Genomic DNA, 115,598 nt, shown 5'->3' with positions numbered 1-115,598 from the left:
GAGAGTATCAGTGACTTGCCAGGTCAGGAAGTGGCATGCTGGCTGTGAACCCGAGTGCCTGACACCAACACCCACGCACGCAGAGCGGGCCGGCTCCCGAAATGCCCCCCTTCACACAGGGCACCTGTGGGCAATCTTGCTCCTGACTTCTGAGCCACGTGTCTCCTCTTTCTCTCCGAGTGCCCATCAACTAGGAATTCCCTCCCCAGACCGCCAGGGGGCGCAACACCTGAACTATATTACCTGTTCCCTCAGCACACACTTCTTGCTAATAAACAGCACCAGGCCCTCCGCACTGCAGCACCACCATCGCTCTGCAGAGGAACACATGAAGTCCTTCTTCTGAAAGCAAGTCTCAGGGAAACAGCTGGGAAATTCCCACCAAATTCAAATCACTATCGGGGTGTCAAGTAGCCACGGGCTGCATTTGAGGGAAGGGAAGATGTCAGCCTGATCTAGGGAGGACCTTGCGAAGATTCAGAGCCAAGGCCCTGCAGGGAGCTGTCACGGGTGGCGAGTGTCCTGTCAGTAGCCCTGGGCAAGCCAAGACTGATGTTCCCTGTGGGGAGGCAGGGGGCAGAGCTGCTCCGGGCGTGTGTGGTCCGCACAGTGGGGCATCTGTGAAGCGTTCCCAGGACTCGGGCACACCTTCCATGTAAGTGCAGCATATGAAAGCGTCCAGCTTTCAGAGTTGCTCCTCCACGTATGAAGGTGATTTGACGTGTTGAAGGGAAAAATGGGTGTCACATATAGTGTCCTTTTACATTTTATCTTAGCGATTCTTTTTACTGACCAGGGTTAAAACTGTGGCCGAAAATACAAATAGGTCTTTCCAGGGTGTTTTAGACGCCAGTCCCGTGTAGAAGTCAGACAAGAGGGGTGTGGGATTCCATCCCCTCTGGGTACTTTTCCAGGCTCTCATCACCGAGGACTGAGTTTGGCAGGGGCCCCCAGAGAAGGAAAATGAGAAATGGACAACGTTCTCTGCAATCCATACTCGTAAGGGGAATAGAGGGAGTGTGTCCTCTGTGTGTCCAGTGCCCTATGTCATCTGGCGAGGCTTTCATTTGGAGCTGAGAAACTGAAGCTCAACTTGACCTAAGGGGCTAAGACGCTCCGTGTGCGTGTGTTTTGGGGGGTGGGGGGGTACTCTTTGGTCCAGAGCCGAGGTCTCTGCACGTCCAGTCCAGTTCCCCACGCCAGCCCTGATGGGCACGGCGTCTCTTTGTTCAAGACAGACAAAGGAAGACAGAGCCAGAATAAAGTCAACAACTTTTATTACAACTCACATATATCACAGGAAAAGAAATGTAGCGTCAGGTCCGCTTGTATGAAAAACGGTAAAATGCAGGGTTGTCCTGGTTGCTCTGTTGACACCCGGGGCAGGCTCTCCGCGACATCAGGCACAGCAGCTGCACTTGTCCGAGGCCCCTTTGCAGACGCAGCCCTGGGCACACTTGGCGCAGCCCACGGGGCAGCAGGAGCAGCAGCCTGGGGAGGCAAGGGCAGCGTGCAGTCGGACCACGCGTTGTCCGCAACCACCCTTCCCAACAGCAGGCCTGGCCCCAGCCGCCCTCAGGCCCAGACCCTGAGTTTACGATGGTGTCCTCTGTCCTGAGATAATTGCTCTCAGGCACTAGGTTCAGGTTGCCTGCCCCATCTGTGCCCGGGATAGGGCACAGCGCCTTGGAGAGACACTGAGCAGGGCCTCTGGGGACAAGACAAAGCCAGCCCCCAGCACCACCAGTGATGTGAGCCACGTCCTCAGGATCAAAGTGGAGGCAAACCCCTCACAGAGCAGCTCCCGCTCGGGATAGGGAGGCTCTGGGCTGCTTCGACAGGAAGGGGCTGCACCAGGTCCGAGAAGCCACACAGGGTCACTCGTTCATATCCCTACAGTGCTTCAGTGCCTGGGAGGATTCAGAAGCGTGACTCAGGAGGGAGGAGGACTAGTTCTAGTGACAGGTCTGAGGTTGTTTGTTGGTGACCCGTCTGGGCCTCAGTCTCCCTGTTCTCTAGTGCGCGCCTGGGTCTCGGTCATGTCGAAGGCGATTCCAGCTCTGACTGGGAATCCCTTCCTGGTGAGGGGGGTGCCGGGAAGTTTGGTCACTGTCCTGCTCCTGCCTGCTGAGCTCTGGGCTCCCTCCTCGCACTCAGCTCACACCCCGCATTGCCAGAGAAGGCCCCGCACACTCACTTTTCTTGCAGGAGGTGCATCTGCAGGCCTTGCAGGTGCAGGAGCCAGCGCAGCTGCAGGAGCCGCCTGCCAGGAAGGGAAAGGCCAGCAGTGAGCAGGGAGAGGGATGCAGGAGCTACAGCAGACGGTCAGCAATGCCTCCCTGAGCCCTCCTCCTCCGTCAGGACGCGGCCCTGGGAGCTCGTGTCCACTCAGGCGGATAGAGAAGCCCCAGCTCGTGTCTTCTGGTCCAAGGAGAGTAGGTCCCCTCCTGATGGGACTCCACAGGGAAGGTCCCAGGCTCCAGACCCAGCCCAGGCTGACTGGGGCCGGGGGCCAGGGCCCATGGCGTGAACCCCAAAGAGGCAGTGTCCCCTCCTCCCATCAAGTCCTGGCAGCTCCGAGGCCTCCTCCAAACCCTGGGTCTAGCAATTCCGTGACCTGCTGGGTGACCTCAACAAAGTCAGTCTTGAGCCTCTGTACCCCCCATTCAAAAATAGAGGCTGGAACTCTCTGGCGATCTAGTGGTTAGGGGACAGCGCTCTCACTTCCTAGTGTCTGGGTTCCGTCCCCGGTCAGGGAACTAAGCTCCCACAAGCTGAGTGGTACAGCCAAAAAACAAAAAACAAAAAATAGATTAAAAAAATGCTGTCGCTGCCCTGGCTGGGAAGAAAGCACTGGGTGAACCGTGGCCGTCCACTTGTGCTCAAATTGAAACTTCTTCCTCATCTAACCCCAGGGACACTGTGTCCTGGGCTGAGAAGCGGGCATCCAAGGCCCAGAGCCAGGGGTTCCTTACCAGTGGGGCAGGAGCAGTTGGGGTCCATTTGGAGCCAAGGCGAGGCCGGGGGTAGAAAGCAAGCGGCCAAGAGGCCCGTGAGCTGGTGGGAGGCGTGTCGAGCCTAGGAGCCTGCTTGCAGTGTTTGTACCCAGAGGAGGCGGCCCGGGCGCAGAGGTCCCACCCCCTCCTTGCACCCGCCCCGCGGATCTGCGCCCGCCCCGCCCGCAGCGCCGGGGGCCCGGCCGTGAGCAACCCCTGGGGCCGAGACAGGATTCTCCCAGTGTACGTGGGTCCGCTCTGCGCACGGAGAGCCGTATTTGGTGCCTGCTCGCCGGTAGGGACTGTTTGCCAGGAGGTGCGCGGTGTCCTAGCCTCCCTGTCCGCCCCTCCCGATTTTCCCGAGGGCGGCAGCCACCTTGTTCCGGGATTTTCCAGCAAGCCAGCCTCTGTATCCTCGCTGTCTTCCCCACCACCGGCCCCCGCGCTGTTGTCTTCAGGTTCCCCCTTTCCGGAGCCCGTGTGCAACCCTAGTCTCGCGCTCCCGTCCCAGGCATGGCTGGATCCTGGGAGTTGTGTGCAGAGAGCGGCGGTGGATGTGACCTTCACCACCAATCCTCCGACTCCCTCTTCCCCCACCATTTCCTGTCCTGGTCCCCACGATGGTCCTTAGGCAGCGTTTCTCTAACGTTTCTCCGTAAGAGCACCGCGACCAACTCAGGCCTCTGCCTCCCATCCTTCCTTCTTTTCTGCACTACTGAATGGATGGATGGGCACACTTGTCCCTGTGCTCCTGGCCTAAACTTGGCAGGGGATTTCCTGATCCTAGCCAGTCCACCCTGCACCAGGATGGAGGTTCCCAAAGGATGAGATCCCACCCCGTGGAAGGGATCATTGTAAGTGATGGGCAGACCTGGCATTAAATAGCAAAGCATGACAAGTGGTTATTTCCCTTTCAGTATTCAGCAGTGGGAAGGGCACTGAGCAGGCAGTCACATCCCTCTGCATAGCTCTGTGACCTCTCTGGACTTTAGTCTCCCATCTCTGCAGCCAGAAGCACAACTAGACTGTCTGAAAGGACACTTCCAGCTCTGAGTAATGATAGGCAGGACTCAGCCTTCAGTGACCTCCTAATCAGCGACCTTTGGCAAGGAGGTGAGACAGCCTTGCTATAGCTTCAGACCTCTGAATATGATCTGTGTGCCCTTAGGCAGGTTGCTGAAACTCTGGGTAGCTGGCGCAATCATTCCAGCCCCTGCAGGTTCACTGTGTTACTGGTTCAATATAGATCAAGTGATAGGAAGGGTGGGCATTGATTTTGTGTTTCTCCAAATGGTGTGGCAGCATTTTATCCTGGGGGGGGGGGGGGCTATTGCAGGGCATCCACACTCCCCCTGCCAGTGGATCAGTAAATTTGCAATCAAACCTTAACCTCCAGCCTGGAGTGATGCTTGCAAAACCATGAGCCTTTCCCCAAGAGCTTGTTGGAATTCAGCAAGATTGTGTCCCAGTAAAGTCACTGTGAACAGAAGCATCCTAATAGACAGAGTTTATTAAGCCCTAGTGAGGAGCTAGGCCACTCTCAATACCACACAGGGATATCATCTCCTTTTTATAGGAAATGGAGACTTAGAGAGGTCGAGCGACTCATTTAGGATACGCGGCTGGTAAGGGCCACTGTGGTCTGTGAACCAAGACTGCCTGACACCAGCACCCACGCACCCAGCACAGGCTGGCTCCTGAAATCCCCTCTTCACACAGGACACCTGTGGGTGAGTGTGGTCCTGACACTTGGGCCACGTGACTCGTCTTTCTCTTTGACTTTCCATCAAATAGCAAATCCCTCCAGAAGTTGTCAGGAGGACCAGCTCTCGCCATTATTTACAGGTCACTCAGCGCCTCACTCCTTCCTAGTAAATACCACCACCACGTTGTAAATGCAGAATCTGACACTACCCTGCACAGGCAGACATGAAGTCCTTCATCTGGAACCAATTTCCAGGTACTCTGCCTCTTGTTGGGAAGTGGCTGGGCATTACCTACAAATTCCTAGTCACTTTGTGGTTTCCAGTAGCCAAGGGCTGGATTTTGAAGGCAGCGTTCAGCCTGACCTAAAGGAACTTCCAAAGATTCAGAGCCAACTCACCACAGGGAGCTCTCAGGGGTAGCAGGTGTCCTCTCACTGGCACTGGGCCAGCCGAGACGGATGTTCCCTGTGGGGATGGTGGGAAGAGCTACTTCAGGTGTGGGTGATCCACACAGTGGGGCGTTTGAAAGTGTTTTCCGTGTTCAACATACTCCTTTGATGAACTCATGGTTTTTTTTTTAATAATTGAAGTGTAGCTGATTTACAATATTGTGTTAGTTTCAGGTGAACAAACATGTTTTTACTTTTTAAATTTTTCCTGTACTACTCTGATCCTCATACATTTATTCAAATTTATTGAATCAACAATTGGGTTTTGTATTTTGTGTCCTTTGAAATTTTTCTTAGTAGTTCACTTAATTTTATTTTACCAAAGTTTAGGTTTGTGACGTTAGAAAATAAAAACCACAGCTAGAAAATTCACACATCTTTCAGTGCAGGGAGTTTGAGACTTCCAGGTAGGGCTTCAGGTAACTGGAGGTGTGATTCCAACTTCTTTAGAGTCTATGAAGCCTAAAATCTATGAGGACGTGAAGTTAGCCAGGGAAATCAGAGGATGGGAAATGAGGCATGGAGAAGTCACCAACCCTTGCCATGCCACGAACCCTTGCCATGAGAATGGAGGGGACCTTGTATCTGCTCAACACCCTTAGAGCATCTGGTCTAATGCTCTTCCATTTTACGGAAGATGAACCCAGTGAGGGAGTGTGGCTTGTCTTAGGCACTCAGTTTGTGAGGGACTCACATTTTGTTCCAGTACCCAAGTCTCTGCACTTCTCATCCAGTCTCCTACACCAGCCCTGGTGTAGGGCAGGAGCCCTTATTCCCAATGCACAGAAAAAAGAGCCGAGTCGGAAGAGTGTCAACAGCTTTTATTACAACTCACATATTTCATAGGAAAGGGAATGTAGCAATCAAGTCAGAGTTGTATAAAAACACAGGTCGGCCCGTGGTCCTCCATTGACACCTGGGGCAGGCTCTCCGCGACATCAGGCACAGCAGCTGCACTTGTCCGAGGCCCCTTTGCAGACGCAGCCCTGGGCACACTTGGCGCAGCCCACGGGGCAGCAGGAGCAGCAGCCTGGGGAGGCAAGGGCAGCGTGCAGTCGGACCACGCGTTGTCCACAACCACCCTTCCCAACAGCAGGCCTGGCCCCAGCCGCCCTCAGGCCCAGACCCTGAGTTTACGATGGTGTCCTCTGTCCTGAGATAATTGCTCTCAGGCACTAGGTTCAGGTTGCCTGCCCCATCTGTGCCCAGGACAGGGCACAGCGCCTTGGACAGACAGTGAGCAGGGCCTCTGGGGCAAGAGAAAGCCGGCCCCCAGCACCACCAGTGATGTGAGCCACGTCCTCAGGATCAAAGTGGAGGCAAACCCCTCACAGAGTAGCTCCCGCTCGGGATAGGGAAGCTCTGGGTTGCTTCGACAGGAAGGGGCTGCACCAGGTCCGAGAAGCCACACAGGGTCACTCGCTCATGTCCCTACAGTGCTTCAGTCCCTGGGAGGATTCAGAAGCGGGCCTCAGGAGGCAGGAGGACTAGTTCTAGTGACAGGTCTGAGGTTGTTTGTTGGTGACCCGTCTGGGCCTCAGTCTCTCTGTTCTCTAGTGCGCGCCTGGGTCTCGGTCACGTCGAAGGCGATTCCAGCTCTGATTGGGAATCCCTTTCTGGTGAGGAGGGTGCCGGGAAGTTTGGTCTCTCTCCTGCTCCTGCCTGCTGAGCTCTGGGCTCCCTCCTCGCACTCAGCCCACACCCCGCATTCCCAGAGAAGGCCCCGCACACTCACTCTTCTTGCAGGACGTGCATCTGCAGGCCTTGCAGGTGCAGGAGCCAGCGCAGCTGCAGGAGCCGCCTGCCAGGAAGGGAAAGGCCAGCAGTGAGCAGGGAGAGGGATGCAGGAGCTACAGCAGACGGTCAGCAATGCCTCCCTGAGCCCTCCTCCGTCAGGACCCAGTCCTGGGAGCTCGTGTCCACTCAGGCGGATAGAGAAGCCCCAGCTCGTCTCTTCTGGTCCAAGGAGAGTAGGTCCCCTCCTGATGGGACTCCACAGGGAAGGTCCCAGGCTCCAGACCCAGCCCAGGGTGACTGGGGCCGGGGGCCAGGGCCCATGGCCTGAACCCCAAAGAGGCAGTGTCCCCTCCTCCCATCCAGTCCTGGCAGCTCCGAGGCCTCGTCCAAACACTGGGTCCCGGTCTAGCAATCCCCTGACCAGCTGGGTGACCTCAATCAGGACAGCCTGGAGCCCCCGTGACCTCAGTGTTAACAGAGAGGCAAAGGGAGACTGACCTGCTCCCAGGGGCCTGGCTCCCAAGAAAGCCCCGGACCCGTGACAGGAGTCCTCCTGAGCTCAAACTCAAAACCCTCCCTTGTCGTCCTGTGCCTGGGAAGGGGGCATCCTAAGGCTCAAAGCCAGGGCTCCCTTACCAGTGGGGCAGGAGCACTTGGGGTCCATCTGGAGGAGAAGTGAGGCCCGAGGTCCAAAGCAAGGGGCGAAGCGGCTGCACGGGTCCGGTGGGGGCCGTGTGGGAGCGAGGAGCCCGGGGGCTCAGTTATAGGCCGAGGAGGCGGCCCGGGCGCAGAGGCCCCGCCCCCGCCTTGCACGCGCCCCGCGGGTCCGCGCCCGCGCCCACGCCCGCGCCGTCCGCATCGCCCTCGGCGCCCTGGGCCGGGCTGTGAGCAACAGGCGGGGCCGAGCGCAGGATTCCACTTCGGTGCCGGCTGGAGCGGAGGAACCGGGTGCCGTGCGGTAAGCGGTGTCCCAGCCCCCTGGCCGCCCCTTCCCAATGTGCCCGACGGGAGCAGCCACCCTGTTGGCGGGTTGTGCAGGAATCCAGCTCCCGCGTCCTCCGGTCTTCCCCGCCCCGGGCCCCGCGCCGCCGGCCTGCGGGTCGCCGTTTCCTGTAGCCTGAGAACAGCCCCCGCCTCCCGCTCGTGTCCCTGGCTTGGCTGGAGCCGGGGAGCGGTGTCAGAGACGGCAGGCGTATGTGACCCTCACCACCGTTTCGCCCAGCCCATGTGTCCCCAGGCGTTGCCAGCCCCGGTCCCCACCACGGTCCTTTGGAAGCACGTTTCTGGTACCGTCTCCTGGAACGGCAGCGCGGTGAACATTGCCTTCAGCCGCTAGTCCTCCTCACTTGTGTTTTCCTTTCCTGGAGGGATCATGGCTCATTTCGGCGGGGGCTTCTTTGCCTAAACTTTCCAGGGGGGCTCCTCACTGTAGCCGGTCCACCCCACGCCAGGGTGGAGGTTCCCTAATCATGGGATGCTCCCCAGGGACGGCGTCATTGTAGGTGATAGGCAGCCCTGGCGTTAAATAACAAAGCGAGACAAGTGGATAGTTCCCTTTGAGTAGTCCCGACAGTTACTCACCGTGGAGTCCAGGCCAAGCCTTGTTAATCACTTTTGCTCTTTGAACTGTCACACCAACCGGGAAGGGAGATCCTAGTCAGGAGCCCGTTTCCCAAAGGCCAAAGTACCTACAGTACAAGGAGGCTCCGGAGGCAGGCACACGGTGCTGGGGAGTGGTGCCCTGCTTCTGTGCTTTTGTCGCTTCGCAGCTGAGAGAGGGAGTCAGTGAGAAAGCTCCCCTTTGGCCCAGAGCTGTGTCCTCAGCCCGTCTCTACCATGTCCAGCTCAATCCTGGGGGCGACCAGAGTGACAGAATAGGAATGGATTTATGACTTTGTGGCTACCTTCTGACTCTCTCCTTCAGTAGTGCTCAAGAGGTTTCTTTTGGTATAACGTATTTCGGAAAATCGCTGAAAAGAGAATGGTAAGGAAATCCTGATGCAGGTGACAGCAGAAATGGCAGGATCCTTCTGTATGTGTTAGGAGGACACCGACTGTGTTACTCACGGCTTTCTACCTGTAGTGTCAACGGCTCTTTGCGTGAAGGCAGGATAACCCTCTCAGGGGAACTGGTCCCAGGCTCACAGGGTTGATGAGGACGGCCCAGAGCACAGAGCTAAACACACCATCCTTGCTTGCGTGTCTGGAAGGAGGACAATGTCTCCTAGGCTAATGATAACAAATAAATAAAGAGATAAATAAATGAATCGGTGGTACGATAGATTACTCCCTGAGTGCCCAGTATGTTCTGACCTTCTTTGCATGTATTCAATTCTGTAATCCCGAGAGCCAGACACTGTTATTTTGCCCTTTAGAGCAGAGGAGACTGAGCCAGAGAGAGGTTATGTCACAGGGCTATGTGTGACACAGATGGGACTGGCCCTCCTGCAGGCTGACTGCAGCCCCCCGCCCAACCGGACACCATGTCATCCCATGAAAGGTGAGAACACTGAACACCTGGCACAGAGGCAGCAGTGGGAAAGCCCTGAGCTGGCAGTCAGAGCCCTCTGCACAGCTCTGTGACCTCTGTGGGCTTCAGCCTCCCACCTCTGCAGCCAGGAGCACAGCTGGACTGTCTCCGAAGACCCTTGCAGCCCTGAAAAAGGAGAGGCCGGATTCAGCCTCCAGTGATGTCATAACCGGCCCCATGTGGCCGGGAGGTGAGACAGCTGTGGTGTAGGTGTAGTCCTCTGAGTATAGGCTGTGTGCCCTTGGGTAAGTTGCTTAACCTCTCTGCAATTGGCACCATCACTCCAGACCTTGCAGGTTCACTGAGTCTGTGCAAATGCTGTGGCGGTGACTCGTTCCATGGGGCTTGTTGGAGAACATCCCTACGCCCTCTGGCACTGGATAAGCAAGGTTCCTATCCACCTCTGCCCTCACCATGAGCTTGCTTGCAAACCAGGGAGCCTTTCTCCAGGAGCTTGTTGGGAGCTCAAGGATTCTCTGTGCACAAATGTCCGTGTGGAGAGAGCGATCATAAAGGACACCGTTCGGGAAGCCCGAGCTAGGAGCCAGGCCACTATCTGGCTTATTCCCCCTCATTGAAATTAATCTTTTTTATCGAAAGGAGGAAATGAAATCTCAGAGAGTATCAGTGACTTGCCAGGTCAGGAAGTGGCATGCTGGCTGTGAACCCGAGTGCCTGACACCAACACCCACGCACGCAGAACGGGCCGGCTCCCGAAATGCCCCCTTCACACAGGGCACCTGTGGGCAATCTTGCTCCTGACTTCTGAGCCACGTGTCTCCTCTTTCTCTCCGAGTGCCCATCAACTAGGAATTCCCTCCCCAGACCGCCAGGGGGCGCAACACCTGAACTATATTACCTGTTCCCTCAGCACACACTTCTTGCTAATAAACAGCACCAGGCCCTCCGCACTGCAGCACCACCATCACTCTGCAGAGGAACACATGAAGTCCTTCTTCTGAAAGCAAGTCTCAGGGAAACAGCTGGGAAATTCCCACCAAATTCAAATCACTATCGGGGTGTCAAGTAGCCACGGGCTGCATTTGAGGGAAGGGAAGATGTCAGCCTGATCTAGGGAGGACCTTGCGAAGATTCAGAGCCAAGGCCCTGCAGGGAGCTGTCACGGGTGGCGAGTGTCCTGTCAGTAGCCCTGGGCAAGCCAAGACTGATGTTCCCTGTGGGGAGGCAGGGGGCAGAGCTGCTCCGGGCGTGTGTGGTCCGCACAGTGGGGCATCTGTGAAGCGTTCCCAGGACTCGGGCACACCTTCCATGTAAGTGCAGCATATGAAAGCGTCCAGCTTTCAGAATTGCTCCTCCACGTATGAGGGTGATTTGACGTGTTGAAGGGAAAAATGGGTGTCACATATAGTGTCCTTTTACATTTTATCTTAGCGATTCTTTTTACTGACCAGGGTTAAAACTGTGGCCGAAAATACAAATAGGTCTTTCCAGGGTGTTTTAGACGCCAGTCCCGTGTAGAAGTCAAACAAGAGGGGTGTGGGATTCCATCCCCTCTGGGTACTTTTCCAGGCTCTCATCACCGAGGACTGAGTTTGGCAGGGGCCCCCAGAGAAGGAAAATGAGAAATGGACAACGTTCTCTGCAATCCATACTCGTAAGGGGAATAGAGGGAGTGTGTCCTCTGTGTGTCCAGTGCCCTATGTCATCTGGCGAGGCTTTCATTTGGAGCTGAGAAACTGAAGCTCAACTTAACCTAAGGGGCTAAGACGCTCCGTGTGCGTGTGTTTTGGGGGGTGGGGGGGTACTCTTTGGTCCAGAGCCGAGGTCTCTGCACGTCCAGTCCAGTTCCCCACGCCAGCCCTGATGGGCACGGCGTCTCTTTGTTCAAGACAGACAAAGGAAGACAGAGCCAGAATAAAGTCAACAACTTTTATTACAACTCACATATATCACAGGAAAAGAAATGTAGCGTCAGGTCCGCTTGTATGAAAAACGGTAAAATGCAGGTTTGTCCTGGTTGCTCTGTTGACACCCGGGGCAGGCTCTCCGCGACATCAGGCACAGCAGCTGCACTTGTCCGAGGCCCCTTTGCAGACGCAGCCCTGGGCACACTTGGCGCAGCCCACGGGGCAGCAGGAGCAGCAGCCTGGGGAGGCAAGGGCAGCGTGCAGTCGGACCACGCGTTGTCCGCAACCACCCTTCCCAACAGCAGGCCTGGCCCCAGCCGCCCTCAGGCCCAGACCCTGAGTTTACGATGGTGTCCTCTGTCCTGAGATAATTGCTCTCAGGCACTAGGTTCAGGTTGCCTGCCCCATCTGTGCCCGGGACAGGGCACAGCGCCTTGGAGAGACACTGAGCAGGGCCTCTGGGGACAAGACAAAGCCAGCCCCCAGCACCACCAGTGATGTGAGCCACGTCCTCAGGATCAAAGTGGAGGCAAACCCCTCACAGAGCAGCTCCCGCTCGGGATAGGGAGGCTCTGGGCTGCTTCGACAGGAAGGGGCTGCACCAGGTCCGAGAAGCCACACAGGGTCACTCGTTCATATCCCTACAGTGCTTCAGTGCCTGGGAGGATTCAGAAGCGTGACTCAGGAGGGAGGAGGACTAGTTCTAGTGACAGGTCTGAGGTTGTTTGTTGGTGACCCGTCTGGGCCTCAGTCTCCCTGTTCTCTAGTGCGCGCCTGGGTCTCGGTCATGTCGAAGGCGATTCCAGCTCTGACTGGGAATCCCTTCCTGGTGAGGGGGGTGCCGGGAAGTTTGGTCACTGTCCTGCTCCTGCCTGCTGAGCTCTGGGCTCCCTCCTCGCACTCAGCCCACACCCCGCATTGCCAGAGAAGGCCCCGCACACTCACTCTTCTTGCAGGAGGTGCATCTGCAGGCCTTGCAGGTGCAGGAGCCAGCGCAGCTGCAGGAGCCGCCTGCCAGGAAGGGAAAGGCCAGCAGTGAGCAGGGAGAGGGATGCAGGAGCTACAGCAGACGGTCAGCAATGCCTCCCTGAGCCCTCCTCCTCCGTCAGGACGCGGCCCTGGGAGCTCGTGTCCACTCAGGCGGATAGAGAAGCCCCAGCTCGTGTCTTCTGGTCCGAGGAGAGTAGGTCCCCTCCTGATGGGACTCCACAGGGAAGGTCCCAGGCTCCAGACCCAGCCCAGGCTGACTGGGGCCGGGGGCCAGGGCCCATGGCGTGAACCCCAAAGAGGCAGTGTCCCCTCCTCCCATCAAGTCCTGGCAGCTCCGAGGCCTCCTCCAAACCCTGGGTCTAGCAATTCCGTGACCTGCTGGGTGACCTCAACAAAGTCAGTCTTGAGCCTCTGTACCCCCCATTCAAAAATAGAGGCTGGAACTCTCTGGCGATCTAGTGGTTAGGGGACAGCGCTCTCACTTCCTAGTGTCTGGGTTCCGTCCCCGGTCAGGGAACTAAGCTCCCACAAGCTGAGTGGTACAGCCAAAAAACAAAAAACAAAAAATAGATTAAAAAAATGCTGTCGCTGCCCTGGCTGGGAAGAAAGCACTGGGTGAACCGTGGCCGTCCACTTGTGCTCAAATTGAAACTTCTTCCTCATCTAACCCCAGGGACACTGTGTCCTGGGCTGAGAAGCGGGCATCCAAGGCCCAGAGCCAGGGGTTCCTTACCAGTGGGGCAGGAGCAGTTGGGGTCCATTTGGAGCCAAGGCGAGGCCGGGGGTAGAAAGCAAGCGGCCAAGAGGCCCGTGAGCTGGTGGGAGGCGTGTCGAGCCTAGGAGCCTGCTTGCAGTGTTTGTACCCAGAGGAGGCGGCCCGGGCGCAGAGGTCCCACCCCCTCCTTGCACCCGCCCCGCGGATCTGCGCCCGCCCCGCCCGCAGCGCCGGGGGCCCGGCCGTGAGCAACCCCTGGGGCCGAGACAGGATTCTCCCAGTGTACGTGGGTCCGCTCTGCGCACGGAGAGCCGTATTTGGTGCCTGCTCGCCGGTAGGGACTGTTTGCCAGGAGGTGCGCGGTGTCCTAGCCTCCCTGTCCGCCCCTCCCGATTTTCCCGAGGGCGGCAGCCACCTTGTTCCGGGATTTTCCAGCAAGCCAGCCTCTGTATCCTCGCTGTCTTCCCCACCACCGGCCCCCGCGCTGTTGTCTTCAGGTTCCCCCTTTCCGGAGCCCGTGTGCAACCCTAGTCTCGCGCTCCCGTCCCAGGCATGGCTGGATCCTGGGAGTTGTGTGCAGAGAGCGGCGGTGGATGTGACCTTCACCACCAATCCTCCGACTCCCTCTTCCCCCACCATTTCCTGTCCTGGTCCCCACGATGGTCCTTAGGCAGCGTTTCTCTAACGTTTCTCCGTAAGAGCACCGCGACCAACTCAGGCCTCTGCCTCCCATCCTTCCTTCTTTTCTGCACTACTGAATGGATGGATGGGCACACTTGTCCCTGTGCTCCTGGCCTAAACTTGGCAGGGGATTTCCTGATCCTAGCCAGTCCACCCTGCACCAGGATGGAGGTTCCCAAAGGATGAGATCCCACCCCGTGGAAGGGATCATTGTAAGTGATGGGCAGACCTGGCATTAAATAGCAAAGCATGACAAGTGGTTATTTCCCTTTCAGTATTCAGCAGTGGGAAGGGCACTGAGCAGGCAGTCACATCCCTCTGCATAGCTCTGTGACCTCTCTGGACTTTAGTCTCCCATCTCTGCAGCCAGAAGCACAACTAGACTGTCTGAAAGGACACTTCCAGCTCTGAGTAATGATAGGCAGGACTCAGCCTTCAGTGACCTCCTAATCAGCGACCTTTGGCAAGGAGGTGAGACAGCCTTGCTATAGCTTCAGACCTCTGAATATGATCTGTGTGCCCTTAGGCAGGTTGCTGAAACTCTGGGTAGCTGGCGCAATCATTCCAGCCCCTGCAGGTTCACTGTGTTACTGGTTCAATATAGATCAAGTGATAGGAAGGGTGGGCATTGATTTTGTGTTTCTCCAAATGGTGTGGCAGCATTTTATCCTGGGGGGGGGGGCTATTGCAGGGCATCCACACTCCCCCTGCCAGTGGATCAGTAAATTTGCAATCAAACCTTAACCTCCAGCCTGGAGTGATGCTTGCAAAACCATGAGCCTTTCCCCAAGAGCTTGTTGGAATTCAGCAAGATTGTGTCCCAGTAAAGTCACTGTGAACAGAAGCATCCTAATAGACAGAGTTTATTAAGCCCTAGTGAGGAGCTAGGCCACTCTCAATACCACACAGGGATATCATCTCCTTTTTATAGGAAATGGAGACTTAGAGAGGTCGAGCGACTCATTTAGGATACGCGGCTGGTAAGGGCCACTGTGGTCTGTGAACCAAGACTGCCTGACACCAGCACCCACGCACCCAGCACAGGCTGGCTCCTGAAATCCCCTCTTCACACAGGACACCTGTGGGTGAGTGTGGTCCTGACACTTGGGCCACGTGACTCGTCTTTCTCTTTGACTTTCCATCAAATAGCAAATCCCTCCAGAAGTTGTCAGGAGGACCAGCTCTCGCCATTATTTACAGGTCACTCAGCGCCTCACTCCTTCCTAGTAAATACCACCACCACGTTGTAAATGCAGAATCTGACACTACCCTGCACAGGCAGACATGAAGTCCTTCATCTGGAACCAATTTCCAGGTACTCTGCCTCTTGTTGGGAAGTGGCTGGGCATTACCTACAAATTCCTAGTCACTTTGTGGTTTCCAGTAGCCAAGGGCTGGATTTTGAAGGCAGCGTTCAGCCTGACCTAAAGGAACTTCCAAAGATTCAGAGCCAACTCACCACAGGGAGCTCTCAGGGGTAGCAGGTGTCCTCTCACTGGCACTGGGCCAGCCGAGACGGATGTTCCCTGTGGGGATGGTGGGAAGAGCTACTTCAGGTGTGGGTGATCCACACAGTGGGGCGTTTGAAAGTGTTTTCCGTGTTCAACATACTCCTTTGATGAACTCATGGTTTTTTTTTAATAATTGAAGTGTAGCTGATTTACAATATTGTGTTAGTTTCAGGTGAACAAACATGTTTTTACTTTTTAAATTTTTCCTGTACTACTCTGATCCTCATACATTTATTCAAATTTATTGAATCAACAATTGGGTTTTGTATTTTGTGTCCTTTGAAATTTTTCTTAGTAGTTCACTTAATTTTATTTTACCAAAGTTTAGGTTTGTGACGTTAGAAAATAAAAACCACAGCTAGAAAATTCACACATCTTTCAGTGCAGGGAGTTTGAGACTTCCAGGTAGGGCTTCAGGTAACTGGAGGTGTGATTCCAACTTCTTTAGAGTCTATGAAGCCTAAAATCTATGAGGACGTGAAGTTAGCCAGGGAAATCAGAGGATGGGAAATGAGGCATGGAGAAGTCACCAACCCTTGCCATGCCACGAACCCTTGCCATGAGAATGGAGGGGACCTTGTATCTGCTCAACACCCTTAGAGCATCTGGTCTAATGCTCTTCCATTTTACGGAAGATGAACCCAGTGAGGGAGTGTGGCTTGTCTTAGGCACTCAGTTTGTGAGGGACTCACATTTTGTTCCAGTACCCAAGTCTCTGCACTTCTCATCCAGTCTCCTACACCAGCCCTGGTGTAGGGCAGGAGCCCTTATTCCCAATGCACAGAAAAAAGAGCCGAGTCGGAAGAGTGTCAACAGCTTTTATTACAACTCACATATTTCATAGGAAAGGGAATGTAGCAATCAAGTCAGAGTTGTATAAAAACACAGGTCGGCCCGTGGTCCTCCATTGACACCTGGGGCAGGCTCTCCGCGACATCAGGCACAGCAGCTGCACTTGTCCGAGGCCCCTTTGCAGACGCAGCCCTGGGCACACTTGGCGCAGCCCACGGGGCAGCAGGAGCAGCAGCCTGGGGAGGCAAGGGCAGCGTGCAGTCGGACCACGCGTTGTCCACAACCACCCTTCCCAACAGCAGGCCTGGCCCCAGCCGCCCTCAGGCCCAGACCCTGAGTTTACGATGGTGTCCTCTGTCCTGAGATAATTGCTCTCAGGCACTAGGTTCAGGTTGCCTGCCCCATCTGTGCCCAGGACAGGGCACAGCGCCTTGGACAGACAGTGAGCAGGGCCTCTGGGGCAAGAGAAAGCCGGCCCCCAGCACCACCAGTGATGTGAGCCACGTCCTCAGGATCAAAGTGGAGGCAAACCCCTCACAGAGTAGCTCCCGCTCGGGATAGGGAAGCTCTGGGTTGCTTCGACAGGAAGGGGCTGCACCAGGTCCGAGAAGCCACACAGGGTCACTCGCTCATGTCCCTACAGTGCTTCAGTCCCTGGGAGGATTCAGAAGCGGGCCTCAGGAGGCAGGAGGACTAGTTCTAGTGACAGGTCTGAGGTTGTTTGTTGGTGACCCGTCTGGGCCTCAGTCTCCCTGTTCTCTAGTGCGCGCCTGGGTCTCGGTCACGTCGAAGGCGATTCCAGCTCTGATTGGGAATCCCTTTCTGGTGAGGAGGGTGCCGGGAAGTTTGGTCTCTCTCCTGCTCCTGCCTGCTGAGCTCTGGGCTCCCTCCTCGCACTCAGCCCACACCCCGCATTCCCAGAGAAGGCCCCGCACACTCACTCTTCTTGCAGGACGTGCATCTGCAGGCCTTGCAGGTGCAGGAGCCAGCGCAGCTGCAGGAGCCGCCTGCCAGGAAGGGAAAGGCCAGCAGTGAGCAGGGAGAGGGATGCAGGAGCTACAGCAGACGGTCAGCAATGCCTCCCTGAGCCCTCCTCCGTCAGGACCCAGTCCTGGGAGCTCGTGTCCACTCAGGCGGATAGAGAAGCCCCAGCTCGTCTCTTCTGGTCCAAGGAGAGTAGGTCCCCTCCTGATGGGACTCCACAGGGAAGGTCCCAGGCTCCAGACCCAGCCCAGGGTGACTGGGGCCGGGGGCCAGGGCCCATGGCCTGAACCCCAAAGAGGCAGTGTCCCCTCCTCCCATCCAGTCCTGGCAGCTCCGAGGCCTCCTCCAAACACTGGGTCCCGGTCTAGCAATCCCCTGACCAGCTGGGTGACCTCAATCAGGACAGCCTGGAGCCCCCGTGCCCTCAGTGTTAACAGAGAGGCAAAGGGAGACTGACCTGCTCCCAGGGGCCTGGCTCCCAAGAAAGCCCCGGACCCGTGACAGGAGTCCTCCTGAGCTCAAACTCAAAACCCTCCCTTGTCGTCCTGTGCCTGGGAAGGGGGCATCCTAAGGCTCAAAGCCAGGGCTCCCTTACCAGTGGGGCAGGAGCACTTGGGGTCCATCTGGAGGAGAAGTGAGGCCCGAGGTCCAAAGCAAGGGGCGAAGCGGCTGCACGGGTCCGGTGGGGGCCGTGTGGGAGCGAGGAGCCCGGGGGCTCAGTTATAGGCCGAGGAGGCGGCCCGGGCGCAGAGGCCCCGCCCCCGCCTTGCACGCGCCCCGCGGGTCCGCGCCCGCGCCCGCGCCCGCGCCCACGCCCGCGCCGTCCGCAGCGCCCTCAGCGCCCTGGGCCGGGCTGTGAGCAACAGGCGGGGCCGAGCGCACGATTCCACTTCGGTGCCGGCTGGAGCGGAGGAACCGGGTGCCGTGCGGTAAGCGGTGTCCCAGCCCCCTGGCCGCCCCTTCCCAATGTGCCCGACGGGAGCAGCCACCCTGTTGGCGGGTTGTGCAGGAATCCAGCTCCCGCGTCCTCCGGTCTTCCCCGCCCCGGGCCCCGCGCCGCCGGCCTGCGGGTCGCCGTTTCCTGCAGCCTGAGAACAGCCCCCGCCTCCCGCTCGTGTCCCTGGCTTGGCTGGAGCCGGGGAGCGGTGTCAGAGACGGCAGGCGTATGTGACCCTCACCACCGTTTCGCCCAGCCCATGTGTCCCCAGGCGTTGCCAGCCCCGGTCCCCACCACGGTCCTTTGGAAGCACGTTTCCGGTACCGTCTCCTGGAACGGCAGCGCGGTGAACATTGCCTTCAGCCGCTAGTCCTCCTCACTTGTGTTTTCCTTTCCTGGAGGGATCATGGCTCATTTCGGCGGGGGCTTCTTTGCCTAAACTTTCCAGGGGGGCTCCTCACTGTAGCCGGTCCACCCCACGCCAGGGTGGAGGTTCCCTAATCATGGGATGCTCCCCAGGGACGGCGTCATTGTAGGTGATAGGCAGCCCTGGCGTTAAATAACAAAGCGAGACAAGTGGATAGTTCCCTTTGAGTAGTCCCGACAGTTACTCACCGTGGAGTCCAGGCCAAGCCTTGTTAATCACTTTTGCTCTTTGAACTGTCACACCAACCGGGAAGGGAGATCCTAGTCAGGAGCCCGTTTCCCAAAGGCCAAAGTACCTACAGTACAAGGAGGCTCCGGAGGCAGGCACACGGTGCTGGGGAGTGGTGCCCTGCTTCTGTGCTTTTGTCGCTTCGCAGCTGAGAGAGGGAGTCAGTGAGAAAGCTCCCCTTTGGCGCAGAGCTGTGTCCTCAGCCCGTCTCTACCATGTCCAGCTCAATCCTGGGGGCGACCAGAGTGACAGAATAGGAATGGATTTATGACTTTGTGGCTACCTTCTGACTCTCTCCTTCAGTAGTGCTCAAGAGGTTTCTTTTGGTATAACGTATTTCGGAAAATCGCTGAAAAGAGAATGGTAAGGAAATCCTGATGCAGGTGACAGCAGAAATGGCAGGATCCTTCTGTATGTGTTAGGAGGACACCGACTGTGTTACTCACGGCTTTCTACCTGTAGTGTCAACGGCTCTTTGCGTGAAGGCAGGATAACCCTCTCAGGGGAACTGGTCCCAGGCTCACAGGGTTGATGAGGACGGCCCAGAGCACAGAGCTAAACACACCATCCTTGCTTGCGTGTCTGGAAGGAGGACAATGTCTCCTAGGCTAATGATAACAAATAAATAAAGAGATAAATAAATGAATCGGTGGTACGATAGATTACTCCCTGAGTGCCCAGTATGTTCTGACCTTCTTTGCATGTATTCAATTCTGTAATCCCGAGAGCCAGACACTGTTATTTTGCCCTTTAGAGCAGAGGAGACTGAGCCAGAGAGAGGTTATGTCACAGGGCTATGTGTGACACAGATGGGACTGGCCCTCCTGCAGGCTGACTGCAGCCCCCCGCCCAACCGGACACCATGTCATCCCATGAAAGGTGAGAACACTGAACACCTGGCACAGAGGCAGCAGTGGGAAAGCCCTGAGCTGGCAGTCAGAGCCCTCTGCACAGCTCTGTGACCTCTGTGGGCTTCAGCCTCCCACCTCTGCAGCCAGGAGCACAGCTGGACTGTCTCCGAAGACCCTTGCAGCCCTGAAAAAGGAGAGGCCGGATTCAGCCTCCAGTGATGTCATAACCGGCCCCATGTGGCCGGGAGGTGAGACAGCTGTGGTGTAGGTGTAGTCCTCTGAGCATAGGCTGTGTGCCCTTGGGTAAGTTGCTTAACCTCTCTGCAATTGGCACCATCACTCCAGACCTTGCAGGTTCACTGAGTCTGTGCAAATGCTGTGGCGGTGACTCGTTCCATGGGGCTTGTTGGAGAACATCCCTACGCCCTCTGGCACTGGATAAGCAAGGTTCCTATCCACCTCTGCCCTCACCATGAGCTTGCTTGCAAACCAGGGAGCCTTTCTCCAGGAGCTTGTTGGGAGCTCAAGGATTCTCTGTGCACAAATGTCCGTGTGGAGAGAGCGATCATAAAGGACACCGTTCGGGAAGCCCGAGCTAGGAGCCAGGCCACTATCTGGCTTATTCCCCCTCATTGAAATTAATCTTTTTTATCGAAAGGAGGAAATGAAATCTCAGAGAGTATCAGTGACTTGCCAGGTCAGGAAGTGGCATGCTGGCTGTGAACCCGAGTGCCTGACACCAACACCCACGCACGCAGAACGGGCCGGCTCCTGAAATGCCCCCTTCACACAGGGCACCTGTGGGCAATCTTGCTCCTGACTTCTGAGCCACGTGTCTCCTCTTTCTCTCCGAGTGCCCATCAACTAGGAATTCCCTCCCCAGACCGCCAGGGGGCGCAACACCTGAACTATATTACCTGTTCCCTCAGCACACACTTCTTGCTAATAAACAGCACCAGGCCCTCCGCACTGCAGCACCACCATCACTCTGCAGAGGAACACATGAAGTCCTTCTTCTGAAAGCAAGTCTCAGGGAAACAGCTGGGAAATTCCCACCAAATTCAAATCACTATCGGGGTGTCAAGTAGCCACGGGCTGCATTTGAGGGAAGGGAAGATGTCAGCCTGATCTAGGGAGGACCTTGCGAAGATTCAGAGCCAAGGCCCTGCAGGGAGCTGTCACGGGTGGCGAGTGTCCTGTCAGTAGCCCTGGGCAAGCCAAGACTGATGTTCCCTGTGGGGAGGCAGGGGGCAGAGCTGCTCCGGGCGTGTGTGGTCCGCACAGTGGGGCATCTGTGAAGCGTTCCCAGGACTCGGGCACACCTTCCATGTAAGTGCAGCATATGAAAGCGTCCAGCTTTCAGAATTGCTCCTCCACGTATGAAGGTGATTTGACGTGTTGAAGGGAAAAATGGGTGTCACATATAGTGTCCTTTTACATTTTATCTTAGCGATTCTTTTTACTGACCAGGGTTAAAACTGTGGCCGAAAATACAAATAGGTCTTTCCAGGGTGTTTTAGACGCCAGTCCCGTGTAGAAGTCAAACAAGAGGGGTGTGGGATTCCATCCCCTCTGGGTACTTTTCCAGGCTCTCATCACCGAGGACTGAGTTTGGCAGGGGCCCCCAGAGAAGGAAAATGAGAAATGGACAACGTTCTCTGCAATCCATACTCGTAAGGGGAATAGAGGGAGTGTGTCCTCTGTGTGTCCAGTGCCCTATGTCATCTGGCGAGGCTTTCATTTGGAGCTGAGAAACTGAAGCTCAACTTAACCTAAGGGGCTAAGACGCTCCGTGTGCGTGTGTTTTGGGGGGTGGGGGGGTACTCTTTGGTCCAGAGCCGAGGTCTCTGCACGTCCAGTCCAGTTCCCCACGCCAGCCCTGATGGGCACGGCGTCTCTTTGTTCAAGACAGACAAAGGAAGACAGAGCCAGAATAAAGTCAACAACTTTTATTACAACTCACATATTTCACAGAAAAAGGAATGTAGCGTCAGGTCCGCTTGTATGAAAAACGGTAAAATGCAGGTTTGTCCTGGTTGCTCTGTTGACACCCGGGGCAGGCTCTCCGCGACATCAGGCACAGCAGCTGCACTTGTCCGAGGCCCCTTTGCAGACGCAGCCCTGGGCACACTTGGCGCAGCCCACGGGACAGCAGGAGCAGCAGCCTGGGGAGGCAAGGGCAGCGTGCAGTCGGACCACGCGTTGTCCGCAACCACCCTTCCCAACAGCAGGCCTGGCCCCAGCCGCCCTCAGGCCCAGACCCTGAGTTTACGATGGTGTCCTCTGTCCTGAGATAATTGCTCTCAGGCACTAGGTTCAGGTTGCCTGCCCCATCTGTGCCCGGGACAGGGCACAGCGCCTTGGAGAGACACTGAGCAGGGCCTCTGGGGACAAGACAAAGCCAGCCCCCAGCACCACCAGTGATGTGAGCCACGTCCTCAGGATCAAAGTGGAGGCAAACCCCTCACAGAGCAGCTCCCGCTCGGGATAGGGAGGCTCTGGGCTGCTTCGACAGGAAGGGGCTGCACCAGGTCCGAGAAGCCACACAGGGTCACTCGTTCATGTCCCTACAGTGCTTCAGTGCCTGGGAGGATTCAGAAGCGTGACTCAGGAGGGAGGAGGACTAGTTCTAGTGACAGGTCTGAGGTTGTTTGTTGGTGACCCGTCTGGGCCTCAGTCTCCCTGTTCTCTAGTGCGCGCCTGGGTCTCGGTCATGTCGAAGGCGATTCCAGCTCTGACTGGGAATCCCTTCCTGGTGAGGGGGGTGCCGGGAAGTTTGGTCACTGTCCTGCTCCTGCCTGCTGAGCTCTGGGCTCCCTCCTCGCACTCAGCCCACACCCCGCATTGCCAGAGAAGGCCCCGCACACTCACTCTTCTTGCAGGAGGTGCATCTGCAGGCCTTGCAGGTGCAGGAGCCAGCGCAGCTGCAGGAGCCGCCTGCCAGGAAGGGAAAGGCCAGCAGTGAGCAGGGAGAGGGATGCAGGAGCTACAGCAGACGGTCAGCAATGCCTCCCTGAGCCCTCCTCCTCCGTCAGGACGCGGCCCTGGGAGCTCGTGTCCACTCAGGCGGATAGAGAAGCCCCAGCTCGTGTCTTCTGGTCCGAGGAGAGTAGGTCCCCTCCTGATGGGACTCCACAGGGAAGGTCCCAGGCTCCAGACCCAGCCCAGGCTGACTGGGGCCGGGGGCCAGGGCCCATGGCGTGAACCCCAAAGAGGCAGTGTCCCCTCCTCCCATCAAGTCCTGGCAGCTCCGAGGCCTCCTCCAAACCCTGGGTCTAGCAATTCCGTGACCTGCTGGGTGACCTCAACAAAGGCAGTCTTGAGCCTCTGTACCCCCCATTCAAAAATAGAGGCTGGAAATCTCTGGCGATCTAGTGGTTACGGGACAGCGCTCTCACTTCCTAGTGTCTGGGTTCCGTCCCCGGTCAGGGAACTAAGCTCCCACAAGCTGAGTGGTACAGCCAAAAAACAAAAAACAAAAAATAGATTAAAAAAATGCTGTCGCTGCCCTGGCTGGGAAGAAAGCACTGGGTGAACCGTGGCCGTCCACTTGTGCTCAAATTGAAACTTCTTCCTCATCTAACCCCAGGGACACTGTGTCCTGGGCTGAGAAGCGGGCATCCAAGGCCCAGAGCCAGGGGTTCCTTACCAGTGGGGCAGGAGCAGTTGGGGTCCATTTGGAGCCAAGGCGAGGCCGGGGGTAGAAAGCAAGCGGCCAAGAGGCCCGTGAGCTGGTGGGAGGCGTGTCGAGCCTAGGAGCCTGCTTGCAGTGTTTGTACCCAGAGGAGGCGGCCCGGGCGCAGAGGTCCCACCCCCTCCTTGCACCCGCCCCGCGGATCTGCGCCCGCCCCGCCCGCAGCGCCGGGGGCCCGGCCGTGAGCAACCCCTGGGGCCGAGACAGGATTCTCCCAGTGTACGTGGGTCCGCTCTGCGCACGGAGAGCCGTATTTGGTGCCTGCTCGCCGGTAGGGACTGTTTGCCAGGAGGTGCGCGGTGTCCTAGCCTCCCTGTCCGCCCCTCCCGATTTTCCCGAGGGCGGCAGCCACCTTGTTCCGGGATTTTCCAGCAAGCCAGCCTCTGTATCCTCGCTGTCTTCCCCACCACCGGCCCCCGCGCTGTTGTCTTCAGGTTCCCCCTTTCCGGAGCCCGTGTGCAACCCTAGTCTCGCGCTCCCGTCCCAGGCATGGCTGGATCCTGGGAGTTGTGTGCAGAGAGCGGCGGTGGATGTGACCTTCACCACCAATCCTCCGACTCCCTCTTCCCCCACCATTTCCTGTCCTGGTCCCCACGATGGTCCTTAGGCAGCGTTTCTCTAACGTTTCTCCGTAAGAGCACCGCGACCAACTCAGGCCTCTGCCTCCCATCCTTCCTTCTTTTCTGCACTACTGAATGGATGGATGGGCACACTTGTCCCTGTGCTCCTGGCCTAAACTTGGCAGGGGATTTCCTGATCCTAGCCAGTCCACCCTGCACCAGGATGGAGGTTCCCAAAGGATGAGATCCCACCCCGTGGAAGGGATCATTGTAAGTGATGGGCAGACCTGGCATTAAATAGCAAAGCATGACAAGTGGTTATTTCCCTTTCAGTATTCAGCAGTGGGAAGGGCACTGAGCAGGCAGTCACATCCCTCTGCATAGCTCTGTGACCTCTCTGGACTTTAGTCTCCCATCTCTGCAGCCAGAAGCACAACTAGACTGTCTGAAAGGACACTTCCAGCTCTGAGTAATGATAGGCAGGACTCAGCCTTCAGTGACCTCCTAATCAGCGACCTTTGGCAAGGAGGTGAGACAGCCTTGCTATAGCTTCAGACCTCTGAATATGATCTGTGTGCCCTTAGGCAGGTTGCTGAAACTCTGGGTAGCTGGCGCAATCATTCCAGCCCCTGCAGGTTCACTGTGTTACTGGTTCAATATAGATCAAGTGATAGGAAGGGTGGGCATTGATTTTGTGTTTCTCCAAATGGTGTGGCAGCATTTTATCCTGGGGGGGGGGGCGGCTATTGCAGGGCATCCACACTCCCCCTGCCAGTGGATCAGTAAATTTGCAATCAAACCTTAACCTCCAGCCTGGAGTGATGCTTGCAAAACCATGAGCCTTTCCCCAAGAGCTTGTTGGAATTCAGCAAGATTGTGTCCCAGTAAAGTCACTGTGAACAGAAGCATCCTAATAGACAGAGTTTATTAAGCCCTAGTGAGGAGCTAGGCCACTCTCAATACCACACAGGGATATCATCTCCTTTTTATAGGAAATGGAGACTTAGAGAGGTCGAGCGACTCATTTAGGATACGCGGCTGGTAAGGGCCACTGTGGTCTGTGAACCAAGACTGCCTGACACCAGCACCCACGCACCCAGCACAGGCTGGCTCCTGAAATCCCCTCTTCACACAGGACACCTGTGGGTGAGTGTGGTCCTGACACTTGGGCCACGTGACTCGTCTTTCTCTTTGACTTTCCATCAAATAGCAAATCCCTCCAGAAGTTGTCAGGAGGACCAGCTCTCGCCATTATTTACAGGTCACTCAGCGCCTCACTCCTTCCTAGTAAATACCACCACCACGTTGTAAATGCAGAATCTGACACTACCCTGCACAGGCAGACATGAAGTCCTTCATCTGGAACCAATTTCCAGGTACTCTGCCTCTTGTTGGGAAGTGGCTGGGCATTACCTACAAATTCCTAGTCACTTTGTGGTTTCCAGTAGCCAAGGGCTGGATTTTGAAGGCAGCGTTCAGCCTGACCTAAAGGAACTTCCAAAGATTCAGAGCCAACTCACCACAGGGAGCTCTCAGGGGTAGCAGGTGTCCTCTCACTGGCACTGGGCCAGCCGAGACGGATGTTCCCTGTGGGGATGGTGGGAAGAGCTACTTCAGGTGTGGGTGATCCACACAGTGGGGCGTTTGAAAGTGTTTTCCGTGTTCAACATACTCCTTTGATGAACTCATGGTTTTTTTTTAATAATTGAAGTGTAGCTGATTTACAATATTGTGTTAGTTTCAGGTGAACAAACATGTTTTTACTTTTTAAATTTTTCCTGTACTACTCTGATCCTCATACATTTATTCAAATTTATTGAATCAACAATTGGGTTTTGTATTTTGTGTCCTTTGAAATTTTTCTTAGTAGTTCACTTAATTTTATTTTACCAAAGTTTAGGTTTGTGACGTTAGAAAATAAAAACCACAGCTAGAAAATTCACACATCTTTCAGTGCAGGGAGTTTGAGACTTCCAGGTAGGGATTCAGGTAACTGGAGGTGTGATTCCAGCTTCTTTAGAGTCTATGAAGCCTAAAATCTATGAGGACGTGAAGTTAGCCAGGGAAATCAGAGGATGGGAAATGAGGCATGGAGAAGTCACCAACCCTTGCCATGCCACGAACCCTTGCCATGAGAATGGAGGGGACCTTGTATCTGCTCAACACCCTTAGAGCATCTGGTCTAATGCTCTTCCATTTTACGGAAGATGAACCCAGTGAGGGAGTGTGGCTTGTCTTAGGCACTCAGTTTGTGAGGGACTCACATTTTGTTCCAGTACCCAAGTCTCTGCACTTCTCATCCAGTCTCCTACACCAGCCCTGGTGTAGGGCAGGAGCCCTTATTCCCAATGCACAGAAAAAAGAGCCGAGTCGGAAGAGTGTCAACAGCTTTTATTACAACTCACATATTTCATAGGAAAGGGAATGTAGCAATCAAGTCAGAGTTGTATAAAAACACAGGTCGGCCCGTGGTCCTCCATTGACACCTGGGGCAGGCTCTCCGCGACATCAGGCACAGCAGCTGCACTTGTCCGAGGCCCCTTTGCAGACGCAGCCCTGGGCACACTTGGCGCAGCCCACGGGGCAGCAGGAGCAGCAGCCTGGGGAGGCAAGGGCAGCGTGCAGTCGGACCACGCGTTGTCCACAACCACCCTTCCCAACAGCAGGCCTGGCCCCAGCCGCCCTCAGGCCCAGACCCTGAGTTTACGATGGTGTCCTCTGTCCTGAGATAATTGCTCTCAGGCACTAGGTTCAGGTTGCCTGCCCCATCTGTGCCCAGGACAGGGCACAGCGCCTTGGACAGACAGTGAGCAGGGCCTCTGGGGCAAGAGAAAGCCGGCCCCCAGCACCACCAGTGATGTGAGCCACGTCCTCAGGATCAAAGTGGAGGCAAACCCCTCACAGAGTAGCTCCCGCTCGGGATAGGGAAGCTCTGGGTTGCTTCGACAGGAAGGGGCTGCACCAGGTCCGAGAAGCCACACAGGGTCACTCGCTCATGTCCCTACAGTGCTTCAGTCCCTGGGAGGATTCAGAAGCGGGCCTCAGGAGGCAGGAGGACTAGTTCTAGTGACAGGTCTGAGGTTGTTTGTTGGTGACCCGTCTGGGCCTCAGTCTCCCTGTTCTCTAGTGCGCGCCTGGGTCTCGGTCACGTCGAAGGCGATTCCAGCTCTGATTGGGAATCCCTTTCTGGTGAGGAGGGTGCCGGGAAGTTTGGTCTCTCTCCTGCTCCTGCCTGCTGAGCTCTGGGCTCCCTCCTCGCACTCAGCCCACACCCCGCATTCCCAGAGAAGGCCCCGCACACTCACTCTTCTTGCAGGACGTGCATCTGCAGGCCTTGCAGGTGCAGGAGCCAGCGCAGCTGCAGGAGCCGCCTGCCAGGAAGGGAAAGGCCAGCAGTGAGCAGGGAGAGGGATGCAGGAGCTACAGCAGACGGTCAGCAATGCCTCCCTGAGCCCTCCTCCGTCAGGACCCAGTCCTGGGAGCTCGTGTCCACTCAGGCGGATAGAGAAGCCCCAGCTCGTCTCTTCTGGTCCAAGGAGAGTAGGTCCCCTCCTGATGGGACTCCACAGGGAAGGTCCCAGGCTCCAGACCCAGCCCAGGGTGACTGGGGCCGGGGGCCAGGGCCCATGGCCTGAACCCCAAAGAGGCAGTGTCCCCTCCTCCCATCCAGTCCTGGCAGCTCCGAGGCCTCCTCCAAACACTGGGTCCCGGTCTAGCAATCCCCTGACCAGCTGGGTGACCTCAATCAGGACAGCCTGGAGCCCCCGTGACCTCAGTGTTAACAGAGAGGCAAAGGGAGACTGACCTGCTCCCAGGGGCCTGGCTCCCAAGAAAGCCCCGGACCCGTGACAGGAGTCCTCCTGAGCTCAAACTCAAAACCCTCCCTTGTCGTCCTGTGCCTGGGAAGGGGGCATCCTAAGGCTCAAAGCCAGGGCTCCCTTACCAGTGGGGCAGGAGCACTTGGGGTCCATCTGGAGGAGAAGTGAGGCCCGAGGTCCAAAGCAAGGGGCGAAGCGGCTGCACGGGTCCGGTGGGGGCCGTGTGGGAGCGAGGAGCCCGGGGGCTCAGTTATAGGCCGAGGAGGCGGCCCGGGCGCAGAGGCCCCGCCCCCGCCTTGCACGCGCCCCGCGGGTCCGCGCCCGCGCCCACGCCCGCGCCGTCCGCAGCGCCCTCAGCGCCCTGGGCCGGGCTGTGAGCAACAGGCGGGGCCGAGCGCACGATTCCACTTCGGTGCCGGCTGGAGCGGAGGAACCGGGTGCCGTGCGGTAAGCGGTGTCCCAGCCCCCTGGCCGCCCCTTCCCAATGTGCCCGACGGGAGCAGCCACCCTGTTGGCGGGTTGTGCAGGAATCCAGCTCCCGCGTCCTCCGGTCTTCCCCGCCCCGGGCCCCGCGCCGCCGGCCTGCGGGTCGCCGTTTCCTGCAGCCTGAGAACAGCCCCCGCCTCCCGCTCGTGTCCCTGGCTTGGCTGGAGCCGGGGAGCGGTGTCAGAGACGGCAGGCGTATGTGACCCTCACCACCGTTTCGCCCAGCCCATGTGTCCCCAGGCGTTGCCAGCCCCGGTCCCCACCACGGTCCTTTGGAAGCACGTTTCCGGTACCGTCTCCTGGAACGGCAGCGCGGTGAACATTGCCTTCAGCCGCTAGTCCTCCTCACTTGTGTTTTCCTTTCCTGGAGGGATCATGGCTCATTTCGGCGGGGGCTTCTTTGCCTAAACTTTCCAGGGGGGCTCCTCACTGTAGCCGGTCCACCCCACGCCAGGGTGGAGGTTCCCTAATCATGGGATGCTCCCCAGGGACGGCGTCATTGTAGGTGATAGGCAGCCCTGGCGTTAAATAACAAAGCGAGACAAGTGGATAGTTCCCTTTGAGTAGTCCCGACAGTTACTCACCGTGGAGTCCAGGCCAAGCCTTGTTAATCACTTTTGCTCTTTGAACTGTCACACCAACCGGGAAGGGAGATCCTAGTCAGGAGCCCGTTTCCCAAAGGCCAAAGTACCTACAGTACAAGGAGGCTCCGGAGGCAGGCACACGGTGCTGGGGAGTGGTGCCCTGCTTCTGTGCTTTTGTCGCTTCGCAGCTGAGAGAGGGAGTCAGTGAGAAAGCTCCCCTTTGGCCCAGAGCTGTGTCCTCAGCCCGTCTCTACCATGTCCAGCTCAATCCTGGGGGCGACCAGAGTGACAGAATAGGAATGGATTTATGACTTTGTGGCTACCTTCTGACTCTCTCCTTCAGTAGTGCTCAAGAGGTTTCTTTTGGTATAACGTATTTCGGAAAATCGCTGAAAAGAGAATGGTAAGGAAATCCTGATGCAGGTGACAGCAGAAATGGCAGGATCCTTCTGTATGTGTTAGGAGGACACCGACTGTGTTACTCACGGCTTTCTACCTGTAGTGTCAACGGCTCTTTGCGTGAAGGCAGGATAACCCTCTCAGGGGAACTGGTCCCAGGCTCACAGGGTTGATGAGGACGGCCCAGAGCACAGAGCTAAACACACCATCCTTGCTTGCGTGTCTGGAAGGAGGACAATGTCTCCTAGGCTAATGATAACAAATAAATAAAGAGATAAATAAATGAATCGGTGGTACGATAGATTACTCCCTGAGTGCCCAGTATGTTCTGACCTTCTTTGCATGTATTCAATTCTGTAATCCCGAGAGCCAGACACTGTTATTTTGCCCTTTAGAGCAGAGGAGACTGAGCCAGAGAGAGGTTATGTCACAGGGCTATGTGTGACACAGATGGGACTGGCCCTCCTGCAGGCTGACTGCAGCCCCCCGCCCAACCGGACACCATGTCATCCCATGAAAGGTGAGAACACTGAACACCTGGCACAGAGGCAGCAGTGGGAAAGCCCTGAGCTGGCAGTCAGAGCCCTCTGCACAGCTCTGTGACCTCTGTGGGCTTCAGCCTCCCACCTCTGCAGCCAGGAGCACAGCTGGACTGTCTCCGAAGACCCTTGCAGCCCTGAAAAAGGAGAGGCCGGATTCAGCCTCCAGTGATGTCATAACCAGCCCCATGTGGCCGGGAGGTGAGACAGCTGTGGTGTAGGTGTAGTCCTCTGAGTATAGGCTGTGTGCCCTTGGGTAAGTTGCTTAACCTCTCTGCAATTGGCACCATCACTCCAGACCTTGCAGGTTCACTGAGTCTGTGCAAATGCTGTGGCGGTGACTCGTTCCATGGGGCTTGTTGGAGAACATCCCTACGCCCTCTGGCACTGGATAAGCAAGGTTCCTATCCACCTCTGCCCTCACCATGAGCTTGCTTGCAAACCAGGGAGCCTTTCTCCAGGAGCTTGTTGGGAGCTCAAGGATTCTCTGTGCACAAATGTCCGTGTGGAGAGAGCGATCATAAAGGACACCGTTCGGGAAGCCCGAGCTAGGAGCCAGGCCACTATCTGGCTTATTCCCCCTCATTGAAATTAATCTTTTTTATCGAAAGGAGGAAATGAAATCTCAGAGAGTATCAGTGACTTGCCAGGTCAGGAAGTGGCATGCTGGCTGTGAACCCGAGTGCCTGACACCAACACCCACGCACGCAGAACGGGCCGGCTCCTGAAATGCCCCCTTCACACAGGGCACCTGTGGGCAATCTTGCTCCTGACTTCTGAGCCACGTGTCTCCTCTTTCTCTCCGAGTGCCCATCAACTAGGAATTCCCTCCCCAGACCGCCAGGGGGCGCAACACCTGAACTATATTACCTGTTCCCTCAGCACACACTTCTTGCTAATAAACAGCACCAGGCCCTCCGCACTGCAGCACCACCATCACTCTGCAGAGGAACACATGAAGTCCTTCTTCTGAAAGCAAGTCTCAGGGAAACAGCTGGGAAATTCCCACCAAATTCAAATCACTATCGGGGTGTCAAGTAGCCACGGGCTGCATTTGAGGGAAGGGAAGATGTCAGCCTGATCTAGGGAGGACCTTGCGAAGATTCAGAGCCAAGGCCCTGCAGGGAGCTGTCACGGGTGGCGAGTGTCCTGTCAGTAGCCCTGGGCAAGCCAAGACTGATGTTCCCTGTGGGGAGGCAGGGGGCAGAGCTGCTCCGGGCGTGTGTGGTCCGCACAGTGGGGCATCTGTGAAGCGTTCCCAGGACTCGGGCACACCTTCCATGTAAGTGCAGCATATGAAAGCGTCCAGCTTTCAGAATTGCTCCTCCACGTATGAGGGTGATTTGACGTGTTGAAGGGAAAAATGGGTGTCACATATAGTGTCCTTTTACATTTTATCTTAGCGATTCTTTTTACTGACCAGGGTTAAAACTGTGGCCGAAAATACAAATAGGTCTTTCCAGGGTGTTTTAGACGCCAGTCCCGTGTAGAAGTCAAACAAGAGGGGTGTGGGATTCCATCCCCTCTGGGTACTTTTCCAGGCTCTCATCACCGAGGACTGAGTTTGGCAGGGGCCCCCAGAGAAGGAAAATGAGAAATGGACAACGTTCTCTGCAATCCATACTCGTAAGGGGAATAGAGGGAGTGTGTCCTCTGTGTGTCCAGTGCCCTATGTCATCTGGCGAGGCTTTCATTTGGAGCTGAGAAACTGAAGCTCAACTTAACCTAAGGGGCTAAGACGCTCCGTGTGCGTGTGTTTTGGGGGGTGGGGGGGTACTCTTTGGTCCAGAGCCGAGGTCTCTGCACGTCCAGTCCAGTTCCCCACGCCAGCCCTGATGGGCACGGCGTCTCTTTGTTCAAGACAGACAAAGGAAGACAGAGCCAGAATAAAGTCAACAACTTTTATTACAACTCACATATATCACAGGAAAAGAAATGTAGCGTCAGGTCCGCTTGTATGAAAAACGGTAAAATGCAGGTTTGTCCTGGTTGCTCTGTTGACACCCGGGGCAGGCTCTCCGCGACATCAGGCACAGCAGCTGCACTTGTCCGAGGCCCCTTTGCAGACGCAGCCCTGGGCACACTTGGCGCAGCCCACGGGGCAGCAGGAGCAGCAGCCTGGGGAGGCAAGGGCAGCGTGCAGTCGGACCACGCGTTGTCCGCAACCACCCTTCCCAACAGCAGGCCTGGCCCCAGCCGCCCTCAGGCCCAGACCCTGAGTTTACGATGGTGTCCTCTGTCCTGAGATAATTGCTCTCAGGCACTAGGTTCAGGTTGCCTGCCCCATCTGTGCCCGGGACAGGGCACAGCGCCTTGGAGAGACACTGAGCAGGGCCTCTGGGGACAAGACAAAGCCAGCCCCCAGCACCACCAGTGATGTGAGCCACGTCCTCAGGATCAAAGTGGAGGCAAACCCCTCACAGAGCAGCTCCCGCTCGGGATAGGGAGGCTCTGGGCTGCTTCGACAGGAAGGGGCTGCACCAGGTCCGAGAAGCCACACAGGGTCACTCGTTCATGTCCCTACAGTGCTTCAGTGCCTGGGAGGATTCAGAAGCGTGACTCAGGAGGGAGGAGGACTAGTTCTAGTGACAGGTCTGAGGTTGTTTGTTGGTGACCCGTCTGGGCCTCAGTCTCCCTGTTCTCTAGTGCGCGCCTGGGTCTCGGTCATGTCGAAGGCGATTCCAGCTCTGACTGGGAATCCCTTCCTGGTGAGGGGGGTGCCGGGAAGTTTGGTCACTGTCCTGCTCCTGCCTGCTGAGCTCTGGGCTCCCTCCTCGCACTCAGCCCACACCCCGCATTGCCAGAGAAGGCCCCGCACACTCACTCTTCTTGCAGGAGGTGCATCTGCAGGCCTTGCAGGTGCAGGAGCCAGCGCAGCTGCAGGAGCCGCCTGCCAGGAAGGGAAAGGCCAGCAGTGAGCAGGGAGAGGGATGCAGGAGCTACAGCAGACGGTCAGCAATGCCTCCCTGAGCCCTCCTCCTCCGTCAGGACGCGGCCCTGGGAGCTCGTGTCCACTCAGGCGGATAGAGAAGCCCCAGCTCGTGTCTTCTGGTCCAAGGAGAGTAGGTCCCCTCCTGATGGGACTCCACAGGGAAGGTCCCAGGCTCCAGACCCAGCCCAGGCTGACTGGGGCCGGGGGCCAGGGCCCATGGCGTGAACCCCAAAGAGGCAGTGTCCCCTCCTCCCATCAAGTCCTGGCAGCTCCGAGGCCTCCTCCAAACCCTGGGTCTAGCAATTCCGTGACCTGCTGGGTGACCTCAACAAAGGCAGTCTTGAGCCTCTGTACCCCCCATTCAAAAATAGAGGCTGGAAATCTCTGGCGATCTAGTGGTTACGGGACAGCGCTCTCACTTCCTAGTGTCTGGGTTCCGTCCCCGGTCAGGGAACTAAGCTCCCACAAGCTGAGTGGTACAGCCAAAAAACAAAAAACAAAAAATAGATTAAAAAAATGCTGTCGCTGCCCTGGCTGGGAAGAAAGCACTGGGTGAACCGTGGCCGTCCACTTGTGCTCAAATTGAAACTTCTTCCTCATCTAACCCCAGGGACACTGTGTCCTGGGCTGAGAAGCGGGCATCCAAGGCCCAGAGCCAGGGGTTCCTTACCAGTGGGGCAGGAGCAGTTGGGGTCCATTTGGAGCCAAGGCGAGGCCGGGGGTAGAAAGCAAGCGGCCAAGAGGCCCGTGAGCTGGTGGGAGGCGTGTCGAGCCTAGGAGCCTGCTTGCAGTGTTTGTACCCAGAGGAGGCGGCCCGGGCGCAGAGGTCCCACCCCCTCCTTGCACCCGCCCCGCGGATCTGCGCCCGCCCCGCCCGCAGCGCCGGGGGCCCGGCCGTGAGCAACCCCTGGGGCCGAGACAGGATTCTCCCAGTGTACGTGGGTCCGCTCTGCGCACGGAGAGCCGTATTTGGTGCCTGCTCGCCGGTAGGGACTGTTTGCCAGGAGGTGCGCGGTGTCCTAGCCTCCCTGTCCGCCCCTCCCGATTTTCCCGAGGGCGGCAGCCACCTTGTTCCGGGATTTTCCAGCAAGCCAGCCTCTGTATCCTCGCTGTCTTCCCCACCACCGGCCCCCGCGCTGTTGTCTTCAGGTTCCCCCTTTCCGGAGCCCGTGTGCAACCCTAGTCTCGCGCTCCCGTCCCAGGCATGGCTGGATCCTGGGAGTTGTGTGCAGAGAGCGGCGGTGGATGTGACCTTCACCACCAATCCTCCGACTCCCTCTTCCCCCACCATTTCCTGTCCTGGTCCCCACGATGGTCCTTAGGCAGCGTTTCTCTAACGTTTCTCCGTAAGAGCACCGCGACCAACTCAGGCCTCTGCCTCCCATCCTTCCTTCTTTTCTGCACTACTGAATGGATGGATGGGCACACTTGTCCCTGTGCTCCTGGCCTAAACTTGGCAGGGGATTTCCTGATCCTAGCCAGTCCACCCTGCACCAGGATGGAGGTTCCCAAAGGATGAGATCCCACCCCGTGGAAGGGATCATTGTAAGTGATGGGCAGACCTGGCATTAAATAGCAAAGCATGACAAGTGGTTATTTCCCTTTCAGTATTCAGCAGTGGGAAGGGCACTGAGCAGGCAGTCACATCCCTCTGCATAGCTCTGTGACCTCTCTGGACTTTAGTCTCCCATCTCTGCAGCCAGAAGCACAACTAGACTGTCTGAAAGGACACTTCCAGCTCTGAGTAATGATAGGCAGGACTCAGCCTTCAGTGACCTCCTAATCAGCGACCTTTGGCAAGGAGGTGAGACAGCCTTGCTATAGCTTCAGACCTCTGAATATGATCTGTGTGCCCTTAGGCAGGTTGCTGAAACTCTGGGTAGCTGGCGCAATCATTCCAGCCCCTGCAGGTTCACTGTGTTACTGGTTCAATATAGATCAAGTGATAGGAAGGGTGGGCATTGATTTTGTGTTTCTCCAAATGGTGTGGCAGCATTTTATCCGGGGGGGGGCTATTGCAGGGCATCCACACTCCCCCTGCCAGTGGATCAGTAAATTTGCAATCAAACCTTAACCTCCAGCCTGGAGTGATGCTTGCAAAACCATGAGCCTTTCCCCAAGAGCTTGTTGGAATTCAGCAAGATTGTGTCCCAGTAAAGTCACTGTGAACAGAAGCATCCTAATAGACAGAGTTTATTAAGCCCTAGTGAGGAGCTAGGCCACTCTCAATACCACACAGGGATATCATCTCCTTTTTATAGGAAATGGAGACTTAGAGAGGTCGAGCGACTCATTTAGGATACGCGGCTGGTAAGGGCCACTGTGGTCTGTGAACCAAGACTGCCTGACACCAGCACCCACGCACCCAGCACAGGCTGGCTCCTGAAATCCCCTCTTCACACAGGACACCTGTGGGTGAGTGTGGTCCTGACACTTGGGCCACGTGACTCGTCTTTCTCTTTGACTTTCCATCAAATAGCAAATCCCTCCAGAAGTTGTCAGGAGGACCAGCTCTCGCCATTATTTACAGGTCACTCAGCGCCTCACTCCTTCCTAGTAAATACCACCACCACGTTGTAAATGCAGAATCTGACACTACCCTGCACAGGCAGACATGAAGTCCTTCATCTGGAACCAATTTCCAGGTACTCTGCCTCTTGTTGGGAAGTGGCTGGGCATTACCTACAAATTCCTAGTCACTTTGTGGTTTCCAGTAGCCAAGGGCTGGATTTTGAAGGCAGCGTTCAGCCTGACCTAAAGGAACTTCCAAAGATTCAGAGCCAACTCACCACAGGGAGCTCTCAGGGGTAGCAGGTGTCCTCTCACTGGCACTGGGCCAGCCGAGACGGATGTTCCCTGTGGGGATGGTGGGAAGAGCTACTTCAGGTGTGGGTGATCCACACAGTGGGGCGTTTGAAAGTGTTTTCCGTGTTCAACATACTCCTTTGATGAACTCATGGTTTTTTTTTTTAATAATTGAAGTGTAGCTGATTTACAATATTGTGTTAGTTTCAGGCGAACAAACATGTTTTTACTTTTTAAATTTTTCCTGTACTACTCTGATCCTCATACATTTATTCAAATTTATTGAATCAACAATTGGGTTTTGTATTTTGTGTCCTTTGAAATTTTTCTTAGTAGTTCACTTAATTTTATTTTACCAAAGTTTAGGTTTGTGACGTTAGAAAATAAAAACCACAGCTAGAAAATTCACACATCTTTCAGTGCAGGGAGTTTGAGACTTCCAGGTAGGGATTCAGGTAACTGGAGGTGTGATTCCAACTTCTTTAGAGTCTATGAAGCCTAAAATCTATGAGGACGTGAAGTTAGCCAGGGAAATCAGAGGATGGGAAATGAGGCATGGAGAAGTCACCAACCCTTGCCATGCCACGAACCCTTGCCATGAGAATGGAGGGGACCTTGTATCTGCTCAACACCCTTAGAGCATCTGGTCTAATGCTCTTCCATTTTACGGAAGATGAACCCAGTGAGGGAGTGTGGCTTGTCTTAGGCACTCAGTTTGTGAGGGACTCACATTTTGTTCCAGTACCCAAGTCTCTGCACTTCTCATCCAGTCTCCTACACCAGCCCTGGCTGGTGTAGGGCAGGAGCCCTTATTCCCAATGCACAGAAAAAAGAGCCGAGTCGGAAGAGTGTCAACAGCTTTTATTACAACTCACATATTTCATAGGAAAGGGAATGTAGCAATCAAGTCAGAGTTGTATAAAAACACAGGTTGGCCCGTGGTCCTCCATTGACACCTGGGGCAGGCTCTCCGCGACATCAGGCACAGCAGCTGCACTTGTCCGAGGCCCCTTTGCAGACGCAGCCCTGGGCACACTTGGCGCAGCCCACGGGGCAGCAGGAGCAGCAGCCTGGGGAGGCAAGGGCAGCGTGCAGTCGGACCACGCGTTGTCCACAACCACCCTTCCCAACAGCAGGCCTGGCCCCAGCCGCCCTCAGGCCCAGACCCTGAGTTTACGATGGTGTCCTCTGTCCTGAGATAATTGCTCTCAGGCACTAGGTTCAGGTTGCCTGCCCCATCTGTGCCCAGGACAGGGCACAGCGCCTTGGACAGACAGTGAGCAGGGCCTCTGGGGCAAGAGAAAGCCGGCCCCCAGCACCACCAGTGATGTGAGCCACGTCCTCAGGATCAAAGTGGAGGCAAACCCCTCACAGAGTAGCTCCCGCTCGGGATAGGGAAGCTCTGGGTTGCTTCGACAGGAAGGGGCTGCACCAGGTCCGAGAAGCCACACAGGGTCACTCGCTCATGTCCCTACAGTGCTTCAGTCCCTGGGAGGATTCAGAAGCGGGCCTCAGGAGGCAGGAGGACTAGTTCTAGTGACAGGTCTGAGGTTGTTTGTTGGTGACCCGTCTGGGCCTCAGTCTCCCTGTTCTCTAGTGCGCGCCTGGGTCTCGGTCACGTCGAAGGCGATTCCAGCTCTGATTGGGAATCCCTTTCTGGTGAGGAGGGTGCCGGGAAGTTTGGTCTCTCTCCTGCTCCTGCCTGCTGAGCTCTGGGCTCCCTCCTCGCACTCAGCCCACACCCCGCATTCCCAGAGAAGGCCCCGCACACTCACTCTTCTTGCAGGACGTGCATCTGCAGGCCTTGCAGGTGCAGGAGCCAGCGCAGCTGCAGGAGCCGCCTGCCAGGAAGGGAAAGGCCAGCAGTGAGCAGGGAGAGGGATGCAGGAGCTACAGCAGACGGTCAGCAATGCCTCCCTGAGCCCTCCTCCGTCAGGACCCAGTCCTGGGAGCTCGTGTCCACTCAGGCGGATAGAGAAGCCCCAGCTCGTCTCTTCTGGTCCAAGGAGAGTAGGTCCCCTCCTGATGGGACTCCACAGGGAAGGTCCCAGGCTCCAGACCCAGCCCAGGGTGACTGGGGCCGGGGGCCAGGGCCCATGGCCTGAACCCCAAAGAGGCAGTGTCCCCTCCTCCCATCCAGTCCTGGCAGCTCCGAGGCCTCCTCCAAACACTGGGTCCCGGTCTAGCAATCCCCTGACCAGCTGGGTGACCTCAATCAGGACAGCCTGGAGCCCCCGTGCCCTCAGTGTTAACAGAGAGGCAAAGGGAGACTGACCTGCTCCCAGGGGCCTGGCTCCCAAGAAAGCCCCGGACCCGTGACAGGAGTCCTCCTGAGCTCAAACTCAAAACCCTCCCTTGTCGTCCTGTGCCTGGGAAGGGGGCATCCTAAGGCTCAAAGCCAGGGCTCCCTTACCAGTGGGGCAGGAGCACTTGGGGTCCATCTGGAGGAGAAGTGAGGCCCGAGGTCCAAAGCAAGGGGCGAAGCGGCTGCACGGGTCCGGTGGGGGCCGTGTGGGAGCGAGGAGCCCGGGGGCTCAGTTATAGGCCGAGGAGGCGGCCCGGGCGCAGAGGCCCCGCCCCCGCCTTGCACGCGCCCCGCGGGTCCGCGCCCGCGCCCGCGCCCGCGCCCGCGCCCACGCCCGCGCCGTCCGCAGCGCCCTCAGCGCCCTGGGCCGGGCTGTGAGCAACAGGCGGGGCCGAGCGCACGATTCCACTTCGGTGCCGGCTGGAGCGGAGGAACCGGGTGCCGTGCGGTAAGCGGTGTCCCAGCCCCCTGGCCGCCCCTTCCCAATGTGCCCGACGGGAGCAGCCACCCTGTTGGCGGGTTGTGCAGGAATCCAGCTCCCGCGTCCTCCGGTCTTCCCCGCCCCGGGCCCCGCGCCGCCGGCCTGCGGGTCGCCGTTTCCTGCAGCCTGAGAACAGCCCCCGCCTCCCGCTCGTGTCCCTGGCTTGGCTGGAGCCGGGGAGCGGTGTCAGAGACGGCAGGCGTATGTGACCCTCACCACCGTTTCGCCCAGCCCATGTGTCCCCAGGCGTTGCCAGCCCCGGTCCCCACCACGGTCCTTTGGAAGCACGTTTCCGGTACCGTCTCCTGGAACGGCAGCGCGGTGAACATTGCCTTCAGCCGCTAGTCCTCCTCACTTGTGTTTTCCTTTCCTGGAGGGATCATGGCTCATTTCGGCGGGGGCTTCTTTGCCTAAACTTTCCAGGGGGGCTCCTCACTGTAGCCGGTCCACCCCACGCCAGGGTGGAGGTTCCCTAATCATGGGATGCTCCCCAGGGACGGCGTCATTGTAGGTGATAGGCAGCCCTGGCGTTAAATAACAAAGCGAGACAAGTGGATAGTTCCCTTTGAGTAGTCCCGACAGTTACTCACCGTGGAGTCCAGGCCAAGCCTTGTTAATCACTTTTGCTCTTTGAACTGTCACACCAACCGGGAAGGGAGATCCTAGTCAGGAGCCCGTTTCCCAAAGGCCAAAGTACCTACAGTACAAGGAGGCTCCGGAGGCAGGCACACGGTGCTGGGGAGTGGTGCCCTGCTTCTGTGCTTTTGTCGCTTCGCAGCTGAGAGAGGGAGTCAGTGAGAAAGCTCCCCTTTGGCGCAGAGCTGTGTCCTCAGCCCGTCTCTACCATGTCCAGCTCAATCCTGGGGGCGACCAGAGTGACAGAATAGGAATGGATTTATGACTTTGTGGCTACCTTCTGACTCTCTCCTTCAGTAGTGCTCAAGAGGTTTCTTTTGGTATAACGTATTTCGGAAAATCGCTGAAAAGAGAATGGTAAGGAAATCCTGATGCAGGTGACAGCAGAAATGGCAGGATCCTTCTGTATGTGTTAGGAGGACACCGACTGTGTTACTCACGGCTTTCTACCTGTAGTGTCAACGGCTCTTTGCGTGAAGGCAGGATAACCCTCTCAGGGGAACTGGTCCCAGGCTCACAGGGTTGATGAGGACGGCCCAGAGCACAGAGCTAAACACACCATCCTTGCTTGCGTGTCTGGAAGGAGGACAATGTCTCCTAGGCTAATGATAACAAATAAATAAAGAGATAAATAAATGAATCGGTGGTACGATAGATTACTCCCTGAGTGCCCAGTATGTTCTGACCTTCTTTGCATGTATTCAATTCTGTAATCCCGAGAGCCAGACACTGTTATTTTGCCCTTTAGAGCAGAGGAGACTGAGCCAGAGAGAGGTTATGTCACAGGGCTATGTGTGACACAGATGGGACTGGCCCTCCTGCAGGCTGACTGCAGCCCCCCGCCCAACCGGACACCATGTCATCCCATGAAAGGTGAGAACACTGAACACCTGGCACAGAGGCAGCAGTGGGAAAGCCCTGAGCTGGCAGTCAGAGCCCTCTGCACAGCTCTGTGACCTCTGTGGGCTTCAGCCTCCCACCTCTGCAGCCAGGAGCACAGCTGGACTGTCTCCGAAGACCCTTGCAGCCCTGAAAAAGGAGAGGCCGGATTCAGCCTCCAGTGATGTCATAACCGGCCCCATGTGGCCGGGAGGTGAGACAGCTGTGGTGTAGGTGTAGTCCTCTGAGTATAGGCTGTGTGCCCTTGGGTAAGTTGCTTAACCTCTCTGCAATTGGCACCATCACTCCAGACCTTGCAGGTTCACTGAGTCTGTGCAAATGCTGTGGCGGTGACTCGTTCCATGGGGCTTGTTGGAGAACATCCCTACGCCCTCTGGCACTGGATAAGCAAGGTTCCTATCCACCTCTGCCCTCACCATGAGCTTGCTTGCAAACCAGGGAGCCTTTCTCCAGGAGCTTGTTGGGAGCTCAAGGATTCTCTGTGCACAAATGTCAGTGTGGAGAGAGCGATCATAAAGGACACCGTTCGGGAAGCCCGAGCTAGGAGCCAGGCCACTATCTGGCTTATTCCCCCTCATTGAAATTAATCTTTTTTATCGAAAGGAGGAAATGAAATCTCAGAGAGTATCAGTGACTTGCCAGGTCAGGAAGTGGCATGCTGGCTGTGAACCCGAGTGCCTGACACCAACACCCACGCACGCAGAACGGGCCGGCTCCCGAAATGCCCCCTTCACACAGGGCACCTGTGGGCAATCTTGCTCCTGACTTCTGAGCCACGTGTCTCCTCTTTCTCTCCGAGTGCCCATCAACTAGGAATTCCCTCCCCAGACCGCCAGGGGGCGCAACACCTGAACTATATTACCTGTTCCCTCAGCACACACTTCTTGCTAATAAACAGCACCAGGCCCTCCGCACTGCAGCACCACCATCACTCTGCAGAGGAACACATGAAGTCCTTCTTCTGAAAGCAAGTCTCAGGGAAACAGCTGGGAAATTCCCACCAAATTCAAATCACTATCGGGGTGTCAAGTAGCCACGGGCTGCATTTGAGGGAAGGGAAGATGTCAGCCTGATCTAGGGAGGACCTTGCGAAGATTCAGAGCCAAGGCCCTGCAGGGAGCTGTCACGGGTGGCGAGTGTCCTGTCAGTAGCCCTGGGCAAGCCAAGACTGATGTTCCCTGTGGGGAGGCAGGGGGCAGGGCTGCTCCGGGCGTGTGTGGTCCGCACAGTGGGGCATCTGTGAAGCGTTCCCAGGACTCGGGCACACCTTCCATGTAAGTGCAGCATATGAAAGCGTCCAGCTTTCAGAATTGCTCCTCCACGTATGAGGGTGATTTGACGTGTTGAAGGGAAAAATGGGTGTCACATATAGTGTCCTTTTACATTTTATCTTAGCGATTCTTTTTACTGACCAGGGTTAAAACTGTGGCCGAAAATACAAATAGGTCTTTCCAGGGTGTTTTAGACGCCAGTCCCGTGTAGAAGTCAAACAAGAGGGGTGTGGGATTCCATCCCCTCTGGGTACTTTTCCAGGCTCTCATCACCGAGGACTGAGTTTGGCAGGGGCCCCCAGAGAAGGAAAATGAGAAATGGACAACGTTCTCTGCAATCCATACTCGTAAGGGGAATAGAGGGAGTGTGTCCTCTGTGTGTCCAGTGCCCTATGTCATCTGGCGAGGTTTTCATTTGGAGCTGAGAAACTGAAGCTCAACTTAACCTAAGGGGCTAAGACGCTCCGTGTGCGTGTGTTTTGGGGGGTGGGGGGGTACTCTTTGGTCCAGAGCCGAGGTCTCTGCACGTCCAGTCCAGTTCCCCACGCCAGCCCTGATGGGCACGGCATCTCTTTGTTCAAGACAGACAAAGGAAGACAGAGCCAGAATAAAGTCAACAACTTTTATTACAACTCACATATTTCACAGAAAAAGGAATGTAGCGTCAGGTCCGCTTGTATGAAAAACGGTAAAATGCAGGTTTGTCCTGGTTGCTCTGTTGACACCCGGGGCAGGCTCTCCGCGACATCAGGCACAGCAGCTGCACTTGTCCGAGGCCCCTTTGCAGACGCAGCCCTGGGCACACTTGGCGCAGCCCACGGGGCAGCAGGAGCAGCAGCCTGGGGAGGCAAGGGCAGCGTGCAGTCGGACCACGCGTTGTCCGCAACCACCCTTCCCAACAGCAGGCCTGGCCCCAGCCGCCCTCAGGCCCAGACCCTGAGTTTACGATGGTGTCCTCTGTCCTGAGATAATTGCTCTCAGGCACTAGGTTCAGGTTGCCTGCCCCATCTGTGCCCGGGACAGGGCACAGCGCCTTGGAGAGACACTGAGCAGGGCCTCTGGGGACAAGACAAAGCCAGCCCCCAGCACCACCAGTGATGTGAGCCACGTCCTCAGGATCAAAGTGGAGGCAAACCCCTCACAGAGCAGCTCCCGCTCGGGATAGGGAGGCTCTGGGCTGCTTCGACAGGAAGGGGCTGCACCAGGTCCGAGAAGCCACACAGGGTCACTCGTTCATGTCCCTACAGTGCTTCAGTCCCTGGGAGGATTCAGAAGCGTGACTCAGGAGGGAGGAGGACTAGTTCTAGTGACAGGTCTGAGGTTGTTTGTTGGTGACCCGTCTGGGCCTCAGTCTCCCTGTTCTCTAGTGCGCGCCTGGGTCTCGGTCATGTCGAAGGCGATTCCAGCTCTGACTGGGAATCCCTTCCTGGTGAGGGGGGTGCCGGGAAGTTTGGTCACTGTCCTGCTCCTGCCTGCTGAGCTCTGGGCTCCCTCCTCGCACTCAGCCCACACCCCGCATTGCCAGAGAAGGCCCCGCACACTCACTCTTCTTGCAGGACGTGCATCTGCAGGCCTTGCAGGTGCAGGAGCCAGCGCAGCTGCAGGAGCCGCCTGCCAGGAAGGGAAAGGCCAGCAGTGAGCAGGGAGAGGGATGCAGGAGCTACAGCAGACGGTCAGCAATGCCTCCCTGAGCCCTCCTCCGTCAGGACCCAGTCCTGGGAGCTCGTGTCCACTCAGGCGGATAGAGAAGCCCCAGCTCGTCTCTTCTGGTCCAAGGAGAGTAGGTCCCCTCCTGATGGGACTCCACAGGGAAGGTCCCAGGCTCCAGACCCAGCCCAGGCTGACTGGGGCCGGGGGCCAGGGCCCATGGCCTGAACCCCAAAGAGGCAGTGTCCCCTCCTCCCATCCAGTCCTGGCAGCTCCGAGCCCTCCTCCAAACACTGGGTCCCGGTCTAGCAATCCCCTGACCAGCTGGGTGACCTCAATCAGGACAGCCTGGAGCCCCCGTGACCTCAGTGTTAACAGAGAGGCAAAGGGAGACTGACCTGCTCCCAGGGGCCTGGCTCCCAAGAAAGCCCCGGACCCGTGACAGGAGTCCTCCTGAGCTCAAACTCAAAACCCTCCCTTGTCGTCCTGTGCCTGGGAAGGGGGCATCCTAAGGCTCAAAGCCAGGGCTCCCTTACCAGTGGGGCAGGAGCACTTGGGGTCCATCTGGAGGAGAAGTGAGGCCCGAGGTCCAAAGCAAGGGGCGAAGCGGCTGCACGGGTCCGGTGGGGGCCGTGTGGGAGCGAGGAGCCCGGGGGCTCAGTTATAGGCCGAGGAGGCGGCCCGGGCGCAGAGGCCCCGCCCCCGCCTTGCACGCGCCCCGCGGGTCCGCGCCCGCGCCCACGCCCGCGCCGTCCGCATCGCCCTCGGCGCCCTGGGCCGGGCTGTGAGCAACAGGCGGGGCCGAGCGCAGGATTCCACTTCGGTGCCGGCTGGAGCGTAGGAACCGGGTGCCGTGCGGTAAGCGGTGTCCCAGCCCCCTGGCCGCCCCTTCCCAATGTGCCCGACGGGAGCAGCCACCCTGTTGGCGGGTTGTGCAGGAATCCAGCTCCCGCGTCCTCCGGTCTTCCCCGCCCCGGGCCCCGCGCCGCCGGCCTGCGGGTCGCCGTTTCCTGTAGCCTGAGAACAGCCCCCGCCTCCCGCTCGTGTCCCTGGCTTGGCTGGAGCCGGGGAGCGGTGTCAGAGACGGCAGGCGTATGTGACCCTCACCACCGTTTCGCCCAGCCCATGTGTCCCCAGGCGTTGCCAGCCCCGGTCCCCACCACGGTCCTTTGGAAGCACGTTTCCGGTACCGTCTCCTGGAACGGCAGCGCGGTGAACATTGCCTTCAGCCGCTAGTCCTCCTCACTTGTGTTTTCCTTTCCTGGAGGGATCATGGCTCATTTCGGCGGGGGCTTCTTTGCCTAAACTTTCCAGGGGGGCTCCTCACTGTAGCCGGTCCACCCCACGCCAGGGTGGAGGTTCCCTAATCATGGGATGCTCCCCAGGGACGGCGTCATTGTAGGTGATAGGCAGCCCTGGCGTTAAATAACAAAGCGAGACAAGTGGATAGTTCCCTTTGAGTAGTCCCGACAGTTACTCACCGTGGAGTCCAGGCCAAGCCTTGTTAATCACTTTTGCTCTTTGAACTGTCACACCAACCGGGAAGGGAGATCCTAGTCAGGAGCCCGTTTCCCAAAGGCCAAAGTACCTACAGTACAAGGAGGCTCCGGAGGCAGGCACACGGTGCTGGGGAGTGGTGCCCTGCTTCTGTGCTTTTGTCGCTTCGCAGCTGAGAGAGGGAGTCAGTGAGAAAGCTCCCCTTTGGCCCAGAGCTGTGTCCTCAGCCCGTCTCTACCATGTCCAGCTCAATCCTGGGGGCGACCAGAGTGACAGAATAGGAATGGATTTATGACTTTGTGGCTACCTTCTGACTCTCTCCTTCAGTAGTGCTCAAGAGGTTTCTTTTGGTATAACGTATTTCGGAAAATCGCTGAAAAGAGAATGGTAAGGAAATCCTGATGCAGGTGACAGCAGAAATGGCAGGATCCTTCTGTATGTGTTAGGAGGACACCGACTGTGTTACTCACGGCTTTCTACCTGTAGTGTCAACGGCTCTTTGCGTGAAGGCAGGATAACCCTCTCAGGGGAACTGGTCCCAGGCTCACAGGGTTGATGAGGACGGCCCAGAGCACAGAGCTAAACACACCATCCTTGCTTGCGTGTCTGGAAGGAGGACAATGTCTCCTAGGCTAATGATAACAAATAAATAAAGAGATAAATAAATGAATCGGTGGTACGATAGATTACTCCCTGAGTGCCCAGTATGTTCTGACCTTCTTTGCATGTATTCAATTCTGTAATCCCGAGAGCCAGACACTGTTATTTTGCCCTTTAGAGCAGAGGAGACTGAGCCAGAGAGAGGTTATGTCACAGGGCTATGTGTGACACAGATGGGACTGGCCCTCCTGCAGGCTGACTGCAGCCCCCCGCCCAACCGGACACCATGTCATCCCATGAAAGGTGAGAACACTGAACACCTGGCACAGAGGCAGCAGTGGGAAAGCCCTGAGCTGGCAGTCAGAGCCCTCTGCACAGCTCTGTGACCTCTGTGGGCTTCAGCCTCCCACCTCTGCAGCCAGGAGCACAGCTGGACTGTCTCCGAAGACCCTTGCAGCCCTGAAAAAGGAGAGGCCGGATTCAGCCTCCAGTGATGTCATAACCGGCCCCATGTGGCCGGGAGGTGAGACAGCTGTGGTGTAGGTGTAGTCCTCTGAGCATAGGCTGTGTGCCCTTGGGTAAGTTGCTTAACCTCTCTGCAATTGGCACCATCACTCCAGACCTTGCAGGTTCACTGAGTCTGTGCAAATGCTGTGGCAGTGACTCGTTCCATGGGGCTTGTTGGAGAACATCCCTACGCCCTCTGGCACTGGATAAGCAAGGTTCCTATCCACCTCTGCCCTCACCATGAGCTTGCTTGCAAACCAGGGAGCCTTTCTCCAGGAGCTTGTTGGGAGCTCAAGGATTCTCTGTGCACAAATGTCAGTGTGGAGAGAGCGATCATAAAGGACACCGTTCGGGAAGCCCGAGCTAGGAGCCAGGCCACTATCTGGCTTATTCCCCCTCATTGAAATTAATTTTTATCGAAAGGAGGAAATGAAATCTCAGAGAGTATCAGTGACTTGCCAGGTCAGGAAGTGGCATGCTGGCTGTGAACCCGAGTGCCTGACACCAACACCCACGCACGCAGAACGGGCCGGCTCCCGAAATGCCCCCCTTCACACAGGGCACCTGTGGGCAATCTTGCTCCTGACTTCTGAGCCACGTGTCTCCTCTTTCTCTCCGAGTGCCCATCAACTAGGAATTCCCTCCCCAGACCGCCAGGGGGCGCAACACCTGAACTATATTACCTGTTCCCTCAGCACACACTTCTTGCTAATAAACAGCACCAGGCCCTCCGCACTGCAGCACCACCATCACTCTGCAGAGGAACACATGAAGTCCTTCTTCTGAAAGCAAGTCTCAGGGAAACAGCTGGGAAATTCCCACCAAATTCAAATCACTATCGGGGTGTCAAGTAGCCACGGGCTGCATTTGAGGGAAGGGAAGATGTCAGCCTGATCTAGGGAGGACCTTGCGAAGATTCAGAGCCAAGGCCCTGCAGGGAGCTGTCACGGGTGGCGAGTGTCCTGTCAGTAGCCCTGGGCAAGCCAAGACTGATGTTCCCTGTGGGGAGGCAGGGGGCAGGGCTGCTCCGGGCGTGTGTGGTCCGCACAGTGGGGCATCTGTGAAGCGTTCCCAGGACTCGGGCACACCTTCCATGTAAGTGCAGCATATGAAAGCGTCCAGCTTTCAGAATTGCTCCTCCACGTATGAAGGTGATTTGACGTGTTGAAGGGAAAAATGGGTGTCACATATAGTGTCCTTTTACATTTTATCTTAGCGATTCTTTTTACTGACCAGGGTTAAAACTGTGGCCGAAAATACAAATAGGTCTTTCCAGGGTGTTTTAGACGCCAGTCCCGTGTAGAAGTCAAACAAGAGGGGTGTGGGATTCCATCCCCTCTGGGTACTTTTCCAGGCTCTCATCACCGAGGACTGAGTTTGGCAGGGGCCCCCAGAGAAGGAAAATGAGAAATGGACAACGTTCTCTGCAATCCATACTCGTAAGGGGAATAGAGGGAGTGTGTCCTCTGTGTGTCCAGTGCCCTATGTCATCTGGCGAGGCTTTCATTTGGAGCTGAGAAACTGAAGCTCAACTTAACCTAAGGGGCTAAGACGCTCCGTGTGCGTGTGTTTTGGGGGGTGGGGGGGTACTCTTTGGTCCAGAGCCGAGGTCTCTGCACGTCCAGTCCAGTTCCCCACGCCAGCCCTGATGGGCACGGCGTCTCTTTGTTCAAGACAGACAAAGGAAGACAGAGCCAGAATAAAGTCAACAACTTTTATTACAACTCACATATTTCACAGAAAAAGGAATGTAGCGTCAGGTCCGCTTGTATGAAAAACGGTAAAATGCAGGTTTGTCCTGGTTGCTCTGTTGACACCCGGGGCAGGCTCTCCGCGACATCAGGCACAGCAGCTGCACTTGTCCGAGGCCCCTTTGCAGACGCAGCCCTGGGCACACTTGGCGCAGCCCACGGGGCAGCAGGAGCAGCAGCCTGGGGAGGCAAGGGCAGCGTGCAGTCGGACCACGCGTTGTCCGCAACCACCCTTCCCAACAGCAGGCCTGGCCCCAGCCGCCCTCAGGCCCAGACCCTGAGTTTACGATGGTGTCCTCTGTCCTGAGATAATTGCTCTCAGGCACTAGGTTCAGGTTGCCTGCCCCATCTGTGCCCGGGACAGGGCACAGCGCCTTGGAGAGACACTGAGCAGGGCCTCTGGGGACAAGACAAAGCCAGCCCCCAGCACCACCAGTGATGTGAGCCACGTCCTCAGGATCAAAGTGGAGGCAAACCCCTCACAGAGCAGCTCCCGCTCGGGATAGGGAGGCTCTGGGCTGCTTCGACAGGAAGGGGCTGCACCAGGTCCGAGAAGCCACACAGGGTCACTCGTTCATGTCCCTACAGTGCTTCAGTCCCTGGGAGGATTCAGAAGCGTGACTCAGGAGGGAGGAGGACTAGTTCTAGTGACAGGTCTGAGGTTGTTTGTTGGTGACCCGTCTGGGCCTCAGTCTCCCTGTTCTCTAGTGCACGCCTGGGTCTCGGTCATGTCGAAGGCGATTCCAGCTCTGACTGGGAATCCCTTCCTGGTGAGGGGGGTGCCGGGAAGTTTGGTCACTGTCCTGCTCCTGCCTGCTGAGCTCTGGGCTCCCTCCTCGCACTCAGCCCACACCCCGCATTGCCAGAGAAGGCCCCGCACACTCACTCTTCTTGCAGGAGGTGCATCTGCAGGCCTTGCAGGTGCAGGAGCCAGCGCAGCTGCAGGAGCCGCCTGCCAGGAAGGGAAAGGCCAGCAGTGAGCAGGGAGAGGGATGCAGGAGCTACAGCAGACGGTCAGCAATGCCTCCCTGAGCCCTCCTCCTCCGTCAGGACGCGGCCCTGGGAGCTCGTGTCCACTCAGGCGGATAGAGAAGCCCCAGCTCGTGTCTTCTGGTCCAAGGAGAGTAGGTCCCCTCCTGATGGGACTCCACAGGGAAGGTCCCAGGCTCCAGACCCAGCCCAGGCTGACTGGGGCCGGGGGCCAGGGCCCATGGCGTGAACCCCAAAGAGGCAGTGTCCCCTCCTCCCATCAAGTCCTGGCAGCTCCGAGGCCTCCTCCAAACCCTGGTTCTAGCAATTCCGTGACCTGCTGGGTGACCTCAACAAAGGCAGTCTTGAGCCTCTGTACCCCCCATTCAAAAATAGAGGCTGGAAATCTCTGGCGATCTAGTGGTTACGGGACAGCGCTCTCACTTCCTAGTGTCTGGGTTCCGTCCCCGGTCAGGGAACTAAGCTCCCACAAGCTGAGTGGTACAGCCAAAAAACAAAAAACAAAAAATAGATTAAAAAAATGCTGTCGCTGCCCTGGCTGGGAAGAAAGCACTGGGTGAACCGTGGCCGTCCACTTGTGCTCAAATTGAAACTTCTTCCTCATCTAACCCCAGGGACACTGTGTCCTGGGCTGAGAAGCGGGCATCCAAGGCCCAGAGCCAGGGGTTCCTTACCAGTGGGGCAGGAGCAGTTGGGGTCCATTTGGAGCCAAGGCGAGGCCGGGGGTAGAAAGCAAGCGGCCAAGAGGCCCGTGAGCTGGTGGGAGGCGTGTCGAGCCTAGGAGCCTGCTTGCAGTGTTTGTACCCAGAGGAGGCGGCCCGGGCGCAGAGGTCCCACCCCCTCCTTGCACCCGCCCCGCGGATCTGCGCCCGCCCCGCCCGCAGCGCCGGGGGCCCGGCCGTGAGCAACCCCTGGGGCCGAGACAGGATTCTCCCAGTGTACGTGGGTCCGCTCTGCGCACGGAGAGCCGTATTTGGTGCCTGCTCGCCGGTAGGGACTGTTTGCCAGGAGGTGCGCGGTGTCCTAGCCTCCCTGTCCGCCCCTCCCGATTTTCCCGAGGGCGGCAGCCACCTTGTTCCGGGATTTTCCAGCAAGCCAGCCTCTGTATCCTCGCTGTCTTCCCCACCACCGGCCCCCGCGCTGTTGTCTTCAGGTTCCCCCTTTCCGGAGCCCGTGTGCAACCCTAGTCTCGCGCTCCCGTCCCAGGCATGGCTGGATCCTGGGAGTTGTGTGCAGAGAGCGGCGGTGGATGTGACCTTCACCACCAATCCTCCGACTCCCTCTTCCCCCACCATTTCCTGTCCTGGTCCCCACGATGGTCCTTAGGCAGCGTTTCTCTAACGTTTCTCCGTAAGAGCACCGCGACCAACTCAGGCCTCTGCCTCCCATCCTTCCTTCTTTTCTGCACTACTGAATGGATGGATGGGCACACTTGTCCCTGTGCTCCTGGCCTAAACTTGGCAGGGGATTTCCTGATCCTAGCCAGTCCACCCTGCACCAGGATGGAGGTTCCCAAAGGATGAGATCCCACCCCGTGGAAGGGATCATTGTAAGTGATGGGCAGACCTGGCATTAAATAGCAAAGCATGACAAGTGGTTATTTCCCTTTCAGTATTCAGCAGTGGGAAGGGCACTGAGCAGGCAGTCACATCCCTCTGCATAGCTCTGTGACCTCTCTGGACTTTAGTCTCCCATCTCTGCAGCCAGAAGCACAACTAGACTGTCTGAAAGGACACTTCCAGCTCTGAGTAATGATAGGCAGGACTCAGCCTTCAGTGACCTCCTAATCAGCGACCTTTGGCAAGGAGGTGAGACAGCCTTGCTATAGCTTCAGACCTCTGAATATGATCTGTGTGCCCTTAGGCAGGTTGCTGAAACTCTGGGTAGCTGGCGCAATCATTCCAGCCCCTGCAGGTTCACTGTGTTACTGGTTCAATATAGATCAAGTGATAGGAAGGGTGGGCATTGATTTTGTGTTTCTCCAAATGGTGTGGCAGCATTTTATCCTGGGGGGGGGGGCGGCTATTGCAGGGCATCCACACTCCCCCTGCCAGTGGATCAGTAAATTTGCAATCAAACCTTAACCTCCAGCCTGGAGTGATGCTTGCAAAACCATGAGCCTTTCCCCAAGAGCTTGTTGGAATTCAGCAAGATTGTGTCCCAGTAAAGTCACTGTGAACAGAAGCATCCTAATAGACAGAGTTTATTAAGCCCTAGTGAGGAGCTAGGCCACTCTCAATACCACACAGGGATATCATCTCCTTTTTATAGGAAATGGAGACTTAGAGAGGTCGAGCGACTCATTTAGGATACGCGGCTGGTAAGGGCCACTGTGGTCTGTGAACCAAGACTGCCTGACACCAGCACCCACGCACCCAGCACAGGCTGGCTCCTGAAATCCCCTCTTCACACAGGACACCTGTGGGTGAGTGTGGTCCTGACACTTGGGCCACGTGACTCGTCTTTCTCTTTGACTTTCCATCAAATAGCAAATCCCTCCAGAAGTTGTCAGGAGGACCAGCTCTCGCCATTATTTACAGGTCACTCAGCGCCTCACTCCTTCCTAGTAAATACCACCACCACGTTGTAAATGCAGAATCTGACACTACCCTGCACAGGCAGACATGAAGTCCTTCATCTGGAACCAATTTCCAGGTACTCTGCCTCTTGTTGGGAAGTGGCTGGGCATTACCTACAAATTCCTAGTCACTTTGTGGTTTCCAGTAGCCAAGGGCTGGATTTTGAAGGCAGCGTTCAGCCTGACCTAAAGGAACTTCCAAAGATTCAGAGCCAACTCACCACAGGGAGCTCTCAGGGGTAGCAGGTGTCCTCTCACTGGCACTGGGCCAGCCGAGACGGATGTTCCCTGTGGGGATGGTGGGAAGAGCTACTTCAGGTGTGGGTGATCCACACAGTGGGGCGTTTGAAAGTGTTTTCCGTGTTCAACATACTCCTTTGATGAACTCATGGTTTTTTTTTTAATAATTGAAGTGTAGCTGATTTACAATATTGTGTTAGTTTCAGGTGAACAAACATGTTTTTACTTTTTAAATTTTTCCTGTACTACTCTGATCCTCATACATTTATTCAAATTTATTGAATCAACAATTGGGTTTTGTATTTTGTGTCCTTTGAAATTTTTCTTAGTAGTTCACTTAATTTTATTTTACCAAAGTTTAGGTTTGTGACGTTAGAAAATAAAAACCACAGCTAGAAAATTCACACATCTTTCAGTGCGGGGAGTTTGAGACTTCCAGGTAGGGATTCAGGTAACTGGAGGTGTGATTCCAACTTCTTTAGAGTCTATGAAGCCTAAAATCTATGAGGACGTGAAGTTAGCCAGGGAAATCAGAGGATGGGAAATGAGGCATGGAGAAGTCACCAACCCTTGCCATGCCACGAACCCTTGCCATGAGAATGGAGGGGACCTTGTATCTGCTCAACACCCTTAGAGCATCTGGTCTAATGCTCTTCCATTTTACGGAAGATGAACCCAGTGAGGGAGTGTGGCTTGTCTTAGGCACTCAGTTTGTGAGGGACTCACATTTTGTTCCAGTACCCAAGTCTCTGCACTTCTCATCCAGTCTCCTACACCAGCCCTGGTGTAGGGCAGGAGCCCTTATTCCCAATGCACAGAAAAAAGAGCCGAGTCGGAAGAGTGTCAACAGCTTTTATTACAACTCACATATTTCATAGGAAAGGGAATGTAGCAATCAAGTCAGAGTTGTATAAAAACACAGGTCGGCCCGTGGTCCTCCATTGACACCTGGGGCAGGCTCTCCGCGACATCAGGCACAGCAGCTGCACTTGTCCGAGGCCCCTTTGCAGACGCAGCCCTGGGCACACTTGGCGCAGCCCACGGGGCAGCAGGAGCAGCAGCCTGGGGAGGCAAGGGCAGCGTGCAGTCGGACCACGCGTTGTCCACAACCACCCTTCCCAACACCAGGCCTGGCCCCAGCCGCCCTCAGGCCCAGACCCTGAGTTTACGATGGTGTCCTCTGTCCTGAGATAATTGCTCTCAGGCACTAGGTTCAGGTTGCCTGCCCCATCTGTGCCCAGGACAGGGCACAGCGCCTTGGACAGACAGTGAGCAGGGCCTCTGGGGCAAGAGAAAGCCGGCCCCCAGCACCACCAGTGATGTGAGCCACGTCCTCAGGATCAAAGTGGAGGCAAACCCCTCACAGAGTAGCTCCCGCTCGGGATAGGGAAGCTCTGGGTTGCTTCGACAGGAAGGGGCTGCACCAGGTCCGAGAAGCCACACAGGGTCACTCGCTCATGTCCCTACAGTGCTTCAGTCCCTGGGAGGATTCAGAAGCGGGCCTCAGGAGGCAGGAGGACTAGTTCTAGTGACAGGTCTGAGGTTGTTTGTTGGTGACCCGTCTGGGCCTCAGTCTCCCTGTTCTCTAGTGCGCGCCTGGGTCTCGGTCACGTCGAAGGCGATTCCAGCTCTGATTGGGAATCCCTTTCTGGTGAGGAGGGTGCCGGGAAGTTTGGTCTCTCTCCTGCTCCTGCCTGCTGAGCTCTGGGCTCCCTCCTCGCACTCAGCCCACACCCCGCATTCCCAGAGAAGGCCCCGCACACTCACTCTTCTTGCAGGACGTGCATCTGCAGGCCTTGCAGGTGCAGGAGCCAGCGCAGCTGCAGGAGCCGCCTGCCAGGAAGGGAAAGGCCAGCAGTGAGCAGGGAGAGGGATGCAGGAGCTACAGCAGACGGTCAGCAATGCCTCCCTGAGCCCTCCTCCGTCAGGACCCAGTCCTGGGAGCTCGTGTCCACTCAGGCGGATAGAGAAGCCCCAGCTCGTCTCTTCTGGTCCAAGGAGAGTAGGTCCCCTCCTGATGGGACTCCACAGGGAAGGTCCCAGGCTCCAGACCCAGCCCAGGGTGACTGGGGCCGGGGGCCAGGGCCCATGGCCTGAACCCCAAAGAGGCAGTGTCCCCTCCTCCCATCCAGTCCTGGCAGCTCCGAGGCCTCCTCCAAACACTGGGTCCCGGTCTAGCAATCCCCTGACCAGCTGGGTGACCTCAATCAGGACAGCCTGGAGCCCCCGTGACCTCAGTGTTAACAGAGAGGCAAAGGGAGACTGACCTGCTCCCAGGGGCCTGGCTCCCAAGAAAGCCCCGGACCCGTGACAGGAGTCCTCCTGAGCTCAAACTCAAAACCCTCCCTTGTCGTCCTGTGCCTGGGAAGGGGGCATCCTAAGGCTCAAAGCCAGGGCTCCCTTACCAGTGGGGCAGGAGCACTTGGGGTCCATCTGGAGGAGAAGTGAGGCCCGAGGTCCAAAGCAAGGGGCGAAGCGGCTGCACGGGTCCGGTGGGGGCCGTGTGGGAGCGAGGAGCCCGGGGGCTCAGTTATAGGCCGAGGAGGCGGCCCGGGCGCAGAGGCCCCGCCCCCGCCTTGCACGCGCCCCGCGGGTCCGCGCCCGCGCCCGCGCCCGCGCCCGCGCCCACGCCCGCGCCGTCCGCAGCGCCCTCAGCGCCCTGGGCCGGGCTGTGAGCAACAGGCGGGGCCGAGCGCACGATTCCACTTCGGTGCCGGCTGGAGCGGAGGAACCGGGTGCCGTGCGGTAAGCGGTGTCCCAGCCCCCTGGCCGCCCCTTCCCAATGTGCCCGACGGGAGCAGCCACCCTGTTGGCGGGTTGTGCAGGAATCCAGCTCCCGCGTCCTCCGGTCTTCCCCGCCCCGGGCCCCGCGCCGCCGGCCTGCGGGTCGCCGTTTCCTGCAGCCTGAGAACAGCCCCCGCCTCCCGCTCGTGTCCCTGGCTTGGCTGGAGCCGGGGAGCGGTGTCAGAGACGGCAGGCGTATGTGACCCTCACCACCGTTTCGCCCAGCCCATGTGTCCCCAGGCGTTGCCAGCCCCGGTCCCCACCACGGTCCTTTGGAAGCACGTTTCCGGTACCGTCTCCTGGAACGGCAGCGCGGTGAACATTGCCTTCAGCCGCTAGTCCTCCTCACTTGTGTTTTCCTTTCCTGGAGGGATCATGGCTCATTTCGGCGGGGGCTTCTTTGCCTAAACTTTCCAGGGGGGCTCCTCACTGTAGCCGGTCCACCCCACGCCAGGGTGGAGGTTCCCTAATCATGGGATGCTCCCCAGGGACGGCGTCATTGTAGGTGATAGGCAGCCCTGGCGTTAAATAACAAAGCGAGACAAGTGGATAGTTCCCTTTGAGTAGTCCCGACAGTTACTCACCGTGGAGTCCAGGCCAAGCCTTGTTAATCACTTTTGCTCTTTGAACTGTCACACCAACCGGGAAGGGAGATCCTAGTCAGGAGCCCGTTTCCCAAAGGCCAAAGTACCTACAGTACAAGGAGGCTCCGGAGGCAGGCACACGGTGCTGGGGAGTGGTGCCCTGCTTCTGTGCTTTTGTCGCTTCGCAGCTGAGAGAGGGAGTCAGTGAGAAAGCTCCCCTTTGGCGCAGAGCTGTGTCCTCAGCCCGTCTCTACCATGTCCAGCTCAATCCTGGGGGCGACCAGAGTGACAGAATAGGAATGGATTTATGACTTTGTGGCTACCTTCTGACTCTCTCCTTCAGTAGTGCTCAAGAGGTTTCTTTTGGTATAACGTATTTCGGAAAATCGCTGAAAAGAGAATGGTAAGGAAATCCTGATGCAGGTGACAGCAGAAATGGCAGGATCCTTCTGTATGTGTTAGGAGGACACCGACTGTGTTACTCACGGCTTTCTACCTGTAGTGTCAACGGCTCTTTGCGTGAAGGCAGGATAACCCTCTCAGGGGAACTGGTCCCAGGCTCACAGGGTTGATGAGGACGGCCCAGAGCACAGAGCTAAACACACCATCCTTGCTTGCGTGTCTGGAAGGAGGACAATGTCTCCTAGGCTAATGATAACAAATAAATAAAGAGATAAATAAATGAATCGGTGGTACGATAGATTACTCCCTGAGTGCCCAGTATGTTCTGACCTTCTTTGCATGTATTCAATTCTGTAATCCCGAGAGCCAGACACTGTTATTTTGCCCTTTAGAGCAGAGGAGACTGAGCCAGAGAGAGGTTATGTCACAGGGCTATGTGTGACACAGATGGGACTGGCCCTCCTGCAGGCTGACTGCAGCCCCCCGCCCAACCGGACACCATGTCATCCCATGAAAGGTGAGAACACTGAACACCTGGCACAGAGGCAGCAGTGGGAAAGCCCTGAGCTGGCAGTCAGAGCCCTCTGCACAGCTCTGTGACCTCTGTGGGCTTCAGCCTCCCACCTCTGCAGCCAGGAGCACAGCTGGACTGTCTCCGAAGACCCTTGCAGCCCTGAAAAAGGAGAGGCCGGATTCAGCCTCCAGTGATGTCATAACCGGCCCCATGTGGCCGGGAGGTGAGACAGCTGTGGTGTAGGTGTAGTCCTCTGAGTATAGGCTGTGTGCCCTTGGGTAAGTTGCTTAACCTCTCTGCAATTGGCACCATCACTCCAGACCTTGCAGGTTCACTGAGTCTGTGCAAATGCTGTGGCGGTGACTCGTTCCATGGGGCTTGTTGGAGAACATCCCTACGCCCTCTGGCACTGGATAAGCAAGGTTCCTATCCACCTCTGCCCTCACCATGAGCTTGCTTGCAAACCAGGGAGCCTTTCTCCAGGAGCTTGTTGGGAGCTCAAGGATTCTCTGTGCACAAATGTCAGTGTGGAGAGAGCGATCATAAAGGACACCGTTCGGGAAGCCCGAGCTAGGAGCCAGGCCACTATCTGGCTTATTCCCCCTCATTGAAATTAATCTTTTTTATCGAAAGGAGGAAATGAAATCTCAGAGAGTATCAGTGACTTGCCAGGTCAGGAAGTGGCATGCTGGCTGTGAACCCGAGTGCCTGACACCAACACCCACGCACGCAGAACGGGCCGGCTCCCGAAATGCCCCCTTCACACAGGGCACCTGTGGGCAATCTTGCTCCTGACTTCTGAGCCACGTGTCTCCTCTTTCTCTCCGAGTGCCCATCAACTAGGAATTCCCTCCCCAGACCGCCAGGGGGCGCAACACCTGAACTATATTACCTGTTCCCTCAGCACACACTTCTTGCTAATAAACAGCACCAGGCCCTCCGCACTGCAGCACCACCATCACTCTGCAGAGGAACACATGAAGTCCTTCTTCTGAAAGCAAGTCTCAGGGAAACAGCTGGGAAATTCCCACCAAATTCAAATCACTATCGGGGTGTCAAGTAGCCACGGGCTGCATTTGAGGGAAGGGAAGATGTCAGCCTGATCTAGGGAGGACCTTGCGAAGATTCAGAGCCAAGGCCCTGCAGGGAGCTGTCACGGGTGGCGAGTGTCCTGTCAGTAGCCCTGGGCAAGCCAAGACTGATGTTCCCTGTGGGGAGGCAGGGGGCAGGGCTGCTCCGGGCGTGTGTGGTCCGCACAGTGGGGCATCTGTGAAGCGTTCCCAGGACTCGGGCACACCTTCCATGTAAGTGCAGCATATGAAAGCGTCCAGCTTTCAGAATTGCTCCTCCACGTATGAGGGTGATTTGACGTGTTGAAGGGAAAAATGGGTGTCACATATAGTGTCCTTTTACATTTTATCTTAGCGATTCTTTTTACTGACCAGGGTTAAAACTGTGGCCGAAAATACAAATAGGTCTTTCCAGGGTGTTTTAGACGCCAGTCCCGTGTAGAAGTCAAACAAGAGGGGTGTGGGATTCCATCCCCTCTGGGTACTTTTCCAGGCTCTCATCACCGAGGACTGAGTTTGGCAGGGGCCCCCAGAGAAGGAAAATGAGAAATGGACAACGTTCTCTACAATCCATACTCGTAAGGGGAATAGAGGGAGTGTGTCCTCTGTGTGTCCAGTGCCCTATGTCATCTGGCGAGGTTTTCATTTGGAGCTGAGAAACTGAAGCTCAACTTAACCTAAGGGGCTAAGACGCTCCGTGTGCGTGTGTTTTGGGGGGTGGGGGGGTACTCTTTGGTCCAGAGCCGAGGTCTCTGCACGTCCAGTCCAGTTCCCCACGCCAGCCCTGATGGGCACGGCATCTCTTTGTTCAAGACAGACAAAGGAAGACAGAGCCAGAATAAAGTCAACAACTTTTATTACAACTCACATATTTCACAGAAAAAGGAATGTAGCGTCAGGTCCGCTTGTATGAAAAACGGTAAAATGCAGGTTTGTCCTGGTTGCTCTGTTGACACCCGGGGCAGGCTCTCCGCGACATCAGGCACAGCAGCTGCACTTGTCCGAGGCCCCTTTGCAGACGCAGCCCTGGGCACACTTGGCGCAGCCCACGGGGCAGCAGGAGCAGCAGCCTGGGGAGGCAAGGGCAGCGTGCAGTCGGACCACGCGTTGTCCGCAACCACCCTTCCCAACAGCAGGCCTGGCCCCAGCCGCCCTCAGGCCCAGACCCTGAGTTTACGATGGTGTCCTCTGTCCTGAGATAATTGCTCTCAGGCACTAGGTTCAGGTTGCCTGCCCCATCTGTGCCCGGGACAGGGCACAGCGCCTTGGAGAGACACTGAGCAGGGCCTCTGGGGACAAGACAAAGCCAGCCCCCAGCACCACCAGTGATGTGAGCCACGTCCTCAGGATCAAAGTGGAGGCAAACCCCTCACAGAGCAGCTCCCGCTCGGGATAGGGAGGCTCTGGGCTGCTTCGACAGGAAGGGGCTGCACCAGGTCCGAGAAGCCACACAGGGTCACTCGTTCATGTCCCTACAGTGCTTCAGTCCCTGGGAGGATTCAGAAGCGTGACTCAGGAGGGAGGAGGACTAGTTCTAGTGACAGGTCTGAGGTTGTTTGTTGGTGACCCGTCTGGGCCTCAGTCTCCCTGTTCTCTAGTGCGCGCCTGGGTCTCGGTCATGTCGAAGGCGATTCCAGCTCTGACTGGGAATCCCTTCCTGGTGAGGGGGGTGCCGGGAAGTTTGGTCACTGTCCTGCTCCTGCCTGCTGAGCTCTGGGCTCCCTCCTCGCACTCAGCCCACACCCCGCATTGCCAGAGAAGGCCCCGCACACTCACTCTTCTTGCAGGAGGTGCATCTGCAGGCCTTGCAGGTGCAGGAGCCAGCGCAGCTGCAGGAGCCGCCTGCCAGGAAGGGAAAGGCCAGCAGTGAGCAGGGAGAGGGATGCAGGAGCTACAGCAGACGGTCAGCAATGCCTCCCTGAGCCCTCCTCCGTCAGGACCCAGTCCTGGGAGCTCGTGTCCACTCAGGCGGATAGAGAAGCCCCAGCTCGTCTCTTCTGGTCCAAGGAGAGTAGGTCCCCTCCTGATGGGACTCCACAGGGAAGGTCCCAGGCTCCAGACCCAGCCCAGGCTGACTGGGGCCGGGGGCCAGGGCCCATGGCCTGAACCCCAAAGAGGCAGTGTCCCCTCCTCCCATCCAGTCCTGGCAGCTCCGAGGCCTCCTCCAAACACTGGGTCCCGGTCTAGCAATCCCCTGACCAGCTGGGTGACCTCAATCAGGACAGCCTGGAGCCCCCGTGACCTCAGTGTTAACAGAGAGGCAAAGGGAGACTGACCTGCTCCCAGGGGCCTGGCTCCCAAGAAAGCCCCGGACCCGTGACAGGAGTCCTCCTGAGCTCAAACTCAAAACCCTCCCTTGTCGTCCTGTGCCTGGGAAGGGGGCATCCTAAGGCTCAAAGCCAGGGCTCCCTTACCAGTGGGGCAGGAGCACTTGGGGTCCATCTGGAGGAGAAGTGAGGCCCGAGGTCCAAAGCAAGGGGCGAAGCGGCTGCACGGGTCCGGTGGGGGCCGTGTGGGAGCGAGGAGCCCGGGGGCTCAGTTATAGGCCGAGGAGGCGGCCCGGGCGCAGAGGCCCCGCCCCCGCCTTGCACGCGCCCCGCGGGTCCGCGCCCGCGCCCACGCCCGCGCCGTCCGCATCGCCCTCGGCGCCCTGGGCCGGGCTGTGAGCAACAGGCGGGGCCGAGCGCAGGATTCCACTTCGGTGCCGGCTGGAGCGTAGGAACCGGGTGCCGTGCGGTAAGCGGTGTCCCAGCCCCCTGGCCGCCCCTTCCCAATGTGCCCGACGGGAGCAGCCACCCTGTTGGCGGGTTGTGCAGGAATCCAGCTCCCGCGTCCTCCGGTCTTCCCCGCCCCGGGCCCCGCGCCGCCGGCCTGCGGGTCGCCGTTTCCTGCAGCCTGAGAACAGCCCCCGCCTCCCGCTCGTGTCCCTGGCTTGGCTGGAGCCGGGGAGCGGTGTCAGAGACGGCAGGCGTATGTGACCCTCACCACCGTTTCGCCCAGCCCATGTGTCCCCAGGCGTTGCCAGCCCCGGTCCCCACCACGGTCCTTTGGAAGCACGTTTCCGGTGCCGTCTCCTGGAACGGCAGCGCGGTGAACATTGCCTTCAGCCGCTAGTCCTCCTCACTTGTGTTTTCCTTTCCTGGAGGGATCATGGCTCATTTCGGCGGGGGCTTCTTTGCCTAAACTTTCCAGGGGGGCTCCTCACTGTAGCCGGTCCACCCCACGCCAGGGTGGAGGTTCCCTAATCATGGGATGCTCCCCAGGGACGGCGTCATTGTAGGTGATAGGCAGCCCTGGCGTTAAATAACAAAGCGAGACAAGTGGATAGTTCCCTTTGAGTAGTCCCGACAGTTACTCACCGTGGAGTCCAGGCCAAGCCTTGTTAATCACTTTTGCTCTTTGAACTGTCACACCAACCGGGAAGGGAGATCCTAGTCAGGAGCCCGTTTCCCAAAGGCCAAAGTACCTACAGTACAAGGAGGCTCCGGAGGCAGGCACACGGTGCTGGGGAGTGGTGCCCTGCTTCTGTGCTTTTGTCGCTTCGCAGCTGAGAGAGGGAGTCAGTGAGAAAGCTCCCCTTTGGCGCAGAGCTGTGTCCTCAGCCCGTCTCTACCATGTCCAGCTCAATCCTGGGGGCGACCAGAGTGACAGAATAGGAATGGATTTATGACTTTGTGGCTACCTTCTGACTCTCTCCTTCAGTAGTGCTCAAGAGGTTTCTTTTGGTATAACGTATTTCGGAAAATCGCTGAAAAGAGAATGGTAAGGAAATCCTGATGCAGGTGACAGCAGAAATGGCAGGATCCTTCTGTATGTGTTAGGAGGACACCGACTGTGTTACTCACGGCTTTCTACCTGTAGTGTCAACGGCTCTTTGCGTGAAGGCAGGATAACCCTCTCAGGGGAACTGGTCCCAGGCTCACAGGGTTGATGAGGACGGCCCAGAGCACAGAGCTAAACACACCATCCTTGCTTGCGTGTCTGGAAGGAGGACAATGTCTCCTAGGCTAATGATAACAAATAAATAAAGAGATAAATAAATGAATCGGTGGTACGATAGATTACTCCCTGAGTGCCCAGTATGTTCTGACCTTCTTTGCATGTATTCAATTCTGTAATCCCGAGAGCCAGACACTGTTATTTTGCCCTTTAGAGCAGAGGAGACTGAGCCAGAGAGAGGTTATGTCACAGGGCTATGTGTGACACAGATGGGACTGGCCCTCCTGCAGGCTGACTGCAGCCCCCCGCCCAACCGGACACCATGTCATCCCATGAAAGGTGAGAACACTGAACACCTGGCACAGAGGCAGCAGTGGGAAAGCCCTGAGCTGGCAGTCAGAGCCCTCTGCACAGCTCTGTGACCTCTGTGGGCTTCAGCCTCCCACCTCTGCAGCCAGGAGCACAGCTGGACTGTCTCCGAAGACCCTTGCAGCCCTGAAAAAGGAGAGGCCGGATTCAGCCTCCAGTGATGTCATAACCGGCCCCATGTGGCCGGGAGGTGAGACAGCTGTGGTGTAGGTGTAGTCCTCTGAGCATAGGCTGTGTGCCCTTGGGTAAGTTGCTTAACCTCTCTGCAATTGGCACCATCACTCCAGACCTTGCAGGTTCACTGAGTCTGTGCAAATGCTGTGGCGGTGACTCGTTCCATGGGGCTTGTTGGAGAACATCCCTACGCCCTCTGGCACTGGATAAGCAAGGTTCCTATCCACCTCTGCCCTCACCATGAGCTTGCTTGCAAACCAGGGAGCCTTTCTCCAGGAGCTTGTTGGGAGCTCAAGGATTCTCTGTGCACAAATGTCAGTGTGGAGAGAGCGATCATAAAGGACACCGTTCGGGAAGCCCGAGCTAGGAGCCAGGCCACTATCTGGCTTATTCCCCCTCATTGAAATTAATCTTTTTTATCGAAAGGAGGAAATGAAATCTCAGAGAGTATCAGTGACTTGCCAGGTCAGGAAGTGGCATGCTGGCTGTGAACCCGAGTGCCTGACACCAACACCCACGCACGCAGAACGGGCCGGCTCCCGAAATGCCCCCCTTCACACAGGGCACCTGTGGGCAATCTTGCTCCTGACTTCTGAGCCACGTGTCTCCTCTTTCTCTCCGAGTGCCCATCAACTAGGAATTCCCTCCCCAGACCGCCAGGGGGCGCAACACCTGAACTATATTACCTGTTCCCTCAGCACACACTTCTTGCTAATAAACAGCACCAGGCCCTCCGCACTGCAGCACCACCATCACTCTGCAGAGGAACACATGAAGTCCTTCTTCTGAAAGCAAGTCTCAGGGAAACAGCTGGGAAATTCCCACCAAATTCAAATCACTATCGGGGTGTCAAGTAGCCACGGGCTGCATTTGAGGGAAGGGAAGATGTCAGCCTGATCTAGGGAGGACCTTGCGAAGATTCAGAGCCAAGGCCCTGCAGGGAGCTGTCACGGGTGGCGAGTGTCCTGTCAGTAGCCCTGGGCAAGCCAAGACTGATGTTCCCTGTGGGGAGGCAGGGGGCAGGGCTGCTCCGGGCGTGTGTGGTCCGCACAGTGGGGCATCTGTGAAGCGTTCCCAGGACTCGGGCACACCTTCCATGTAAGTGCAGCATATGAAAGCGTCCAGCTTTCAGAATTGCTCCTCCACGTATGAAGGTGATTTGACGTGTTGAAGGGAAAAATGGGTGTCACATATAGTGTCCTTTTACATTTTATCTTAGCGATTCTTTTTACTGACCAGGGTTAAAACTGTGGCCGAAAATACAAATAGGTCTTTCCAGGGTGTTTTAGACGCCAGTCCCGTGTAGAAGTCAAACAAGAGGGGTGTGGGATTCCATCCCCTCTGGGTACTTTTCCAGGCTCTCATCACCGAGGACTGAGTTTGGCAGGGGCCCCCAGAGAAGGAAAATGAGAAATGGACAACGTTCTCTGCAATCCATACTCGTAAGGGGAATAGAGGGAGTGTGTCCTCTGTGTGTCCAGTGCCCTATGTCATCTGGCGAGGCTTTCATTTGGAGCTGAGAAACTGAAGCTCAACTTAACCTAAGGGGCTAAGACGCTCCGTGTGCGTGTGTTTTGGGGGGTGGGGGGGTACTCTTTGGTCCAGAGCCGAGGTCTCTGCACGTCCAGTCCAGTTCCCCACGCCAGCCCTGATGGGCACGGCATCTCTTTGTTCAAGACAGACAAAGGAAGACAGAGCCAGAATAAAGTCAACAACTTTTATTACAACTCACATATTTCACAGAAAAAGGAATGTAGCGTCAGGTCCGCTTGTATGAAAAACGGTAAAATGCAGGTTTGTCCTGGTTGCTCTGTTGACACCCGGGGCAGGCTCTCCGCGACATCAGGCACAGCAGCTGCACTTGTCCGAGGCCCCTTTGCAGACGCAGCCCTGGGCACACTTGGCGCAGCCCACGGGGCAGCAGGAGCAGCAGCCTGGGGAGGCAAGGGCAGCGTGCAGTCGGACCACGCGTTGTCCGCAACCACCCTTCCCAACAGCAGGCCTGGCCCCAGCCGCCCTCAGGCCCAGACCCTGAGTTTACGATGGTGTCCTCTGTCCTGAGATAATTGCTCTCAGGCACTAGGTTCAGGTTGCCTGCCCCATCTGTGCCCGGGACAGGGCACAGCGCCTTGGAGAGACACTGAGCAGGGCCTCTGGGGACAAGACAAAGCCAGCCCCCAGCACCACCAGTGATGTGAGCCACGTCCTCAGGATCAAAGTGGAGGCAAACCCCTCACAGAGCAGCTCCCGCTCGGGATAGGGAGGCTCTGGGCTGCTTCGACAGGAAGGGGCTGCACCAGGTCCGAGAAGCCACACAGGGTCACTCGTTCATGTCCCTACAGTGCTTCAGTGCCTGGGAGGATTCAGAAGCGTGACTCAGGAGGGAGGAGGACTAGTTCTAGTGACAGGTCTGAGGTTGTTTGTTGGTGACCCGTCTGGGCCTCAGTCTCCCTGTTCTCTAGTGCGCGCCTGGGTCTCGGTCATGTCGAAGGCGATTCCAGCTCTGACTGGGAATCCCTTCCTGGTGAGGGGGGTGCCGGGAAGTTTGGTCACTGTCCTGCTCCTGCCTGCTGAGCTCTGGGCTCCCTCCTCGCACTCAGCCCACACCCCGCATTGCCAGAGAAGGCCCCGCACACTCACTCTTCTTGCAGGAGGTGCATCTGCAGGCCTTGCAGGTGCAGGAGCCAGCGCAGCTGCAGGAGCCGCCTGCCAGGAAGGGAAAGGCCAGCAGTGAGCAGGGAGAGGGATGCAGGAGCTACAGCAGACGGTCAGCAATGCCTCCCTGAGCCCTCCTCCTCCGTCAGGACGCGGCCCTGGGAGCTCGTGTCCACTCAGGCGGATAGAGAAGCCCCAGCTCGTGTCTTCTGGTCCAAGGAGAGTAGGTCCCCTCCTGATGGGACTCCACAGGGAAGGTCCCAGGCTCCAGACCCAGCCCAGGCTGACTGGGGCCGGGGGCCAGGGCCCATGGCGTGAACCCCAAAGAGGCAGTGTCCCCTCCTCCCATCAAGTCCTGGCAGCTCCGAGGCCTCCTCCAAACCCTGGGTCTAGCAATTCCGTGACCTGCTGGGTGACCTCAACAAAGGCAGTCTTGAGCCTCTGTACCCCCCATTCAAAAATAGAGGCTGGAAATCTCTGGCGATCTAGTGGTTACGGGACAGCGCTCTCACTTCCTAGTGTCTGGGTTCCGTCCCCGGTCAGGGAACTAAGCTCCCACAAGCTGAGTGGTACAGCCAAAAAACAAAAAACAAAAAATAGATTAAAAAAATGCTGTCGCTGCCCTGGCTGGGAAGAAAGCACTGGGTGAACCGTGGCCGTCCACTTGTGCTCAAATTGAAACTTCTTCCTCATCTAACCCCAGGGACACTGTGTCCTGGGCTGAGAAGCGGGCATCCAAGGCCCAGAGCCAGGGGTTCCTTACCAGTGGGGCAGGAGCAGTTGGGGTCCATTTGGAGCCAAGGCGAGGCCGGGGGTAGAAAGCAAGCGGCCAAGAGGCCCGTGAGCTGGTGGGAGGCGTGTCGAGCCTAGGAGCCTGCTTGCAGTGTTTGTACCCAGAGGAGGCGGCCCGGGCGCAGAGGTCCCACCCCCTCCTTGCACCCGCCCCGCGGATCTGCGCCCGCCCCGCCCGCAGCGCCGGGGGCCCGGCCGTGAGCAACCCCTGGGGCCGAGACAGGATTCTCCCAGTGTACGTGGGTCCGCTCTGCGCACGGAGAGCCGTATTTGGTGCCTGCTCGCCGGTAGGGACTGTTTGCCAGGAGGTGCGCGGTGTCCTAGCCTCCCTGTCCGCCCCTCCCGATTTTCCCGAGGGCGGCAGCCACCTTGTTCCGGGATTTTCCAGCAAGCCAGCCTCTGTATCCTCGCTGTCTTCCCCACCACCGGCCCCCGCGCTGTTGTCTTCAGGTTCCCCCTTTCCGGAGCCCGTGTGCAACCCTAGTCTCGCGCTCCCGTCCCAGGCATGGCTGGATCCTGGGAGTTGTGTGCAGAGAGCGGCGGTGGATGTGACCTTCACCACCAATCCTCCGACTCCCTCTTCCCCCACCATTTCCTGTCCTGGTCCCCACGATGGTCCTTAGGCAGCGTTTCTCTAACGTTTCTCCGTAAGAGCACCGCGACCAACTCAGGCCTCTGCCTCCCATCCTTCCTTCTTTTCTGCACTACTGAATGGATGGATGGGCACACTTGTCCCTGTGCTCCTGGCCTAAACTTGGCAGGGGATTTCCTGATCCTAGCCAGTCCACCCTGCACCAGGATGGAGGTTCCCAAAGGATGAGATCCCACCCCGTGGAAGGGATCATTGTAAGTGATGGGCAGACCTGGCATTAAATAGCAAAGCATGACAAGTGGTTATTTCCCTTTCAGTATTCAGCAGTGGGAAGGGCACTGAGCAGGCAGTCACATCCCTCTGCATAGCTCTGTGACCTCTCTGGACTTTAGTCTCCCATCTCTGCAGCCAGAAGCACAACTAGACTGTCTGAAAGGACACTTCCAGCTCTGAGTAATGATAGGCAGGACTCAGCCTTCAGTGACCTCCTAATCAGCGACCTTTGGCAAGGAGGTGAGACAGCCTTGCTATAGCTTCAGACCTCTGAATATGATCTGTGTGCCCTTAGGCAGGTTGCTGAAACTCTGGGTAGCTGGCGCAATCATTCCAGCCCCTGCAGGTTCACTGTGTTACTGGTTCAATATAGATCAAGTGATAGGAAGGGTGGGCATTGATTTTGTGTTTCTCCAAATGGTGTGGCAGCATTTTATCCTGGGGGGGGGGGGCTATTGCAGGGCATCCACACTCCCCCTGCCAGTGGATCAGTAAATTTGCAATCAAACCTTAACCTCCAGCCTGGAGTGATGCTTGCAAAACCATGAGCCTTTCCCCAAGAGCTTGTTGGAATTCAGCAAGATTGTGTCCCAGTAAAGTCACTGTGAACAGAAGCATCCTAATAGACAGAGTTTATTAAGCCCTAGTGAGGAGCTAGGCCACTCTCAATACCACACAGGGATATCATCTCCTTTTTATAGGAAATGGAGACTTAGAGAGGTCGAGCGACTCATTTAGGATACGCGGCTGGTAAGGGCCACTGTGGTCTGTGAACCAAGACTGCCTGACACCAGCACCCACGCACCCAGCACAGGCTGGCTCCTGAAATCCCCTCTTCACACAGGACACCTGTGGGTGAGTGTGGTCCTGACACTTGGGCCACGTGACTCGTCTTTCTCTTTGACTTTCCATCAAATAGCAAATCCCTCCAGAAGTTGTCAGGAGGACCAGCTCTCGCCATTATTTACAGGTCACTCAGCGCCTCACTCCTTCCTAGTAAATACCACCACCACGTTGTAAATGCAGAATCTGACACTACCCTGCACAGGCAGACATGAAGTCCTTCATCTGGAACCAATTTCCAGGTACTCTGCCTCTTGTTGGGAAGTGGCTGGGCATTACCTACAAATTCCTAGTCACTTTGTGGTTTCCAGTAGCCAAGGGCTGGATTTTGAAGGCAGCGTTCAGCCTGACCTAAAGGAACTTCCAAAGATTCAGAGCCAACTCACCACAGGGAGCTCTCAGGGGTAGCAGGTGTCCTCTCACTGGCACTGGGCCAGCCGAGACGGATGTTCCCTGTGGGGATGGTGGGAAGAGCTACTTCAGGTGTGGGTGATCCACACAGTGGGGCGTTTGAAAGTGTTTTCCGTGTTCAACATACTCCTTTGATGAACTCATGGTTTTTTTTTTAATAATTGAAGTGTAGCTGATTTACAATATTGTGTTAGTTTCAGGTGAACAAACATGTTTTTACTTTTTAAATTTTTCCTGTACTACTCTGATCCTCATACATTTATTCAAATTTATTGAATCAACAATTGGGTTTTGTATTTTGTGTCCTTTGAAATTTTTCTTAGTAGTTCACTTAATTTTATTTTACCAAAGTTTAGGTTTGTGACGTTAGAAAATAAAAACCACAGCTAGAAAATTCACACATCTTTCAGTGCGGGGAGTTTGAGACTTCCAGGTAGGGATTCAGGTAACTGGAGGTGTGATTCCAACTTCTTTAGAGTCTATGAAGCCTAAAATCTATGAGGACGTGAAGTTAGCCAGGGAAATCAGAGGATGGGAAATGAGGCATGGAGAAGTCACCAACCCTTGCCATGCCACGAACCCTTGCCATGAGAATGGAGGGGACCTTGTATCTGCTCAACACCCTTAGAGCATCTGGTCTAATGCTCTTCCATTTTACGGAAGATGAACCCAGTGAGGGAGTGTGGCTTGTCTTAGGCACTCAGTTTGTGAGGGACTCACATTTTGTTCCAGTACCCAAGTCTCTGCACTTCTCATCCAGTCTCCTACACCAGCCCTGGTGTAGGGCAGGAGCCCTTATTCCCAATGCACAGAAAAAAGAGCCGAGTCGGAAGAGTGTCAACAGCTTTTATTACAACTCACATATTTCATAGGAAAGGGAATGTAGCAATCAAGTCAGAGTTGTATAAAAACACAGGTCGGCCCGTGGTCCTCCATTGACACCTGGGGCAGGCTCTCCGCGACATCAGGCACAGCAGCTGCACTTGTCCGAGGCCCCTTTGCAGACGCAGCCCTGGGCACACTTGGCGCAGCCCACGGGGCAGCAGGAGCAGCAGCCTGGGGAGGCAAGGGCAGCGTGCAGTCGGACCACGCGTTGTCCACAACCACCCTTCCCAACACCAGGCCTGGCCCCAGCCGCCCTCAGGCCCAGACCCTGAGTTTACGATGGTGTCCTCTGTCCTGAGATAATTGCTCTCAGGCACTAGGTTCAGGTTGCCTGCCCCATCTGTGCCCAGGACAGGGCACAGCGCCTTGGACAGACAGTGAGCAGGGCCTCTGGGGCAAGAGAAAGCCGGCCCCCAGCACCACCAGTGATGTGAGCCACGTCCTCAGGATCAAAGTGGAGGCAAACCCCTCACAGAGTAGCTCCCGCTCGGGATAGGGAAGCTCTGGGTTGCTTCGACAGGAAGGGGCTGCACCAGGTCCGAGAAGCCACACAGGGTCACTCGCTCATGTCCCTACAGTGCTTCAGTCCCTGGGAGGATTCAGAAGCGGGCCTCAGGAGGCAGGAGGACTAGTTCTAGTGACAGGTCTGAGGTTGTTTGTTGGTGACCCGTCTGGGCCTCAGTCTCCCTGTTCTCTAGTGCGCGCCTGGGTCTCGGTCACGTCGAAGGCGATTCCAGCTCTGATTGGGAATCCCTTTCTGGTGAGGAGGGTGCCGGGAAGTTTGGTCTCTCTCCTGCTCCTGCCTGCTGAGCTCTGGGCTCCCTCCTCGCACTCAGCCCACACCCCGCATTCCCAGAGAAGGCCCCGCACACTCACTCTTCTTGCAGGACGTGCATCTGCAGGCCTTGCAGGTGCAGGAGCCAGCGCAGCTGCAGGAGCCGCCTGCCAGGAAGGGAAAGGCCAGCAGTGAGCAGGGAGAGGGATGCAGGAGCTACAGCAGACGGTCAGCAATGCCTCCCTGAGCCCTCCTCCGTCAGGACCCAGTCCTGGGAGCTCGTGTCCACTCAGGCGGATAGAGAAGCCCCAGCTCGTCTCTTCTGGTCCAAGGAGAGTAGGTCCCCTCCTGATGGGACTCCACAGGGAAGGTCCCAGGCTCCAGACCCAGCCCAGGGTGACTGGGGCCGGGGGCCAGGGCCCATGGCCTGAACCCCAAAGAGGCAGTGTCCCCTCCTCCCATCCAGTCCTGGCAGCTCCGAGGCCTCCTCCAAACACTGGGTCCCGGTCTAGCAATCCCCTGACCAGCTGGGTGACCTCAATCAGGACAGCCTGGAGCCCCCGTGACCTCAGTGTTAACAGAGAGGCAAAGGGAGACTGACCTGCTCCCAGGGGCCTGGCTCCCAAGAAAGCCCCGGACCCGTGACAGGAGTCCTCCTGAGCTCAAACTCAAAACCCTCCCTTGTCGTCCTGTGCCTGGGAAGGGGGCATCCTAAGGCTCAAAGCCAGGGCTCCCTTACCAGTGGGGCAGGAGCACTTGGGGTCCATCTGGAGGAGAAGTGAGGCCCGAGGTCCAAAGCAAGGGGCGAAGCGGCTGCACGGGTCCGGTGGGGGCCGTGTGGGAGCGAGGAGCCCGGGGGCTCAGTTATAGGCCGAGGAGGCGGCCCGGGCGCAGAGGCCCCGCCCCCGCCTTGCACGCGCCCCGCGGGTCCGCGCCCGCGCCCGCGCCCGCGCCCGCGCCCACGCCCGCGCCGTCCGCAGCGCCCTCAGCGCCCTGGGCCGGGCTGTGAGCAACAGGCGGGGCCGAGCGCACGATTCCACTTCGGTGCCGGCTGGAGCGGAGGAACCGGGTGCCGTGCGGTAAGCGGTGTCCCAGCCCCCTGGCCGCCCCTTCCCAATGTGCCCGACGGGAGCAGCCACCCTGTTGGCGGGTTGTGCAGGAATCCAGCTCCCGCGTCCTCCGGTCTTCCCCGCCCCGGGCCCCGCGCCGCCGGCCTGCGGGTCGCCGTTTCCTGCAGCCTGAGAACAGCCCCCGCCTCCCGCTCGTGTCCCTGGCTTGGCTGGAGCCGGGGAGCGGTGTCAGAGACGGCAGGCGTATGTGACCCTCACCACCGTTTCGCCCAGCCCATGTGTCCCCAGGCGTTGCCAGCCCCGGTCCCCACCACGGTCCTTTGGAAGCACGTTTCCGGTACCGTCTCCTGGAACGGCAGCGCGGTGAACATTGCCTTCAGCCGCTAGTCCTCCTCACTTGTGTTTTCCTTTCCTGGAGGGATCATGGCTCATTTCGGCGGGGGCTTCTTTGCCTAAACTTTCCAGGGGGGCTCCTCACTGTAGCCGGTCCACCCCACGCCAGGGTGGAGGTTCCCTAATCATGGGATGCTCCCCAGGGACGGCGTCATTGTAGGTGATAGGCAGCCCTGGCGTTAAATAACAAAGCGAGACAAGTGGATAGTTCCCTTTGAGTAGTCCCGACAGTTACTCACCGTGGAGTCCAGGCCAAGCCTTGTTAATCACTTTTGCTCTTTGAACTGTCACACCAACCGGGAAGGGAGATCCTAGTCAGGAGCCCGTTTCCCAAAGGCCAAAGTACCTACAGTACAAGGAGGCTCCGGAGGCAGGCACACGGTGCTGGGGAGTGGTGCCCTGCTTCTGTGCTTTTGTCGCTTCGCAGCTGAGAGAGGGAGTCAGTGAGAAAGCTCCCCTTTGGCGCAGAGCTGTGTCCTCAGCCCGTCTCTACCATGTCCAGCTCAATCCTGGGGGCGACCAGAGTGACAGAATAGGAATGGATTTATGACTTTGTGGCTACCTTCTGACTCTCTCCTTCAGTAGTGCTCAAGAGGTTTCTTTTGGTATAACGTATTTCGGAAAATCGCTGAAAAGAGAATGGTAAGGAAATCCTGATGCAGGTGACAGCAGAAATGGCAGGATCCTTCTGTATGTGTTAGGAGGACACCGACTGTGTTACTCACGGCTTTCTACCTGTAGTGTCAACGGCTCTTTGCGTGAAGGCAGGATAACCCTCTCAGGGGAACTGGTGCCAGGCTCACAGGGTTGATGAGGACGGCCCAGAGCACAGAGCTAAACACACCATCCTTGCTTGCGTGTCTGGAAGGAGGACAATGTCTCCTAGGCTAATGATAACAAATAAATAAAGAGATAAATAAATGAATCGGTGGTACGATAGATTACTCCCTGAGTGCCCAGTATGTTCTGACCTTCTTTGCATGTATTCAATTCTGTAATCCCGAGAGCCAGACACTGTTATTTTGCCCTTTAGGGCAGAGGAGACTGAGCCAGAGAGAGGTTATGTCACAGGGCTATGTGTGACACAGATGGGACTGGCCCTCCTGCAGGCTGACTGCAGCCCCCCGCCCAACCGGACACCATGTCATCCCATGAAAGGTGAGAACACTGAACACCTGGCACAGAGGCAGCAGTGGGAAAGCCCTGAGCTGGCAGTCAGAGCCCTCTGCACAGCTCTGTGACCTCTGTGGGCTTCAGCCTCCCACCTCTGCAGCCAGGAGCACAGCTGGACTGTCTCCGAAGACCCTTGCAGCCCTGAAAAAGGAGAGGCCGGATTCAGCCTCCAGTGATGTCATAACCGGCCCCATGTGGCCGGGAGGTGAGACAGCTGTGGTGTAGGTGTAGTCCTCTGAGCATAGGCTGTGTGCCCTTGGGTAAGTTGCTTAACCTCTCTGCAATTGGCACCATCACTCCAGACCTTGCAGGTTCACTGAGTCTGTGCAAATGCTGTGGCGGTGACTCGTTCCATGGGGCTTGTTGGAGAACATCCCTACGCCCTCTGGCACTGGATAAGCAAGGTTCCTATCCACCTCTGCCCTCACCATGAGCTTGCTTGCAAACCAGGGAGCCTTTCTCCAGGAGCTTGTTGGGAGCTCAAGGATTCTCTGTGCACAAATGTCAGTGTGGAGAGAGCGATCATAAAGGACACCGTTCGGGAAGCCCGAGCTAGGAGCCAGGCCACTATCTGGCTTATTCCCCCTCATTGAAATTAATCTTTTTTATCGAAAGGAGGAAATGAAATCTCAGAGAGTATCAGTGACTTGCCAGGTCAGGAAGTGGCATGCTGGCTGTGAACCCGAGTGCCTGACACCAACACCCACGCACGCAGAACGGGCCGGCTCCCGAAATGCCCCCCTTCACACAGGGCACCTGTGGGCAATCTTGCTCCTGACTTCTGAGCCACGTGTCTCCTCTTTCTCTCCGAGTGCCCATCAACTAGGAATTCCCTCCCCAGACCGCCAGGGGGCGCAACACCTGAACTATATTACCTGTTCCCTCAGCACACACTTCTTGCTAATAAACAGCACCAGGCCCTCCGCACTGCAGCACCACCATCACTCTGCAGAGGAACACATGAAGTCCTTCTTCTGAAAGCAAGTCTCAGGGAAACAGCTGGGAAATTCCCACCAAATTCAAATCACTATCGGGGTGTCAAGTAGCCACGGGCTGCATTTGAGGGAAGGGAAGATGTCAGCCTGATCTAGGGAGGACCTTGCGAAGATTCAGAGCCAAGGCCCTGCAGGGAGCTGTCACGGGTGGCGAGTGTCCTGTCAGTAGCCCTGGGCAAGCCAAGACTGATGTTCCCTGTGGGGAGGCAGGGGGCAGGGCTGCTCCGGGCGTGTGTGGTCCGCACAGTGGGGCATCTGTGAAGCGTTCCCAGGACTCGGGCACACCTTCCATGTAAGTGCAGCATATGAAAGCGTCCAGCTTTCAGAATTGCTCCTCCACGTATGAAGGTGATTTGACGTGTTGAAGGGAAAAATGGGTGTCACATATAGTGTCCTTTTACATTTTATCTTAGCGATTCTTTTTACTGACCAGGGTTAAAACTGTGGCCGAAAATACAAATAGGTCTTTCCAGGGTGTTTTAGACGCCAGTCCCGTGTAGAAGTCAAACAAGAGGGGTGTGGGATTCCATCCCCTCTGGGTACTTTTCCAGGCTCTCATCACCGAGGACTGAGTTTGGCAGGGGCCCCCAGAGAAGGAAAATGAGAAATGGACAACGTTCTCTGCAATCCATACTCGTAAGGGGAATAGAGGGAGTGTGTCCTCTGTGTGTCCAGTGCCCTATGTCATCTGGCGAGGCTTTCATTTGGAGCTGAGAAACTGAAGCTCAACTTAACCTAAGGGGCTAAGACGCTCCGTGTGCGTGTGTTTTGGGGGGTGGGGGGGTACTCTTTGGTCCAGAGCCGAGGTCTCTGCACGTCCAGTCCAGTTCCCCACGCCAGCCCTGATGGGCACGGCGTCTCTTTGTTCAAGACAGACAAAGGAAGACAGAGCCAGAATAAAGTCAACAACTTTTTTTTTTGTTTGTTTTGTTGTTTTTTTTTTGTTTTTTTTTTTTGCGGTATGCGGGCCTCTCACTGTTGTGGCCTCTCCCGTTGCGGAGCGCAGGCTCCGGACGCGCAGGCTCAGCGGCCATGGCTCACGGGCCCAGCCGCTCCGCGGCATATGGGATCCTCCCGGACCGGGGCACGAGCCCGTATCCCCTGCATCGGCAGGCGGACTCTCAACCACTGCGCCACCAGGGAGGCCCCAACAACTTTTATTACAACTCACATATATCACAGGAAAAGAAATGTAGCGTCAGGTCCGCTTGTATGAAAAACGGTAAAATGCAGGTTTGTCCTGGTTGCTCTGTTGACACCCGGGGCAGGCTCTCCGCGACATCAGGCACAGCAGCTGCACTTGTCCGAGGCCCCTTTGCAGACGCAGCCCTGGGCACACTTGGCGCAGCCCACGGGGCAGCAGGAGCAGCAGCCTGGGGAGGCAAGGGCAGCGTGCAGTCGGACCACGCGTTGTCCGCAACCACCCTTCCCAACAGCAGGCCTGGCCCCAGCCGCCCTCAGGCCCAGACCCTGAGTTTACGATGGTGTCCTCTGTCCTGAGATAATTGCTCTCAGGCACTAGGTTCAGGTTGCCTGCCCCATCTGTGCCCGGGACAGGGCACAGCGCCTTGGAGAGACACTGAGCAGGGCCTCTGGGGACAAGACAAAGCCAGCCCCCAGCACCACCAGTGATGTGAGCCACGTCCTCAGGATCAAAGTGGAGGCAAACCCCTCACAGAGCAGCTCCCGCTCGGGATAGGGAGGCTCTGGGCTGCTTCGACAGGAAGGGGCTGCACCAGGTCCGAGAAGCCACACAGGGTCACTCGTTCATGTCCCTACAGTGCTTCAGTCCCTGGGAGGATTCAGAAGCGTGACTCAGGAGGGAGGAGGACTAGTTCTAGTGACAGGTCTGAGGTTGTTTGTTGGTGACCCGTCTGGGCCTCAGTCTCCCTGTTCTCTAGTGCGCGCCTGGGTCTCGGTCATGTCGAAGGCGATTCCAGCTCTGACTGGGAATCCCTTCCTGGTGAGGGGGGTGCCGGGAAGTTTGGTCACTGTCCTGCTCCTGCCTGCTGAGCTCTGGGCTCCCTCCTCGCACTCAGCCCACACCCCGCATTGCCAGAGAAGGCCCCGCACACTCACTCTTCTTGCAGGAGGTGCATCTGCAGGCCTTGCAGGTGCAGGAGCCAGCGCAGCTGCAGGAGCCGCCTGCCAGGAAGGGAAAGGCCAGCAGTGAGCAGGGAGAGGGATGCAGGAGCTACAGCAGACGGTCAGCAATGCCTCCCTGAGCCCTCCTCCTCCATCAGGACGCGGCCCTGGGAGCTCGTGTCCACTCAGGCGGATAGAGAAGCCCCAGCTCGTGTCTTCTGGTCCAAGGAGAGTAGGTCCCCTCCTGATGGGACTCCACAGGGAAGGTCCCAGGCTCCAGACCCAGCCCAGGCTGACTGGGGCCGGGGGCCAGGGCCCATGGCGTGAACCCCAAAGAGGCAGTGTCCCCTCCTCCCATCAAGTCCTGGCAGCTCCGAGGCCTCCTCCAAACCCTGGGTCTAGCAATTCCGTGACCTGCTGGGTGACCTCAACAAAGGCAGTCTTGAGCCTCTGTACCCCCCATTCAAAAATAGAGGCTGGAACTCTCTGGCGATCTAGTGGTTAGGGGACAGCGCTCTCACTTCCTAGTGTCTGGGTTCCGTCCCCGGTCAGGGAACTAAGCTCCCACAAGCTGAGTGGTACAGCCAAAAAACAAAAAACAAAAAATAGATTAAAAAAATGCTGTCGCTGCCCTGGCTGGGAAGAAAGCACTGGGTGAACCGTGGCCGTCCACTTGTGCTCAAATTGAAACTTCTTCCTCGTCTAACCCCAGGGACACTGTGTCCTGGGCTGAGAAGCGGGCATCCAAGGCCCAGAGCCAGGGGTTCCTTACCAGTGGGGCAGGAGCAGTTGGGGTCCATTTGGAGCCAAGGCGAGGCCGGGGGTAGAAAGCAAGCGGCCAAGAGGCCCGTGAGCTGGTGGGAGGCGTGTCGAGCCTAGGAGCCTGCTTGCAGTGTTTGTACCCAGAGGAGGCGGCCCGGGCGCAGAGGTCCCACCCCCTCCTTGCACCCGCCCCGCGGATCTGCGCCCGCCCCGCCCGCAGCGCCGGGGGCCCGGCCGTGAGCAACCCCTGGGGCCGAGACAGGATTCTCCCAGTGTACGTGGGTCCGCTCTGCGCACGGAGAGCCGTATTTGGTGCCTGCTCGCCGGTAGGGACTGTTTGCCAGGAGGTGCGCGGTGTCCTAGCCTCCCTGTCCGCCCCTCCCGATTTTCCCGAGGGCGGCAGCCACCTTGTTCCGGGATTTTCCAGCAAGCCAGCCTCTGTATCCTCGCTGTCTTCCCCACCACCGGCCCCCGCGCTGTTGTCTTCAGGTTCCCCCTTTCCGGAGCCCGTGTGCAACCCTAGTCTCGCGCTCCCGTCCCAGGCATGGCTGGATCCTGGGAGTTGTGTGCAGAGAGCGGCGGTGGATGTGACCTTCACCACCAATCCTCCGACTCCCTCTTCCCCCACCATTTCCTGTCCTGGTCCCCACGATGGTCCTTAGGCAGCGTTTCTCTAACGTTTCTCCGTAAGAGCACCGCGACCAACTCAGGCCTCTGCCTCCCATCCTTCCTTCTTTTCTGCACTACTGAATGGATGGATGGGCACACTTGTCCCTGTGCTCCTGGCCTAAACTTGGCAGGGGATTTCCTGATCCTAGCCAGTCCACCCTGCACCAGGATGGAGGTTCCCAAAGGATGAGATCCCACCCCGTGGAAGGGATCATTGTAAGTGATGGGCAGACCTGGCATTAAATAGCAAAGCATGACAAGTGGTTATTTCCCTTTCAGTATTCAGCAGTGGGAAGGGCACTGAGCAGGCAGTCACATCCCTCTGCATAGCTCTGTGACCTCTCTGGACTTTAGTCTCCCATCTCTGCAGCCAGAAGCACAACTAGACTGTCTGAAAGGACACTTCCAGCTCTGAGTAATGATAGGCAGGACTCAGCCTTCAGTGACCTCCTAATCAGCGACCTTTGGCAAGGAGGTGAGACAGCCTTGCTATAGCTTCAGACCTCTGAATATGATCTGTGTGCCCTTAGGCAGGTTGCTGAAACTCTGGGTAGCTGGCGCAATCATTCCAGCCCCTGCAGGTTCACTGTGTTACTGGTTCAATATAGATCAAGTGATAGGAAGGGTGGGCATTGATTTTGTGTTTCTCCAAATGGTGTGGCAGCATTTTATCCTGGGGTGGGGGGGGGGCTATTGCAGGGCATCCACACTCCCCCTGCCAGTGGATCAGTAAATTTGCAATCAAACCTTAACCTCCAGCCTGGAGTGATGCTTGCAAAACCATGAGCCTTTCCCCAAGAGCTTGTTGGAATTCAGCAAGATTGTGTCCCAGTAAAGTCACTGTGAACAGAAGCATCCTAATAGACAGAGTTTATTAAGCCCTAGTGAGGAGCTAGGCCACTCTCAATACCACACAGGGATATCATCTCCTTTTTATAGGAAATGGAGACTTAGAGAGGTCGAGCGACTCATTTAGGATACGCGGCTGGTAAGGGCCACTGTGGTCTGTGAACCAAGACTGCCTGACACCAGCACCCACGCACCCAGCACAGGCTGGCTCCTGAAATCCCCTCTTCACACAGGACACCTGTGGGTGAGTGTGGTCCTGACACTTGGGCCACGTGACTCGTCTTTCTCTTTGACTTTCCATCAAATAGCAAATCCCTCCAGAAGTTGTCAGGAGGACCAGCTCTCGCCATTATTTACAGGTCACTCAGCGCCTCACTCCTTCCTAGTAAATACCACCACCACGTTGTAAATGCAGAATCTGACACTACCCTGCACAGGCAGACATGAAGTCCTTCATCTGGAACCAATTTCCAGGTACTCTGCCTCTTGTTGGGAAGTGGCTGGGCATTACCTACAAATTCCTAGTCACTTTGTGGTTTCCAGTAGCCAAGGGCTGGATTTTGAAGGCAGCGTTCAGCCTGACCTAAAGGAACTTCCAAAGATTCAGAGCCAACTCACCACAGGGAGCTCTCAGGGGTAGCAGGTGTCCTCTCACTGGCACTGGGCCAGCCGAGACGGATGTTCCCTGTGGGGATGGTGGGAAGAGCTACTTCAGGTGTGGGTGATCCACACAGTGGGGCGTTTGAAAGTGTTTTCCGTGTTCAACATACTCCTTTGATGAACTCATGGTTTTTTTTTTAATAATTGAAGTGTAGCTGATTTACAATATTGTGTTAGTTTCAGGTGAACAAACATGTTTTTACTTTTTAAATTTTTCCTGTACTACTCTGATCCTCATACATTTATTCAAATTTATTGAATCAACAATTGGGTTTTGTATTTTGTGTCCTTTGAAATTTTTCTTAGTAGTTCACTTAATTTTATTTTACCAAAGTTTAGGTTTGTGACGTTAGAAAATAAAAACCACAGCTAGAAAATTCACACATCTTTCAGTGCAGGGAGTTTGAGACTTCCAGGTAGGGATTCAGGTAACTGGAGGTGTGATTCCAGCTTCTTTAGAGTCTATGTAGCCTAAAATCTATGAGGACGTGAAGTTAGCCAGGGAAATCAGAGGATGGGAAATGAGGCATGGAGAAGTCACCAACCCTTGCCATGCCACGAACCCTTGCCATGAGAATGGAGGGGACCTTGTATCTGCTCAACACCCTTAGAGCATCTGGTCTAATGCTCTTCCATTTTACGGAAGATGAACCCAGTGAGGGAGTGTGGCTTGTCTTAGGCACTCAGTTTGTGAGGGACTCACATTTTGTTCCAGTACCCAAGTCTCTGCACTTCTCATCCAGTCTCCTACACCAGCCCTGGTGTAGGGCAGGAGCCCTTATTCCCAATGCACAGAAAAAAGAGCCGAGTCGGAAGAGTGTCAACAGCTTTTATTACAACTCACATATTTCATAGGAAAGGGAATGTAGCAATCAAGTCAGAGTTGTATAAAAACACAGGTCGGCCCGTGGTCCTCCATTGACACCTGGGGCAGGCTCTCCGCGACATCAGGCACAGCAGCTGCACTTGTCCGAGGCCCCTTTGCAGACGCAGCCCTGGGCACACTTGGCGCAGCCCACGGGGCAGCAGGAGCAGCAGCCTGGGGAGGCAAGGGCAGCGTGCAGTCGGACCACGCGTTGTCCACAACCACCCTTCCCAACACCAGGCCTGGCCCCAGCCGCCCTCAGGCCCAGACCCTGAGTTTACGATGGTGTCCTCTGTCCTGAGATAATTGCTCTCAGGCACTAGGTTCAGGTTGCCTGCCCCATCTGTGCCCAGGACAGGGCACAGCGCCTTGGACAGACAGTGAGCAGGGCCTCTGGGGCAAGAGAAAGCCGGCCCCCAGCACCACCAGTGATGTGAGCCACGTCCTCAGGATCAAAGTGGAGGCAAACCCCTCACAGAGTAGCTCCCGCTCGGGATAGGGAAGCTCTGGGTTGCTTCGACAGGAAGGGGCTGCACCAGGTCCGAGAAGCCACACAGGGTCACTCGCTCATGTCCCTACAGTGCTTCAGTCCCTGGGAGGATTCAGAAGCGGGCCTCAGGAGGCAGGAGGACTAGTTCTAGTGACAGGTCTGAGGTTGTTTGTTGGTGACCCGTCTGGGCCTCAGTCTCCCTGTTCTCTAGTGCGCGCCTGGGTCTCGGTCACGTCGAAGGCGATTCCAGCTCTGATTGGGAATCCCTTTCTGGTGAGGAGGGTGCCGGGAAGTTTGGTCTCTCTCCTGCTCCTGCCTGCTGAGCTCTGGGCTCCCTCCTCGCACTCAGCCCACACCCCGCATTCCCAGAGAAGGCCCCGCACACTCACTCTTCTTGCAGGACGTGCATCTGCAGGCCTTGCAGGTGCAGGAGCCAGCGCAGCTGCAGGAGCCGCCTGCCAGGAAGGGAAAGGCCAGCAGTGAGCAGGGAGAGGGATGCAGGAGCTACAGCAGACGGTCAGCAATGCCTCCCTGAGCCCTCCTCCGTCAGGACCCAGTCCTGGGAGCTCGTGTCCACTCAGGCGGATAGAGAAGCCCCAGCTCGTCTCTTCTGGTCCAAGGAGAGTAGGTCCCCTCCTGATGGGACTCCACAGGGAAGGTCCCAGGCTCCAGACCCAGCCCAGGGTGACTGGGGCCGGGGGCCAGGGCCCATGGCCTGAACCCCAAAGAGGCAGTGTCCCCTCCTCCCATCCAGTCCTGGCAGCTCCGAGGCCTCCTCCAAACACTGGGTCCCGGTCTAGCAATCCCCTGACCAGCTGGGTGACCTCAATCAGGACAGCCTGGAGCCCCCGTGACCTCAGTGTTAACAGAGAGGCAAAGGGAGACTGACCTGCTCCCAGGGGCCTGGCTCCCAAGAAAGCCCCGGACCCGTGACAGGAGTCCTCCTGAGCTCAAACTCAAAACCCTCCCTTGTCGTCCTGTGCCTGGGAAGGGGGCATCCTAAGGCTCAAAGCCAGGGCTCCCTTACCAGTGGGGCAGGAGCACTTGGGGTCCATCTGGAGGAGAAGTGAGGCCCGAGGTCCAAAGCAAGGGGCGAAGCGGCTGCACGGGTCCGGTGGGGGCCGTGTGGGAGCGAGGAGCCCGGGGGCTCAGTTATAGGCCGAGGAGGCGGCCCGGGCGCAGAGGCCCCGCCCCCGCCTTGCACGCGCCCCGCGGGTCCGCGCCCGCGCCCGCGCCCGCGCCCACGCCCGCGCCGTCCGCAGCGCCCTCAGCGCCCTGGGCCGGGCTGTGAGCAACAGGCGGGGCCGAGCGCACGATTCCACTTCGGTGCCGGCTGGAGCGGAGGAACCGGGTGCCGTGCGGTAAGCGGTGTCCCAGCCCCCTGGCCGCCCCTTCCCAATGTGCCCGACGGGAGCAGCCACCCTGTTGGCGGGTTGTGCAGGAATCCAGCTCCCGCGTCCTCCGGTCTTCCCCGCCCCGGGCCCCGCGCCGCCGGCCTGCGGGTCGCCGTTTCCTGCAGCCTGAGAACAGCCCCCGCCTCCCGCTCGTGTCCCTGGCTTGGCTGGAGCCGGGGAGCGGTGTCAGAGACGGCAGGCGTATGTGACCCTCACCACCGTTTCGCCCAGCCCATGTGTCCCCAGGCGTTGCCAGCCCCGGTCCCCACCACGGTCCTTTGGAAGCACGTTTCCGGTGCCGTCTCCTGGAACGGCAGCGCGGTGAACATTGCCTTCAGCCGCTAGTCCTCCTCACTTGTGTTTTCCTTTCCTGGAGGGATCATGGCTCATTTCGGCGGGGGCTTCTTTGCCTAAACTTTCCAGGGGGGCTCCTCACTGTAGCCGGTCCACCCCACGCCAGGGTGGAGGTTCCCTAATCATGGGATGCTCCCCAGGGACGGCGTCATTGTAGGTGATAGGCAGCCCTGGCGTTAAATAACAAAGCGAGACAAGTGGATAGTTCCCTTTGAGTAGTCCCGACAGTTACTCACCGTGGAGTCCAGGCCAAGCCTTGTTAATCACTTTTGCTCTTTGAACTGTCACACCAACCGGGAAGGGAGATCCTAGTCAGGAGCCCGTTTCCCAAAGGCCAAAGTACCTACAGTACAAGGAGGCTCCGGAGGCAGGCACACGGTGCTGGGGAGTGGTGCCCTGCTTCTGTGCTTTTGTCGCTTCGCAGCTGAGAGAGGGAGTCAGTGAGAAAGCTCCCCTTTGGCGCAGAGCTGTGTCCTCAGCCCGTCTCTACCATGTCCAGCTCAATCCTGGGGGCGACCAGAGTGACAGAATAGGAATGGATTTATGACTTTGTGGCTACCTTCTGACTCTCTCCTTCAGTAGTGCTCAAGAGGTTTCTTTTGGTATAACGTATTTCGGAAAATCGCTGAAAAGAGAATGGTAAGGAAATCCTGATGCAGGTGACAGCAGAAATGGCAGGATCCTTCTGTATGTGTTAGGAGGACACCGACTGTGTTACTCACGGCTTTCTACCTGTAGTGTCAACGGCTCTTTGCGTGAAGGCAGGATAACCCTCTCAGGGGAACTGGTGCCAGGCTCACAGGGTTGATGAGGACGGCCCAGAGCACAGAGCTAAACACACCATCCTTGCTTGCGTGTCTGGAAGGAGGACAATGTCTCCTAGGCTAATGATAACAAATAAATAAAGAGATAAATAAATGAATCGGTGGTACGATAGATTACTCCCTGAGTGCCCAGTATGTTCTGACCTTCTTTGCATGTATTCAATTCTGTAATCCCGAGAGCCAGACACTGTTATTTTGCCCTTTAGAGCAGAGGAGACTGAGCCAGAGAGAGGTTATGTCACAGGGCTATGTGTGACACAGATGGGACTGGCCCTCCTGCAGGCTGACTGCAGCCCCCCGCCCAACCGGACACCATGTCATCCCATGAAAGGTGAGAACACTGAACACCTGGCACAGAGGCAGCAGTGGGAAAGCCCTGAGCTGGCAGTCAGAGCCCTCTGCACAGCTCTGTGACCTCTGTGGGCTTCAGCCTCCCACCTCTGCAGCCAGGAGCACAGCTGGACTGTCTCCGAAGACCCTTGCAGCCCTGAAAAAGGAGAGGCCGGATTCAGCCTCCAGTGATGTCATAACCGGCCCCATGTGGCCGGGAGGTGAGACAGCTGTGGTGTAGGTGTAGTCCTCTGAGCATAGGCTGTGTGCCCTTGGGTAAGTTGCTTAACCTCTCTGCAATTGGCACCATCACTCCAGACCTTGCAGGTTCACTGAGTCTGTGCAAATGCTGTGGCGGTGACTCGTTCCATGGGGCTTGTTGGAGAACATCCCTACGCCCTCTGGCACTGGATAAGCAAGGTTCCTATCCACCTCTGCCCTCACCATGAGCTTGCTTGCAAACCAGGGAGCCTTTCTCCAGGAGCTTGTTGGGAGCTCAAGGATTCTCTGTGCACAAATGTCAGTGTGGAGAGAGCGATCATAAAGGACACCGTTCGGGAAGCCCGAGCTAGGAGCCAGGCCACTATCTGGCTTATTCCCCCTCATTGAAATTAATCTTTTTTATCGAAAGGAGGAAATGAAATCTCAGAGAGTATCAGTGACTTGCCAGGTCAGGAAGTGGCATGCTGGCTGTGAACCCGAGTGCCTGACACCAACACCCACGCACGCAGAACGGGCCGGCTCCCGAAATGCCCCCCTTCACACAGGGCACCTGTGGGCAATCTTGCTCCTGACTTCTGAGCCACGTGTCTCCTCTTTCTCTCCGAGTGCCCATCAACTAGGAATTCCCTCCCCAGACCGCCAGGGGGCGCAACACCTGAACTATATTACCTGTTCCCTCAGCACACACTTCTTGCTAATAAACAGCACCAGGCCCTCCGCACTGCAGCACCACCATCACTCTGCAGAGGAACACATGAAGTCCTTCTTCTGAAAGCAAGTCTCAGGGAAACAGCTGGGAAATTCCCACCAAATTCAAATCACTATCGGGGTGTCAAGTAGCCACGGGCTGCATTTGAGGGAAGGGAAGATGTCAGCCTGATCTAGGGAGGACCTTGCGAAGATTCAGAGCCAAGGCCCTGCAGGGAGCTGTCACGGGTGGCGAGTGTCCTGTCAGTAGCCCTGGGCAAGCCAAGACTGATGTTCCCTGTGGGGAGGCAGGGGGCAGGGCTGCTCCGGGCGTGTGTGGTCCGCACAGTGGGGCATCTGTGAAGCGTTCCCAGGACTCGGGCACACCTTCCATGTAAGTGCAGCATATGAAAGCGTCCAGCTTTCAGAATTGCTCCTCCACGTATGAAGGTGATTTGACGTGTTGAAGGGAAAAATGGGTGTCACATATAGTGTCCTTTTACATTTTATCTTAGCGATTCTTTTTACTGACCAGGGTTAAAACTGTGGCCGAAAATACAAATAGGTCTTTCCAGGGTGTTTTAGACGCCAGTCCCGTGTAGAAGTCAAACAAGAGGGGTGTGGGATTCCATCCCCTCTGGGTACTTTTCCAGGCTCTCATCACCGAGGACTGAGTTTGGCAGGGGCCCCCAGAGAAGGAAAATGAGAAATGGACAACGTTCTCTGCAATCCATACTCGTAAGGGGAATAGAGGGAGTGTGTCCTCTGTGTGTCCAGTGCCCTATGTCATCTGGCGAGGCTTTCATTTGGAGCTGAGAAACTGAAGCTCAACTTAACCTAAGGGGCTAAGACGCTCCGTGTGCGTGTGTTTTGGGGGGTGGGGGGGTACTCTTTGGTCCAGAGCCGAGGTCTCTGCACGTCCAGTCCAGTTCCCCACGCCAGCCCTGATGGGCACGGCGTCTCTTTGTTCAAGACAGACAAAGGAAGACAGAGCCAGAATAAAGTCAACAACTTTTATTACAACTCACATATTTCACAGAAAAAGGAATGTAGCGTCAGGTCCGCTTGTATGAAAAACGGTAAAATGCAGGTTTGTCCTGGTTGCTCTGTTGACACCCGGGGCAGGCTCTCCGCGACATCAGGCACAGCAGCTGCACTTGTCCGAGGCCCCTTTGCAGACGCAGCCCTGGGCACACTTGGCGCAGCCCACGGGGCAGCAGGAGCAGCAGCCTGGGGAGGCAAGGGCAGCGTGCAGTCGGACCACGCGTTGTCCGCAACCACCCTTCCCAACAGCAGGCCTGGCCCCAGCCGCCCTCAGGCCCAGACCCTGAGTTTACGATGGTGTCCTCTGTCCTGAGATAATTGCTCTCAGGCACTAGGTTCAGGTTGCCTGCCCCATCTGTGCCCGGGACAGGGCACAGCGCCTTGGAGAGACACTGAGCAGGGCCTCTGGGGACAAGACAAAGCCAGCCCCCAGCACCACCAGTGATGTGAGCCACGTCCTCAGGATCAAAGTGGAGGCAAACCCCTCACAGAGCAGCTCCCGCTCGGGATAGGGAGGCTCTGGGCTGCTTCGACAGGAAGGGGCTGCACCAGGTCCGAGAAGCCACACAGGGTCACTCGTTCATGTCCCTACAGTGCTTCAGTGCCTGGGAGGATTCAGAAGCGTGACTCAGGAGGGAGGAGGACTAGTTCTAGTGACAGGTCTGAGGTTGTTTGTTGGTGACCCGTCTGGGCCTCAGTCTCCCTGTTCTCTAGTGCGCGCCTGGGTCTCGGTCATGTCGAAGGCGATTCCAGCTCTGACTGGGAATCCCTTCCTGGTGAGGGGGGTGCCGGGAAGTTTGGTCACTGTCCTGCTCCTGCCTGCTGAGCTCTGGGCTCCCTCCTCGCACTCAGCCCACACCCCGCATTGCCAGAGAAGGCCCCGCACACTCACTCTTCTTGCAGGAGGTGCATCTGCAGGCCTTGCAGGTGCAGGAGCCAGCGCAGCTGCAGGAGCCGCCTGCCAGGAAGGGAAAGGCCAGCAGTGAGCAGGGAGAGGGATGCAGGAGCTACAGCAGACGGTCAGCAATGCCTCCCTGAGCCCTCCTCCTCCGTCAGGACGCGGCCCTGGGAGCTCGTGTCCACTCAGGCGGATAGAGAAGCCCCAGCTCGTGTCTTCTGGTCCAAGGAGAGTAGGTCCCCTCCTGATGGGACTCCACAGGGAAGGTCCCAGGCTCCAGACCCAGCCCAGGCTGACTGGGGCCGGGGGCCAGGGCCCATGGCGTGAACCCCAAAGAGGCAGTGTCCCCTCCTCCCATCAAGTCCTGGCAGCTCCGAGGCCTCCTCCAAACCCTGGGTCTAGCAATTCCGTGACCTGCTGGGTGACCTCAACAAAGGCAGTCTTGAGCCTCTGTACCCCCCATTCAAAAATAGAGGCTGGAAATCTCTGGCGATCTAGTGGTTACGGGACAGCGCTCTCACTTCCTAGTGTCTGGGTTCCGTCCCCGGTCAGGGAACTAAGCTCCCACAAGCTGAGTGGTACAGCCAAAAAACAAAAAACAAAAAATAGATTAAAAAAATGCTGTCGCTGCCCTGGCTGGGAAGAAAGCACTGGGTGAACCGTGGCCGTCCACTTGTGCTCAAATTGAAACTTCTTCCTCATCTAACCCCAGGGACACTGTGTCCTGGGCTGAGAAGCGGGCATCCAAGGCCCAGAGCCAGGGGTTCCTTACCAGTGGGGCAGGAGCAGTTGGGGTCCATTTGGAGCCAAGGCGAGGCCGGGGGTAGAAAGCAAGCGGCCAAGAGGCCCGTGAGCTGGTGGGAGGCGTGTCGAGCCTAGGAGCCTGCTTGCAGTGTTTGTACCCAGAGGAGGCGGCCCGGGCGCAGAGGTCCCACCCCCTCCTTGCACCCGCCCCGCGGATCTGCGCCCGCCCCGCCCGCAGCGCCGGGGGCCCGGCCGTGAGCAACCCCTGGGGCCGAGACAGGATTCTCCCAGTGTACGTGGGTCCGCTCTGCGCACGGAGAGCCGTATTTGGTGCCTGCTCGCCGGTAGGGACTGTTTGCCAGGAGGTGCGCGGTGTCCTAGCCTCCCTGTCCGCCCCTCCCGATTTTCCCGAGGGCGGCAGCCACCTTGTTCCGGGATTTTCCAGCAAGCCAGCCTCTGTATCCTCGCTGTCTTCCCCACCACCGGCCCCCGCGCTGTTGTCTTCAGGTTCCCCCTTTCCGGAGCCCGTGTGCAACCCTAGTCTCGCGCTCCCGTCCCAAGCATGGCTGGATCCTGGGAGTTGTGTGCAGAGAGCGGCGGTGGATGTGACCTTCACCACCAATCCTCCGACTCCCTCTTCCCCCACCATTTCCTGTCCTGGTCCCCACGATGGTCCTTAGGCAGCGTTTCTCTAACGTTTCTCCGTAAGAGCACCGCGACCAACTCAGGCCTCTGCCTCCCATCCTTCCTTCTTTTCTGCACTACTGAATGGATGGATGGGCACACTTGTCCCTGTGCTCCTGGCCTAAACTTGGCAGGGGATTTCCTGATCCTAGCCAGTCCACCCTGCACCAGGATGGAGGTTCCCAAAGGATGAGATCCCACCCCGTGGAAGGGATCATTGTAAGTGATGGGCAGACCTGGCATTAAATAGCAAAGCATGACAAGTGGTTATTTCCCTTTCAGTATTCAGCAGTGGGAAGGGCACTGAGCAGGCAGTCACATCCCTCTGCATAGCTCTGTGACCTCTCTGGACTTTAGTCTCCCATCTCTGCAGCCAGAAGCACAACTAGACTGTCTGAAAGGACACTTCCAGCTCTGAGTAATGATAGGCAGGACTCAGCCTTCAGTGACCTCCTAATCAGCGACCTTTGGCAAGGAGGTGAGACAGCCTTGCTATAGCTTCAGACCTCTGAATATGATCTGTGTGCCCTTAGGCAGGTTGCTGAAACTCTGGGTAGCTGGCGCAATCATTCCAGCCCCTGCAGGTTCACTGTGTTACTGGTTCAATATAGATCAAGTGATAGGAAGGGTGGGCATTGATTTTGTGTTTCTCCAAATGGTGTGGCAGCATTTTATCCTGGGGGGGGGGGCTATTGCAGGGCATCCACACTCCCCCTGCCAGTGGATCAGTAAATTTGCAATCAAACCTTAACCTCCAGCCTGGAGTGATGCTTGCAAAACCATGAGCCTTTCCCCAAGAGCTTGTTGGAATTCAGCAAGATTGTGTCCCAGTAAAGTCACTGTGAACAGAAGCATCCTAATAGACAGAGTTTATTAAGCCCTAGTGAGGAGCTAGGCCACTCTCAATACCACACAGGGATATCATCTCCTTTTTATAGGAAATGGAGACTTAGAGAGGTCGAGCGACTCATTTAGGATACGCGGCTGGTAAGGGCCACTGTGGTCTGTGAACCAAGACTGCCTGACACCAGCACCCACGCACCCAGCACAGGCTGGCTCCTGAAATCCCCTCTTCACACAGGACACCTGTGGGTGAGTGTGGTCCTGACACTTGGGCCACGTGACTCGTCTTTCTCTTTGACTTTCCATCAAATAGCAAATCCCTCCAGAAGTTGTCAGGAGGACCAGCTCTCGCCATTATTTACAGGTCACTCAGCGCCTCACTCCTTCCTAGTAAATACCACCACCACGTTGTAAATGCAGAATCTGACACTACCCTGCACAGGCAGACATGAAGTCCTTCATCTGGAACCAATTTCCAGGTACTCTGCCTCTTGTTGGGAAGTGGCTGGGCATTACCTACAAATTCCTAGTCACTTTGTGGTTTCCAGTAGCCAAGGGCTGGATTTTGAAGGCAGCGTTCAGCCTGACCTAAAGGAACTTCCAAAGATTCAGAGCCAACTCACCACAGGGAGCTCTCAGGGGTAGCAGGTGTCCTCTCACTGGCACTGGGCCAGCCGAGACGGATGTTCCCTGTGGGGATGGTGGGAAGAGCTACTTCAGGTGTGGGTGATCCACACAGTGGGGCGTTTGAAAGTGTTTTCCGTGTTCAACATACTCCTTTGATGAACTCATGGTTTTTTTTTAATAATTGAAGTGTAGCTGATTTACAATATTGTGTTAGTTTCAGGTGAACAAACATGTTTTTACTTTTTAAATTTTTCCTGTACTACTCTGATCCTCATACATTTATTCAAATTTATTGAATCAACAATTGGGTTTTGTATTTTGTGTCCTTTGAAATTTTTCTTAGTAGTTCACTTAATTTTATTTTACCAAAGTTTAGGTTTGTGACGTTAGAAAATAAAAACCACAGCTAGAAAATTCACACATCTTTCAGTGCAGGGAGTTTGAGACTTCCAGGTAGGGATTCAGGTAACTGGAGGTGTGATTCCAGCTTCTTTAGAGTCTATGAAGCCTAAAATCTATGAGGACGTGAAGTTAGCCAGGGAAATCAGAGGATGGGAAATGAGGCATGGAGAAGTCACCAACCCTTGCCATGCCACGAACCCTTGCCATGAGAATGGAGGGGACCTTGTATCTGCTCAACACCCTTAGAGCATCTGGTCTAATGCTCTTCCATTTTACGGAAGATGAACCCAGTGAGGGAGTGTGGCTTGTCTTAGGCACTCAGTTTGTGAGGGACTCACATTTTGTTCCAGTACCCAAGTCTCTGCACTTCTCATCCAGTCTCCTACACCAGCCCTGGTGTAGGGCAGGAGCCCTTATTCCCAATGCACAGAAAAAAGAGCCGAGTCGGAAGAGTGTCAACAGCTTTTATTACAACTCACATATTTCATAGGAAAGGGAATGTAGCAATCAAGTGAGAGTTGTATAAAAACACAGGTCGGCCCGTGGTCCTCCATTGACACCTGGGGCAGGCTCTCCGCGACATCAGGCACAGCAGCTGCACTTGTCCGAGGCCCCTTTGCAGACGCAGCCCTGGGCACACTTGGCGCAGCCCACGGGGCAGCAGGAGCAGCAGCCTGGGGAGGCAAGGGCAGCGTGCAGTCGGACCATGCGTTGTCCACAACCACCCTTCCCAACAGCAGGCCTGGCCCCAGCCGCCCTCAGGCCCAGACCCTGAGTTTACGATGGTGTCCTCTGTCCTGAGATAATTGCTCTCAGGCACTAGGTTCAGGTTGCCTGCCCCATCTGTGCCCGGGACAGGGCACAGCGCCTTGGAGAGACACTGAGCAGGGCCTCTGGGGACAAGACAAAGCCAGCCCCCAGCACCACCAGTGATGTGAGCCACGTCCTCAGGATCAAAGTGGAGGCAAACCTCTCACAGAGCAGCTCCCGCTCGGGATAGGGAGGCTCTGGGCTGCTTCGACAGGAAGGGGCTGCACCAGGTCCGAGAAGCCACACAGGGTCACTCGTTCATGTCCCTACAGTGCTTCAGTCCCTGGGAGGATTCAGAAGCGTGACTCAGGAGGGAGGAGGACTAGTTCTAGTGACAGGTCTGAGGTTGTTTGTTGGTGACCCGTCTGGGCCTCAGTCTCCCTGTTCTCTAGTGCGCGCCTGGGTCTCGGTCATGTCGAAGGCGATTCCAGCTCTGACTGGGAATCCCTTCCTGGTGAGGGGGGTGCCGGGAAGTTTGGTCACTGTCCTGCTCCTGCCTGCTGAGCTCTGGGCTCCCTCCTCGCACTCAGCCCACACCCCGCATTGCCAGAGAAGGCCCCGCACACTCACTCTTCTTGCAGGAGGTGCATCTGCAGGCCTTGCAGGTGCAGGAGCCAGCGCAGCTGCAGGAGCCACCTGCCAGGAAGGGAAAGGCCAGCAGTGAGCAGGGAGAGGGATGCAGGAGCTACAGCAGACGGTCAGCAATGCCTCCCTGAGCCCTCCTCCTCCGTCAGGACGCGGCCCTGGGAGCTCGTGTCCACTCAGGCGGATAGAGAAGCCCCAGCTCGTGTCTTCTGGTCCAAGGAGAGTAGGTCCCCTCCTGATGGGACTCCACAGGGAAGGTCCCAGGCTCCAGACCCAGCCCAGGCTGACTGGGGCCGGGGGCCAGGGCCCATGGCGTGAACCCCAAAGAGGCAGTGTCCCCTCCTCCCATCAAGTCCTGGCAGCTCCGAGGCCTCCTCCAAACCCTGGGTCTAGCAATTCCGTGACCTGCTGGGTGACCTCAACAAAGGCAGTCTTGAGCCTCTGTACCCCCCATTCAAAAATAGAGGCTGGAAATCTCTGGCGATCTAGTGGTTACGGGACAGCGCTCTCACTTCCTAGTGTCTGGGTTCCGTCCCCGGTCAGGGAACTAAGCTCCCACAAGCTGAGTGGTACAGCCAAAAAACAAAAAACAAAAAATAGATTAAAAAAATGCTGTCGCTGCCCTGGCTGGGAAGAAAGCACTGGGTGAACCGTGGCCGTCCACTTGTGCTCAAATTGAAACTTCTTCCTCATCTAACCCCAGGGACACTGTGTCCTGGGCTGAGAAGCGGGCATCCAAGGCCCAGAGCCAGGGGTTCCTTACCAGTGGGGCAGGAGCAGTTGGGGTCCATTTGGAGCCAAGGCGAGGCCGGGGGTAGAAAGCAAGCGGCCAAGAGGCCCGTGAGCTGGTGGGAGGCGTGTCGAGCCTAGGAGCCTGCTTGCAGTGTTTGTACCCAGAGGAGGCGGCCCGGGCGCAGAGGTCCCACCCCCTCCTTGCACCCGCCCCGCGGATCTGCGCCCGCCCCGCCCGCAGCGCCGGGGGCCCGGCCGTGAGCAACCCCTGGGGCCGAGACAGGATTCTCCCAGTGTACGTGGGTCCGCTCTGCGCACGGAGAGCCGTATTTGGTGCCTGCTCGCCGGTAGGGACTGTTTGCCAGGAGGTGCGCGGTGTCCTAGCCTCCCTGTCCGCCCCTCCCGATTTTCCCGAGGGCGGCAGCCACCTTGTTCCGGGATTTTCCAGCAAGCCAGCCTCTGTATCCTCGCTGTCTTCCCCACCACCGGCCCCCGCGCTGTTGTCTTCAGGTTCCCCCTTTCCGGAGCCCGTGTGCAACCCTAGTCTCGCGCTCCCGTCCCAGGCATGGCTGGATCCTGGGAGTTGTGTGCAGAGAGCGGCGGTGGATGTGACCTTCACCACCAATCCTCCGACTCCCTCTTCCCCCACCATTTCCTGTCCTGGTCCCCACGATGGTCCTTAGGCAGCGTTTCTCTAACGTTTCTCCGTAAGAGCACCGCGACCAACTCAGGCCTCTGCCTCCCATCCTTCCTTCTTTTCTGCACTACTGAATGGATGGATGGGCACACTTGTCCCTGTGCTCCTGGCCTAAACTTGGCAGGGGATTTCCTGATCCTAGCCAGTCCACCCTGCACCAGGATGGAGGTTCCCAAAGGATGAGATCCCACCCCGTGGAAGGGATCATTGTAAGTGATGGGCAGACCTGGCATTAAATAGCAAAGCATGACAAGTGGTTATTTCCCTTTCAGTATTCAGCAGTGGGAAGGGCACTGAGCAGGCAGTCACATCCCTCTGCATAGCTCTGTGACCTCTCTGGACTTTAGTCTCCCATCTCTGCAGCCAGAAGCACAACTAGACTGTCTGAAAGGACACTTCCAGCTCTGAGTAATGATAGGCAGGACTCAGCCTTCAGTGACCTCCTAATCAGCGACCTTTGGCAAGGAGGTGAGACAGCCTTGCTATAGCTTCAGACCTCTGAATATGATCTGTGTGCCCTTAGGCAGGTTGCTGAAACTCTGGGTAGCTGGCGCAATCATTCCAGCCCCTGCAGGTTCACTGTGTTACTGGTTCAATATAGATCAAGTGATAGGAAGGGTGGGCATTGATTTTGTGTTTCTCCAAATGGTGTGGCAGCATTTTATCCTGGGGGGGGGGGGCTATTGCAGGGCATCCACACTCCCCCTGCCAGTGGATCAGTAAATTTGCAATCAAACCTTAACCTCCAGCCTGGAGTGATGCTTGCAAAACCATGAGCCTTTCCCCAAGAGCTTGTTGGAATTCAGCAAGATTGTGTCCCAGTAAAGTCACTGTGAACAGAAGCATCCTAATAGACAGAGTTTATTAAGCCCTAGTGAGGAGCTAGGCCACTCTCAATACCACACAGGGATATCATCTCCTTTTTATAGGAAATGGAGACTTAGAGAGGTCGAGCGACTCATTTAGGATACGCGGCTGGTAAGGGCCACTGTGGTCTGTGAACCAAGACTGCCTGACACCAGCACCCACGCACCCAGCACAGGCTGGCTCCTGAAATCCCCTCTTCACACAGGACACCTGTGGGTGAGTGTGGTCCTGACACTTGGGCCACGTGACTCGTCTTTCTCTTTGACTTTCCATCAAATAGCAAATCCCTCCAGAAGTTGTCAGGAGGACCAGCTCTCGCCATTATTTACAGGTCACTCAGCGCCTCACTCCTTCCTAGTAAATACCACCACCACGTTGTAAATGCAGAATCTGACACTACCCTGCACAGGCAGACATGAAGTCCTTCATCTGGAACCAATTTCCAGGTACTCTGCCTCTTGTTGGGAAGTGGCTGGGCATTACCTACAAATTCCTAGTCACTTTGTGGTTTCCAGTAGCCAAGGGCTGGATTTTGAAGGCAGCGTTCAGCCTGACCTAAAGGAACTTCCAAAGATTCAGAGCCAACTCACCACAGGGAGCTCTCAGGGGTAGCAGGTGTCCTCTCACTGGCACTGGGCCAGCCGAGACGGATGTTCCCTGTGGGGATGGTGGGAAGAGCTACTTCAGGTGTGGGTGATCCACACAGTGGGGCGTTTGAAAGTGTTTTCCGTGTTCAACATACTCCTTTGATGAACTCATGGTTTTTTTTTTTAATAATTGAAGTGTAGCTGATTTACAATATTGTGTTAGTTTCAGGCGAACAAACATGTTTTTACTTTTTAAATTTTTCCTGTACTACTCTGATCCTCATACATTTATTCAAATTTATTGAATCAACAATTGGGTTTTGTATTTTGTGTCCTTTGAAATTTTTCTTAGTAGTTCACTTAATTTTATTTTACCAAAGTTTAGGTTTGTGACGTTAGAAAATAAAAACCACAGCTAGAAAATTCACACATCTTTCAGTGCAGGGAGTTTGAGACTTCCAGGTAGGGATTCAGGTAACTGGAGGTGTGATTCCAACTTCTTTAGAGTCTATGAAGCCTAAAATCTATGAGGACGTGAAGTTAGCCAGGGAAATCAGAGGATGGGAAATGAGGCATGGAGAAGTCACCAACCCTTGCCATGCCACGAACCCTTGCCATGAGAATGGAGGGGACCTTGTATCTGCTCAACACCCTTAGAGCATCTGGTCTAATGCTCTTCCATTTTACGGAAGATGAACCCAGTGAGGGAGTGTGGCTTGTCTTAGGCACTCAGTTTGTGAGGGACTCACATTTTGTTCCAGTACCCAAGTCTCTGCACTTCTCATCCAGTCTCCTACACCAGCCCTGGTGTAGGGCAGGAGCCCTTATTCCCAATGCACAGAAAAAAGAGCCGAGTCGGAAGAGTGTCAACAGCTTTTATTACAACTCACATATTTCATAGGAAAGGGAATGTAGCAATCAAGTGAGAGTTGTATAAAAACACAGGTCGGCCCGTGGTCCTCCATTGACACCTGGGGCAGGCTCTCCGCGACATCAGGCACAGCAGCTGCACTTGTCCGAGGCCCCTTTGCAGACGCAGCCCTGGGCACACTTGGCGCAGCCCACGGGGCAGCAGGAGCAGCAGCCTGGGGAGGCAAGGGCAGCGTGCAGTCGGACCACGCGTTGTCCACAACCACCCTTCCCAACAGCAGGCCTGGCCCCAGCCGCCCTCAGGCCCAGACCCTGAGTTTACGATGGTGTCCTCTGTCCTGAGATAATTGCTCTCAGGCACTAGGTTCAGGTTGCCTGCCCCATCTGTGCCCAGGACAGGGCACAGCGCCTTGGACAGACAGTGAGCAGGGCCTCTGGGGCAAGAGAAAGCCGGCCCCCAGCACCACCAGTGATGTGAGCCACGTCCTCAGGATCAAAGTGGAGGCAAACCCCTCACAGAGTAGCTCCCGCTCGGGATAGGGAAGCTCTGGGTTGCTTCGACAGGAAGGGGCTGCACCAGGTCCGAGAAGCCACACAGGGTCACTCGCTCATGTCCCTACAGTGCTTCAGTCCCTGGGAGGATTCAGAAGCGGGCCTCAGGAGGCAGGAGGACTAGTTCTAGTGACAGGTCTGAGGTTGTTTGTTGGTGACCCGTCTGGGCCTCAGTCTCCCTGTTCTCTAGTGCGCGCCTGGGTCTCGGTCACGTCGAAGGCGATTCCAGCTCTGATTGGGAATCCCTTTCTGGTGAGGAGGGTGCCGGGAAGTTTGGTCTCTCTCCTGCTCCTGCCTGCTGAGCTCTGGGCTCCCTCCTCGCACTCAGCCCACACCCCGCATTCCCAGAGAAGGCCCCGCACACTCACTCTTCTTGCAGGACGTGCATCTGCAGGCCTTGCAGGTGCAGGAGCCAGCGCAGCTGCAGGAGCCGCCTGCCAGGAAGGGAAAAGCCAGCAGTGAGCAGGGAGAGGGATGCAGGAGCTACAGCAGACGGTCAGCAATGCCTCCCTGAGCCCTCCTCCGTCAGGACCCAGTCCTGGGAGCTCGTGTCCACTCAGGCGGATAGAGAAGCCCCAGCTCGTCTCTTCTGGTCCAAGGAGAGTAGGTCCCCTCCTGATGGGACTCCACAGGGAAGGTCCCAGGCTCCAGACCCAGCCCAGGGTGACTGGGGCCGGGGGCCAGGGCCCATGGCCTGAACCCCAAAGAGGCAGTGTCCCCTCCTCCCATCCAGTCCTGGCAGCTCCGAGGCCTCCTCCAAACACTGGGTCCCGGTCTAGCAATCCCCTGACCAGCTGGGTGACCTCAATCAGGACAGCCTGGAGCCCCCGTGACCTCAGTGTTAACAGAGAGGCAAAGGGAGACTGACCTGCTCCCAGGGGCCTGGCTCCCAAGAAAGCCCCGGACCCGTGACAGGAGTCCTCCTGAGCTCAAACTCAAAACCCTCCCTTGTCGTCCTGTGCCTGGGAAGGGGGCATCCTAAGGCTCAAAGCCAGGGCTCCCTTACCAGTGGGGCAGGAGCACTTGGGGTCCATCTGGAGGAGAAGTGAGGCCCGAGGTCCAAAGCAAGGGGCGAAGCGGCTGCACGGGTCCGGTGGGGGCCGTGTGGGAGCGAGGAGCCCGGGGGCTCAGTTATAGGCCGAGGAGGCGGCCCGGGCGCAGAGGCCCCGCCCCCGCCTTGCACGCGCCCCGCGGGTCCGCGCCCGCGCCCACGCCCGCGCCGTCCGCAGCGCCCTCAGCGCCCTGGGCCGGGCTGTGAGCAACAGGCGGGGCCGAGCGCACGATTCCACTTCGGTGCCGGCTGGAGCGGAGGAACCGGGTGCCGTGCGGTAAGCGGTGTCCCAGCCCCCTGGCCGCCCCTTCCCAATGTGCCCGACGGGAGCAGCCACCCTGTTGGCGGGTTGTGCAGGAATCCAGCTCCCGCGTCCTCCGGTCTTCCCCGCCCCGGGCCCCGCGCCGCCGGCCTGCGGGTCGCCGTTTCCTGCAGCCTGAGAACAGCCCCCGCCTCCCGCTCGTGTCCCTGGCTTGGCTGGAGCCGGGGAGCGGTGTCAGAGACGGCAGGCGTATGTGACCCTCACCACCGTTTCGCCCAGCCCATGTGTCCCCAGGCGTTGCCAGCCCCGGTCCCCACCACGGTCCTTTGGAAGCACGTTTCCGGTACCGTCTCCTGGAACGGCAGCGCGGTGAACATTGCCTTCAGCCGCTAGTCCTCCTCACTTGTGTTTTCCTTTCCTGGAGGGATCATGGCTCATTTCGGCGGGGGCTTCTTTGCCTAAACTTTCCAGGGGGGCTCCTCACTGTAGCCGGTCCACCCCACGCCAGGGTGGAGGTTCCCTAATCATGGGATGCTCCCCAGGGACGGCGTCATTGTAGGTGATAGGCAGCCCTGGCGTTAAATAACAAAGCGAGACAAGTGGATAGTTCCCTTTGAGTAGTCCCGACAGTTACTCACCGTGGAGTCCAGGCCAAGCCTTGTTAATCACTTTTGCTCTTTGAACTGTCACACCAACCGGGAAGGGAGATCCTAGTCAGGAGCCCGTTTCCCAAAGGCCAAAGTACCTACAGTACAAGGAGGCTCCGGAGGCAGGCACACGGTGCTGGGGAGTGGTGCCCTGCTTCTGTGCTTTTGTCGCTTCGCAGCTGAGAGAGGGAGTCAGTGAGAAAGCTCCCCTTTGGCGCAGAGCTGTGTCCTCAGCCCGTCTCTACCATGTCCAGCTCAATCCTGGGGGCGACCAGAGTGACAGAATAGGAATGGATTTATGACTTTGTGGCTACCTTCTGACTCTCTCCTTCAGTAGTGCTCAAGAGGTTTCTTTTGGTATAACGTATTTCGGAAAATCGCTGAAAAGAGAATGGTAAGGAAATCCTGATGCAGGTGACAGCAGAAATGGCAGGATCCTTCTGTATGTGTTAGGAGGACACCGACTGTGTTACTCACGGCTTTCTACCTGTAGTGTCAACGGCTCTTTGCGTGAAGGCAGGATAACCCTCTCAGGGGAACTGGTCCCAGGCTCACAGGGTTGATGAGGACGGCCCAGAGCACAGAGCTAAACACACCATCCTTGCTTGCGTGTCTGGAAGGAGGACAATGTCTCCTAGGCTAATGATAACAAATAAATAAAGAGATAAATAAATGAATCGGTGGTACGATAGATTACTCCCTGAGTGCCCAGTATGTTCTGACCTTCTTTGCATGTATTCAATTCTGTAATCCCGAGAGCCAGACACTGTTATTTTGCCCTTTAGAGCAGAGGAGACTGAGCCAGAGAGAGGTTATGTCACAGGGCTATGTGTGACACAGATGGGACTGGCCCTCCTGCAGGCTGACTGCAGCCCCCCGCCCAACCGGACACCATGTCATCCCATGAAAGGTGAGAACACTGAACACCTGGCACAGAGGCAGCAGTGGGAAAGCCCTGAGCTGGCAGTCAGAGCCCTCTGCACAGCTCTGTGACCTCTGTGGGCTTCAGCCTCCCACCTCTGCAGCCAGGAGCACAGCTGGACTGTCTCCGAAGACCCTTGCAGCCCTGAAAAAGGAGAGGCCGGATTCAGCCTCCAGTGATGTCATAACCGGCCCCATGTGGCCGGGAGGTGAGACAGCTGTGGTGTAGGTGTAGTCCTCTGAGTATAGGCTGTGTGCCCTTGGGTAAGTTGCTTAACCTCTCTGCAATTGGCACCATCACTCCAGACCTTGCAGGTTCACTGAGTCTGTGCAAATGCTGTGGCGGTGACTCGTTCCATGGGGCTTGTTGGAGAACATCCCTACGCCCTCTGGCACTGGATAAGCAAGGTTCCTATCCACCTCTGCCCTCACCATGAGCTTGCTTGCAAACCAGGGAGCCTTTCTCCAGGAGCTTGTTGGGAGCTCAAGGATTCTCTGTGCACAAATGTCCGTGTGGAGAGAGCGATCATAAAGGACACCGTTCGGGAAGCCCGAGCTAGGAGCCAGGCCACTATCTGGCTTATTCCCCCTCATTGAAATTAATCTTTTTTATCGAAAGGAGGAAATGAAATCTCAGAGAGTATCAGTGACTTGCCAGGTCAGGAAGTGGCATGCTGGCTGTGAACCCGAGTGCCTGACACCAACACCCACGCACGCAGAACGGGCCGGCTCCCGAAATGCCCCCTTCACACAGGGCACCTGTGGGCAATCTTGCTCCTGACTTCTGAGCCACGTGTCTCCTCTTTCTCTCCGAGTGCCCATCAACTAGGAATTCCCTCCCCAGACCGCCAGGGGGCGCAACACCTGAACTATATTACCTGTTCCCTCAGCACACACTTCTTGCTAATAAACAGCACCAGGCCCTCCGCACTGCAGCACCACCATCACTCTGCAGAGGAACACATGAAGTCCTTCTTCTGAAAGCAAGTCTCAGGGAAACAGCTGGGAAATTCCCACCAAATTCAAATCACTATCGGGGTGTCAAGTAGCCACGGGCTGCATTTGAGGGAAGGGAAGATGTCAGCCTGATCTAGGGAGGACCTTGCGAAGATTCAGAGCCAAGGCCCTGCAGGGAGCTGTCACGGGTGGCGAGTGTCCTGTCAGTAGCCCTGGGCAAGCCAAGACTGATGTTCCCTGTGGGGAGGCAGGGGGCAGAGCTGCTCCGGGCGTGTGTGGTCCGCACAGTGGGGCATCTGTGAAGCGTTCCCAGGACTCGGGCACACCTTCCATGTAAGTGCAGCATATGAAAGCGTCCAGCTTTCAGAATTGCTCCTCCACGTATGAGGGTGATTTGACGTGTTGAAGGGAAAAATGGGTGTCACATATAGTGTCCTTTTACATTTTATCTTAGCGATTCTTTTTACTGACCAGGGTTAAAACTGTGGCCGAAAATACAAATAGGTCTTTCCAGGGTGTTTTAGACGCCAGTCCCGTGTAGAAGTCAAACAAGAGGGGTGTGGGATTCCATCCCCTCTGGGTACTTTTCCAGGCTCTCATCACCGAGGACTGAGTTTGGCAGGGGCCCCCAGAGAAGGAAAATGAGAAATGGACAACGTTCTCTGCAATCCATACTCGTAAGGGGAATAGAGGGAGTGTGTCCTCTGTGTGTCCAGTGCCCTATGTCATCTGGCGAGGCTTTCATTTGGAGCTGAGAAACTGAAGCTCAACTTAACCTAAGGGGCTAAGACGCTCCGTGTGCGTGTGTTTTGGGGGGTGGGGGGGTACTCTTTGGTCCAGAGCCGAGGTCTCTGCACGTCCAGTCCAGTTCCCCACGCCAGCCCTGATGGGCACGGCGTCTCTTTGTTCAAGACAGACAAAGGAAGACAGAGCCAGAATAAAGTCAACAACTTTTATTACAACTCACATATTTCACAGAAAAAGGAATGTAGCGTCAGGTCCGCTTGTATGAAAAACGGTAAAATGCAGGTTTGTCCTGGTTGCTCTGTTGACACCCGGGGCAGGCTCTCCGCGACATCAGGCACAGCAGCTGCACTTGTCCGAGGCCCCTTTGCAGACGCAGCCCTGGGCACACTTGGCGCAGCCCACGGGGCAGCAGGAGCAGCAGCCTGGGGAGGCAAGGGCAGCGTGCAGTCGGACCACGCGTTGTCCGCAACCACCCTTCCCAACAGCAGGCCTGGCCCCAGCCGCCCTCAGGCCCAGACCCTGAGTTTACGATGGTGTCCTCTGTCCTGAGATAATTGCTCTCAGGCACTAGGTTCAGGTTGCCTGCCCCATCTGTGCCCGGGACAGGGCACAGCGCCTTGGAGAGACACTGAGCAGGGCCTCTGGGGACAAGACAAAGCCAGCCCCCAGCACCACCAGTGATGTGAGCCACGTCCTCAGGATCAAAGTGGAGGCAAACCCCTCACAGAGCAGCTCCCGCTCGGGATAGGGAGGCTCTGGGCTGCTTCGACAGGAAGGGGCTGCACCAGGTCCGAGAAGCCACACAGGGTCACTCGTTCATGTCCCTACAGTGCTTCAGTGCCTGGGAGGATTCAGAAGCGTGACTCAGGAGGGAGGAGGACTAGTTCTAGTGACAGGTCTGAGGTTGTTTGTTGGTGACCCGTCTGGGCCTCAGTCTCCCTGTTCTCTAGTGCGCGCCTGGGTCTCGGTCATGTCGAAGGCGATTCCAGCTCTGACTGGGAATCCCTTCCTGGTGAGGGGGGTGCCGGGAAGTTTGGTCACTGTCCTGCTCCTGCCTGCTGAGCTCTGGGCTCCCTCCTCGCACTCAGCCCACACCCCGCATTGCCAGAGAAGGCCCCGCACACTCACTCTTCTTGCAGGAGGTGCATCTGCAGGCCTTGCAGGTGCAGGAGCCAGCGCAGCTGCAGGAGCCGCCTGCCAGGAAGGGAAAGGCCAGCAGTGAGCAGGGAGAGGGATGCAGGAGCTACAGCAGACGGTCAGCAATGCCTCCCTGAGCCCTCCTCCTCCGTCAGGACGCGGCCCTGGGAGCTCGTGTCCACTCAGGCGGATAGAGAAGCCCCAGCTCGTGTCTTCTGGTCCAAGGAGAGTAGGTCCCCTCCTGATGGGACTCCACAGGGAAGGTCCCAGGCTCCAGACCCAGCCCAGGCTGACTGGGGCCGGGGGCCAGGGCCCATGGCGTGAACCCCAAAGAGGCAGTGTCCCCTCCTCCCATCAAGTCCTGGCAGCTCCGAGGCCTCCTCCAAACCCTGGGTCTAGCAATTCCGTGACCTGCTGGGTGACCTCAACAAAGGCAGTCTTGAGCCTCTGTACCCCCCATTCAAAAATAGAGGCTGGAAATCTCTGGCGATCTAGTGGTTACGGGACAGCGCTCTCACTTCCTAGTGTCTGGGTTCCGTCCCCGGTCAGGGAACTAAGCTCCCACAAGCTGAGTGGTACAGCCAAAAAACAAAAAACAAAAAATAGATTAAAAAAATGCTGTCGCTGCCCTGGCTGGGAAGAAAGCACTGGGTGAACCGTGGCCGTCCACTTGTGCTCAAATTGAAACTTCTTCCTCATCTAACCCCAGGGACACTGTGTCCTGGGCTGAGAAGCGGGCATCCAAGGCCCAGAGCCAGGGGTTCCTTACCAGTGGGGCAGGAGCAGTTGGGGTCCATTTGGAGCCAAGGCGAGGCCGGGGGTAGAAAGCAAGCGGCCAAGAGGCCCGTGAGCTGGTGGGAGGCGTGTCGAGCCTAGGAGCCTGCTTGCAGTGTTTGTACCCAGAGGAGGCGGCCCGGGCGCAGAGGTCCCACCCCCTCCTTGCACCCGCCCCGCGGATCTGCGCCCGCCCCGCCCGCAGCGCCGGGGGCCCGGCCGTGAGCAACCCCTGGGGCCGAGACAGGATTCTCCCAGTGTACGTGGGTCCGCTCTGCGCACGGAGAGCCGTATTTGGTGCCTGCTCGCCGGTAGGGACTGTTTGCCAGGAGGTGCGCGGTGTCCTAGCCTCCCTGTCCGCCCCTCCCGATTTTCCCGAGGGCGGCAGCCACCTTGTTCCGGGATTTTCCAGCAAGCCAGCCTCTGTATCCTCGCTGTCTTCCCCACCACCGGCCCCCGCGCTGTTGTCTTCAGGTTCCCCCTTTCCGGAGCCCGTGTGCAACCCTAGTCTCGCGCTCCCGTCCCAGGCATGGCTGGATCCTGGGAGTTGTGTGCAGAGAGCGGCGGTGGATGTGACCTTCACCACCAATCCTCCGACTCCCTCTTCCCCCACCATTTCCTGTCCTGGTCCCCACGATGGTCCTTAGGCAGCGTTTCTCTAACGTTTCTCCGTAAGAGCACCGCGACCAACTCAGGCCTCTGCCTCCCATCCTTCCTTCTTTTCTGCACTACTGAATGGATGGATGGGCACACTTGTCCCTGTGCTCCTGGCCTAAACTTGGCAGGGGATTTCCTGATCCTAGCCAGTCCACCCTGCACCAGGATGGAGGTTCCCAAAGGATGAGATCCCACCCCGTGGAAGGGATCATTGTAAGTGATGGGCAGACCTGGCATTAAATAGCAAAGCATGACAAGTGGTTATTTCCCTTTCAGTATTCAGCAGTGGGAAGGGCACTGAGCAGGCAGTCACATCCCTCTGCATAGCTCTGTGACCTCTCTGGACTTTAGTCTCCCATCTCTGCAGCCAGAAGCACAACTAGACTGTCTGAAAGGACACTTCCAGCTCTGAGTAATGATAGGCAGGACTCAGCCTTCAGTGACCTCCTAATCAGCGACCTTTGGCAAGGAGGTGAGACAGCCTTGCTATAGCTTCAGACCTCTGAATATGATCTGTGTGCCCTTAGGCAGGTTGCTGAAACTCTGGGTAGCTGGCGCAATCATTCCAGCCCCTGCAGGTTCACTGTGTTACTGGTTCAATATAGATCAAGTGATAGGAAGGGTGGGCATTGATTTTGTGTTTCTCCAAATGGTGTGGCAGCATTTTATCCTGGGGGGGGGGGGCTATTGCAGGGCATCCACACTCCCCCTGCCAGTGGATCAGTAAATTTGCAATCAAACCTTAACCTCCAGCCTGGAGTGATGCTTGCAAAACCATGAGCCTTTCCCCAAGAGCTTGTTGGAATTCAGCAAGATTGTGTCCCAGTAAAGTCACTGTGAACAGAAGCATCCTAATAGACAGAGTTTATTAAGCCCTAGTGAGGAGCTAGGCCACTCTCAATACCACACAGGGATATCATCTCCTTTTTATAGGAAATGGAGACTTAGAGAGGTCGAGCGACTCATTTAGGATACGCGGCTGGTAAGGGCCACTGTGGTCTGTGAACCAAGACTGCCTGACACCAGCACCCACGCACCCAGCACAGGCTGGCTCCTGAAATCCCCTCTTCACACAGGACACCTGTGGGTGAGTGTGGTCCTGACACTTGGGCCACGTGACTCGTCTTTCTCTTTGACTTTCCATCAAATAGCAAATCCCTCCAGAAGTTGTCAGGAGGACCAGCTCTCGCCATTATTTACAGGTCACTCAGCGCCTCACTCCTTCCTAGTAAATACCACCACCACGTTGTAAATGCAGAATCTGACACTACCCTGCACAGGCAGACATGAAGTCCTTCATCTGGAACCAATTTCCAGGTACTCTGCCTCTTGTTGGGAAGTGGCTGGGCATTACCTACAAATTCCTAGTCACTTTGTGGTTTCCAGTAGCCAAGGGCTGGATTTTGAAGGCAGCGTTCAGCCTGACCTAAAGGAACTTCCAAAGATTCAGAGCCAACTCACCACAGGGAGCTCTCAGGGGTAGCAGGTGTCCTCTCACTGGCACTGGGCCAGCCGAGACGGATGTTCCCTGTGGGGATGGTGGGAAGAGCTACTTCAGGTGTGGGTGATCCACACAGTGGGGCGTTTGAAAGTGTTTTCCGTGTTCAACATACTCCTTTGATGAACTCATGGTTTTTTTTTAATAATTGAAGTGTAGCTGATTTACAATATTGTGTTAGTTTCAGGTGAACAAACATGTTTTTACTTTTTAAATTTTTCCTGTACTACTCTGATCCTCATACATTTATTCAAATTTATTGAATCAACAATTGGGTTTTGTATTTTGTGTCCTTTGAAATTTTTCTTAGTAGTTCACTTAATTTTATTTTACCAAAGTTTAGGTTTGTGACGTTAGAAAATAAAAACCACAGCTAGAAAATTCACACATCTTTCAGTGCAGGGAGTTTGAGACTTCCAGGTAGGGATTCAGGTAACTGGAGGTGTGATTCCAGCTTCTTTAGAGTCTATGAAGCCTAAAATCTATGAGGACGTGAAGTTAGCCAGGGAAATCAGAGGATGGGAAATGAGGCATGGAGAAGTCACCAACCCTTGCCATGCCACGAACCCTTGCCATGAGAATGGAGGGGACCTTGTATCTGCTCAACACCCTTAGAGCATCTGGTCTAATGCTCTTCCATTTTACGGAAGATGAACCCAGTGAGGGAGTGTGGCTTGTCTTAGGCACTCAGTTTGTGAGGGACTCACATTTTGTTCCAGTACCCAAGTCTCTGCACTTCTCATCCAGTCTCCTACACCAGCCCTGGTGTAGGGCAGGAGCCCTTATTCCCAATGCACAGAAAAAAGAGCCGAGTCGGAAGAGTGTCAACAGCTTTTATTACAACTCACATATTTCATAGGAAAGGGAATGTAGCAATCAAGTGAGAGTTGTATAAAAACACAGGTCGGCCCGTGGTCCTCCATTGACACCTGGGGCAGGCTCTCCGCGACATCAGGCACAGCAGCTGCACTTGTCCGAGGCCCCTTTGCAGACGCAGCCCTGGGCACACTTGGCGCAGCCCACGGGGCAGCAGGAGCAGCAGCCTGGGGAGGCAAGGGCAGCGTGCAGTCGGACCATGCGTTGTCCACAACCACCCTTCCCAACAGCAGGCCTGGCCCCAGCCGCCCTCAGGCCCAGACCCTGAGTTTACGATGGTGTCCTCTGTCCTGAGATAATTGCTCTCAGGCACTAGGTTCAGGTTGCCTGCCCCATCTGTGCCCGGGACAGGGCACAGCGCCTTGGAGAGACACTGAGCAGGGCCTCTGGGGACAAGACAAAGCCAGCCCCCAGCACCACCAGTGATGTGAGCCACGTCCTCAGGATCAAAGTGGAGGCAAACCTCTCACAGAGCAGCTCCCGCTCGGGATAGGGAGGCTCTGGGCTGCTTCGACAGGAAGGGGCTGCACCAGGTCCGAGAAGCCACACAGGGTCACTCGTTCATGTCCCTACAGTGCTTCAGTCCCTGGGAGGATTCAGAAGCGTGACTCAGGAGGGAGGAGGACTAGTTCTAGTGACAGGTCTGAGGTTGTTTGTTGGTGACCCGTCTGGGCCTCAGTCTCCCTGTTCTCTAGTGCGCGCCTGGGTCTCGGTCATGTCGAAGGCGATTCCAGCTCTGACTGGGAATCCCTTCCTGGTGAGGGGGGTGCCGGGAAGTTTGGTCACTGTCCTGCTCCTGCCTGCTGAGCTCTGGGCTCCCTCCTCGCACTCAGCCCACACCCCGCATTGCCAGAGAAGGCCCCGCACACTCACTCTTCTTGCAGGAGGTGCATCTGCAGGCCTTGCAGGTGCAGGAGCCAGCGCAGCTGCAGGAGCCACCTGCCAGGAAGGGAAAGGCCAGCAGTGAGCAGGGAGAGGGATGCAGGAGCTACAGCAGACGGTCAGCAATGCCTCCCTGAGCCCTCCTCCTCCGTCAGGACGCGGCCCTGGGAGCTCGTGTCCACTCAGGCGGATAGAGAAGCCCCAGCTCGTGTCTTCTGGTCCAAGGAGAGTAGGTCCCCTCCTGATGGGACTCCACAGGGAAGGTCCCAGGCTCCAGGCCCAGCCCAGGCTGACTGGGGCCGGGGGCCAGGGCCCATGGCGTGAACCCCAAAGAGGCAGTGTCCCCTCCTCCCATCAAGTCCTGGCAGCTCCGAGGCCTCCTCCAAACCCTGGGTCTAGCAATTCCGTGACCTGCTGGGTGACCTCAACAAAGGCAGTCTTGAGCCTCTGTACCCCCCATTCAAAAATAGAGGCTGGAAATCTCTGGCGATCTAGTGGTTACGGGACAGCGCTCTCACTTCCTAGTGTCTGGGTTCCGTCCCCGGTCAGGGAACTAAGCTCCCACAAGCTGAGTGGTACAGCCAAAAAACAAAAAACAAAAAATAGATTAAAAAAATGCTGTCGCTGCCCTGGCTGGGAAGAAAGCACTGGGTGAACCGTGGCCGTCCACTTGTGCTCAAATTGAAACTTCTTCCTCATCTAACCCCAGGGACACTGTGTCCTGGGCTGAGAAGCGGGCATCCAAGGCCCAGAGCCAGGGGTTCCTTACCAGTGGGGCAGGAGCAGTTGGGGTCCATTTGGAGCCAAGGCGAGGCCGGGGGTAGAAAGCAAGCGGCCAAGAGGCCCGTGAGCTGGTGGGAGGCGTGTCGAGCCTAGGAGCCTGCTTGCAGTGTTTGTACCCAGAGGAGGCGGCCCGGGCGCAGAGGTCCCACCCCCTCCTTGCACCCGCCCCGCGGATCTGCGCCCGCCCCGCCCGCAGCGCCGGGGGCCCGGCCGTGAGCAACCCCTGGGGCCGAGACAGGATTCTCCCAGTGTACGTGGGTCCGCTCTGCGCACGGAGAGCCGTATTTGGTGCCTGCTCGCCGGTAGGGACTGTTTGCCAGGAGGTGCGCGGTGTCCTAGCCTCCCTGTCCGCCCCTCCCGATTTTCCCGAGGGCGGCAGCCACCTTGTTCCGGGATTTTCCAGCAAGCCAGCCTCTGTATCCTCGCTGTCTTCCCCACCACCGGCCCCCGCGCTGTTGTCTTCAGGTTCCCCCTTTCCGGAGCCCGTGTGCAACCCTAGTCTCGCGCTCCCGTCCCAGGCATGGCTGGATCCTGGGAGTTGTGTGCAGAGAGCGGCGGTGGATGTGACCTTCACCACCAATCCTCCGACTCCCTCTTCCCCCACCATTTCCTGTCCTGGTCCCCACGATGGTCCTTAGGCAGCGTTTCTCTAACGTTTCTCCGTAAGAGCACCGCGACCAACTCAGGCCTCTGCCTCCCATCCTTCCTTCTTTTCTGCACTACTGAATGGATGGATGGGCACACTTGTCCCTGTGCTCCTGGCCTAAACTTGGCAGGGGATTTCCTGATCCTAGCCAGTCCACCCTGCACCAGGATGGAGGTTCCCAAAGGATGAGATCCCACCCCGTGGAAGGGATCATTGTAAGTGATGGGCAGACCTGGCATTAAATAGCAAAGCATGACAAGTGGTTATTTCCCTTTCAGTATTCAGCAGTGGGAAGGGCACTGAGCAGGCAGTCACATCCCTCTGCATAGCTCTGTGACCTCTCTGGACTTTAGTCTCCCATCTCTGCAGCCAGAAGCACAACTAGACTGTCTGAAAGGACACTTCCAGCTCTGAGTAATGATAGGCAGGACTCAGCCTTCAGTGACCTCCTAATCAGCGACCTTTGGCAAGGAGGTGAGACAGCCTTGCTATAGCTTCAGACCTCTGAATATGATCTGTGTGCCCTTAGGCAGGTTGCTGAAACTCTGGGTAGCTGGCGCAATCATTCCAGCCCCTGCAGGTTCACTGTGTTACTGGTTCAATATAGATCAAGTGATAGGAAGGGTGGGCATTGATTTTGTGTTTCTCCAAATGGTGTGGCAGCATTTTATCCTGGGGGGGGGCTATTGCAGGGCATCCACACTCCCCCTGCCAGTGGATCAGTAAATTTGCAATCAAACCTTAACCTCCAGCCTGGAGTGATGCTTGCAAAACCATGAGCCTTTCCCCAAGAGCTTGTTGGAATTCAGCAAGATTGTGTCCCAGTAAAGTCACTGTGAACAGAAGCATCCTAATAGACAGAGTTTATTAAGCCCTAGTGAGGAGCTAGGCCACTCTCAATACCACACAGGGATATCATCTCCTTTTTATAGGAAATGGAGACTTAGAGAGGTCGAGCGACTCATTTAGGATACGCGGCTGGTAAGGGCCACTGTGGTCTGTGAACCAAGACTGCCTGACACCAGCACCCACGCACCCAGCACAGGCTGGCTCCTGAAATCCCCTCTTCACACAGGACACCTGTGGGTGAGTGTGGTCCTGACACTTGGGCCACGTGACTCGTCTTTCTCTTTGACTTTCCATCAAATAGCAAATCCCTCCAGAAGTTGTCAGGAGGACCAGCTCTCGCCATTATTTACAGGTCACTCAGCGCCTCACTCCTTCCTAGTAAATACCACCACCACGTTGTAAATGCAGAATCTGACACTACCCTGCACAGGCAGACATGAAGTCCTTCATCTGGAACCAATTTCCAGGTACTCTGCCTCTTGTTGGGAAGTGGCTGGGCATTACCTACAAATTCCTAGTCACTTTGTGGTTTCCAGTAGCCAAGGGCTGGATTTTGAAGGCAGCGTTCAGCCTGACCTAAAGGAACTTCCAAAGATTCAGAGCCAACTCACCACAGGGAGCTCTCAGGGGTAGCAGGTGTCCTCTCACTGGCACTGGGCCAGCCGAGACGGATGTTCCCTGTGGGGATGGTGGGAAGAGCTACTTCAGGTGTGGGTGATCCACACAGTGGGGCGTTTGAAAGTGTTTTCCGTGTTCAACATACTCCTTTGATGAACTCATGGTTTTTTTTTTTAATAATTGAAGTGTAGCTGATTTACAATATTGTGTTAGTTTCAGGCGAACAAACATGTTTTTACTTTTTAAATTTTTCCTGTACTACTCTGATCCTCATACATTTATTCAAATTTATTGAATCAACAATTGGGTTTTGTATTTTGTGTCCTTTGAAATTTTTCTTAGTAGTTCACTTAATTTTATTTTACCAAAGTTTAGGTTTGTGACGTTAGAAAATAAAAACCACAGCTAGAAAATTCACACATCTTTCAGTGCAGGGAGTTTGAGACTTCCAGGTAGGGATTCAGGTAACTGGAGGTGTGATTCCAACTTCTTTAGAGTCTATGAAGCCTAAAATCTATGAGGACGTGAAGTTAGCCAGGGAAATCAGAGGATGGGAAATGAGGCATGGAGAAATCACCAACCCTTGCCATGCCACGAACCCTTGCCATGAGAATGGAGGGGACCTTGTATCTGCTCAACACCCTTAGAGCATCTGGTCTAATGCTCTTCCATTTTACGGAAGATGAACCCAGTGAGGGAGTGTGGCTTGTCTTAGGCACTCAGTTTGTGAGGGACTCACATTTTGTTCCAGTACCCAAGTCTCTGCACTTCTCATCCAGTCTCCTACACCAGCCCTGGCTGGTGTAGGGCAGGAGCCCTTATTCCCAATGCACAGAAAAAAGAGCCGAGTCGGAAGAGTGTCAACAGCTTTTATTACAACTCACATATTTCATAGGAAAGGGAATGTAGCAATCAAGTCAGAGTTGTATAAAAACACAGGTTGGCCCGTGGTCCTCCATTGACACCTGGGGCAGGCTCTCCGCGACATCAGGCACAGCAGCTGCACTTGTCCGAGGCCCCTTTGCAGACGCAGCCCTGGGCACACTTGGCGCAGCCCACGGGGCAGCAGGAGCAGCAGCCTGGGGAGGCAAGGGCAGCGTGCAGTCGGACCACGCGTTGTCCACAACCACCCTTCCCAACAGCAGGCCTGGCCCCAGCCGCCCTCAGGCCCAGACCCTGAGTTTACGATGGTGTCCTCTGTCCTGAGATAATTGCTCTCAGGCACTAGGTTCAGGTTGCCTGCCCCATCTGTGCCCAGGACAGGGCACAGCGCCTTGGACAGACAGTGAGCAGGGCCTCTGGGGCAAGAGAAAGCCGGCCCCCAGCACCACCAGTGATGTGAGCCACGTCCTCAGGATCAAAGTGGAGGCAAACCCCTCACAGAGTAGCTCCCGCTCGGGATAGGGAAGCTCTGGGTTGCTTCGACAGGAAGGGGCTGCACCAGGTCCGAGAAGCCACACAGGGTCACTCGCTCATGTCCCTACAGTGCTTCAGTCCCTGGGAGGATTCAGAAGCGGGCCTCAGGAGGCAGGAGGACTAGTTCTAGTGACAGGTCTGAGGTTGTTTGTTGGTGACCCGTCTGGGCCTCAGTCTCCCTGTTCTCTAGTGCGCGCCTGGGTCTCGGTCACGTCGAAGGCGATTCCAGCTCTGATTGGGAATCCCTTTCTGGTGAGGAGGGTGCCGGGAAGTTTGGTCTCTCTCCTGCTCCTGCCTGCTGAGCTCTGGGCTCCCTCCTCGCACTCAGCCCACACCCCGCATTCCCAGAGAAGGCCCCGCACACTCACTCTTCTTGCAGGACGTGCATCTGCAGGCCTTGCAGGTGCAGGAGCCAGCGCAGCTGCAGGAGCCGCCTGCCAGGAAGGGAAAGGCCAGCAGTGAGCAGGGAGAGGGATGCAGGAGCTACAGCAGACGGTCAGCAATGCCTCCCTGAGCCCTCCTCCGTCAGGACCCAGTCCTGGGAGCTCGTGTCCACTCAGGCGGATAGAGAAGCCCCAGCTCGTCTCTTCTGGTCCAAGGAGAGTAGGTCCCCTCCTGATGGGACTCCACAGGGAAGGTCCCAGGCTCCAGACCCAGCCCAGGGTGACTGGGGCCGGGGGCCAGGGCCCATGGCCTGAACCCCAAAGAGGCAGTGTCCCCTCCTCCCATCCAGTCCTGGCAGCTCCGAGGCCTCCTCCAAACACTGGGTCCCGGTCTAGCAATCCCCTGACCAGCTGGGTGACCTCAATCAGGACAGCCTGGAGCCCCCGTGACCTCAGTGTTAACAGAGAGGCAAAGGGAGACTGACCTGCTCCCAGGGGCCTGGCTCCCAAGAAAGCCCCGGACCCGTGACAGGAGTCCTCCTGAGCTCAAACTCAAAACCCTCCCTTGTCGTCCTGTGCCTGGGAAGGGGGCATCCTAAGGCTCAAAGCCAGGGCTCCCTTACCAGTGGGGCAGGAGCACTTGGGGTCCATCTGGAGGAGAAGTGAGGCCCGAGGTCCAAAGCAAGGGGCGAAGCGGCTGCACGGGTCCGGTGGGGGCCGTGTGGGAGCGAGGAGCCCGGGGGCTCAGTTATAGGCCGAGGAGGCGGCCCGGGCGCAGAGGCCCCGCCCCCGCCTTGCACGCGCCCCGCGGGTCCGCGCCCGCGCCCGCGCCCGCGCCCGCGCCCACGCCCGCGCCGTCCGCAGCGCCCTCAGCGCCCTGGGCCGGGCTGTGAGCAACAGGCGGGGCCGAGCGCACGATTCCACTTCGGTGCCGGCTGGAGCGGAGGAACCGGGTGCCGTGCGGTAAGCGGTGTCCCAGCCCCCTGGCCGCCCCTTCCCAATGTGCCCGACGGGAGCAGCCACCCTGTTGGCGGGTTGTGCAGGAATCCAGCTCCCGCGTCCTCCGGTCTTCCCCGCCCCGGGCCCCGCGCCGCCGGCCTGCGGGTCGCCGTTTCCTGCAGCCTGAGAACAGCCCCCGCCTCCCGCTCGTGTCCCTGGCTTGGCTGGAGCCGGGGAGCGGTGTCAGAGACGGCAGGCGTATGTGACCCTCACCACCGTTTCGCCCAGCCCATGTGTCCCCAGGCGTTGCCAGCCCCGGTCCCCACCACGGTCCTTTGGAAGCACGTTTCCGGTACCGTCTCCTGGAACGGCAGCGCGGTGAACATTGCCTTCAGCCGCTAGTCCTCCTCACTTGTGTTTTCCTTTCCTGGAGGGATCATGGCTCATTTCGGCGGGGGCTTCTTTGCCTAAACTTTCCAGGGGGGCTCCTCACTGTAGCCGGTCCACCCCACGCCAGGGTGGAGGTTCCCTAATCATGGGATGCTCCCCAGGGACGGCGTCATTGTAGGTGATAGGCAGCCCTGGCGTTAAATAACAAAGCGAGACAAGTGGATAGTTCCCTTTGAGTAGTCCCGACAGTTACTCACCGTGGAGTCCAGGCCAAGCCTTGTTAATCACTTTTGCTCTTTGAACTGTCACACCAACCGGGAAGGGAGATCCTAGTCAGGAGCCCGTTTCCCAAAGGCCAAAGTACCTACAGTACAAGGAGGCTCCGGAGGCAGGCACACGGTGCTGGGGAGTGGTGCCCTGCTTCTGTGCTTTTGTCGCTTCGCAGCTGAGAGAGGGAGTCAGTGAGAAAGCTCCCCTTTGGCGCAGAGCTGTGTCCTCAGCCCGTCTCTACCATGTCCAGCTCAATCCTGGGGGCGACCAGAGTGACAGAATAGGAATGGATTTATGACTTTGTGGCTACCTTCTGACTCTCTCCTTCAGTAGTGCTCAAGAGGTTTCTTTTGGTATAACGTATTTCGGAAAATCGCTGAAAAGAGAATGGTAAGGAAATCCTGATGCAGGTGACAGCAGAAATGGCAGGATCCTTCTGTATGTGTTAGGAGGACACCGACTGTGTTACTCACGGCTTTCTACCTGTAGTGTCAACGGCTCTTTGCGTGAAGGCAGGATAACCCTCTCAGGGGAACTGGTCCCAGGCTCACAGGGTTGATGAGGACGGCCCAGAGCACAGAGCTAAACACACCATCCTTGCTTGCGTGTCTGGAAGGAGGACAATGTCTCCTAGGCTAATGATAACAAATAAATAAAGAGATAAATAAATGAATCGGTGGTACGATAGATTACTCCCTGAGTGCCCAGTATGTTCTGACCTTCTTTGCATGTATTCAATTCTGTAATCCCGAGAGCCAGACACTGTTATTTTGCCCTTTAGAGCAGAGGAGACTGAGCCAGAGAGAGGTTATGTCACAGGGCTATGTGTGACACAGATGGGACTGGCCCTCCTGCAGGCTGACTGCAGCCCCCCGCCCAACCGGACACCATGTCATCCCATGAAAGGTGAGAACACTGAACACCTGGCACAGAGGCAGCAGTGGGAAAGCCCTGAGCTGGCAGTCAGAGCCCTCTGCACAGCTCTGTGACCTCTGTGGGCTTCAGCCTCCCACCTCTGCAGCCAGGAGCACAGCTGGACTGTCTCCGAAGACCCTTGCAGCCCTGAAAAAGGAGAGGCCGGATTCAGCCTCCAGTGATGTCATAACCGGCCCCATGTGGCCGGGAGGTGAGACAGCTGTGGTGTAGGTGTAGTCCTCTGAGTATAGGCTGTGTGCCCTTGGGTAAGTTGCTTAACCTCTCTGCAATTGGCACCATCACTCCAGACCTTGCAGGTTCACTGAGTCTGTGCAAATGCTGTGGCGGTGACTCGTTCCATGGGGCTTGTTGGAGAACATCCCTACGCCCTCTGGCACTGGATAAGCAAGGTTCCTATCCACCTCTGCCCTCACCATGAGCTTGCTTGCAAACCAGGGAGCCTTTCTCCAGGAGCTTGTTGGGAGCTCAAGGATTCTCTGTGCACAAATGTCAGTGTGGAGAGAGCGATCATAAAGGACACCGTTCGGGAAGCCCGAGCTAGGAGCCAGGCCACTATCTGGCTTATTCCCCCTCATTGAAATTAATCTTTTTTATCGAAAGGAGGAAATGAAATCTCAGAGAGTATCAGTGACTTGCCAGGTCAGGAAGTGGCATGCTGGCTGTGAACCCGAGTGCCTGACACCAACACCCACGCACGCAGAACGGGCCGGCTCCCGAAATGCCCCCTTCACACAGGGCACCTGTGGGCAATCTTGCTCCTGACTTCTGAGCCACGTGTCTCCTCTTTCTCTCCGAGTGCCCATCAACTAGGAATTCCCTCCCCAGACCGCCAGGGGGCGCAACACCTGAACTATATTACCTGTTCCCTCAGCACACACTTCTTGCTAATAAACAGCACCAGGCCCTCCGCACTGCAGCACCACCATCACTCTGCAGAGGAACACATGAAGTCCTTCTTCTGAAAGCAAGTCTCAGGGAAACAGCTGGGAAATTCCCACCAAATTCAAATCACTATCGGGGTGTCAAGTAGCCACGGGCTGCATTTGAGGGAAGGGAAGATGTCAGCCTGATCTAGGGAGGACCTTGCGAAGATTCAGAGCCAAGGCCCTGCAGGGAGCTGTCACGGGTGGCGAGTGTCCTGTCAGTAGCCCTGGGCAAGCCAAGACTGATGTTCCCTGTGGGGAGGCAGGGGGCAGGGCTGCTCCGGGCGTGTGTGGTCCGCACAGTGGGGCATCTGTGAAGCGTTCCCAGGACTCGGGCACACCTTCCATGTAAGTGCAGCATATGAAAGCGTCCAGCTTTCAGAATTGCTCCTCCACGTATGAGGGTGATTTGACGTGTTGAAGGGAAAAATGGGTGTCACATATAGTGTCCTTTTACATTTTATCTTAGCGATTCTTTTTACTGACCAGGGTTAAAACTGTGGCCGAAAATACAAATAGGTCTTTCCAGGGTGTTTTAGACGCCAGTCCCGTGTAGAAGTCAAACAAGAGGGGTGTGGGATTCCATCCCCTCTGGGTACTTTTCCAGGCTCTCATCACCGAGGACTGAGTTTGGCAGGGGCCCCCAGAGAAGGAAAATGAGAAATGGACAACGTTCTCTGCAATCCATACTCGTAAGGGGAATAGAGGGAGTGTGTCCTCTGTGTGTCCAGTGCCCTATGTCATCTGGCGAGGTTTTCATTTGGAGCTGAGAAACTGAAGCTCAACTTAACCTAAGGGGCTAAGACGCTCCGTGTGCGTGTGTTTTGGGGGGTGGGGGGGTACTCTTTGGTCCAGAGCCGAGGTCTCTGCACGTCCAGTCCAGTTCCCCACGCCAGCCCTGATGGGCACGGCATCTCTTTGTTCAAGACAGACAAAGGAAGACAGAGCCAGAATAAAGTCAACAACTTTTATTACAACTCACATATTTCACAGAAAAAGGAATGTAGCGTCAGGTCCGCTTGTATGAAAAACGGTAAAATGCAGGTTTGTCCTGGTTGCTCTGTTGACACCCGGGGCAGGCTCTCCGCGACATCAGGCACAGCAGCTGCACTTGTCCGAGGCCCCTTTGCAGACGCAGCCCTGGGCACACTTGGCGCAGCCCACGGGGCAGCAGGAGCAGCAGCCTGGGGAGGCAAGGGCAGCGTGCAGTCGGACCACGCGTTGTCCGCAACCACCCTTCCCAACAGCAGGCCTGGCCCCAGCCGCCCTCAGGCCCAGACCCTGAGTTTACGATGGTGTCCTCTGTCCTGAGATAATTGCTCTCAGGCACTAGGTTCAGGTTGCCTGCCCCATCTGTGCCCGGGACAGGGCACAGCGCCTTGGAGAGACACTGAGCAGGGCCTCTGGGGACAAGACAAAGCCAGCCCCCAGCACCACCAGTGATGTGAGCCACGTCCTCAGGATCAAAGTGGAGGCAAACCCCTCACAGAGCAGCTCCCGCTCGGGATAGGGAGGCTCTGGGCTGCTTCGACAGGAAGGGGCTGCACCAGGTCCGAGAAGCCACACAGGGTCACTCGTTCATGTCCCTACAGTGCTTCAGTCCCTGGGAGGATTCAGAAGCGTGACTCAGGAGGGAGGAGGACTAGTTCTAGTGACAGGTCTGAGGTTGTTTGTTGGTGACCCGTCTGGGCCTCAGTCTCCCTGTTCTCTAGTGCGCGCCTGGGTCTCGGTCATGTCGAAGGCGATTCCAGCTCTGACTGGGAATCCCTTCCTGGTGAGGGGGGTGCCGGGAAGTTTGGTCACTGTCCTGCTCCTGCCTGCTGAGCTCTGGGCTCCCTCCTCGCACTCAGCCCACACCCCGCATTGCCAGAGAAGGCCCCGCACACTCACTCTTCTTGCAGGAGGTGCATCTGCAGGCCTTGCAGGTGCAGGAGCCAGCGCAGCTGCAGGAGCCGCCTGCCAGGAAGGGAAAGGCCAGCAGTGAGCAGGGAGAGGGATTCAGGAGCTACAGCAGACGGTCAGCAATGCCTCCCTGAGCCCTCCTCCGTCAGGACCCAGTCCTGGGAGCTCGTGTCCACTCAGGCGGATAGAGAAGCCCCAGCTCGTCTCTTCTGGTCCAAGGAGAGTAGGTCCCCTCCTGATGGGACTCCACAGGGAAGGTCCCAGGCTCCAGACCCAGCCCAGGCTGACTGGGGCCGGGGGCCAGGGCCCATGGCCTGAACCCCAAAGAGGCAGTGTCCCCTCCTCCCATCCAGTCCTGGCAGCTCCGAGGCCTCCTCCAAACACTGGGTCCCGGTCTAGCAATCCCCTGACCAGCTGGGTGACCTCAATCAGGACAGCCTGGAGCCCCCGTGACCTCAGTGTTAACAGAGAGGCAAAGGGAGACTGACCTGCTCCCAGGGGCCTGGCTCCCAAGAAAGCCCCGGACCCGTGACAGGAGTCCTCCTGAGCTCAAACTCAAAACCCTCCCTTGTCGTCCTGTGCCTGGGAAGGGGGCATCCTAAGGCTCAAAGCCAGGGCTCCCTTACCAGTGGGGCAGGAGCACTTGGGGTCCATCTGGAGGAGAAGTGAGGCCCGAGGTCCAAAGCAAGGGGCGAAGCGGCTGCACGGGTCCGGTGGGGGCCGTGTGGGAGCGAGGAGCCCGGGGGCTCAGTTATAGGCCGAGGAGGCGGCCCGGGCGCAGAGGCCCCGCCCCCGCCTTGCACGCGCCCCGCGGGTCCGCGCCCGCGCCCACGCCCGCGCCGTCCGCATCGCCCTCGGCGCCCTGGGCCGGGCTGTGAGCAACAGGCGGGGCCGAGCGCAGGATTCCACTTCGGTGCCGGCTGGAGCGTAGGAACCGGGTGCCGTGCGGTAAGCGGTGTCCCAGCCCCCTGGCCGCCCCTTCCCAATGTGCCCGACGGGAGCAGCCACCCTGTTGGCGGGTTGTGCAGGAATCCAGCTCCCGCGTCCTCCGGTCTTCCCCGCCCCGGGCCCCGCGCCGCCGGCCTGCGGGTCGCCGTTTCCTGTAGCCTGAGAACAGCCCCCGCCTCCCGCTCGTGTCCCTGGCTTGGCTGGAGCCGGGGAGCGGTGTCAGAGACGGCAGGCGTATGTGACCCTCACCACCGTTTCGCCCAGCCCATGTGTCCCCAGGCGTTGCCAGCCCCGGTCCCCACCACGGTCCTTTGGAAGCACGTTTCCGGTACCGTCTCCTGGAACGGCAGCGCGGTGAACATTGCCTTCAGCCGCTAGTCCTCCTCACTTGTGTTTTCCTTTCCTGGAGGGATCATGGCTCATTTCGGCGGGGGCTTCTTTGCCTAAACTTTCCAGGGGGGCTCCTCACTGTAGCCGGTCCACCCCACGCCAGGGTGGAGGTTCCCTAATCATGGGATGCTCCCCAGGGACGGCGTCATTGTAGGTGATAGGCAGCCCTGGCGTTAAATAACAAAGCGAGACAAGTGGATAGTTCCCTTTGAGTAGTCCCGACAGTTACTCACCGTGGAGTCCAGGCCAAGCCTTGTTAATCACTTTTGCTCTTTGAACTGTCACACCAACCGGGAAGGGAGATCCTAGTCAGGAGCCCGTTTCCCAAAGGCCAAAGTACCTACAGTACAAGGAGGCTCCGGAGGCAGGCACACGGTGCTGGGGAGTGGTGCCCTGCTTCTGTGCTTTTGTCGCTTCGCAGCTGAGAGAGGGAGTCAGTGAGAAAGCTCCCCTTTGGCCCAGAGCTGTGTCCTCAGCCCGTCTCTACCATGTCCAGCTCAATCCTGGGGGCGACCAGAGTGACAGAATAGGAATGGATTTATGACTTTGTGGCTACCTTCTGACTCTCTCCTTCAGTAGTGCTCAAGAGGTTTCTTTTGGTATAACGTATTTCGGAAAATCGCTGAAAAGAGAATGGTAAGGAAATCCTGATGCAGGTGACAGCAGAAATGGCAGGATCCTTCTGTATGTGTTAGGAGGACACCGACTGTGTTACTCACGGCTTTCTACCTGTAGTGTCAACGGCTCTTTGCGTGAAGGCAGGATAACCCTCTCAGGGGAACTGGTCCCAGGCTCACAGGGTTGATGAGGACGGCCCAGAGCACAGAGCTAAACACACCATCCTTGCTTGCGTGTCTGGAAGGAGGACAATGTCTCCTAGGCTAATGATAACAAATAAATAAAGAGATAAATAAATGAATCGGTGGTACGATAGATTACTCCCTGAGTGCCCAGTATGTTCTGACCTTCTTTGCATGTATTCAATTCTGTAATCCCGAGAGCCAGACACTGTTATTTTGCCCTTTAGAGCAGAGGAGACTGAGCCAGAGAGAGGTTATGTCACAGGGCTATGTGTGACACAGATGGGACTGGCCCTCCTGCAGGCTGACTGCAGCCCCCCGCCCAACCGGACACCATGTCATCCCATGAAAGGTGAGAACACTGAACACCTGGCACAGAGGCAGCAGTGGGAAAGCCCTGAGCTGGCAGTCAGAGCCCTCTGCACAGCTCTGTGACCTCTGTGGGCTTCAGCCTCCCACCTCTGCAGCCAGGAGCACAGCTGGACTGTCTCCGAAGACCCTTGCAGCCCTGAAAAAGGAGAGGCCGGATTCAGCCTCCAGTGATGTCA

At 56.8% G+C, this 115,598-nt stretch overlaps 19 protein-coding genes across 19 annotated transcripts; all 19 read right to left on the bottom strand.

The window, feature by feature from the left end:
- Positions 1–6,089: 6,089 nt before the first annotated feature.
- On the bottom strand, positions 6,090–7,552 carry LOC307066311 (metallothionein-1E-like; the record flags this gene model as incomplete). The annotated part of the gene is made up of 3 exons (XM_079723432.1): positions 6,090–6,181; positions 6,887–6,952; positions 7,525–7,552. The coding sequence occupies 3 exons, from the start codon at positions 7,550–7,552 to the stop codon at positions 6,090–6,092; spliced, it is 186 nt and encodes a 61-aa protein (XP_079579558.1).
- Positions 7,553–11,433: 3,881 nt separating this feature from the next.
- On the bottom strand, positions 11,434–13,037 carry LOC307066247 (metallothionein-1E; the record flags this gene model as incomplete). Its single annotated transcript, XM_079723355.1, has 3 exons — positions 11,434–11,525; positions 12,232–12,297; positions 13,010–13,037. The coding sequence occupies 3 exons, from the start codon at positions 13,035–13,037 to the stop codon at positions 11,434–11,436; spliced, it is 186 nt and encodes a 61-aa protein (XP_079579481.1).
- A 3,082-nt stretch (positions 13,038–16,119) lies between these two features.
- Positions 16,120–17,582, bottom strand: LOC307066154 (metallothionein-1E-like; the record flags this gene model as incomplete). The annotated part of the gene is made up of 3 exons (XM_079723251.1): positions 16,120–16,211; positions 16,917–16,982; positions 17,555–17,582. 3 exons carry the CDS (start codon positions 17,580–17,582, stop codon positions 16,120–16,122), a joined length of 186 nt encoding a protein of 61 aa, XP_079579377.1.
- Positions 17,583–21,475: 3,893 nt separating this feature from the next.
- On the bottom strand, positions 21,476–23,079 carry LOC307066096 (metallothionein-1E; the record flags this gene model as incomplete). Its single annotated transcript, XM_079723182.1, has 3 exons — positions 21,476–21,567; positions 22,274–22,339; positions 23,052–23,079. 3 exons carry the CDS (start codon positions 23,077–23,079, stop codon positions 21,476–21,478), a joined length of 186 nt encoding a protein of 61 aa, XP_079579308.1.
- A 3,085-nt stretch (positions 23,080–26,164) lies between these two features.
- LOC307065961 (metallothionein-1E) lies at positions 26,165–33,112 on the bottom strand (the record flags this gene model as incomplete). The annotated part of the gene is made up of 3 exons (XM_079722986.1): positions 26,165–26,256; positions 26,962–27,027; positions 33,085–33,112. 3 exons carry the CDS (start codon positions 33,110–33,112, stop codon positions 26,165–26,167), a joined length of 186 nt encoding a protein of 61 aa, XP_079579112.1.
- A 3,085-nt stretch (positions 33,113–36,197) lies between these two features.
- LOC307067109 (metallothionein-1E-like) lies at positions 36,198–37,660 on the bottom strand (the record flags this gene model as incomplete). The annotated part of the gene is made up of 3 exons (XM_079724405.1): positions 36,198–36,289; positions 36,995–37,060; positions 37,633–37,660. 3 exons carry the CDS (start codon positions 37,658–37,660, stop codon positions 36,198–36,200), a joined length of 186 nt encoding a protein of 61 aa, XP_079580531.1.
- Positions 37,661–41,559: 3,899 nt separating this feature from the next.
- On the bottom strand, positions 41,560–43,023 carry LOC307067110 (metallothionein-1E-like; the record flags this gene model as incomplete). The annotated part of the gene is made up of 3 exons (XM_079724406.1): positions 41,560–41,651; positions 42,358–42,423; positions 42,996–43,023. The coding sequence occupies 3 exons, from the start codon at positions 43,021–43,023 to the stop codon at positions 41,560–41,562; spliced, it is 186 nt and encodes a 61-aa protein (XP_079580532.1).
- A 3,879-nt stretch (positions 43,024–46,902) lies between these two features.
- Positions 46,903–48,506, bottom strand: LOC307067108 (metallothionein-1E; the record flags this gene model as incomplete). The annotated part of the gene is made up of 3 exons (XM_079724404.1): positions 46,903–46,994; positions 47,701–47,766; positions 48,479–48,506. 3 exons carry the CDS (start codon positions 48,504–48,506, stop codon positions 46,903–46,905), a joined length of 186 nt encoding a protein of 61 aa, XP_079580530.1.
- A 3,086-nt stretch (positions 48,507–51,592) lies between these two features.
- On the bottom strand, positions 51,593–53,055 carry LOC307066672 (metallothionein-1E-like; the record flags this gene model as incomplete). The annotated part of the gene is made up of 3 exons (XM_079723892.1): positions 51,593–51,684; positions 52,390–52,455; positions 53,028–53,055. 3 exons carry the CDS (start codon positions 53,053–53,055, stop codon positions 51,593–51,595), a joined length of 186 nt encoding a protein of 61 aa, XP_079580018.1.
- Positions 53,056–56,954: 3,899 nt separating this feature from the next.
- On the bottom strand, positions 56,955–63,904 carry LOC307066673 (metallothionein-1E; the record flags this gene model as incomplete). Its single annotated transcript, XM_079723893.1, has 3 exons — positions 56,955–57,046; positions 57,753–57,818; positions 63,877–63,904. The coding sequence occupies 3 exons, from the start codon at positions 63,902–63,904 to the stop codon at positions 56,955–56,957; spliced, it is 186 nt and encodes a 61-aa protein (XP_079580019.1).
- A 3,084-nt stretch (positions 63,905–66,988) lies between these two features.
- On the bottom strand, positions 66,989–68,451 carry LOC307065900 (metallothionein-1E-like; the record flags this gene model as incomplete). The annotated part of the gene is made up of 3 exons (XM_079722906.1): positions 66,989–67,080; positions 67,786–67,851; positions 68,424–68,451. 3 exons carry the CDS (start codon positions 68,449–68,451, stop codon positions 66,989–66,991), a joined length of 186 nt encoding a protein of 61 aa, XP_079579032.1.
- Positions 68,452–72,596: 4,145 nt separating this feature from the next.
- On the bottom strand, positions 72,597–74,200 carry LOC307067036 (metallothionein-1E; the record flags this gene model as incomplete). The annotated part of the gene is made up of 3 exons (XM_079724304.1): positions 72,597–72,688; positions 73,395–73,460; positions 74,173–74,200. 3 exons carry the CDS (start codon positions 74,198–74,200, stop codon positions 72,597–72,599), a joined length of 186 nt encoding a protein of 61 aa, XP_079580430.1.
- Positions 74,201–77,287: 3,087 nt separating this feature from the next.
- Positions 77,288–78,750, bottom strand: LOC307066974 (metallothionein-1E-like; the record flags this gene model as incomplete). Its single annotated transcript, XM_079724182.1, has 3 exons — positions 77,288–77,379; positions 78,085–78,150; positions 78,723–78,750. 3 exons carry the CDS (start codon positions 78,748–78,750, stop codon positions 77,288–77,290), a joined length of 186 nt encoding a protein of 61 aa, XP_079580308.1.
- A 3,894-nt stretch (positions 78,751–82,644) lies between these two features.
- On the bottom strand, positions 82,645–84,248 carry LOC307066739 (metallothionein-1E; the record flags this gene model as incomplete). The annotated part of the gene is made up of 3 exons (XM_079723984.1): positions 82,645–82,736; positions 83,443–83,508; positions 84,221–84,248. 3 exons carry the CDS (start codon positions 84,246–84,248, stop codon positions 82,645–82,647), a joined length of 186 nt encoding a protein of 61 aa, XP_079580110.1.
- A 7,771-nt stretch (positions 84,249–92,019) lies between these two features.
- Positions 92,020–93,482, bottom strand: LOC307066550 (metallothionein-1E-like; the record flags this gene model as incomplete). The annotated part of the gene is made up of 3 exons (XM_079723728.1): positions 92,020–92,111; positions 92,817–92,882; positions 93,455–93,482. The coding sequence occupies 3 exons, from the start codon at positions 93,480–93,482 to the stop codon at positions 92,020–92,022; spliced, it is 186 nt and encodes a 61-aa protein (XP_079579854.1).
- Positions 93,483–97,363: 3,881 nt separating this feature from the next.
- Positions 97,364–98,967, bottom strand: LOC307066549 (metallothionein-1E; the record flags this gene model as incomplete). The annotated part of the gene is made up of 3 exons (XM_079723727.1): positions 97,364–97,455; positions 98,162–98,227; positions 98,940–98,967. The coding sequence occupies 3 exons, from the start codon at positions 98,965–98,967 to the stop codon at positions 97,364–97,366; spliced, it is 186 nt and encodes a 61-aa protein (XP_079579853.1).
- A 3,083-nt stretch (positions 98,968–102,050) lies between these two features.
- LOC307066489 (metallothionein-1E) lies at positions 102,051–103,654 on the bottom strand (the record flags this gene model as incomplete). The annotated part of the gene is made up of 3 exons (XM_079723662.1): positions 102,051–102,142; positions 102,849–102,914; positions 103,627–103,654. The coding sequence occupies 3 exons, from the start codon at positions 103,652–103,654 to the stop codon at positions 102,051–102,053; spliced, it is 186 nt and encodes a 61-aa protein (XP_079579788.1).
- A 3,086-nt stretch (positions 103,655–106,740) lies between these two features.
- Positions 106,741–108,203, bottom strand: LOC307066435 (metallothionein-1E-like; the record flags this gene model as incomplete). The annotated part of the gene is made up of 3 exons (XM_079723588.1): positions 106,741–106,832; positions 107,538–107,603; positions 108,176–108,203. The coding sequence occupies 3 exons, from the start codon at positions 108,201–108,203 to the stop codon at positions 106,741–106,743; spliced, it is 186 nt and encodes a 61-aa protein (XP_079579714.1).
- A 3,899-nt stretch (positions 108,204–112,102) lies between these two features.
- On the bottom strand, positions 112,103–113,566 carry LOC307066380 (metallothionein-1E-like; the record flags this gene model as incomplete). Its single annotated transcript, XM_079723518.1, has 3 exons — positions 112,103–112,194; positions 112,901–112,966; positions 113,539–113,566. The coding sequence occupies 3 exons, from the start codon at positions 113,564–113,566 to the stop codon at positions 112,103–112,105; spliced, it is 186 nt and encodes a 61-aa protein (XP_079579644.1).
- Positions 113,567–115,598: the final 2,032 nt, after the last annotated feature.

Source organism: Hyperoodon ampullatus (assembly GCF_949752795.1).
Source record: "Hyperoodon ampullatus genome assembly, chromosome: 18".
Lineage (NCBI taxonomy): Eukaryota > Metazoa > Chordata > Mammalia > Artiodactyla > Ziphiidae > Hyperoodon > Hyperoodon ampullatus.
This window is presented reverse-complemented; position numbering and strand designations above follow the sequence as displayed.